The following is a 144179-nucleotide window of genomic DNA, read 5'->3' on the forward strand; positions in this document are numbered from 1 at the left end:
GCAGGGTTTATACTGTAATGGGATTCAGAAACTATGGTTTGAGTACCTGTTCATTGTGAGTATGGTTTTGGGCAAGAAACATGTGTTAGTTTGGGAACCTTAGAAAGCAGATGCTGAGAAGTCAGAAGTGCAGTAGGTTTGTTCAGGGGTGGTGCCTGTGAATGAGAAAGTGGGAGGAAGGTGGGTTGACAGGGAGAGCCTGGGGCTGTGAGGCAGGTCTGACAAAGACTCACCTAACCTGGGAACTCCAGCTGCCAGTTAGAACAGCCCCATGGATGGTAATGGCCAGGCTCAGCACTCCCAGTGCTCAGTCACTGGCTGGGGTCTGTTCTCGAAGAGCGTGGCCTGGTGCAGAGGTGGCTCCTGAAGGGGCTGCCCCTGGTGGCTGTTGGCTACTGGTCTCCTTACAGGGGATGGCAGGTCCTTTCCAGAGAAAGATGCAACTGGTGCATCTCCAAGGTGTTACCTACCATCTCTGAACAAGTGTTTTAATCTGAAAAGGGGAGATACTGAGAACTGCAAAAATTCTTAGCAAGATCACTCCATCCAAACCCCTGCACTAGAGACTTGAGCAAATTTTAGCAGGCCTTTAGCTTTTGGTTATGTCCCTGGGACAACCCCAGCCCCCACAGCTGGGAAGAGAACTTTCGGTCCATTCTAGCCAACACCTGACTTCCCTTTCCTATAGCACTTACTAAAAAGGTCAAAACGTTGTGAATCCTTTTCCTAATCCTTTGACATGTGACACTTTTTCTAGCCCTTTGATGTGTGATACTCAGGAGTGTCTTTCTCAAGTATCTGAAAACCTCTGCGATGTAATCATTAGGAAGAGTAGGGCTTCTGTCTCCCAGTGTCTGTGGGAAGCTAGCATCCTAACTTTGAAAGCTGCTGGATAGAGGGCACAGCTGGCCTAACCACATTTACACTCACCAACTCTGTCACTTAAAAAAAAATTTTTTTTAATGTTTATTTATTTTTGAGAGAGAGCCAGAGTGCAAGTGGGGGAGGTGCAGAGAGACAGGGAGACACAGAATGTGAGTCAGGCTCCAGGCTCTGAGCTGTCAGCACAGAGCCCAACACGGGGCTCGAACTCACAGACCGTGAGATCACAACCTGAGCCAAAGTCAGACGCTCAACCGACTGAGCCACCCAGGCGCCCCCAACTTTGTCATTTTTTATTGAGCCTCTGCTTAGCTCTTTCTCTCCTGGTTTCTCTTTTCACCACCTTAACTAATGCCTAGTTTTGCTAATCTTTGACAATGCTAAGATTTTTCTACATCACAGTTGTGAGGACTGAATGAGTTTGTGAGAAAAAAGTTATTTTGTAAACTGGGAATCTCTTTACAAATATAAATGGTTGTCAGTGTGAAGGCATTGCATATATTTTCCTGAGAGACAGTTTTAAAAATTACATCAAAAATATTTTTTCTGTTAATAAATCTCCTTTCTAAAAATGTAAACAATATAGAGAAAGTGATAATACCTACAATGCTACCCCTCAGAGATACTGTTAACAAAATGCTATTTATCATTTCATTCTTTTTATACAAGTATAAACATATAAACTTTTAAAAAGTTTTTTAAGTTAATTATTATTTATTTTGAGACAGAGAGAGAGAGAGAGAGGGAGAGAGAATGAGCTGGGGAGGGGTAGAGAAGGAGAGAGAATCTCAAGCAGGCTCCTCACTGTCAGCACAGAGCCTGATGCAGGGCTCGAACTCATGAACTATGAGATCATGACCTGAGCCAAAATCAAGAGTCAGACACCATTAACTGAGCCATCCAGGTGCCCATAAACTTTTTTTTTTTTTTTTTAAATATAAGTGGGACTCTACTCTCTATACACTTCTGTAACCCACTTTTCTCATTTAACAATGTGCCAGGGCAAAAGTCAGTGTCAATTGTATGGATCTCCTTCCTTAATTTTAATGGCTGTGGAATGTTTCATTGTATGCTTACGTGACAATTTATTTAAGATCCCCTTCTAATGGATGCTTATTTTGTTTCCAATTGTTCAGTATTTGTAATCAAAGCATCAGTAAACATTCATATGCATACATTTCGGTTTATCCATATAATAATTTCTTTAGGATACATTGAAAAATTTTTAAGTTTCTTTATTTTTAGTAATCTGTACACCCGATGTGGGGCTCAAACTCACTACCCCACATCAAGAGTTGCATGCTCTTCCCACCGAGCAAGCCAGGTGCCCTTCTTCAGGATACATTTCTAGAAGTGAAATTCCTGGGTTTATTCTAAGAGAATACACATTTAAAATTTTATATTGTTGATCTGTTCTCCTGAAACGTTATACTTTCAGAATTTATACTCCCATCAATGAGCATGTCAATTCGTTTCCTTACTTCTGCACCAGAGGATTTTGATGGGGACGGGGGAAGGGGGTCAGAAAAAGTGATTGGGATCATTAGATTCCTAAAGGGCTCAGAGGAAGGTGCTATTGTGCAAGGGATGAGGGAGGGGAAGTAAGCAGTGACCCTGAAAGCTGGGCTTAGAAAATAACCTGCTGCCTGCTTTCCATTTGGTCCCAGGTCCCAGCTTGCCTGCTGTTGGGCAACATGCAAGCCAAGCCACCAGAACACCAGGACTGCTCTTTGTAGGATGTGGCAGGCAAACAACTGTAGGGGCTCTCCTTGGGCCTGGGCAGGCAAAAGCCTTTCTGCCCAGCGTTGAAGAAAGCCCTGCCTGCAGCTATACCTGCCTGGCTCGAGCTCTTGTCCCATCTTGTACATGAAAGAGGAACAAAGTTGACGTGTCCCACAAAGGAAAGTTGATCAAAGGCTAGACAAGGTGCCAACTCTCAGAAGTGGTGCTGTGCCTGAACTTGGGGCCTGGCCCCAGGAGCAGACATTTATCCTGCTTGCTCCAGGGAAGCCTTTCATGCTATTTTTGGGTGGGGCACCAGGCAGAAGAAGAAGGTGAGGATGACAGGGAGTCCCATTTTACCTGTTTCCATGCTCGTGTTATGCCAGCTCCCTTTCCCTCTTTTTTTTTTTTCCTTATTAATTTTTCTTAAGTTGAAAAGATTAGGATGCATAACTTTTATGGGAAAAAAAAAACCTTAAAATAGAAATCTAAAGATCATCCACCATGTATCCATTCTAATGCCATGAATATTTTCACAATATATGTTACCTGCCAGCTGTTGTCTCAGGGGTTAGTATTTTTCACAGAGGTTCAGAGAGCTGGTCCCTTTTTCATTCACATCTTACACTAAGCGGCTTTAGGACACGATGGCACAGCTGCTTAACAGCTGTTGCCTGGACTTAGGGCAGGAGTCCCGTTTGAGGTTCAGTGACATAGCTCCTATAAACAGTTTCCAGGACTCTGAGATTTTGAGAACAGCCAGGGCCACTCAAGCAAGAAGTGAAATGGTCCTACAAGAGGTACTTTTCCTTTGCCTGGGGAGCAGAGAGAACTGTGTGTCTGCTTACTCATGGCCAGTCCCAGCATGTCTCAGAAATGCTTTCCTTTCCTTTTTCGATGCTATTAGAAGAATGTGAACAAAAATGGCACAGAAGGATGCAGGCCTAATCATCCATTTCTTCAAATCATTTTTACCCACTACTGGTTTGTTTAAATCGAGGTTGTCTACTCTCAAAGGGCAAATAACTTACCATAATCAAGGCCGTGCAATCATGCTCAATAGTTATTTGTTAATTTATCAACTTACAGAAGCTAGGAAGGGCCCCAAAATGCTGAAGAGGGAAGCCGGGTGGACATTAAGGCCGTGCTCATGGTGACAGCATTTTGATGGGGTCACCAGAGTTCAAGGTCAGAATATCAGCTCTGCAGGCCCAGAGCTAGAGTCTAACACATGGAGTGCAAGGACAGGAAATGAGAGTACCAACTAATTGATTTATATTAGAAGATTTCCCTTCCTTGGATCTAGAATGTTAATGCCTGCCATCAGAAACATGCCCTTCCTGCTAGCAGAATATGCAGGACACTGAAATGGTTTCAGTTTGGTTCACATCTTACACTAAGAAGAATAGTTTTGTTCTGTGCATCACCCCGTGCAGACTGGATGGAATTTGGTGCCTCTGCTTGTCTCCAAGAAGCTTTCTCTAGTTAATGTGATGGGACTTTGTGGTTTTTGTGTTTTGTGAAACTCTTCTCAGTCATTTATTTCCATTGCTGTATGGAAAGTTAATATCATCCATTACATTTTGATCTGATTATATTACAGAAGACTAATCCCCCTACAGGAACTTTATATCTTTTCTTGAAGTCCTGAGGGCCCCATGCAATTATTTCAAAACCTACTCTGCTGTCTCAGAAGTGTGTTAGTATTAAGCCCTGGGAATTCAGAAGCATTATTTTTCCAGTAGACTTTATAGTATATTTGTGGAATTGTTACTTTAAAGATAGTTCAGGATTTCCATATACATCAAGCTTTTTTTTTTTAAAGTACTAAATATAGAAGATACAAAGATAGACACACATATTGGTTTTCTTCCTTTACTGCTCACCAAGACAGAAAAAAACAAAAGGTTCAGGAATAGGAAACACACAGGACTGACAGGAATGCAAAAAATCCTGTGGAGGGAGAAGCAAGAGAGAAGGAAAGGAAACTGCAGATGACAGAAGATAAAAGAAAGGGGGGGGGTGTGTGGTGGGGATTAAATATGGAAAAAGCAGAATTAGCTGTGGAAGCCAGAGAGGCCAGGCAAATTCAGTGTGGACAGCTGTTGGAAAGTGCCTGACTAAGGAATAGTGGGTTTTAGCGCCTTATCTGTCAAGTCGTCTTACCTAAGCAAGTTAATCTACTGCTCGGGAGCTAATTTTCCTCTTTGTAAAATGAGGATATTGGTCTAGGTGAATTTCTGAAGTGCACTGTAGTTTGCCATTCTTTTTCCAAAACTTAGAGAAGAAAATACTACAGCAACGCAAGACTGTTGTCTTCTGGGAGAGCGTTTCTCAAATCCTAGACTAAAGGGCTATCATTATTTCTAGTTGTAATCTCTTTTAAGATTATATCCAGTCTGTGATCCAGTCAAGTCTGTCTTGGGCTTTCTTAATTTGTACTTAGAAGGGTAGAACTGATAAAGGATTACATAAATAATTATGGTGGGAAAATGGAATGATAAACACTGATAAATGGGAATGAGCACATTTAGAACAAATACAATCTGAAATCAAGACAAGGATAAATGCCTTAACACATACATACTTGGGAGGGTGCTGCAAATGTGCCTGTGCAGAAATAGTCACCAGTTGGGGAGCTCCATTATTTTTTAAGCCCTGGTGAGAGAGAAGCCATCTCAGGCAGGAAGCTATCAGCAGAGGGAATCTTAACGTGGCACCAGACAGTGATAAGCAGCATAGATTGGTAGAAAATAAGCCATATCCATATTTAATATCCAGTGCATGTAGAGAGGCTTATTGCCCTGAAAACCTTTGAAGTTGTATCTCATAGAGGATGGAAAATTTTAAATATTTAGGTGGCAGAAAAGCTCTGATGAGTGATTCACTCTTCTGTTGACTTACATCTCATCTCTTCTGACTTTTTTTCTGGTTTTGTTTAAATTCAAAACAGCTTCTTGGGAAAGTGCCTGTGTCTTCTTCTTTGTTGTATGCCTAGCACCTGCTAGAGAGTCTATCACTTAGTAGCTGCTTAGTAAGTGAAGGTTGAATGAACAAGTAAACAAATGAAGCTACTTGAAGATTCCTCAGAGGAAATTATGCTCTAGAACTGATGCTACTTTATTTTATTTTATTTTAAAGTTTATTTATTGAGAGAGAGAGTGAGAGAGAGATAAAGAGGGAATGCACAAACAGGAGAGGGACAGGGAAAAGAGGGAAAGAGAGAATCCCAGGCAGGATCCATGCTGTCAGTACAGAGCCCAATGTGGGGCTCTAACCCAAAAACTGTGAAATCATGACCTCAGCCAAAGCCAAGAGTTGGACACTTAACCAACTGAGCCACTCAGGCACCCCTAGAACTAATGCTATTTTAAAGACTGGCACCAACAATGTGGATGTAACTGGAAGGCATTATGCTAAGTGAAATAAGTTAGTCAGAGAAAGACAGATATCATGTTTTCACTCATATGTGGAAGTTGAGAAACTTAACAGAAGACCGTGGGGGAAGGAAAGGGGAAAAAATAGTTTCAAATAGAGAGGGAGGCAAACCATAAGAGACTCTTAAATACAGAGAATGGGGTTGGGGGGATCAGGAGGAGGGGAAAATGGGTGATGGGCATCGAGGAGGGCTCATTGGGATGAGCACTGGGTGTTGTATGTAAGCAATGAATTATGGGAATCTACTCTTGAAACCAAGAACACACTGTATACACTGTATGTTAGCTAACGACAATAAATTATATTTAGAAAAAAAATTATATAAATTACATAAATAAATAAATAAATAAATAAAGACATGCACCAGAACCATGTAAGAAGTAAAAGGGAGTGGCAGTGAGACTTCTTCAGAACCCAGAGAATTGAAACCATAAAGTCAACAACACATAATGGAAGAGAACAGATTTTTGGCATATTATCCTTAAAGCAATAACAAAACAAGCAAACAAATGAACAAAAGAGAAAATAGAATGTCTTCCAGGTCCCAAGGTGGGGAAAACAGGATTAGTTACAGCATCCCATGTTGGAATCAACATTGCCAAGAAAGCAGAAGCCGACAGAACAGAGATGATTTTAATGGAAAAAGAAAAATGGGAGTCAGAGAAGCAGTGATCAACTTTGCCAGTGTTTACCAGTATAGGCTGAAAGCATGGATGTCCTTTCTGAAACACAAGAGAGGAATGCGTACATTAGGAATATCCTCACGGTAAAAGTGGATTCCTCAGAGTAGGCTAGTTTGTTCTGATCCTGTATTCTCTTAGCACACAAATATTATTTGATTTCCATGGAGATTTCTTTATAGGGAACAATTCTGCTGCCATAGTCCTTTCCTCTAAGTTCAGCTCCTGTAGAAAGCAGATGCTGAGATAGAGTTAGGAGTACGGAGATGTGGGGCGTCTGGGTGGCTCAGTCGGTTAAGCATCCGACTTCAGCTCAGGTCATGATCTCATGGTCCGTGAGTTCGATCCCCGCAACAGGCTCTGTGCTGACAGCTCAGAGCCTGGAGCCTGCTTTGGATTCTGTGTCTCCCTTTCTCTCTGCCCCTCCCCTGCTCATGCTCTGTCTCTCTCTGTCTCAAAATAAATAAAAACATTAAAAAAAAATTTAAGGAGTACAGAGATGTATTTGTGGGATAATGACCATGAGAGATAAAGAGGGAGGAAACAGGACTGGGTGGGGAAAGTCTTCTGGCCACAATGCAGGTCTGGCATCTGTGAAAGGAAATGGGGAAGGAAGCAGAATTGTGCAGGGAGAGCTTCAGACTGTGATGTGGATCTGAACAAGTCTCTACCAGCTCAATAGGGATCTCTGGAACAAAGATGAGAGGAGTCTTGCATCAGGTGGACATGGCCAGACCCTAGTGCTCCCAGTTTGCACAGTACTGCCTGAGGCTACACAGGAACAGTATGGCCTTGGCTCAAATATGAGGCATATCCTGAAGGTACTGCAGCTAGAAGCTGTCAGCCAACTGCCCTGTCAAAGCGGAACCATGAGCTCTATTGAAGGGAGGTCTGTGCAGCACACTCTCCACAGCTGCTACAGTATCCAAGGCCATTTCCAAATCTCTTTCAGTGCTGACTCTTACCACTGAATAGGGGCTGGAGAGTTCGATGCTTGCTTTCCCAACGTCCCTGACAATTGGAACGACCATGAGACCCAGTTCTTGCCCATGGAACTTCTGGGACGCTAACTGGGCTAAAAGACAAACAAAGCCTTATGAAAAGAAAGTGTTTTCCCTCTCTGCCAACCAGCTATTTGTTTTCTGATTTTGAATGCAGTACTGATGTCTAGGGTAGCAGCCATCTTGTAACCATGAGGCCATAAGCAAACATGCGAAATGGTATAATTCCTTGCTGATGCTGATGAGACTGCTTGCTCTTCTTGTTGAATAAACAATAAATAACGTTCCTATGGCTTAATTCATTTTTTTCCCCTGTTACTTGTAGGTGATATATTCATTGCCTGGTTCCCATGACTTATATAACATTTGTAAAGTTCCCATATCATAGATCTTATTTTAAATCGTAGGTTTGCATTCTGCTTCACATATCAATTTCTTATTACTTTGGTTACAGTGAGTCAGTCCTTGTGAAATCAACACTCACTGAGTAAACTGAGTAAATTAGTTTTGGGCTTCCCAATCTTAGGAAAGGGAAATGCCTTTATTAAAATCTTAGGACAGGGCGCCTGAGTGGCTCAGTCGGTTAAGCGGCCGACTTTGGCTCAGGTCATGATCTCGCAGTCCGTGAGTTCGAGCCCCACGTCGGGCTCTGTGCCGCAAGCTCAGAGCCTGGAGACTGTTTCAGATTCTGTGTCTCCCTCTCTCTGACCCTCCCCCGTTCATGCTTTGTCTCTCTCTGTCTCAAAAATAAATAAATGTTAAAAAAAAAATTAAAAAAAAAATCTTAGGACAAAGTAAGGTTTTATGTCCTAGTAAGCAACAAATTTTAAAACATGAAAAGCTTGAAATCTCTAACCTATTGGGTTGGTTTTTCTTTAGTGAAGAAATGAAGCAGAAGAGAAGACACGAGAGAGGATCTGTGACCTCAGTTGAGGAGACACAGCCCATTTAAAGGAAGGAGCCAGGATCTCATATTCCTTCCTCCCTCTGATCTCTGCAAGGGTTCCTTGCTGGCTCCCCTAGAAGCCAGAGAGAAGGAGAGCCCTGTGATACAGCCCATCAGTCTTATTTCCTGGGTAGAAAGCACAATGGAGAAGAACTGACAGTGGAACTGAATGACAAAGAGAAGATACCCAATCATTTCCTTTGTCCCCTTGTAGAGATGGTGCTCAACATCTTTAGGACTAAAATAAGGAAGAGAGAGATAAGGAAATCAAGTCTGGATCCTCTCTAGAGGGGTGTGAGTTGTTCTTCAAAAATTGAGAGATTCTGAAAACAAATTGATAAAAACTTCAGGCTTTTAAGGAAGACTCAGTTTCAGCAGGCTCTCCAGGGAGGTGCTAAGGAGGGTGTTTGCAAATGTACCTTTGGCTGGTATCAAAGGGATGAAGAGTTCTAATTTCAACTAATTAGTTATTTCATCCATGAAATAAAGTAATAAAAAATATATGGAAATGAATATTCAAGTGTTGGGGGAAAAAAAAAAAGGAAAAGTGGAGTCAAGTAGGAAGACGAGGTGAGGGGTGGGTAAGCATTTACTGAGGGAAGCAAAGTTTCCCAGAAACTCTCAGCTATGACTCACTGCCCAGAACTTTATCACATGGGTAGTGGGCACCCTTAGCTGTGAGACAGTCTAGAGAAGTCAATGTTTCTATCTGGCACATTGATGCTCTGAACTAAGCCAGGTTTCTAGTAGAAGATACAAAGGGGAGTAAACATTGAGCAGGTAACTAGCAGTGTCTACTATCTTACAGAAAACTAAAACCTACCGATGTGAAGGGATTTATCCCTAGATTCAAAGATGGAGCTGGGATTCTAATTCTGCTTTCTGACTCCAAAGCAAATGCTTTGCGGCTATGGAGTTGTAAGGGAAGGCTGGTGCTGGCTTCTTCCCTTAACATGTAGCATGAAAGAACTGCTACTTATTAGATACTTATTAAATACTTATTAGGATCTGGTATTTCTTAAAGGGCTGATATTTATTGTGTAGGTAACAGAGGTTTTGGACATACGAGAAGGAAAAACAGAACATTTTCAGGAGATGAATTAATCTCTTCTGATGTCAGGAACACTGGATATTGGTCCCGGTTTTGCCACTGACTTATGACATAGGTCACTTACTTCTCTTTTTTTTTTTTTTCAACGTTTATTTATTTTTGGGACAGAGAGAGACAGAGCATGAACGGGGGAGGGGCAGAGAGAGAGGGAGACACAGAATCGGAAACAGGCTCCAGGCTCCGAGCCATCAGCCCAGAGCCCGACGCGGGGCTCGAACTCACGGACCGCGAGATCGTAACCTGGCTGAAGTCGGACGCTTAACCGACTGCGCCACCCAGGCGCGCCCCGGTCACTTACTTCTCTATGTGACATTTTCTTACTGTCTATGAAATGAAAGTTTAACAATGTCATCTCAAAACTCATGGTTGATATGAAATGTAATGATGATGTTAAATGTTTACTATCCATAGACAAAGTGTTTTAAGGAAAAGCCTAAGACATGTCAAACCAGCATTTCTGACCATAGTACTCATCAAAAACATTCCGGATAAAGGCAGAATACCATCCCTGTGGGATGAAGTATCAGTGGGATAAGTACTACCAAAATCTAAGTGCTTGGAACATTACTGTTAGGAATATGAACCACAGAGAATAACAATGCTTCCTCTTCCTTTCCTTTTTTCGAAAGAACCATTCTGCCTTGTTCTGAGCTCCTGGATCTGAAGCAGACCTGCAGGGAGAAGACGAGCTGCTGCAGAGGTCACTGTAGGGACCTCTTCTAACATGTGGGGTCCTGAAGAAGCACCGTGGGATTCCAGAGCTGCCACACAGTAGTCTCATTTCAAAGAGAAAATGTGAAAAATACAACTGTGTCAGCTACTGAGGTATGCAAGACAGTAGGAATTGGGGCTTAAAATCAAGGGAGCCTCGTGATAACAGATCCATAGTATTTTAGAGCTGGTGTCAACCCAGCTTCAAAAATACCCTGATTTGTAGGGTTTTTTTTTTTAAGGCTATAAAAGCTCCCCTTTAAAATGCTGAAAATGAGTAAATATACTCACAGCTGTTGAGATGATCTACAAATACAGACTGGCTGGGTTTGAAAGCTGAATTCTAAGTATCCACTTTGGGAAAGTTGCTTCATCTTTCCAATGTACTTCCTCATCACTGAAGTGCGGTGGTAGTGGAAGCTCTCCTGGGTTACTTTGATTACACAAGATAACCCACATAAAGTCCTTGGCACAAAGTATGTCCTCCATTAATTCTAATCCTTATCAGCATGTGCTGTAAATGATAAGAAGTACCTAGCCATGGTTCCTATATTCCAGAGACCTAAGTTTCTCACATGCCCTTCTCTTGTGTCAGCGACACAATGGAAGGAGGCAGATTGACAGAGGAAAATGCCCAGGTTTTGAGTCCTGCTCTGTCTCCTCTAATGCTCTTCGTTCAGCCTTCATTCAGCCACTTTACTTCTCTGAACCCCAGTTCCTTCTCTGGTTGACTAAGGAAATGTGTCTTCCTTCTTGGACCCTTGTCTTTGGCAGCCTGGTACCAATCTTGATGTAAATAAATTCCTTCACTAACTTTCACAAAAAATCCAGTCACAGTGATCATATACTGTTTTTGTAAACATTCTTGCTGTGAGTTTATAATGACCACAGAAAGATACTTCATTGTACAGAGTGCCCACAATTTCATTTGGAAAATCTCCATTAGATTGATTTCTTCTCCTAACTCTTTCTTCCCAGTCCTTGGCTGTTGTCTTCCTCTTCCTCTTAAACTAGCCCCAAGTTTCAACCCCATTCTCCTTCCCTTTCTCTCATTTATCATCCAGAAAAAGGGGCTTCTTCTGCAAGAAACCTGGGTGCCAGCCTATTGCTCTTCTTTATAAGAACTGGCTTATCAAATATTTCTCTCTCTTTAGAAATAATTCTCTTACCAGCTGCAGAGAAGACAATTTTTCTTTGGTTATTATTCTTAAACTGCTTAACCTTTAGGATGCAGCCAGTGATTCTGTTCTTGGAAAGAAACTGTTGCCTAGTTTCCATTAGTTCTTTCAGATCTCCTCCCCAGCCTGCTCTGTGCCTTGAGAAGTTGACCGTGTTGATTGCATCATGGGCTCCCTTGCCCTCTGGTGTCTGGTGGGTTTGACCAGTGAGAGGCAGTAGCAGGAGATTGGAGGATAGGAGGAGAGTGCCTTCAGGCACTTTACTCTTTCAGCTCCCATCACACCAGGTCACTTCAGGTTGGATGTATCCTCTACTGAAGGCCACTACTGAACTTACCTCCTGTCCACTGCTCTTCCCCTTCAGTGACTCTTCTGGATTCTGGAAGGTACTCTCTCTCTTTGTATCTTCAGACCTAGAGATCGTCCCAGCTCTTGCTGTAGCTGGCCCCAGGATGCTTCGTTTTTTCTTATGGTTTTCCTTTACCTTGTCTATACCTTTATAAATGGTGTCTTTATTAAACTCTTCTCAATCACACCATTTGAGTATGTCATTTATTCCTAGATAGAGTAACCTGGCCATTTACTCATCCCTTCATTCCTTCGTTCCCTCACAAATCATAACTGAGTAACTATTTCTGGTCAGGAACTATTCTAGGGACTGGGCCATAAAGGTGAATAAGAAGACATATTTTCCATGATCTCAATTTTGGTGAAGGAAACAGACAAGTGAACAGATGATGACAACAGAGTTGTAACAAGAGGTTATAGATTTTTTTTTTTTTTTTTTTTTTTTTTTTTTTTTTTTTTTTACTTTCAGAGAACATGAGGGAGGTTCTTAACTTATGTTTTGGGGAGTCTAATAGAGAAATGCTTTCTGAAAAAGACACAACTTGTGTTGTTCCCTGAAGGATGAATGGGAATTAGCCAGGAGATGGGGAGAATAAAAAGAGAGAAGATGTACTAGAGGATGGAACAGTAGAGGGGAAATGCTAGGAGAACCAAAGGGGGCCAGAATAGAGATGGCACTTGAGTGATGGAAGACTGAATCAGTCAATAAATGAGCCCTCTCTTTCTCTCCCTCCTTCTTTCTCTCCCTCCCTTCCTCTTTTTTGTTTTGTTTTTGTTTTTTACTGTGGAAAGAATTTGTCTTTATCCCAATCATGATGTGGAGCCAGAGAAGGGTTTTGTCCTAGAAAGACCTCTCTGGATATAGTGTGGAGAATGTTCTAGAAGGTGGGACCTTGCAAATAGTGAACACAGTAGGAAGGGTAGAGAAAAGGAATAGGTGAGAACTAAGGGTTTAAGCTACAGTAGTAGACGAATGGATGCTGCCATAGGTAGACTCATGAGAAAGTCTATATAGGTAGGCTTTTTGCTACACGGGCAGCTGCTTTCTCATTTCAAACAGGGGACATAGAAATATAGGCATGAGAAGGAACTGGAAAGTTCTAGGTCTGTTTATATTCTAAATTAGGCTTCTGAAGTTCAATATCACATGGATGTTGTAAAAGATCAAATAAATACTATGATATATCTGTATATGTAACACCATCAGCTCCATACAATGAGTTAGAGTAACAAATCCAGCTTCCAAAGGGCAGACCACCAACACAGAGAATTCTTTCTTCTGTGCTTGTAGGGATGGTGGCCGCCTTCCACCACCTGTTCCCTGGCTACCTTTGTTCTTCAAAGAATAGGCACAGGATCCAAGCAGGCATCAGAATGCACTGAGAGCAGCAATTAGTTCTAGTGAACAACCTATTGGAATTAGTCCAGTTTAGAATGAGTTAGGAAAACTGAAACTGGAATTGTTCTTTGCACAAACCCTTTTTCTCCTCCGTTTCCTCTTTCACCAATTCAGGTTTTGGTGGAGGCAAAGGAGACAAAAAGGTTGAGTAGGATTTGGAGTCTAGCAGTTTGCCTTGGTTCAAAAGTAACAGAATTGAAATAAAGCTGTTGAAAAAAAATTGGAGTACTTTTCCTGCACCTCTTCTCTCTGTGCCTGTCCCTATGGATGGCTTCTGTGGCAGAAAGAACCATTTTCTATTTTTTTGTGGGTGTTAGGGATCTTTCATTGGAAAAAGGGATAATAAGGCCATGACAAGTTGTTACTGGCTTTGCCCTTCAAATACACTTTCTTGACAACCTCAACTGTATATCTTAGTGCTGAAGAGCAGGGCCTTGGAATTTGAACAACTGAGGTTTAAATCCTGGCTCTGACTCTCACTAGCTGTGTAACTTAGGGAAAGTTGTTTAATCCCCCTGAACCTGAATTTTCTCATTCATAAATGGTAATGTCAATATTAATCTCATGGGTGTCAAGGGTGAATTAAATGAGTCAAAGTATAGGCCATCCGGCTCAATACCTACTAGCCAAAGGATGGTAACATTTGAACAGTAAATTAGAGATGGGGTTGTCAAATTAGGAGTCCAAGTTGGGCCTTCACTTTTGTGGTTGCCCTCTACTTAGGCTGGGAAGCAGTAGAAGCCTTCAAGAATGTTGCCTCAGGCTTGGGTTGGCTTTCACCTTGAAGAAAGATGATTAAGTGTGGAATGTTGGCTGGCTCCTCTACAGTGAGGATTGTCACGGGTCTAGTTTTGAATTGGACTGTCTGGTATTTGAGCTTTCTGTCCAGGAAATCAACTGAGAAAATGCTGGGATAAGCATGTGGGGAGGGCATGTCTCTAATTTGGTAAACTTTACTTTTACAATGTTATTACATGACTTATAAAGGAATGTTCTCACTGACTTTTGGGCCTGCAGAAGCAAGTGCTACCACTCCAATTGGCTTTTAGACATGAGTTTAATATCATTCCCAATTTATACCTGCATTATTTATATATTTCTAGTACCATGGTAGAGCTGACCATTTCCCTGCTATCAAGGTACCTATTTTTGGACCTCTCAGCATGCCATGTCCCCTTTCTTCTTTCTTCCTTTCTGATAACAGAAGAGGCAGTGCAGTGTTCTGGCTAAAAGCAAAGATTCTAGAGCCAGACTGTTTGGGTTGGAATCAAGCTCCATCGCTTATATGCTATGTTGCCTTGGGCCAATTATTCATTGTCTTGTGGCTCAGATTCTCCATTTGGAACATAAAGATGAATGACAGGATTGTTGTGAGGATTAAATGAGTCAATATGGATTGGATGTAGAACATATCTAGGTAATAGTAAGTGCTGTGTATATGCCATGAACTATTCTAGATGCTTTTTATACATGTTATTAATCAACCCTCACAATAATCTTATGAGTAAGCACTCTATTCTCATTTCACAGATGAGGTGCTGAAGCTTACAGAGGTTAACTAGTGTGGGAACATAGAGCTAGTAAGCAGAGTTAAATCTAGTGGAGAATTAAACACAGGTCTGTCCCCCTTTATAGTCCATGTTCTTTACTACTTACTGTATCTCCCATAGTAGGTAATGTGCTTTGTTTTTTGGCTTTTAGGTGTTGTTTTTTAAAAACACATACTTTGCAAGCATATTTGGCAATGTTGATGCTACTGACTGCCTCAGGAGAGAATCTTCTCTCTCCTGACTATAGATACATGAACACTCAAGATGAAAATGGATGACTGGAATTAGCAAATTCCCAGAAAGCACTGGTAGCAATCACAGAAATAAAAAAGTCAATTTGTTCCTACTTGTCCATTGGCTTATTGCCTTAGACTTCTTGCTTTGTTATACCCTAGCTCAATTCCAGCTGGCCTCTTAGCCTCAATTCCATCCTGGCCTCCAGGATGGCCTTATCCCATCCTCCAAACAGCTTTGGGATTCATCTAGCTAAACACACCACTTTTCAAACTTTTGCTCTAAATTACCTCTAAAAATGGAAAAGTGCTTATACCAAGTCTAGAGGAGGTATAGTTTAAAGCAGCTTGCTATAGGCATAAGATTTTGAAGACTTGTATTTTATCTTTAAAATTCCTGTGGGTTTCTTTTTCTAATTTTTTCCTTCAAATAAATGTTTTATTTTTAAATTTTATTTAATTTTTGTTGTGTGTGCGCAAAAAGGTGATTTTGTTAAAGCACAGAGACAGGACCTGTGGGTAGAAAGATCGGCACTGGGGTTGTGAGGACTGACTGATTATATACTATGGAGTTGGGGGAGGTAAAGGCAAAAGGGAGTTTTCCAACATGACTTTCATATGCTAAAGAAGACTCCAGAGACACTGGAGGCCTAGCTATTGTCAAGCTAAGATTGTTTTTTTCCTCTAGCCAGGTATTAACATCAAGACAGCAGGGAGTTCCTAGAGAAATGTTATACTCTGCCAGTCTCAAGTATTTGTCAATGGGCTGCAGGTTATAAGGAAATTTAATTTTACCTACCATTTCCTTCTTGTCTTTGTTCCTCACATCACTGTAGAGGGGAGGGTGATCTTGGGGCTCCAGGAAACTGAGTCTATAGGTTTCTGGAGATAGGTTACTGATAAGATTGCCCCCCCCTTTTTTTTTTATAATTTACTAAGGCATTTATAAACTGATGGAGACTCATGTTCTGCATAACTGTGATCTCTATCAGTTAACCATTGGTTTTTTCCTTTCCTTTGTTCTTGGGCAGCCAGGAGTGCCTGTGGAATGTCACACATATCCCACCTGGGGCAGGGGTGTCAGCTTGTGCTTTGCCCTCAGCTTGCCTTTGGCTCCCACATCATTCCCCCCCACCCCCCAACCATTTTGACCCTTAAATCTTTAAAGTTGCTGAAGGCAGAGTATCTCATCTTCTATAGTTTCTTCCTGCTGAGTAGGGGCATAGAGATGTTCCTACCTTTGGGTCAATATTCATCAGTTAGGGAATTTATATATAGGAGTTACCAAAAGCAGAGGCAGCCAGCCCAAGGTAGATAACTATAAATTGAACCTCCTTGAATAGAAAGGATTATCTACCAGCTGGAAATTATGACAGTGAAGGAGTCTTGGCAACATACAGGGAGACACTGGAAAAGACAACAAAATATGGTTACTATTATTGGAAAAAGCCCAATAAAAACAGCCTTTGATAGTTAATCAAATTTTCCTCAAGTCCTTCATTGTCATTTGAAGATAAATTTGGGGTCTTCCACAGGTTCACAGGAATAAGAAGGCCTGTCAGCTGGCATACTATATTCTTGTGAGGAAGGTACAGTTTAATTATTGATATAGGAGCCCATGGAGAATGTCCTTCTAATTTTACTGCAGTGGGACATAATATGACCTGGTAGGAGCCCTTCCATTTTGGGGTTAAATCCTTGGCTGTATTAGGATTTTAATTCTTTAAATAAACCATGTTTCCTGGGTTTATATGGGATGAGTTTCAGTAACTGTCAGATCAGGTTTAGGGAAGATATGGTTTGCATATCCATTTAGAAATTTATGAGTAAAGCACTATAGTCTTTACCTATTGATAGGTTTACAGGAAGAAAAGGCTTTTTGGAAGAAGATTGGAAACCTTAGTTTGGAGGGCCACAGCCAAATGTTTGAGGAAACCAGAAAAATTAGGATCTAAATAGTATTAAAATTTAACATCTACAGAGATGAGTTATTGAAACATAATTTTTCTCTATAATTACCCTCATTTCCAGAGGTAGCCAAATCAAGACTAATTCATCTCGTAAAACAAGTCCAGTTTTAACAAGCTCGGCTTAATTATTTATACAAGCTCAGCAAGAATAGCAATTGAACATATAGATCTTTTAAATTTGCTTTGCTGTAACTTTTCATAAGGAAGCTAGATTGAACGTTTAGTAGACTCTCCAGGCCAGAAGTCAAGCCAAATACTTGCCATCAGACATGTCTACAATACCTGTAGATTTGGGCGAATTCCTCTTCATGAGGTCCCCAAGATATCCTGAGGTTCCTGCACCTGCCAGGAAATGACATTCTTTACTCACCTGGTAAGGCTGCTGGGAACCCTGTTACCAAAGTATCAGGCCAACATTTCCAAGGGCCTTTATTGGTTCCAAGCTTCATAAAGTCAACCTTAGTTCCTTAAAGCTGTCTGGTCATATTGGAGTCTATGCATGTCACTCTCAAATATGACATTCCAGTTAAAGCCTTGGTAAAATAACCAGTATTTCCAATAGCATCCTGGGACACCATGGGGAAATCTGAAGTGGGCAGTCCAAGGGGGTGCTCTTCACTCCTAGACATCTCAAATGTTTTATTTATGAATACTTTTAGATTTATATAACAGTAGCAGGGACTGTAAAGAAAGCTCCCTATTCCCTTTATCCAGTTTCCCCTAATGTTAACATTTTATATAATCATGGTACATTTGCCAAAACTAAAAGATCAACATGATATATATATATATATATATATATATATATATAGTCAAAATGGTTCAGGGGGGAATGATGTGGGAGCCAAAGGCAAGCTGAGGGCAAAGCACAACATATATATATATATATATATATATATATATATATATATACACACACACACACACACACACACACATATATAATGAACTAAACTCCAAACATTTTGGATTTCATCAAATTTTCTATTAATACATTTTTCTGTTTCAGGATTCCATGTGATATCCCCTTAGTCTCTTCTGGTCTGTGACAGTTTCTCAGTGTTTCCTTATTTTTCATGGCCTTGATTGACTGTTTTAAAGAGTGCTGATCAGGATTTTATAGGATGTCCCTCAATTTGGTTTTGTCTGATATTTTTCTCATGATTATATTGGAGTTATGGGTTTTGAAGAGGAATATCATGGGGATGGAGTGCTCTTCTCATTATACCAAAAGGTACTTAATAGCAACATGACTTACCGCTGGTGATGTTAACCTGGATCACTTGGTTAAGGTCATGTTTGCCAGGTTTCTTCACTGTAAAATTGTTTAAGTTTTAGTTTAAATTACAGTTAGTTAACATATGGTATAATATTAGTTTCAGGTGTATGTAAAATTATTATTTTTTCCCTTTCTCTACTCTGTTCTATAGATACCTGAGTCACTAAGCCCAGCCCACACTCAAAGGGAGGGGAATTAAACTCTACCTCTTGGACTGGGGAGCAGGGACATATATCATTTCAAATTATTCTGTAAGGAAGTTTTGCCTCTCTTCCTCTATTAATTAAATCACTTATTTATATCAGTTGGATTGTTAGTGTCTAAACATAGTACTTTTTACCCCCAAATTTACAAACGAATGAGCTTTTCAGAAACATGTGTATCCTGAGGATTCTGAGAAACACAGACAAAACCCATTCCCACTAGGTCACTTCTTGCTTCCTCTGAATCATAGGCTTTAATGACAGCTGTGAATGAAGAAAATAAATGAATGACACACACAGGTGAGCATGAAGATCATTAGCACTGTCTGAGGGTAAGGATGTTTGACTCTAACACCAGTGTCTGACCAAAAAGCTACTCATATTTCCTTTTGCTTTGTTTTGTTTTAAACAAAGAATCAACCTTACTGGACATTCGGGGTCAGTTTCTCTTTTTGCCCTTCCCTGTGACTTTGGCTGGTGTGAGGCCTGGGACTGCTGCCTGATACAGAGTGGAGGAGGCCTTGTTGATGTAACATAGGCCAACCATGGAGAATGTGAATCAGGTGGTGAGGCAGACTCGGTGGGTGAGGCCGGATGCAAAAAGAGCCAACGGGAGGCAGAGAAGAATCTCATGGAAGATCTTTGCTTGGAATCCTTTGCCAAAGACAAGATTCTCCAGATTATTGAAAGTGGTCAGAGAGAAGACAAAAAGGCCAAAGCCCAGCAGTCCCCGTGAATGGCGAGCTACTCGCTGCAGACAAGCTGGTGGCTACCATCTGCATCCTGGTGAAGAGTAGCAAGTACATGAGGGAGGAGCGTGCCAGAGAGGCACCTGCATCTTACCCTTGGGCCCAATCGATGCCTCAGGCCAAGAAATAAGGTAGCCTACCTGAGCCTTTGCTCTGCGCATGCGTCGGCCCCTCAGGGTTCTCCTTTTGCTTCTCCTTAAGGCTCACAAAATCTTTCACGTTAAGACTAAGTGCTAGAGGGGTAGTTGATTCAGCCACTTTTGGAAGATGACTCTAAATTATTCCCTCACAATGTCTTCAACAACTCAGTGACCTTTACCAGGCAGGAAAAAAAGCAGAGGGAGAGCACTGACTTTTTAAAGTGAGAAGCCTAAAGCTTGAGGGTCTGGCAACCGGGTATTTGGAAGGCTATTTTTTTTCACCAGCCGGAAATCACGGACCAATTGTAGACCGGCTCCTCGGTGTTCTCATTGGTCCGCACCCAAGAAGAAGGCGGGGCTTTGAGTATAAAAAGGAGGCTGGCTGGCAGCCGCCTCTGTTTGCCGTGCTGCTGCAGGGTTGGGGCGTGTGGGTCACTGAGTGAAGTAGTTCGCGGTTTTACAGGCGTACTAGTAGCTGAGGGGGTTCTCTGAGGGTTAAGGAGGTGGTGGGTGGAAAGAACCAAACTTCTCGTTGGATCTCAAGGGAAATTTTGGGTAGCTTACTTTAGAAGTGAAAGGAGAATGAAGAAAAAGACGGGTATCTAAGCAAACAGATCGAGGAACTCGAAAGCAGTCATTTGCAGACCGAAAATATCTTTGTTATGTTATGTAGGATGTTATGGGCACTTCCTGAAGTCACTTTATCAGTCATGTCTTCCTCGAAATACAGATAGAGGAGAAACTTTTATAGTTATTGGGAGTCCGGCGGGGGGAGGGGCGGTTCTTAAACTTTGGGGCTCCTGGGTGGCTTAGTTAAGCATCCCACTTCGGCTCAGGTCATAATCTCCCAGGTTGTGAGTTTGAACCCAGCGTCGGGCTCAGTGCTGACAGCCTGGAGCCTGCTTCGGATTCTGTCTCCCTCTCTCTCTACCCCTTCCCTGCTTGCACTCTGTCTCTTTCTCTCTTAAACATTAAAAAATATAAAAAAACGACAACATTGAACCTTGAACTTTGAGTTTTCTTCTCTCTGCTCAAACCTCGCTGAGAAGTCACCTGCTTTTAACTGACTTCTGTTTAACCTCCCACTTAGAAGATGGTTGATCAAATCACTCTTCCAACTAACTTCAGTTGTATAAGCCTTAAAAGGACAGAAGTTTAGAGCTTCTATGCTCAAAGCAGATTCAGTAATCTAGCTTTCCTCACAAAAATTTCCTACTTTTTTTTTCTAGCGTTCAGTTGGAGTCCTAAAGTCTCCATTGGAAACGGCTGTCTAGACTAATGGCAAAAAGTGAGGACAAACCACCTCCTTCCTCCCTGCGTTGAGACTAAAAGTTAGATTGGCTTGGGTGGAAACCGTGGGAGAAAAATGTAGAATACTTTGGAATTACATTTCTTTGGGGGAAGGAAGTGTCTTTAGTGATAAGTTGGTGAAGAACTAAAGCGAACTTCTAGCACATGTGGCTTTTGAGCCCTCTTACCAGGGAGTTAAGTTTTAACCACATTCATTTTGCAAGCCCTTGTCTGACCTGAAAATGATACAAAACCTGTGGGCTGAAACTTACCTACTTGTATGTGGAGCTGGAGGGGGGAAATGTATTACCTCTCCCTGAACTCTTCATTTAATGTCAGAATTGCTCACCTGAGATCACTTTTCTGATGAGGAACGGATAGGAGCTTTTGCAGTTGGAATAGTAAAGAAATTTGACTTAGATGGTTACCCAAAGCACCATGAGGATTGTGAAGTTTCCTTGAGCTTATTAACAAAATGTCACAAAGGAAGTCGATAATGTGGCATCTTTGTAACAAACTGATCAAGAGCATCCTACGTGACAATCCGGACTATGATTTCCCAAGTGCTACCCAGCAAATCGTAGTGTGTCATCTGTATAACAAAGTGGTCTCTTGTAAAAAATCGCACTATACCTAAACTATACCTAGGTCTACCTGCTTTAAGAAAAATATGGAAAAAGTAGGATACACAACTTTGTCTACCCTCACCCCTATCAGTGGGGAATTAATTTTGTTAATGTACTTGTGAAGGAAGCCGGGCTCAAGAAGAGCAAAGATCTTGCCTTGTAGACAATGTGCTCAAGACACGTATAGTTCTGGGGTTGGCAATTTGCTTGGCAATTTGCTTGACGCAGAATCACTTGACCGATGAGATCTGGGGTCTTGAGTCCCAGCTTTTCCAAAAGACGCTGCTGCTTGCTAACTGATGGTTATAACTAGAACTGGGGTAAGGGGAGGGAATGCTCCAGCAGGATGAGGCCCAGGGATCGCAATTAATGGCTTTGCTTCTTCATGGCTGCCTAACACTGAAAACCAATATTCTCGTTACTCCTCCTGTAGCGGTCTCACCTGTAATCGTGTCTTTACTGATGGCAAAATTTCTCTGCTTCCAATAATTCCAGAAACTGGTATACTGGTGACTTAACTGGCAATGAAGAATTCAGTTAAACTTAAGTGAATTCTAAGATGAACAGCATGGTATATTTTGTCTACCAGTCCCCTTTCCATTTCTGTAAACTTCATTAAATATAAAAGTGAAAGGAAAAGACGAAAAGCAAACCATATACACAACTTCAAATCTACAAAATACTTCAGTGTACTACTGGACCAAATGCTGACTTCCCAGTAGAAAACTAACTGGAGACCCTGAAAAGCTTTGCTTTTCTCCCTTAAAAATGCAGACCAAAACAACACCTGTTTGCCTATTTAAAGGACTCCACTGCAGGTGAGTCCTATAAAACTGGTGTCTGAAAAAAAAAAAAAACTGGTGTCTGTATGTTGGTGTTCCTGCATAGGCTTCTGGAGCCACTTGGCTCTAGATATCAAACTAGGGTATGATGAAGGGTTAGTAGTCACTCTTGTAAGACCATAATTGAAGAGTGGGGAGAAGGGGTTCAATAACACCAAGCTTCTTAAATGTCAAATTTCTAGAACAAAACCTGGAGCAGTGCAGGGTTCTCTGCCAATGGGAATTTGGCCATGCTCTAGGACCTTTTTATCTGTGTGGTTACCTCTGAGCTGTGGCCTGATGTGCATTCTGTCTGCTTTCTGGCCACTGGGCTCCGTTCAACCCAAACCTCTTTTTTCTTGAAACTTGTCTGGGATTTAGCTCTTTGTAACTCCAACCCTGACATACCCTTAGGGTGTCATTAATAGAAATTCTTCAGCTGTGGCAAGACGATTTTGCGTTCAACTCATTACTTGGGTTTCTGCTTAGTATTCAGTGGTTACCCAGAGCTGCTTCACACCAGAGTTCAGTGCTACCTTCCCAGGAAATTGGTTGTTTGCTTAGTTTATTTCTTAGCACTAAATCTTAGTGTCTGTAGTCAGACCATTATTATCCTAATTGTAATCAGCCCCTCAGACTAGAACTAAGCAAGAAGAGTAGGAAAACTATTAAAGGTGAGAATTCAATGATAGAAATTGTAACCAAGTAAACTGAAATGTGTGCCTCGGAGAGAAGCAGTTTCTCAGAAGGGTTTTTGTTAAAGGCAGCACTCTGAATATCAAGAGCCCCCACTCACCATAAATCTTACATGTAGCTGATGGATTATTGGCTATCCTTTTTTTTAAATTTGTCAAATTGTTTAACATACAGTGTGTAAAGTGTGCTCTTGGTTTTTGGGGTAGATTCCCGTGGTTTGGCTATCCTAACTCAAGCCAGTAGCTTTTGGACCTTTGTGTTGTGTGTGTGCAATCTTGATACATAACCAAAAACCTGCTCTAGGAATAGCAGGGGAGAAATGTACATTTTTATCAGCCTACTGCCCCAGAGAATATTCAAGGTACTAGGGAACATAATTTGAAAGTGTTTAAAATATACTTAAGCTTGTTGAAGGAAAAAATACTGACGCATTAGTTTTAAAAGAAAAAAAGTCCTCATTCAGGAAGACACTTCAAGCTTGCAGCTGTGATTACAGCATTAACTTCTCAATTCTCCCAGTGCTTCTAGGGAAACTCCATATCTTTAGGCCTCATTTCGTTTCCTCTACGGCAAACTTAAGTTTAAGTAGAAATGAACTCAGTCTGGGTCTTTGGCTTCTGTGATGTCTGTTCCAGTGTTGTCAAGTCTGAGGTCTTGCATGAAATGGAGATGGAATTGGAGAAAAGGCTCACTGGAAAGCTTCAACCTTCACTATGGTTCTGAATCCTTTGAGGCATAAAGCAGTTTGCTTACGTAATAGTCCTTTCACGGACCTAATCCTGTTGAACTCCAAAGGCTGACATTTTTTTCTCCAGGGGAAAAATCCTGTAGAAGCCTGTGGGTGGGAGCTGTGGTGGCCAGAGGTGATCCAGGTCAGTTTTCCCTTCCCCCACCTCCCAAACCTGAGCCATGGTCCAGGAGACAGGTGACTGCAGCAAGTGACTGGCTGGGAGCAAATAACTCTTCTCTGAAGCTTGTGTTAATGTGAGGCTGGTCTGAAGGCAACTAGATTCAACAGCCCTGTGCTGAGCACACTCTGAAAGGAGGCCTTGCGCTCTTAGGAACGTACAGCACAGCTTAGGAAGGAACACAAACACCCAGCTGTGGCCGAAGGTGCTTAACTGCAACACACAACTCTCCACAGAAAAGGGTGAGGGGGGAGGCTGGCTGGGAGTCAGAAATGAATTTCATATCTGGCTGTTACTCTCCGAAGTAACTTTGAAAAGTGTTGAGTAGACTTCTCTTTTGGCCTAAATTTCCCTTGCAGAAAAAACCATAAAGGCTTGTTTAAAATCTGATATGGAATCCAGGCACAATCTTCCTCAACTGCGTGATAGAAAGGGCTTCTGAAGAACCTAAGGATGGAGTGAAGGGAATGAAGCTTCACTGCAGTAGCAGGAAGGGTCTCACTCCCCCAGTGGGATGGCCTGGGTGGAAGCAAGGCCAGGTTTTGAGTGGAAGGGGAAGCTTGGAAAAGCCCAGGATGGCTTTTGGTCTGTGCTACTGCTGGTGAGGTTTCCAGAAGCAGTAGAGAATTCTTTGAGGGATGTTTACACTAGGTGTGAGCAACTAAAGGACAAGCAATCACTGTCTAAAGATACCTGATGTAACATTTTTGTTGTCATGTCTGAGGTTTAGGAATTCCCAGGTAGATGGGATGTGGTATAAACAGAACAATCTTGTGATCTTGTCTAATTCTGAGATCAAGTTCTCATCCCAGAGAACCCTCAACTTCTGAAGTAGCATTTGTGGAAAGCTTCTAGATGACAAGGTTGTTGGCACATAGTCTCCTATAAATTCTTTATAAAGACATTAGAATGGTGCTGTCCGAGACACATGTGAAACACAAGTACAAACCACATACTATAATCCTAATGACCCCATTAAATGAAACTCAGTTTTAACCCAATAGACAATCGATTTCAATATGTAATACAAAAACTAAAGGGCTTATATTTTGGTACTTCTTGTAGTTGCTATGCATTTTAAACTTACAGCACATCTCCATTCAGACTCATTTCAAGTGCTCAGTGGCTAGTGGCTATCCCGTGGGAATAGATAAAAGGTAACATTGGGGGGCCTACTATCCCTCTTAAACTTCACTTTCCATGTTTTAGATGTTGGTCCAAGCTGACTTGTGTAGAAAGTAGTTTCACTATTGCTGCCAGTTGAGTTCAAACCTTTCAAGAGGGAAATTCCCAGGAATCAGAACATTGGAACCATTTAAACTATTTACTTGGACTTTGTCAGAATGATTGCCTTTGTGTTTAATACCATCCTCCATCAGCAATATGGCCATCTTCCACACCCCTAGCAATCATTTTGATTATTGTTGGCAAACTTTGTCCTGGAATCTTCAGGGCCATGTCTAAAAGCACAGTCTAAAGCTTAGTTTACTAACTCATGGCTGTTCTAAGTAGAGGAAACTGGAAAAATACCACATGTAGCTCTTACTTTTTGAGTGTTTTCCAATGGAGTTAGTGATATCATAAAGAGAAAAAGTACTTAAGCATTTAATACCTAGCCAGAGCCTCACTCATTACCACCACCGCCCCCCACCCCCCCACCCCCCCACCTCCAAAATGCATACCAGAGTTTCTTCATTGTGGGAGAAACTACCTCTTAGTGTTGAATTCCACTCCAGTTAGGCTGGTGATGGACTGTTACCAAAACCCTTCATGAGCCAACTGAAGTATAGATTCTGATAGACTTAACAGGACTGGAGATGTTGTGCCTGCATAAGGACCAGTGTAAATGGGTATCAAACTGAATTAAATTGTCTTCAAAGTAGAGAGGAATCCTCCTTAGAATAGCTCCTTACTCAAGACTTCCTAGGTAAACTGATTAAGCCTGGATTGGAATTTAGAATTGGGCTAGTCCCTGCGCCCCCACCAGGTGTTTGCATTCATTGGCAGTATCTAAATTGGCCAAGGGGAAGTTGTGTTGGGAGCAGGAAGGTGAAGAGAAGCATGTCTCTTCCTCAGACCTGTGTTAAAAAGCTGTGGTGAGGCTGAGCCCCAGGTTCAAGTTAGGCAGCTGTATGGTCAAGGTGTCCAGTGGAATATGGAAGTCTCATCTAAGAAATATAGTTTGGTCCTCACATGGTGAAACATGTTCTCACATACCCTTGGCACCTCTTAGAAGGTAGGTTGGGCAGTTGACATAAATCAGGCCAAACCAGAACTGGAACCAACTTTTTCATGAACCTATCTGAGGTCCAAAAATAATGGAGGATATTTGGGGGAGGTCGTGATACTGTGGGGGTGGTGGTAGGCATAAGCCAACAAAGTGGGTTTTGATATCATGCCCTCATTTATAGTCCTAAAGGGCTAAAACATGAGCAATCGGTTTCTGTTTTGGAGGCATATCACCTCAAACAGTACACAATGCAAAGCTTTGTGAGCTATTTGAGTGGCTACAGAATAGAAGCAGAGTCAGTATCTTTACTGTCTGTACTAATTAAGGAAATACTTCATAAGTGATAAAAGTGATGTACTTGCTAAGATGGCAAGTCCCTTAGTGGTGCGAGTCCCCAGCAGCCCCAAAGTTGAGGAATGGGAGCCTAGGAGCAGTGTCAGTGTGGAAGTTAATAATGCAGGTGGCCACCGTTGAGATCCATGGGGTGATTGAATGGCATGCGAAGCATCTGCCTGATTCTCAGGAACCTCCCAGCATTGTTGGGGGTCGGGGGAGGAGGAGGAGGATGCTTGTGGTACTTTCAGGTCTAGATCTAGACCTCCTGTTGATGGCCAGATGCAGATATGTGCCTTATTATATCTTGGGCGCAGACCATTCAACCACCCTTGAGCTGCAATAAATCTCCAGAGGCCAATGGAGAAGTCATCTGGAGGTACTAGCTTTTTTTGTGGCAAGTCATAGCTGGGAGGGCAGAGAGCATCACTCAGCTGGAAGCTATACTGTAAAACGCTTTGAATGATTTGGCCGTTACTAAGATGTTTTTGAATAACTTAACACTTGGCACTAGATCACTGGCTTTGTTGCTAAATACCTTAAATATCCTACCTGGTTTAAGAATTAGACTTTAAGCCAGAAGTGTGTGTTAGCCCATTATATATCTGAGGGAGCTGGGATCCCATTTACCTTGTCACACGTTGATAACGCTAACCTGGAAGCTCCGGTGCTTTCTCCTCACTGCTGCCTCTCTGGATTGTTTCTTGATAGTAAGGATAATGAATCTCAAGTATTACCTGTGGCTTTTATAGTTTTAAAATTATGTATAATAAACTATGTATAATACTTAAAGCATTTTCTAGGAGTTCTTAACCAGTTAGCTTATATAATAGGCCAGGCTAACTTGTAAGTAGGAGCCAGTAATAATGCAAGAGTGGTTTCCTTCACCTTGTGGGCCACTAGAAATGAGGCTTTGTAGAGACAACTAATCCTTCATGGTAACTGGAAAAGTTTCTACAACCTGAAACGCCTTGTCAAGTTACCTTAACCTGCTTTTACTGGCAGTTACTGTTTTTACAGGCAGCACTTGCTTTGTTTTGAAAACTACTTACTGCTTTGTTTTGAAAACTACTACTCAGATCTCCTAGAATAAGAGTGGTCCTGTCCTCTCTACCCAGTCTTAAGATAGACTTCAGTATTTTTCCCAAGCTAAGTTTTGGCCCCCAATCCAGCAATAAACATTTGTCTAAAATGAGTCTTCAAATGCCAATCATGGTCTTAGCTAATGTAACATGATTACTCAAAGACAAAATCTAAGAGACTGGTGACAGATCTGTCTTAGGGGGAAGGTAATTCTTCCACATTTACTGTTATGTAACTGCCCTTGACTACTGAAACAGAACCAGTCTTTTTACTTAGGGATTCTCTTGCTCTCAAAACAAACTTAAGCAGGACCCACGGTGCCAGACATGGGGCTCAATGTCCCCCACAGATCATGACCTGAGCCGAAGTCAAGAGTCAGACGCTTAACCGAGTCACTCAGGTACCCCTGAACTAGTCTGCCTATAAAATGCCTAAACACATTAGAAGACATAGGCATGGGGAAACTGACCAATATTTGATGTGACTCAACACTTAATAGGCTGAAGGGAACTTAACCTGTATTGCCAGCTGTCAAATAAGTTTGTCACTTTAGCTAATGCTAACAGATTTAAGTCCAGTCAATGTTTTTCCCTGTCCAAAGAATATACAGGATAGGACCTTGTCTGGTAACAAAATTCCCTCAAATAGATACTTTGTAACTATGATTCACAGGTTTTTTAAAGTTTTACAAGACTGAAAACTTGGAATTGTATTTTACAGGTTTGTTTTCATTTATGATCTGATCGTCCATAAATTGCCTGAATCTTTGCAACTCGTTTGATACTTGGCATGTCCCTATCACTAACAACATGAATTAATAGATCCACCTATGTAGAAGGGGAGTTTGGAATTGTTTTAAATTTTTTTTATTTTTTATTTTATTTTTTTTGAGTTTGGAATTTTCTAGAGTGCTACCTGTTGCATACCTTCCTGGTCTCCACCCATCCTCATTGTTCATTGGAATTGGGTGTATTTTAGAATGCTTATTTGAAAGGTTCTTCTACCTCTGTCAAGGGTGAGGAAGATCTATCAGATCAATAGATGAACCAGACAGGACTTAGTGCCGCGGGCACCTCAATCTAGGCAATGTTGATGTTTAGAAGAATACCTGAAATTTGGAGTGAGGAAGCCGGGTTTATCTCTACTCGGTGTACTCCATAGTGAATTCTTCATTGAAATGCAGCAGGTAGTTTGTTTCATACTATGTTGTGACCCATAACTGGAAACTATTCTGCTTTGTGGTCAATTCACAGATGTTTAAAACACCCTGGATCCGTGGCATAGCCCTTTCTGTTTGGGTTCTCCAGTATTCTCCTGGTTCCATTCTCATGTCTCCATACTAATTATACTCTTGCCTAATTTTATACCACTTTCAGCTCACCTCTTATGTTCACATTCTGTTCCCTATCCTTAATCCATTGTACCACTTGGCTTTAAATTTGAGTGGATATTGATGGTTTTAGTTCTCCCTTTTCCTTAGGTTAGTAAGAATTTTCAGTCTTAAATATAAATGTTCTTTGCTCAAATACATAGAACCTGGTCACCAAATGTGAACAGATAAGTGTTAAGTCTGTAATACATGTGTGGATATGACAAGGAATAAACAGTAGCAACAGGAGCCAAGATAGTACTATTCTTTTTTTTTTTTTTATTTTTTTTTATTTTTTTTTTATTTTTATTTTATTTTTAAAAAAATTTTTTTTTTTTTCAACGTTTATTTATTTTTGGGACAGAGAGAGACAGAGCATGAACGGGGGAGGGGCAGAGAGAGAGGGAGACACAGACTCGGAAACAGGCTCCAGGCTCTGAGCCATCAGCCCAGAGCCTGACGCGGGGCTCGAACTCACGGACCGTGAGATCGTGACCTGGCTGAAGTCGGACGCTTAACCGACTGCGCCACCCAGGCGCCCCAAGATAGTACTATTCTGAATGCTTCTACATATTTTGGTTCACTTATTTCTTAGTAACTACTGCACAGTGGCTCCATTTCTAGAGAAATCTGCGACCCAGAGTCTAAGTTTTCTCAATCTCTCAACCTGGGAAATTGTTTATTTTGGGTTAAAGTGTTTTTATCTATACAATTAAGTTGCCCTTACAATGACTTGCTATAATATACAAATAGAACAAACATTTCATCAATGCTTTGTCATAGTTAAGTGTTAGGTACCTCTATTAATAGCAAACAATCTCTAAAATAAGCCTAAACTACACATAATCAGGTGAATGTTATTTTTACCTTGCTCAGCAGGAAGCTAGGCATCATAAGGGAATAGTCACTTCCTGTAGAACAAAGTCCTATCTGCTTACCTGGTTCCCTGGTACACTGACTCCAAATGTCAACCGTGGGTAACGTGGGGCATCTACCATTATGTGAATGGAAGCTCTTGTTGTGGCAACATGAGTGATTAAATATCATGAGCTTAGTCATGTACATGTTTGCATCAGACTAAATGGCCAAGTAGACATAAAAAGGTGGTATAAATCTATCATAATCACTTGGCATATACCTTGCTGTCTTTTCCCTCTTTTGTGGCTTAACTGTAACAGATCTCTCTGGTCTGCTTTAATAAACTAAAATCATTTAAGGGCTGCTGCTTAGTACACGTATACACTTAATTCTCCTTAATAGTAAACTCTAGATATAATAGTCTGTCTGATTCAGTGAGGCAATCAGTACCTGTCACCTTGATAAACCAGAACTGATGTAGAAATCTTCCTCTGAGGTGTTTAAGATCGTCCATTTCTACTTCTGACTTACCTGAAAATGCATGCAGGAACTGGCCCACTGCCAGTTAAACGAAACTCAACTACTCAGTCCTAGGTAGCTATCAACTTCGATAGGTGATACTCAGAGGTTAACTGCCCAAAGTATCCCTTGTAAAATGTACTGTGATTTGAACTCTAGGTGTGGTCCAAAGCCAGATACTAGCTCTCTTACATGTGGAGGTGCTAGATGGTTGTGGAAATGCTTCCCTCAGCCCCCAACTCCGCTCACTGTCCATTGCTTCTATTCTCTCATGAATGGGTGGTTAACACTTTGCACTTTGTTTTCCCAAATACCTAACCTAGTTATTTTATTCACTTTGTCTTCTCTTTAGTTGGGCTGTTCAACTCTTCACACTTCAGTCCTGTGAAAATTGTACATCTTCATGGGGACCTCCAGACCTTCATGACCCCTCTATTTTATCTCCATATTTCAGTTGCTGCCTTTATTTCCTTGTTAACTTGTCTTTTTCCCAAGTAACAATCTTGTAGGCTCTATTTGTTATGGCTTTCTTATTTTTTTATAGGCAGTTTTTAAAAATTACTGTATTGTAGCTGAATACTATAATAAAACAATGTCAACATAATTGAAACTATCAGTGCAGTATAAACTTTTGTCAAGATCATGTAATAGACATCCTAAAAAATTAAGGCTTCGACAAAAATTAAGTACCCAGTAAATATTTTGTTCTACCACCAGGATCTCTCTAAAGGTACAGAAACTTTTTTTTTTTACTTTCTGATAAACCTAATCCTGCATGATTCTAAATGCCTACTTTGTCCTTATACTGAAAAGGTAGAGCTTGGATGAATTAATAAAGATTAAGGCAGATCTTTGCCTCTCAACTTAAATGGAGTTTGGATTCTCCCAACTGCCAATTATTACAGTAAAAGGAGGGGGAGAAGAAAAAAGGGAGAGTTGTTAGGCAATCTTAAGCTTAAATTCTCTTTGCACTCTCCCTGCTCCCAAGAAAAAAAGTAAATTTTAATTCTTACAACAGAAGTTTCCCCTTGCCCTCAGATATTCTAAACAAGTTGATAAAACATGGCATAACCACAAATCAAGGTAGCACAAGAATTGAAACTTGTGTGGTAGTCTTTATTTTCACCAATTCTTGTGTGTTAAACTCCCCAACCTAAGTAGCTGCCTTAGTCTAAGATGGGTTCCACTCACTGACTTCACTCTCCTTTCTGAATCAGTCTCTGGCCATCTGTGACTGTTGGAGGCTAAGTCTTGGGTCTGTCCCTAGCAGCAAGGACGCTAGAACGGAGCCCTTGGGAGTGGCAAGACTCATGTGAGAAACTCTTAAGTGGTTCAAGAGATCAGGCTTCTGTAAACATGACTGACTTCCACAACTATGTTGAATGACTTGTCCTAAAAGGGCTTGACTTGGGTGACTGTTTCTAACCAGCTAAGCAGATAGCCACGGAGGGTTATATGAAATTGAGAACGAGTGCCGTATAGCAGATACGGCGAAACACATTACCACAGCAACATAGATGCCAGCTGAAAAAGAATTCCCCCTTTAAAAATATAGTCCCCAATTTTTCAGGCAAGTTAGCAAAAGCAGCCAATTTCACAACTTGGTCAAGCTTTCCTTTTTTTATGGTTGCTAAGTGCCCCCTGTTGGAAGATGTGTTAAAATCTTTAGTTGGTAGTTGTGCTCTGTATGCTTAAATAACAAGATCCTGTGTTTTGAATGGACCAAAGCTCCACAAACATGAGGGCATGGGGTTAGTCTCGATTGGTTCTCTCCCTGTGGCATTTGCTTTGATATGTATTTGGTACAGCCTTCACGGTTTGAATGTTTCCTGGTCTTGGTCTTTTATTCCAGAGAAAGGCTTTTTAGAAGTGGCATCAGTATCTATAAACATCATCCTTGCATTTCTCCCCCTAAAAGCTAGTTGTTTGTTGAAGATAGTTGAGAAAGGGGGGAGCTGGACATTTTAGGCTGGTTGGCATCCTGAAAACTGGCTTCTGTTCTTAGAAAAAAACTTCCCTCCCCAATAATTCCCTCCTACTTTCTGGTACAAACTTTTGAACCTGGGCCTGATGGGATGTTAGGAGTAAAATGGTTAATTTTCTGGCAGTAATAACTTATCAAATGAGATGAGTTAAAAGCCTGGGATGTCCCAGACTGTGCATCTCAAACTATCAGGTGTAGGATCAGTTGGTTTCTAATCTGTCACAGGCTAACACTTTGTAAATACAGTGAACTATCAGAATCCAAATTCTATTAGACAAAATGTAGAGTTATATTTTCAATAATCCAAACAAAAGGGGAAGGAATAGATTTCACATTGATTCTTTAAAGTGACTAAAAGAATTGTAAGATATGTAAATGTTGAGTTAAAATGGAATACAATTGCACTAAATGTTATGCAGAATGAATACTTGTATTAGTACTTCCAAATATTCAGTTTTTAGTGTGACGGGAGGTTTGTTTCTTAGCTTATTGAATCTAGGTTGGATCCACAGCAATGCTACTCAAGAAATAACTACCATGTTTTAATAACTTTAGTAGGGGAACTCAAAGAATTGAGTTGATCACAATGGAAGTCTTTGAAGCCATCACAGCAGGCACAGGAGATAACTTAGCTAAAATAAATGAATTCATGCTGTATTTGAACGCCCCTTCAATTCTTCATTGTTAGCCATTTACAAATTTACCCCATAAAGCTATGGATATCTTTCTACCAGACAAAGGGATTTTGGATCTGAATTTCCTATACTTGGATCTCTTGATGGAAAACAAAATTCAAGGTGTTCGAATTCAAAAGATGCTTGATCATTTAGCAGACTTGAAATATCCAGAATACCTACTTCATTGATTTGTCAAATTATGTAACCTCTAATGACTTTCAGGAGTCTAAATTTTGTCTTTATCTTACCTGAACTGCATACCCACTTTTATTGGGAGCTTTTAGAGGCTGTTGGTATGGTTTGGAGGCCAGGGAGAATGTGGTTAGGCCCCTTATCTTCTCATCCACTTTGATTCTTCTGTCAACTAGATTATCTCAAAACACCCTTGGGGGAAGGTAGGTTGCAAATAAATGACATTAACTATTAAACACAGCTTTTGGGGTCTTATGTGGCTGAGGAAGAACTAAAATTTATGATCCGAACCTTAAAAGTGCTAGCAAACTGAAGTTTCCAGGATTTCAGCATGGAAAGAGTAAAAAATGACTAAATCCTAGATCTACAGTTAGGATGCCATGCTTACAAATTCCCTTGAATGACTGTGCCAAGTGGGGGGTGGGGGCTTGAACTTTAGCCATTTCTTCATCCTCTCACGATGCCCCAGTCTGCCCTGTTTCTTAGTAATGCAATTGGTTCTTGCTTGATATGTAAACATGGTTTCAAGCCATAAATATACTTCTGTAAACCAGGCTATCATTTCCTAAACCCATCCTATATAGGAATTCTGGAAATGCTGCTTTCCCATGGAATAGTCAGGTTTTCAACAAGGTGACATAATCCAGATTCTAGAACACAGATTTGGCACACTGGCCTGAGCTGGAGTTCTAGATATTCCATCCTCTGGCTGTGTAACCTGTTGGCAAGTTAGCTACCCTCACCAATCAGTACACAAGATGTTTTGCATAGGATGAGTAAAATGGTTCATCATTCCTCAAGGCTGAGGCAGTTATTTTTTGTCCTGATACAGGACTGTGTAAAATGAGATTTTTTGTCAGTAAAGGGAATGGAGCCTTTCAGAAGGCTACACCTAGAGTCCGGAGGGAATTAGGTATTCACAGGCTGCTTACAAAACTGGAGCATTAAGTCCCATAGCAGAGTGTTATAGCACAACACTTTCTAATCACTTTCAGTCATGGCTCTCATGGAAAGTACTTAGTAAGCTGGATGAAGGTGCTCATGGCACCTAGTTTTCCTGAGGAATGAGAGAATTATGTCCTATAACTATCAATATAACCCACTCTGACTCACTAGGAAGCTCTGCTTGTGGGTGCTGTTTATTTGGAGAAAATGTCCCTGAAGACCTTGCTAGAAAAATGTTTCAACTACATTCTGCACATTGGGGAAAATTTGGAAGTCAGTGGTTTTTGAACATCATTGCTAGCAGACAGGCAAAAGGTAGGCAAAAAAGATGAGACTTGAGTTTGTCTAGAATGTCCCATCTTCACAGGTGAAGCCTCTTAGCTCTCTAACCCAGGTTCTAGAGCCAATTCTATTTATGGTATAATAGGCCAGCGGTGGTCACTTAGTATTAAGTCAGTTCTGTTATTGGTCCACGCTAATCTTGACAAACTTTAGCGACTGATTACTTCTTTCCATTTTCTAAGCTCCCATGTTAAACCCCACTCCTAAGAATTGAATCTCTACTTAGATCTTAAAGTCTTCCTGGACCATGGCAATGTACTATGCAATCTACCAAGGAGCAGTAGCTGTCCCTGAGGCAAACCTCCCTGTGTAGTGTCCATGTCCTGACTAACCCTGGTACAGCTTGTTCTCCCAATGAAGTCTACCCAGAATCAGTTCTGACCTAAGTAGCTTGCTTCTTCTGAGATTCAGTTAGATAATCTACAGAATAAGGATAAGGATGGGATTCTCAACTACTGAAAACAGAACTGATCATAGGCTTTCTTTTCATGAGATTGATGGTCAGGGAAAGAAGGTAAATAGAAACATAATAGAACTATTTAGACCTTACAATGTACCACTTCAATATAATAGAGAATCATGTCTTAGTGATTTTTACCATACTCAGAGGTCTTTGATCAAATGGTGGGTAGGAGTTATGAGTGGGAGGCATGCCCAGACATGGACTCTGGGGCCTTCCCCATGCCTGCCTGTGTAACAACAGCTATGATTATCTCTTTTCTATATTGGGTTTTCTCTAAATTGTCACTTGGTGGGTTTCAGCATTGCAGTCTGGAAAAAATGCACACAATTATGATCAACATCAGAATTAACACCTGAGTCTAAACCTGGGCAAAGTTCCCTAAGCCCTTCTGGTGAAGGTTTGTCTTGTTGTTCAAGACTGGGGCTAGGAAAGGGACATGGAACTGAGTCCTGTTGGGGAAGCTCATGGAAAAGATATGACTGCCAGTTTACCTATTAACTGGACCTGGGCAATTAGATTCTTACCTCCTCCTTTGCCCTTGGAATGTGGACTCCAATTTCCACATTCCTGCTCTGAGGCTGTTCCAAGGACCTAGCCTTGAGATAATAATGTGGTATTGAATAGGTACTGTTATGCCCAGGATTTGTGATCCCCAAAGACCACCAGGGAGCCGAGTTCGATGCAAAACCAAAGAGCCTTTATTCGAGCTAGCTCGAGCTCAATCCCTTGTCTGCACCGACGCAGCAGTGAGATACTGGAGAGAGAGAGTGTTTCGCAAGCACAAAGGTTTTATAGGGGTCTAGGGGCAGTTGGGGGGGGGGGGTGATGGTCGTGGCCTTAGCCGATTGGCTGGGGAAGGGTCAGAGTTCCGTTGTGCAGGTTGCCCGGCATGATTTGAAAGGGAAGTAGGTGTGGTCTGAGGTTTGAGCGGGAATTTCTATCTGCGGTTTTCCCAGAAAGGGGGCCATGTCGGGGACATAATCACTCAAGATGGAGGACACAGAACAAAATGGAGTTGGCCAGCCTAGGTCTGCTCTTTCAGTACATGGTATACTTGAATGTCCTCAGTTAAAGCCTCTCTCTAAACAAATTTTAAGACTTGGTGAGTGGGTGCAGGGATCCATTTGTCTTCTTGCTGCCCAAGACCAGACTCATATGTAAGTTCCCATTGCTTACTAAAACTGCTACCTACCAAACTGGAATGCCATGCATCTTTCTTTGGTCTTTCGTTGCCCTTCACATATAATCTCAAGTTGTACCCTGGAAATTCTGGAGAGGGTTGGAAAACAAAAGATCTGTCTCTAGTGAGCTCGTGAAAGGCAAGGAACTGAGGGCTGCCTGAATAAATTTTTGTCTTACCACTTTTGGGGGGGGAAGAAAGGAATAAGAGTCCTAAACTGGGAAGAGGAATGGTGAAACCCCAGAGACATGGGAGTTGGGGAGGATTGAGGCAGTGGCCACTGGCTTCAATGGTTCTGGGAGACCATGGAAAATCGAAGAGTAGGCAGTGGAAGGGCAAGGAGAAGCTTTGTTTTTATGTACTTGGCCGTGTATTTCTTGCAGTGCTGACAGAGCTACAGTTGCATCTTTAAATGTGATGAGCTAACCAAATTCTGTAGGCATAAGACATTCAATAATGTTAACTATGCTTATGTTAAAGGAAAGGAAATGGAGTTGGGGGTATATAATGTGATTAACAGGGTTTCTAGCATTGGAGTACCTTACCAGTAATTGTTGATCACATGAAAAATTCATTCAAGTTTTGTTTGCAATGTTTTGTAAGAGGCAGCCATTGGTTCCTTGAATATAGGACAAATTTGAGGAGGAAAAACCCAGTAAGGTTACCAAGTTGATAATTTAGTCCATTTAAAACAGAAAGGAAATCCGTCTTGGTGGACATAGCCCATCTATAAAGTTTTCATCTGTAGTTAATTTTTAAAGTGGAGCAAAACCTTTGTTAGGGAGTTGGCAAATATGGAAAAAAGGCTTAGGGCTTTGCTTGTTTTAAAGATTGCTAGACAAGCCTGGGTGCTTTAAATTCATAATGTCTTTTGTGGGTGGGTAATGTCAGCTTTGCTTCCCCAGTATTCATTGGGATGTACCTTCAAGAGGTTCCTTGGAGTCAGAAGTAGAGTTGGGCAAGAGAGTTGGAGGATGGCTTAAATTCTTGAGGTGCCTGGTTCTCTCAGTTGGTAGAATATGTGATTCTTGATCTTGGGGTTGTAGGTTTGAACCCCATGTTGTGTATGGAGCTTATTTAAAAATCTTACAAACAAAAAAAAAAATCCTGGCAGTGCCTGGGTGGCTCAGTCAGTTAAGTGTCCAACTTTTGATTTCGGCTCCAGTCATGGTATCATGGTTCGTGAGATCAAGCCCCACATTGGACTCTGTGCTGACAGCATGGAGTCTCCTTGGGATTCTCTACCTTTCTCTGACCCTCCCTTGCTCACATGCACGTGTCCTCTCTGCTGTCTCTGTCTCTCACACACTCCCAAAAACAAAACAAAACAACACCAAAAAAAAAAAAAACTGGCTCATGAGGTGGTGATTTTGTTGTCTCTGTAATAGAATTCCTGTTCTCATTGTAACATTAGGAACTTTGCTAGTTTCTGCTTCCTTCCCTATCCCCTCACTCAATTTTACTCAAAGGAAGAAGAGGAATTGGGTTAAGACTGGAAACAGTTCATGGGGCACATGTAGCTGAACATTTCTCTTTAGCTTTGAGCAGTCTGCCCCCCTCAATTTGTGTGGAAAAGCTTCCTACCAAGCAAGATTTCTCTACCTTATGGTAGTGGGTTCATTAAGCCTTGGAAGTTCAGTGGGACTTCCAAACGTGGTTCTGATTTGATACAACTAACAAAAGTATTTGGATTCTGTGATTTCAAGTCTAGTTCTCAACAGGTGCAGCACTGCCTGGGGAAAGTGGTGAATATGACACCTCAGATACCAACCCAGGATCTGAATTGCTGTCCTGCCTGACAAGCCTAGAGAGGCACATCAGTTACAGTGTTGCTGGTCTCCTATCCATGGCTCCACACCAGTATGCAGAAGAGTTGAGGGTCAGGGTAAGGGATTTCAAGGCTATCAAGAGCTTTCAACAGTGTGACAGAGTATCTGGGCCAGGCTCTCCTCCATGGTACCAGTGGAGCTGGGGATACCACTACTCTAGGAAGTTGCTGTAAAAATTGGGTCAGATGGACCGGGAACTCAGCCAGGTCCTACTACATAAGGAAGTAAATCTAATGGTCTTGGGCAGTGGAGTCTGTCAGGTTCTTGCAATGTGCTCTATTGTCCATATTCTGGATAAGGATTTCTTTGCAGATAGGTTGGTTTGAGTACAAAGCTTGGGCTTCCCAAGATAGACAAATACCTAAGTCTAATCTGGGAGAACAGGCTGTTATTTCTTGGGTCTGGTCTGATGAGACAGTTTTGGTGTTCAGAAGTTTCATGTACCATAGTGCAAGTTGAAGATGGTGTTCACAGCTCTTTTGCATGCTATATCGAATTCTTAATCTGTCAGCAGTAAATTCATAATAGTTTATATTAGGAATTTGGAGAAACGACTCTCTAAGGTCTTAGAGACTTGGATTTATGTTGTAAGAGGTAATATTAGATGGGGTGGGTTAAATTGAGAGCAGAAGTCTTGGTATTCTATGGCTAAGTCTGAGCAGAAGAGATTAGAATGCCAAGATTTGAACTAATTGGTGAAGACTCTTCTATCACGGAAGAAATGGTAAGGGTTTGAGGGTCAAGAGGAACCTTCTAGAACCAGCTTTGAGAGGCTTTTGACCAGAGTGCTAGTACCTCTTCCGAGGTGGTGGTGGGGGTTGGAAGAGTTTAAAGCAGCCTCACAGGACAATTAGTCTGCCAGAGGTAGTTCATTTGCTAGATACCATGACTTTTTTCAGGTCTATGGGTTAGAGATTTTTAAAGTCTCCATCACGGTAAGGGATTAAGAGATCCCAGGTTGTATGGGTATAGAAGATGCTATAAAAAGGATAAACGGCTGTGGATGGATTATAGGAAATAGTGTGTGAATTTGCTTAAGTATAGGATGTGGCCAAAGTGGATTGTTTAATGTATAAGGGCCAAAGTATTCCTTGAATTATATTCATCCCATGGTACGTTCTTAGGAGAGCACTGAATGCAGACCTAGAGGGCATGCATGCACCAGCAGGCAGCTGTGTCACTTTGGGTCTTGGAGTTAAGACCCAAGAGACTTCATGGACCTAATGTCTGGGGGCAAGGGTGGGGTGGAGGAGGGGGTGATGAGATAGGACCAGGCAGAGAAAATCTTCCTGCTTTATTGTAATCTCTGTGAATGAGGAAGGGAGAATAGGAAGAGCCTGAGACTGCAATACAGCTCTGTATCCAGTCTCTGCCAGCCTAGGATGGAGTTCCAGTGCAAAGATAGCCAGTAGAGGAGTCTTGGATTGGGTAGAAAGTGAAGCCTTAATACACTATATTTAGTCTTTGGCTAATTGCTCCTTGGGAAGAGCATGCCCTAGACTTGAATGCTGCAGTAGATCCTGAAGCATTGTAGCTGGAAGCTGTCAGCTGACTCAAATGTTTATAGCTGCTCTAATCTCCCGTTAAGGCAGAACCTACATGTCCCCTTGACTACAACAGCCCCACCCTTGCACTCTACAGATACAATTCTCTAAACTCATTTGGAGAGAAACTCTTTTGTGATTTCTATGGGCCCCTCTTCCTGATAAGCATTTCATAAGAGGGATAAGTGGGAAGAACTGCATTTCTCACTGCTGTAATTACTTTCCATGCTGTATTGGTACTTATCTCCCTTCTCCACTTGCCATTCCAAATTTTCCTTACCCTTAGCTATCACCTCTACAGGTCATTGGGACAGACTGAATCCTTCATGCCTGAAGGATCTATGGAAACCATTATTTTATGAAGCCAGGGTTCTCCTATTTATTCAGTTATAATTGGACAAAGGTATGTGGAGAAGTATCCACTTAGATCACCTCAGTTCCATAGACCTTCTTCCTTCTCCCTGGAATAGCCTTACCACCCATTGGTGATCAAGGTCAATTACTCTTGCTAAAATAGTGACTCTTCTTGTGGGTTGGTTCCTAGGCACAGAGAATCAAAAGTGCAGTGGTAGCAGATTATAGCTTGTAGTTCAATGAAACCCATTCTGGGTCCTTTGGTAAGACTTCATATCTTTTTGTGGCCAATAACCTCTAACCCTGCAAAGCCAAGAGTTGCAGGAGTGAGAATCACACCATCCCCCAGTGGGTTACTGGGAGATGGTGTGGGTCACTCCCTTGGTTCTCAGACTCCTGTAGTTATCTTACTGGGGATGCAGCACCATACAGGCCTTTCCTACTGTGTGCATATACTACCTCATAGAGGATGACCCCTTCATGTATACAAAGTATTGCTTTGGAGCTGGTAATTCTGCTTTCAGCAGAATATATGAAGACTGAGGTCAGGAGCTTCTGGGTGGTACAGTATGAAGCGACCAGCGAATCCCATGGTCGTTGGTCCATCTCAGTCTTTGCTTTGAATTGAATCCTCTGGTCCTAAGCTATGACACATACAATTTTTTGTGGATTTCATGACCCCTTTGGATAGTGTTACAACTTGGGTCTTGCAGGCTGAGAAGGAAAACCCATGCTTGGAATAAGTATCTTGCAGTGACAAGCAACTTCTGGCCCTAGGATGGAAGATGCTCAATAGTTGCCACAAGCTAGCATCTTGGTCCTCCAGTAATATTGCTTATCTAGGGCCTCAGTGTTGATCTGTTGCAGGCAGATTGGACATCCATAGGCAGTTGTAGCTCAGTTGGTTCGGGTAAGAGCAAGTGTGTGATGTTGGGTCCACATAGTGTCTGTCCGTCTCTCTCTCTCTCTCTCTCTCTCTCTCTCTCTCTCTCTCTCTCTCTCTCTGACTCTGTGGCTACTTTATTCATGTATCTGTGTGACTGAAAGACTGGCTAATGTCATGTGGTAGCCATATGTACTTGGTTATTCAGTATATCTTCTGGGGTGGATCCTTTTTGGTGGGGGTTAATGTGGGATAAAAATCTTCATACTTCATGCCCAGCACCAGAGGTCCATCTGTATTTCTCTACCAATATCTCCTAGTTTGATTTTCCAATCTCCTTTCTAGGCTGATGACCAGATAGCTAGGCCATAGCCCACCCATTGCCTGTGTGTTCATGTATATTTTCCCCTTGGGGCCTTCTCCTTCATACAAAGTAGAGGACAAAATGTACTCTTTGAAACCTCACCCATTCACAGCTGGGGCTAATACTTGACTGAACTTGTAGTGTTGATAGTCTCTAGTATCTGGCTTATTTATGGGCTGGAATGTAGAGTTAAATGGAGACAGAAAACCACCAACCCTTTTTGCTTGACTCTTAAATATTGCATGAGGGTGGCTAAGTTAACACTATATTTTTGAGTTAACATTTTGGCTGTGGTAGGGCCAGTTTCAGAAACTTGCTATTTGTGTTACCCTGTGATAGCCCTTACTTAACATGCCAAGGACCCAATGTAGGGGTTAATCCAAATGCCAAGTGTGTTAATCTCAATTATGTACTCAGGGGTAGTAACTTCTGAATGGGTCCCCAGACCTATTGCATTATTGATCAGCCAATCTTGGTCAGAACTCCATTTATTAATCCCCATATGTCTGTACTTTAACATAGGGTCATGATCCTTTGGGTCTCCAGATATCAATGTCAGATCTTAAATCCAATAGTGCTCACATTCTCCATATTGTAATGTATGTTAAAAATGAATAAATGTCTATAAGAACATTTGCCTCCCTGACCGGTCTGGTCCCCTAGCTATACCTCTAGAGTTCCTGGCACTAGAACTCCTGTGGGCATTGAAACTATGGCCAATATGAATAAGGCCTGATACTGTCTTTGAATGAAGCAATCTCATGGGAAGGATAGGACTGTAGTAGAATGAGTTTAGTGTGATGATAGTAGAGCATCTTATTAATACTATAGAAAAAGCACAAAAGTCCATCATGGGAGGAGGGCCAGGGAAAGAGCCCTAAAATAAGTCTTCTAGAAGTATTGTTTCCCTTGTGAAAAGGTAGAGGTTGAGAAACAAGTGCCTTTTATTTATTTATTTATTAAAAAAAATTTTTTTTAAACGTTTATTTTTGAGACAGACAGAGCATGAACGGGGGAGGGTCAGAGAGAGAGGGAGACACAGAATCGGAAGCAGGCTCCAGGCTCTGAGCTGTCAGCCCAGAGCCCGACGCGGGGCCCGAATTCACGGACTGCGAGATCGTGACCTGGGCTGAAGTCGGACGCTTAACCGACTGAGCCACCCAGGCGCCCCAAGAAACAAGTGCCTTTGATGCAGACAAGGCAAGATTATGGAGAACCTCAAATTTGTGATTGCAAGTATCAAGCTGGAGAAGGGAGCACTTTTTAAGACCTGGATGTTAACACCTATCTAAAAGGTAAGATATCTGGTCTTTAGGCAAGGAAGTGTCATATTCAGACTTGAATCTTCAACTTGATAGCAACATTCAAGTAGAAAAACTGATTTTTGGAACTAAAAGATATGTTACAAGAGTGGTTGGTAATAGACATCAAGACTAGCTTACAGGTTTCTGTTATGGGCACTCCTGAATAGATCCAAAAAAACTAGCTTATGACAGGTAGCTGCAATTGAGCTATTACTTGGTGTCTCATTTTCAAGACCAATGGTAAATTGTGATCTGTCTCAAATGAAGCATAATTCTCTGCCATAAAAGATGTGGCCTTACCCTCAAACCCTAGGGGTCTACATTCTAATTTGCCTATTAGGGTTTTCCAGAGACTTAGAGAATATTTATACATTCCAAATACTGCTAGCACCACTGGATTTGGTAGATCAAGGTGGATCCAGGATAACTTGTATTATAGCTTGAATGTCATTTTTTCCATGGGTCTGCAATCTCACTGGATGCTTCTAAAACCATAGCACTTCTTAAGGCATGGACAGTTTTCTCAGGATGAACCCACCGTAGGGTGCCCTGCCTTTCATAAAGAAAACTCTTAATGTCCCATTATTTCTTGAGGAGGTTTCTTTTCAGCATTGTTTGCCTCAGGGTACCTGGTTTCTCTATACCAGATTGAGGGATGTAAATGTGGTTCAATTTCAATGGATTTAAGGCAATGGAGATCTGCCTTTCTGTTTACTCTGGCATATTCTTCGTGGGTGACATATCCATGTTCAACTGCTGATCACATAGAATCCTTTAACAGCTTCCAGAGAAATGAGAATTTCCATGCCCAGTGGCAGGGCGTTTACTCCTGGAGTGGTAGGGATAATCAGAGACTACACATGGGGTTGGAAGGTCTTGGGGGGTCAAAACCATCCAGATCCTTAGGGGGGGGTGGGAAATAAAGCTCCAAAGAGGTAAGGCTGAAAGTTAGAGCAGGTACACATAGCTGTGTCTGGTAAAATGTCTAAGAAAAAGCACAAAAGTCCATCATGGGGGGAGGTATTTAAGATTTAACCTCTTTTAGGCATTTAAGATTTAACCTCTTTTAGGCATTTAAGTCCTTCCAGAGGTTCTTTTAAATACCACAATACAGCTAAGTAGTACAATATGATCCTAGAGTTCCCCTGCACTTTGAGGCAACTGACTAGACCAGGTTTCACATATGTGTTTAGGCTTGGCCAATAACAAATATGGACCTCTCTCCAGTCATCTGTATTACATTCTTACTGTCATTTGTCTCCCTTCCTTATGTCACTCAGTCTGCCTTCAGGAACTCCCATCAGCTTTTGACCAGCTCCACCCTTCAACTATGATTCCTCAGGACACTTAAGCACACAGCTCATGAAATTTTATAAGGGAGTGCTTGCTCTTTAGCTCTTTATGATAGACCTGGGAGAAGGACTTAGTAGTTTAAGCTTACCAACAATGGTTCTGAAGTTCACACTTCACGCTAGTGTTTGTGGGCACTGTAAGCTTTCTTAATGAAATGTCTGTGTTCAGTTAGAACTTGTTAATAGCTACTGTGGTAGAGGGGCCTGGAAATACAGTGAAGGCTTAAGTAGCTAAATGAATTCTCTTACTCAAGGTGCTGCCATCATCTTGCACTACTTTAATACTCATTTGGATGACCCAACCAGCTTAAATCAGTTTCTTAAACTGAAATTCGAGGTTAGACACTAATATTTTTACGTGTGGGGGCTGTCCTGTGCATTGTAGAACATTAAACATCTGGCAACCTCTACACATTAGATATTAGTAGCACCCTGTCTCCCCAGATGACACCCAAAATATCTGTAGGCATTGCCAAATGTGTCCTGGGAGGCAAAACTGTATCTTTCTGCCTCCCATACCCCTTGCCCCATTGCAAGTCTGGAAAGACTAGGTATGATCTTAAATACACAAATCAATGTTGTACTTCTATCTAAACTGTGACATTTTTAGATGGTGTCCTCATTTCCTGAGCTCCTGTGTTTAGGCCTCTGATGTCTAGATCTTAGGCCTTCATTCTGGCCCTACTCACTTGCCCTTCTTGGATCTTTGTCTATGAACCTCCAGGTAGTTTCATTAACTCCTTTCTACATACATCTTTGTGCTGGTATTTCATCCTGGACTCTGATAAAATAGCAGATGATTACTTCAAGTCTGGTTGTGACATCTAAGCCAATAGTATCTTTGTTACTGCTTCTCTAGGCTGTCACCTGCCTAGCTTCTCCCTGCTCTACATTGATAAGAATGCCACACCAGGGCAGCTCTGAGCAAATAGTAGGCCCAGCAGACCACATCCTGTCTCGTCAATGCTTTCAGCTATCACTGTGGAAACATGCTGTAGAGTGGAAATGTCTCAGTGGGACTGTTTCCAGCCTCTCCCAGAGGGGAAAGGTTGCTTTCATAGTATAGGGGAACCTCTTCTGAGCTTCTCCTCAAAAGGTGAGGTCAGGCTTCCTTAGAGCCCAACCAGGCATTGTCAGGATTGGAATCTTTTGGTTCTGCTAACTGGGATTTTTCACAACTGGATAGTCACTTCCCCTGTGTTTGCTGGCAGAGGATCTCCCAGGTTATATGGGACACCTGATTTTGTACAGTAGACCTTTCTTGCCAGAATAAATGAGTTCTAAACTCTAACTCTAGGGAGCAAGGCCTAGGTTTGCCCAAAAAACTTGTAAAGCTCTGGCAGGCTAGAGAGATGGCTCTGGTGATAGGTTTATTACAGGAGGGAAGATTGAGATCACTGTTAGCCCTTCATATCCTGTTGTAGTTAGGTTATACTAAGCACAGTGCAGCAGATCCTAGTTTAGGAAACTGCTGAAGGAAAGGTCATCTCCATGGTTTTGGAGGTATCCAGCTGTCCCACAAGGGGGAATGCCACAGTGGAGTGGGTTAAGATGAGTGCAAGAATGACAGGGTGCCATTTCCCAAATGTCTAGGCTATGGCAAGAGTTAAGTGGGGGGAGAGTACTTAAATCCTTCATGATCATGAAGTGGTAAGTTCCCTGCACACTCAAAGTAAGTGTTCACCACTTTGAGGGGAGGCTGCTCTCCACTAGCATTATGGGCTATGGTGCTCCATGAACAGGTTTCATGATTCTGTCTGGTAGAATCCCATGAGGAAAGTGAAGTTCATTCCAGGGAGTTGAATAGAGAATATTTGTCGATAGTTTGCAATATCAAAGGTGTAAAAGACTGAAAGAACAGGGATCGGTAAGATCACCTCTTAAGCACTTACCCTAGTACACGCAAAATGTCTTTAACACCTTTGCAACACCTAAAATGCCACATGAACAGTCTCTTAACTAAATGGCATGCACAACCTTATTAAAAACAGGGGAAACATCCAGAGAAGAGTACAAATTAAGGTGAATGTACCCATGACCAAACCACTCCAGGAAGCTACAGATCATCAATATTTTTGCTGACACAGGCACAGAAATATCAGTGAAACCAAGACTATGCCAGAACACCATTCTGGGTGACTTCGTGGGAAATTCTACTTAAAATACTAGCTTGCTTTAGTACTTTGTCCTAAAACCCAGTGCTTAACTTTGCCTCAGGACACTTTGTCTTTGCTGTTATTCACTCTTCAACTAGAGAAGAACATTTGGATAGGATCCTGAAACCACCAGCTAGTTCTTAATTTTTTTCTGGATCCTTGTGGGGAAAACTTGGTATTGCTGGGAAGTAGAGAGGCAGTGGAGCTAGTCTCCCTTTAGAAAAGTCAAGCTCAACAGGCTTCTCCCTAGATGCTAGTTTCTTGGTATGAATCATTAAGTCCTAATAGAAATAAGATAGGACTTTCCTATTGCTGCAGCAAATTACCCACAAAGTAGCTTAAAATAGCAGATATCTTAAAACTTGGGAAGTTGGATTTGAAACCAGTCTCATTAGACTAACCTGGAGGTGTAGGCACAGCTACAGACTTGACTAGAGGTTCTGGACTGGAAATTACATCCACTTTCTTGATAGGCCCCCCCTTATACTTTGGCTCATGGTCCCCTTCTAAAACCAGTGATTGCTAGCTGAGTCTTTCTTTCATTTTTATTTTTGAGAGAGTGAAGGAGACAGCGAGGGAGGGGCAGAGAAAGAGGGAGACATAAAATTGGAAGGAGCTCCAGGCTCTGAGCTGTCAGCACAGAACCCCATGTGGGGCTTGAACCCATGGACCATGAGGTCATGACCTGAGCCAAAGTTGGAAGCTTAACCAACTGAGCCACTCAGGTGTCCCAAGCTGAGCATTTCTTACATTGCATCATCCTGGTACTGACTCTTCTGCCTCCCTTTTTCCATTCTTAAAGACACTTGAGATTTTACTGGTCCTCCTGGGATAATCTGAATTACATGGTAAACTGATTAGCAATCTTCCATTTGTAGTCTTTTCCCCTGGACTTAAAACCATAGTATATGCACAGGTTCTAGGAGTTAGGAAGTGGACTTTGGGGGTGGTTGTACCTACGACAAAAGGGTAAGAGAAGCATTCTCTACCTGGAAAGGGACATGTTTTTATGAAAGGAATCATGTGAATACAGTCTACAATGTCGGTGCTGCCCAGCATATGGGAATAAATAGTGGACACTTGCACCACGGCAAGAACTCTAAAGGCCCTGAGTGATCATTGGATATGGAGACTGAAGGAAATAAGTCAGAGAACCAGGTCTGTGGTGATTTTTGGGAAAAAGATCATGTTTTTTGTTGCTTTCACTTGGACCTGTGGGTTCTTTCTGAGCTTTATATAAGCTGCTGAGCTCTTCTACCATTTGGCAACAATCTGAGGTGCTGAGACTTGGTATTTTCTACCACTTGTGTTCGGATAAAACAATAGGGCTTGGTAGTAGGTGTGCTCATAGTCCTTCCCTGTGGCCTGACCATTGTTTCCCTACAGCTTTGTGTTCTTCAGCATTAATGTTCTTGTGGATTCTGGATGGTTTCTCTACTCGACACTTGTCTTTCTTTGATTTTAAAATCGCTGGGTACTCACTGGTACAATAGGGCTGATCAACAATGACTGGAAATATCTTTCCTCAAAGCCTCTCATTTATCATTTTTACTAACATGGTGTGGGGGTTAGTAGAGGGAAGCCAAAATGCCTGGGTGATCCCTATGGGTCCTAGAACACCCTTCTTTTAATACTTAAAAATTTTAAGGTTTAAGACGTATTAAAATACAGTGAAATGATCAGTAATGCTAAATAGAACTTCTCACATAACCACACTTTATTTTGTGATAACAACACTTAATGCAGTCTTAGAAAATTTCTGGTATTCAATACAGTATCAAAATATAGCTTCTATGATGTACAATATCTTTAGAATTTCTCCTCCTACAGAACTGTGGCTTAGAACTCTCTAACCAACATTCCCCCACTTCCCTCACCTGAGCCCTTGGTAATTACTGTTAAACTGTTTTTGTTTTTTTAAACTGCATTTTGTGTTTTAGATTCTAAATGCAAGTGAGCTAGTAAAGATTTTTTTCCTTTCCCATCTAACCCAGAACTCCTCTTGTAGCATCACTAATACTGAGGAATGATGAACTGACAAACTATGGAGAGGATTGTCTGGTACTGTTGACCTGCTTGTTAGGGTGACTTCCATGGAGAGATAGGTCATTAATAATAATGTATATTCATCTTAGGATATCCATACTCGGGTATTTAAAAAAACATAAAATACAACTTGTCTTTCCTTTTCAAAATTTGTTAGTAGTTACTCCATAAGGTGTTTGTTTCCTTCAGGGTTAATCCTAGATTTGAGAGCCATCTTTTTTTTTTTTTTTTTTTAACATCTTCCAGTCTGTTTCCCTGTTGAGTTGTTAAAGATGGCTTCTCATGATCCTTTTTTTTTTCCCAGACAGCAGGAAGTAAACCAAAAGTGTCAGGCCTACAGCTTTCTAAAGGTATGGGCTGCCATTTGCCCATAATTTTTAACATCTCCTTGTCCAGTATCTGGCTTTGTGGTCACAACTAGCAAAGGTTGGTCACGTAGTCTTAGCTGGGGGATTATACAATCCCCTGTATATGAGGGGCTCTGTTACTAAAAGGAAGAACATATTGGATAACCAGGAGTGCCACTCTGTATTTAAAGAAGGCCTCCCATATTTGGAATCCAATTGAACTATGTTCTGTAACTAGATAATTCACCTCAGATTTCGTCTGCCCCTTCCAAAGCAAGGTGGGCTGATCATGTCTAACCCCTCTAAGGTTACCTAGCTGGCCTAGAGCAAAGTCTGGCTTTCAGTGTGTTGGTTAGACGCTTGCTACTGTCAGGTTCAAGTGGAGTTCTACCACTGAGGAACCTCCTGTTGTACACAAATAATGTATGGGCCTGTGGAGTACCTGTCACACTAATGTTTGTACAGGTTCTGGCCCTTGAGCTGATGTCATGTATGGCACTTCACTGGCATTCAGGTAAAGCAATAGTGTGTAGCCTGGCTGTATGGCTTGGATGAGGTATAGTAGCAAAACTCTCTGAATTCTGTTTTTCATTGTACAGATGTAAACAAAACTTGGGCATGAGGTTATTTAAGTAGCCCTGATGAGAAGTGGAGGAAGTAGCTGGAAATCCTTCTTACCTTCTACCACAGGCCTTCTTGATAGGTCCGTGGTGTGGGTTTTATACTTGAATGCATGATTCTTAGGCAATATGTTATATGGAAATGCAGCTGTGCTTGACTGTTCGTGTTGGACTAGGTGCCGGGGGTCAGCTAAAACAAAGTATGGGTGATAGCATTAACAGCTTAATCTGTTCTTCTGATCCAGGGCTTTATAGGAAGGCATTCCAAAGCTGATCTTAGAGTGGAAGAGGAGGGGAGTATGTTGTGCCTTGTGCTGGTCTAGTCCCCAGCACATCAGAGTCCACTATCATTGATCTCTAGGTAGTTGTGGTACTTATGTTTTTTTTGTATTTATTTATTTATTTATTTATTTATTTATTTATTTATTTATTTATTATTTTTTGCCTTGAAATAGTTAATAAACAATAGGGGCAGGGATATATTTGCCCTAGGAGCAGAGTTGGATCCTACTACTTTGAGCCTGGGCCTTTAAATTTAGGTTCTGGGGCACCTGGATGGCTCAGCTGGTTAACTTCAGCTCAGGTCATGATCTCATGGTCTGTGAGCTCGAGTCCTGCATCGGGCTCTGTGCTGACCGTTCAGAGCCTGGAGCCTGCTTCGGATTCTGTGTCTCCCACTCTCTCTGCCTCTCTCCCACTCAGGCTCTGTCTCTCTAACACTCAAAAATGAATAAATGTTAAAAAAATTTTTTCTTAATTAGGTTAAGAACCTCTATGGTATTCATTATTGGTTGTCTAACCCACACCTTTTTTGGTCTGCCTTCAACAAAGAGACTATGAAAACTATATGGCTATGTGTAGCTTTAAGAAGAGCTGAGAAAGAGTTACTAAGACACAAACATAAGTCTACTGGAGGGCTTCTGGGAGAGCTATTTCTAGTTGATTAAAAAATCAAATAGGAACTAAAGCCTTTTCTATATTTGTGCCTGCAATCTCCATGTGATAGCTGGAGCTTATTACACTTTGTGCCTGAATTAAAAGCTTGCTGGCAAGTCAACGTTCTAAAGATGATAGAGTGGATGGAAAAAGCCTGGGTTCGTGGAGACCCCACTGAGCAACAGAACTGTTTATAACAATCTGTCTCCAGACTTGCTGTATGTGGAAAACTGTCCTTGAGCTCTTGAAGCCAAACTGGCATTCTGTGTGAAACCAAATGTGTAACTTAACTGAACCCATTGTGCATGAAACAGTGTTTTAAATTTTGCCTTCTACCAAAGAAGCTTCTGTAAAGTCCCAAAGGAGAAAGAGGAACACGGTCAATCTCTTGATTTAATGCCATAACACAGCTTTTAAAATGGCTAAGAGTAGTCACTTTCATGTAAGAGGCAAAAGACACCTAAAAGCTTACCATAAAACCTAAGGTGGACAAAAATATTATATCCTTTTTCTACCTAAAGTAATCTCATCTCTTCACCACAAGTTAAATGTCTGTTATTTGAGTCCCTTTATGATTAAGGCTATTTTCAGGTAAAATCTAGGTAACTAAGACTTAATTCCTGGTTAGAGTTCTCTAAAATGCAGACCCTGAGAAAAGGATCTGGGAGGAAGTAATGTACTGGGGAGGTGCTACCAGGAAACAGTGAATTAGGGAACTGAGAGGGAAGGCAGGTACACCAGCGACTACATTAGTGAGTAGGTAACCACTGTGGCAACTTGGGCCAGTTCTCCGAACCTTCTTGTGGGATAGTTCTGAGGAATGACCTTTCAAGACTCCCAGGGGGAGGGTACCCACTCCTGACCCTCACTGGCTGAGGGTTGTTCCTGGGGGACTCCCTCCCAGTACTCCTGGCAAACATGGTCCTGTGGCCGAACTTGGTGGAGAGACAGAGGAAGCCATTGGCCTATGGAACTATTGACAGGTGACTTTGGGTGACCTGAGTAAATAGGAAGAGTTCGGGATCTACTCAGTCTACCTCTTAAATACTTGGATCCAATTTTGCCCCATATTGAATTTACTTGACTGGTTATCATTTTGAGTCAACCTTAAGAAAGCTTAAGTGTAACAATCTACCCACACTGTAATTAGTTCTTAAATTCTTATATATATTCCTTACCTATCCTGGATTCCCTTCTGCTTCTACCAGTAGTTTGGATCAGGATACTTGGCCAGTATGTTGCCCAGACATCTGGTTACCTTGTTCATATGAGGTTGTCATTGCTACAATAACTGTAATATGTCCCACCCATGGTGGCATTAAGGCAACCAATCTCACAAGTCTAGACATAAGCTTCCCTCTTCGTAGAAGCCTATGTTGTCATGATTCTCGGGATCATTGACCTGACATATCAGTAACTCTTCTCTTTCCCTATTGGCCTACTGGCATGGGATGCCTAGCATCACCAGTTGTTAGTTTAGGTCCTCTGTAACCCATTCCATATCTTCTGGGGGTCAGAAACTCTAATCTGCAATACATGAATTTGTAGGGAAATAAGCCATCCAACTGTAAGTGGGTATTACTACTTGCTGTTGGTTATAGGTAAAATATTGTAGCTCCTGGGGACAAAATACATGACTATATCTTCATCTTAGAGTGTAACTTGATGGATATGACACTGGGGATATCTAAGAGTCTATTTGAATTGAGCTGAAACATAACCAATTACCTCAAGACACAAAAGCGCTTAAGACATGGGATAACAGGCAGTAAACATGGGAAGTGAAGGCTTTTGAGTTCACATGGTTCCAGTACAGTCATGCCTGAGGGGGTTTTAGAGTATCTACCTGAGAAATTCAGACTAGCTTATCAAATCTGAGGCTTGGCTTGTCTGCACCATCTTATTGGGGCCTTGAGACCTTTCACCTTCAGGAAGTAGTTCCCCAGGAAATCATAGGGCTGAGCATATTCATGGTTTGTAGAGCCCAGGGTATGTGGATCCAGCAGGGGCCAGGGTCAGATATTTGTCCAGGTATTCAGGGTGTGACACCTTTCATTCTGGAAAGAGGATAAAGTTGATACTCAAGTAGCAACTTCAGAATACCTTTGGTGCCTTCATCACTTTATTCTGTCTGGTCCCAGAGAAAGTAATTTCATATCTTTTTTTTTTTTTTTTCAACGTTTATTTATTTTTGGGACAGAGAGAGACAGAGCATGAACGGGGGAGGGGCAGAGAGAGAGGGAGACACAGAATGGGAAACAGGCTCCAGGCTCTGAGCCATCAGCCCAGAGCCCGACGCGGGGCTCGAACTCACAGACCGCGAGATCGTGACCTGGCTGAAGTCGGACGCTTAACCGACTGCGCCACCCAGGCGCCCCAGTAATTTCATATCTTAATAAGGCCATATCCTTGTGGTCAAAATAGCCCAGTAGAGGTTTGCTCAGATGCCAACTGACTAGGTGGTTGGCAGCATCATCTGCGTGGATGGAACTACCCTGGAGTATATTAAAGTTTATGGTGAGAGGCAGGTGCTATCTATAAGGATCTAGGCAGGTCAGGGACTGGTCATGAGTGTGGAGTGTGTTAGGTTGGGCTTCCTAGAAGCAGACGCTAGGATGAGAATTTGAGGGCACACAACCAAGTAAAACTCCATAGGATAGTAGATAAGATGGGCAAGAGGAGGCTAAGCAAGGCTGTGAGACCAAGTAGAGTCTTACAGATGATAAATAAGTCAATATGGCAGAGGACCTCTGCAGATAGTATAGGTCATATCTCAGTTCCAATCAAGGGAAAGGGAAAAATATTCCTGCCATCTCACTCATCCCTCTTGGATTAAAGCTTGTCCTAGACTGGTTCTAGGTGCTTGGGCCCTCTTCAGATGGCCCCTTTTCCTGCCTTCCCACCCAAAAGACTGGCTTTTGGCAGTCAAATAACCAGGAACTATAATGCCTAAAATTAGGAGAGGCTTTAAGAAGGTGTGGGCTGAGCACTGACAGCTTCTGATAAACGATTTTCCTAAAGCTTGGAGCTAGAAAGAGAACCCTTAGTTTTTTTTGATTCCAAACACTACTAAATCAAGAAGTAGATGAGCAAATCTGGAAGTGCACTGAGTTGTTGTGGATTTAAAGTAAGACCAAATGAGAACTAGATTTTGTTTAGGCTTCCCACAAAAGAACATGAAGTTCATGTAGATATAAGGAAGTGTTCTCAGGAGAAATCCATGAGGGAGTGGGAAGATAGACTGTAGGGGTTGGTAAGTAAGCCAAGGAAGAATCTCTAGCAAAATCCTGTGTACTGTATTATCCACATGGATCACACAGGGGGGCACTAAATTACAAATTAGACTTGGTGAATTGAACTTTCATATATCTGACAGTCATTAGCTAAAATGCCTTTAGTAAGGTGGGGAAGTGTAAACTTTTAGGCACATCTGGATCTTTGGGTGTACAGGCAAAACAGGTCCAATAATCAAAGGATGGAATTTTAGAATAGAGGCAGCAGCTGGCTCTGGAAGTCCCATGATAGCCAAGTTGAGGAGACACAGAAATGGTAAAATAACTTTGAGGGGATTATGCACATGGCCTTAACCTCTTTCATCAATGATTGTGTGGTTAGAGGAGGAAAAAGACAAAGAATAGAGGAGAAATGAGGCCTAAGGTATTGGATTTATTTCAAAAGCATGTACAGGGGCGCCTGGGTGGCGCAGTCGGTTAAGCGTCCGACTTCAGCCAGGTCACGATCTCGCGGTCCGTGAGTTCGAGCCCCGCGTCAGGCTCTGGGCTGATGGCTCAGAGCCTGGAGCCTGTTTCCGATTATGTGTCTCCCTCTCTCTCTGCCCCTCCCCCGTTCATGCTCTGCCTCTCTCTGTCCCAAAAATAAAAATAAACGTTGAAAAAAAAAAAAAAAGCATGTACAAAGGTATCCTGGAAATGTGACCCCTCATTTTGTGTGTATGCTTGCCTTTGGGCTTAACTGTAAGAAAAAGATCTCAAAGCTTTGTGAAGTACTTTGTTCTTTAATTCAGCATCTTCTGGAATACTCCTCCAAATTTGAACCAGTGGCAGGATGAGCAGTTACCAGAGGGTAGCCCACTGGCAGGGCACCACCTGGAGGCTGAGGTAGGTCATTATGGAGAAGTAGGCAACAGACTAGAAACATTGCTTCTTGTTTTTACTATATACTGCATATTCTAGCATCGCCTCCTGGCAGGGACAAGAATCTCAATATTGGCGTTCCACCAGTTATTTTGGTTGTTCTGGAGGTAGCTTTAGTGGATTGTAAGGAAGGGCCTGCTGGAGCAGAATTCTGAGTCCTATTAACCATATCTTGTGGGCTCACTCATGGCAGTTCTAGAAAATTTTCAGGTTATACTTTCTTTCCTTGATAAACACTTCTACATGGTCTCTGGCTTAGTGTCTCGCTATTGAAGTTATAAGTGACTTGGTCTGTTTACCAAAATGCCCAGAGAATTTTGTTGACTTTGAAGTTGAATTTGCCCATGCGTTGACCATGATGAGTATACTTCTCCCTGGAAATGTTATGCTAATGGGCAGAATGAAAATGTCATGGATTTCTCAATATGGGAAACTTCCATCCTTCCATGCAAGGGACTGATAGAAGAAACCAAGGGAATATGATGGACACAACATTAAAAAGTGTGCAAAAAAGTAGTGTGCATTTTTTTTGTACTTTGGTATATTGTAATTTTTTAAAATGGTAGCTGGATGGGATATACCAGGTGAAGGAAACTCTTGTAAATAGAACTTTAATAATGTGATAAAATGCGGGGAGAAGCACTGCATAGTTATAAGGTTAGGTCTCAGGCCTTCCACGAGCCTATGAAGTGGGACTATGACCTCCACAAGTGTTTTATTAGTTGTTTGCCTCCTCCTGTAGGTGAGACAAATGGCTAGAGTAGGCTGAAATTGGGTATTTTCCTTTCAGTTAAGTTAGGCTCTGATAATACCTGAGCAGGTTAAGCTGTGGTGCATTACTTACCCTTAAAGGTAGACCTTGTTAAGAACAGAGCCCTCTGGCACATTTTAAATCATTCTTACTCCTCTGCTGCTGCCAAAAACAGAAAGGGATTTGTCTTCTATTACTGTGGAACTTAGAACTCCTGGAGGTAAATCTTCTATTTTAGGGTTGGGGTGGTCTGTATGACTGAAGGCTGTGGAGTTTTAAAATCTTAGACTTGTCTACTCTGAACTTGCAGAAACTGATCAAATACGGTTTAGGTTTTCCTCCTTCCTGCTGGTTCCCTCTGAAGTTTCCAAAAAAAAGTCTCTAATAAGCCAGGACTGTGTATTTAGTTACCTCTCCTCAATCTAGAGGGCAGTGGTTTACCCTGTATTTCCCCCTCTTATAGATCCAGACAGAGTTGACTTTGTATTGAAATTTCCACTTGTTAGGGCAGAGTGAGTGACTTCCAAGCATATACATGTGGAAATAGAAATAGGAAGTCTCCTTTTCACCCATTTTGAATACCACCTGCTTGCCTTCTGTAACCACAGCAGTCTGAGATCTGGGTCCTCAGAGGAAGTGAAACCTGGCACAGAAAGAATAATGAGGCAATAGTTACATTTCCTTTAAAACATGTGATTTTTTTTTTTTATAATGCATCAAAAGTTAATCTCGGCACAGGATTTTCTGTTATGACTTGGGACTAAATATTCTTGCTCTCTGGTGATGGACCTGAGATAAGCAGAGTTTGTGTGTGTGTGTGGGGGAGCAAAGGAGTTCAGCTTTGAAGGCACATCCACATTGTGTGTAAAATTTGTGAGTGTTAAGTAAGGCAGCTCTTTCTTGAAGTAGGTTAGAGAATTCTAGACATCCTCCTCACAGAATGGTGTGGGCACGGGACATGATTCTGCCTAGCGGTCCGGGAGAAGTTCTTCCTGTTCCTAGTGATAACAGAGTCTGAATCCTGTGCAACTCTAGGTTCTGATCTCAATGCTTCCAAGATTTCTTGGTCTAGCGAAGGATGGGAGAATGGAGTCCTTGGCTATGAACCAACTGTATCTGTTTGCCAATTTCCTTTTTATTTCTGCCTGAGCTGCTGCTTGTCAGCCATTGTGTGTAGTAGTGACCCTTATTTCTACTACTGAGATCCCCTTGGTTTGGACATGGATCTACAGATATTAGAGTGGGAAATGAAATGCAATTGTTAGCATCTCCATTGATCTCAGGTCTCAAACTCTTCCTAGAGTTACTCCCATAATCTTGAGGTTTCTTGATCCCAACATTTGAGTTACTGGGCTAGGTTGGCATGGGTGGGATTGGGCACTAAGACCGAGACTTGGTGAGAATTTAGGACTGCAAGTCTCTAATAGAGCCAGGTACTTGAAGCTGTAGGTTTGGGGGATGTATATGGGACTTAGTGATTACTAGTGTCTTGAGCCAAGATTGAGATGAAACTGGTGATTTCTTGTGTGGAATCAAATGTATAGGAACTAGATGTATAGGAACTTGAAGATGAAACTGAAGAGGGAAAAGGAACCTCAGGAGGCAGAGAATCTTCATTCTGCAAATAGGGAAGGAAGGAAGGTTGGTATAAAGCCTCAGACTTGAAATCATAGAAGAGGTTTGAGTAGACTGATAGGAAATCTTGTACTAAAAATTCTTTGAAAAAACAGTCCTGTGTCTTGTAGAAATGGGCTTGCCTTGGTCTCCTTGTCAGGGGGCATGAGCTGGGCAGTTAAACTGCCCACCACAGGATATGAGTGGGCTCTTAATCATTTCTAATATTGGAGCTCTTTGTGGATGTAGATCTACAAACAATAACAGAGTATGAAATGTAAGAAACCTAGAAAGTGGGTAAGGAGATCTGTGTCCCCAAAAGATGATTTAGAACTCACTTATATTGGAGGCTAGATAAGGATCCTCAGTTAACTCTAGATCTCGACGGGGTGGAAGTAATCAGCTGGTTCAATGGTTCTTGATCTCAGCTGCACTTGGAATCGATAAATTTTACCAATTACCTCTAGGCCTGAATTTCATGTGCCTTGGGTTTAGACTCAAATCATTGAAAAGTAGTCAAGTGGTTTTCTCTATGTATCTGGAATAGAATAGAAATGTGATACAATCACTGTTTTGCCCTGGTTGTTTTGCAGAATCTGTTAATTAGTAGTCCTTTAGGGAGAGACCCTCTCAAGTAGGAGAGTACCATAGTAACTTGGAGTATACCTACAATTTCATTAGCTATCTAAGGAACTGTTGCTTAAGTATAATACCCATATCCCAAACCCTCAGAAATAACCTTTAAAGGTAAACTTTGTTTTTGGGTAAGCATACTAATACCAGATGGCTAGCTAGAATTTATTTTTTGCCTCCTTTTAATTGGGAAGGTCATCTTGACAGATATCGAGGGATAATAACTAATGTCAAAGCTAGACCTGGGATTTTCATGGTGGCGACTCCTCAGAAGTTGTGAACTCTGAAAGCTAGTCATTCTACTCTGGGCTTAAGTATTACAGACTTATATTGTTTAACATTTATTTTCATATTTTCAGCCAAACATACTCCTGACTTTCTTGTAAGGAATCATTTCTCAGTTTCCCTCTATCCTTGGTCATTCTGTCATAGATCAGACTTAAGCTCACCAGGATATTCCATTTGCCTACCCACATATCCATGAGTACAGTGACTAGTTCAGGGATGGGCATGCTATCAGCCATTAAAACACAAGGAGATATTGTTGAAAATGAGCAACTTAGTTTCCAGAAAAATATATGGAAGAAATAGGACAAAGGTAACAAGGTGGAGCACTTGGTATCATAAGAGGAGACTTTGGAATTTCCTAGAAGGTAGAGCCTCTTTAAACCAACTTCACCTGGAGACACAAATTTAGATGTCAGTTTTGCCAATGTATTTCTATCTTAAAACAGTTATGGTTTGGATTTACCATCATTTACAACCAAAAGAATCCTAACTGTTACAGCCCAACGGAATATCTCTGAAATGTGGGAATTAAAGTAAACTGACTTACTTCATTTGCAATGTTAAAGCCAACTTGGTAGTTACTAAATCTGAGGAGTTAGAAGGGTGACTAAAAGAGCTTCCAGATAACTTAAAATGGGGTTGGAGTGGGAATGAGTTTACTAAAGAGTTGTAAAGGCTGTGCAAAGGCAAGTATAAAATGGAAATAAGCCCGTATCCATATGGCTTTTCTGATATACTTTTTACCAGCACGAGTGCTACTTTCATAAAGGAAAGGTGGTGCTTTCATGAGTAATGGAAGTTGAGAAAAGATAGGAAACTACTACCACTTTGGGGACTCTTTTCTAGAAGTGATTAAAGTTTGCAAGGAAGGAAGAAACTTAAAGTGAAATGAAAACTGCATGCCAAACAAAGGATTAGCAAAGTGTAATGGCTAACACCAGCCCTAGTGCTAGCGTTGGTAATAGTCACCCAAGATTTCCTGGATCCACTGAGCTTCCAATCCAAAAGAAACTTCCTGGTCAGTCTGGGTTCCTCTAGCCACTTAATTTGGATACTTCTTGGGGCAGGATGAGGACATTGGGGCCCACATTAGATAATTATGCCCAGGAAGGGCATATGTTGATCTGGGTTAGCAACTGAGAAATGGCATAAGGCAGAACATAAAACCAGAAGAGAAAAATCCAAAATAGCCATAAGCAAATATGAGATGGTAACCTGGCAAATAGTGTTAAATTGGTTTAGAAGTAAGTGGTAGGGATTGGGTTTTTGTTTTTTTTAAATAGGATCCACATACTTCAGCCATCCCAGGAGCTGCATTTACCCACCTCATCTACATTAGATGGCTTAAATCTTTGTTCTGAATGGAGTAGACTTGCAGATACCTACAGGCTTATTTCCATAGCTAAATGTAATAATAGTGCTTCAGTCTCTGGGAGCCCAAACTACTTTTTGTTGTAGTTTGAAGTTACTTAAATTCCAGTTAACATATAATGTAACAATATTTTCAGGAATAGAATTTATTAAGTCCTCACATATGACCCCCAGTGCTCATCACAACAAGTGCCCTCCTTAATACCATCAGCCATTTAACCCATCCCCCTGCCCACCTTCTGTCCAAAAACCCTCAGTTTGTCTCTATTGTAAAGAGTCTTTTATGGCTTGCCTCATCTCCCCACACCCTATGTTTTCCCTCTATTTTGTTTCTTAAATTCCTCTTGAGTTAAACCACATGGTATTTGTCTTTCTCTGACATAATTTACTTAGCATAATACACTCTGCTCCACCCATATCCTTGCAAATGACAAGATTTCATTCTTTATGTCTGAGTAATATTCCAGTGTGTGTGTATGTGTGTATGGGTATCACATCTTTATCTGTTAATCAGTCAATGGATATTTGGGCTTTTTTTCATAATTGGCTATTGATAATGCTGCTATAAACATCAGGGTGCATGCATGTTTCCCTTCGAATCTGTATTTTTGTATCCTTTAGGTAAATACCTAGTAGTACAGTTGCTGGATCACAAGGTAGTTCTATTAACTTTTTGAGGAACCTCCATATTGCTGTCCAGAGTACCTGCACCAGTTTGCATTTCCACCAATAGTGCAAAAGGGTTCCCCTTTCTCTGCATCCTTGCCAACTGTTTCTTGTGTTAATTTCGGCCATTCTTTCTGGTGTGACGTGATATTTCATCATAATCTTGTGTTTCCCTGATGAGTGATGTTGAGCATCTTTTCATGTGTCAGCCATCTGAATGTTGTCTTTGGAAAAGTGTCAATTCATGTCTTCCCATTTCTTAACTGGACTATTTGTTTTTTGGGTGTTGAGTTTGATAAGATATTTAGATTTTGAATACTAACCATTTATCCAATATGTCATTTGAAAATACTTTCTCCCATTCCAAAAGTTGCCTTTTAGTTTTGTCGATCATTTCCTTTGCTGTGCAGAAGCTTTATCTTGATGAAGTCCCAATAGTTCATTTTTGCTTTTGTTTCTCTTGCCTCCGTAGATGTGTCTAGTAAGAAGTTGCTCCAGCCAAGGTCAGATTCATTCTGCATGTTGCTGTCCAGGTTTTCCAACACCATTTGTTGAAGAGATTCTTTTTTCCATTGGATATTCTTTCCTGCTTTGTTGAAGATGAGTTGACCATATAGTTGTAGGTCCATTTGTGGGTTTTCTATTTCATTGATCTATGTATGTTTTTGTGCCAATACCATACTGTTTTGATGACTGCAGTTTTATAATATAACTTACAGTTGAGAATTGTGATGCCACAGCCTTTGCTATTTGCCAAGATTGCTGTGGCTATTCAGGGCCTTTTGTTGTTCTATACGAATCTTTAGAATTGTTCTAGTTCTGTGAAATATGCTGGCAGTATTTTGATAGGGATTGCTTTAAATGTGTAGATTTCTTTGGGTAGTATAGACATATTAACGATATCTATTCTTCTAATCCACGAGCATGGAATGTTTTTCCATTTTTTTGTGTCTTCTTAAATTTGTTTCATAAGTGTTCTGTAGTTTTCAGAGTACAGATCTTCTACCTCTTTGGTTAGGTTTATTCCTCTAGGTATCATTGGTTTTGATGCAATTATAAATGGGATTGCATGATTTTCTTTGTGCTGCTTCATTATTGGTGTATAGAAATGCAACAGATTTCTATACACTGATTTTATATCCTGCGACTTTGCTGAATTCATGTATTAGTTCTAGCAACTTTTTGGTGGAGTCTTTCAGGTTTTCCAAATAGATTATTATGTCATCTGCAAAGAGTGAAGGTTTGACTTCTTCCTTGCTGATTAGATTCCTTTTATTTCCTGTCTGCTTGTTGAGGCTAGGACTTTCAGTACTATGTTAAATATCCGTGGTGAGAGTAGACAACCCTGTAGTGTTCCTGACTGTAGACGAAAAGCTGTTTTTCCCCATTGAGGATATTAGCTGAGGATTTTTCATATATGGTCTGACCCTCTATCCCTACTTTGTTGAGGGTGTTTATCAAGGATGGATGCTGCACTTTGTCAAGTACTTCTGCCTCTACTAACAGGATCATATGGTTCTTTTATTGTGGTATATCACATTGATTTATGAATATTGAGCCACTCTTGCAGCCCAGGAATAAATCCCACTTGATTGTGGTAAATGATTCTTTTAATGTACTGTTGAATACGATTTGCTAGTATGTGGGGGAATTTTCGCATTGATGTTCATCAGGGATATTGGCCTGTAATTCTCCTTTTCAGTGGGGTCTTTGGTTTGGGAATCAAGGTAACACTGGCCTCCTAAAATGAGTTTGGAAGTCGTCTTTCCATTTCTATACTTGGGAACAGTTTGAGAAGAATAGGTATTAGCTCCTCATCAAACGTCTGGTAGAATTTCCCTAGGAAGCCATTTGGCTCTGGACTTCTGTTTGCTGGGAAATTCTTTGACTGATTCCATTTCTTTGCTGGTTATGGGTCTGCTTAAGTTTTCTATTCCTGTTTCAGTTTTGGTAGTTTGTTTCTAGGAATTTCTCCATTTCTTCCAGATGGTCCAATGTATCGGCATATAGTTTTTTATAATCTCTCATAATTGTATTTCTGTGGTGTTGTGATTGCTTTCAGTCATGATTTTATTTGGGTCCTTTCTCTTTTTGATAAGTCTGTCTAGGAGTTGATCAATTTTATTCTTTCAAAGACCCAGTTCCTGTTGTCATTGATCTGTTCTACTGTGGGGTTTGTTTGTTTCTATATCCTTTATTCTCTAATCTTCATTTCCCTTCTTCTGCTAGCTTTAGGCTTAATTTGTTCTAACTCCTTTTATGTGTAAGGTTATGTTGTGTATTTTAGATTTTTCCAGATTGAGCTAGGCCTGTATTACTATATACTTCCCTCTTATGACCACTTTTTCTGCATCCCAAAGGTTTTGGATCATTGTTTTCATTATCCTTTGTTTCCAGGTATTTTCTTTCTTCTTTAATTCCCTGGTTCAACCATTCTTTAGTAGGACATTTTTTAACATCCCTCATGTATTTGTAGTCTTTCCAAGTTTTTTTTCTTGCGGTGGACTTCAAGTTTCATAGCATTGTGGTTAGAAAATATGCATGGTATAATCTCAGTCTTTTTGTACTGGTGAGGCCTGTTTTGTGACCTAGTATGTGATCTATTCCGCAGGATGTTCCATGTGCACTCAAAGAATGTGTATTCTGCTTTTGGATGAAATGTTCTGAATATATCTGAAGTCCATCTGGTCCAATGTGTCCTTCAAAGCCATTGTTTCCTGTTGATTTTCTGCTTAGATGATCAGTCCATTGTTGTAAGTAGGGTGTTAAAGTCCCCTATTATTCTATCAGTGCATTCCTTTGTTTTCTATATTTGGGTGCTCTCAACTTGGAATAAATATAGTTAGATCTTCTTGTTGGATTATGATATAGTGCCCTCCTTCATCTCTTGTTAGTCTTTCATTGAAAATCTAGTTTGTCTGACGGAAGTATGGCTACTCTGGCTTTCCTTTTGACATCCATTTGTATGGTATAAATGTTCTTCATCCCCTTTCAGTCTGCAGGTGTCTTTAGGTCTAAAATGAGTTTCTTACAGGCAGCATATAGGAAGGTCTAGTTTTTATCCATTCTGACACCGTATCTTTTGATGGGAACATTTAGTCCATTTACTCCAACTAGAGTAATGATATGAATTTAGTGCCATTTTATTGTTTATGGAGAATTTATCTTCCTTTCTATGTTGCTTTTGGTCTTTCCCACGTAGTCTCTTCTAATATTTCTTATAGGACTGGTTTAGTGGTCATATACTCCTTAAGTTTTTGTTTGAGAAATTAAAAAAAAAATTTAATGTTTGTTTTTGAGAGACAGAGCATGAGCAGGGGTGGGGAAGAGAGAGAGGGAGACACAGAATCTGAAGGAGGCTCCAGACTCTGAGCTGTCAGCACAGAGCCCAACGTGGGGCTTGAACCCATGAACTGAGATCATGACCAGAGCCGAAGTTAGACACTTAACCAACTGAGCCACCCAGAAGCCCCTGTTTGGGAAATTAAAAAAAAAATTTCATTTTTATTTTGAGAGAGAAAGTATGAGTTGGGGGTAGGGGCAGAGAGAGAAGAGAGAATTCTAATCAGCCTCTGTGCTGTCCATGCAGAGCTCTACATAGGGCTCAAACTCACAAGCCTTGATATCATGAGCTGAGCCAAGATCAAGATTTGGATGTTTGAACCACTGAGCCACCCAGGTGCCCCTGTTTGGGGAAACACTTTATCTTTCCTATTCTGAATGATAGTCTTGATGGATAGAGTATTCTTGGCTGCATTTTTCCCATTCAGCATGTTGAATATATCCTACCACTCCCTTTGGCCTGCCAAGTTTCTGTAGAGAGATCAGCTGCTAACTTTGTCTTCCCTTGTAAGTTAGGGACTACTTTGATCTTGCTCCTTTTAGGATTTTTTTCTTTATATTTTGAAATTTTAACTATGATGTGTCTTGGTGTTGGCCTGCTTTAGTTGATTTTGGGAGTTCTCTGTGCCTCCTGGATTTGAATGTGTGCTTCCCCAGATTTAGGGAGGTTTTCAGCTATAATTTCCTCAAATAAACCTTCTGACCCCTTTTCCCTGGGGAAAAGGGACTGCTATGATGCAAATGTTACTATAACTTAAGGAGTCACTGAGTTCCCTAAGTCTATATTCATGATCTAATATTTTTCTTTACAGCTTCATTATTTTCCATAATTTTATATTCTATATCTCTTGGTCCCTGCTTTTATCCTTGTGGTCATTCCATCCTGTTGGTTTTAAATCCTAGTTCCTGCATTTTTCATTTTGGCATGACTAGTTTTTAGGTCTTTTATCTCTGTGGTAAGGGACTCCTCCGTGTCTTCTATGCTTTGTTCAAGCCCAGATAGTGTCCTTATGATTGTTGTTGTAAAGTCCGGATCAGGCAGATTACTTATATCTGTTCTGGTTAGATCTGTGGCTGTGAACTTTTCTTCATTTTGGGATGAATTTCTCCATCTTGGAATCTTGTCTAGGTCTCTGTTGTCTTCTGTATGTTAGGAAAGCCTGTTAGGTTTCCTGCTTCTGAGAGTAATCTCTTTATAAGGAAGAGATCATTTACAGTCTAAGTCCTGGTACTTTAGAAAGTGTTTCTGTAATATGCTGTGTGTACTCTGCTGCTGTGTTTTAGCCATTCTTTCCTTCAGGTCAGTCCTCTACAGAGATTCTCCTTGCCTGAAGTGGGGAGTGTTTGGACCTTGGCTAGAGTGTGGGGAGTTTTAACTAGGTATACTCTGGACTGCTTGTTAAGAGACCTGATGCTATTTCTGTTAGAGCTAAACCTTTGTAGCATTCCATGGTTTGTGCTGGCTTCTCTGGAGGGGCCCACTGCCCTGGTTCTCAGGCATACTTATGGAGAAAAGCAACACTTGCAGAGTGTTGGCAGCCACTGTTGGTGCTATGTTGCTTACTGAAATTTATGCTGACGGGTGGCAGAAGGAAATGGTGCCAGCCCCCCACCCTTCTCCCTAGAGAGGGGCATTCATGCCTGCCAATGTTCAGGAAGCTCTCTCAGAAGAGCAACCTCCATTCGTGTGTTTCAGGTATTCCTTGGATCCCTTCCCTGCCTTTACCTTGTCTGTGTTCTGGCCATCTGCCTGTTTGTAAGCACAGTGCACCTGTGTTTTATCCCAGGCTGGCCAGCTGAATTTTAAAACATCAAACTTTAGGGAACTGGCATGGCATGGACCCATGCTGGTCCTCTATGGAAGGGTCTTGCGGAGATGGGACTGATGAAAGAAAGTCACACCAAAGTGCAGGGCATGGAGTTTGGAGTAGAGCATAGCAAAGAGCCAGTGCCCAGGTTAGCCACACTCAGCAGGTGTCTCTGTGCCTGTGTGTGTGGGGGGGTGGAGTGGGGGGAGAGGATAATAATGCCTGCTGACTCTTTTGTCCCTAGAAAGGCAATGCCACCTCTGCCAAATGTGCTCCATGAAGGGGAGGGCACCACCTCTCCCATGAATCCCAGGGACTCCTCAGATTATGCTGTCTGCTCCAGGGCTATCTGCCCTTCTCCACTGGAGAATTGTACTCACAAGGCTCCACATTGGTCAACCCACGGACCTCTAAAACTCAGTCTTTGAGCCCCACTGACTACGAAAACGCTGGAGAATCAGCCCCTCTGGTTTCTCAGTCAATGACTTTGGGGACATGTTTTCTTTGTATGATCCCTTGTGTGTTCCTCTCTGGCTGACTGTCTAGCTCTGTGTGTCTGTCTCCTCCCCACCCCTCCAGGGCTCCCTCTCTCTTTCTCCCCCTCCCTCCCTTCCTTGTGACCAGGGCTCCCTCCCCTCTGCAGCACCCACAATAAATTTCTCCCACAAATCCTGTCTCCATACCTCCTGCCTTTCATGATGTGGGCTCTTCTCTCTCTAGTTGTGAAGTTTGTTCTATCAGTCCTCAGATAGATTTCTTGGGTATTTAGAACAACGCCAGTCTGACTGAAGGGAATGAAAGAAACGTTGTATAGGAAGTGGCTTAGACTGGTGCAATACCAAGTGCCTTGGCAAAATCAAGGGCAAGTAACAGCAAAAAGTGTCCCCTCAGAGGCCAAGTCTCCCACAACAAATGGGACTTCCTCAATATTCCTGATGTGCTTAGCTGGGATATAATCCATGGGAAATAAGGCTTTTTAAATGACTGTCACAGTCTGTCTCTTCTTATCTACCCAGGTCCACAAAGCAGCAACTTCATGATTCCTGCAGGTTACAAAGGGGAGACTGAGAAAGGATATAGGTGGGATGAAATACAGCTCTCCTTGGTGGAGTTGATCTTGGATTATAACTAGTAACCCATCTTATCCCTTCTCCATTCTCCACTGTAAATTCTTTTCATCCTTGGCTCTCACCTCCTCTGGATTTTAGATTACTTTAGTAGTGTGACCTGAACTGTCATCCTAAGGACTCTGAATCTGTACTGTTCATACCTTTTCAAGCTTGGGCTGCTGAAGTATCAATTATAATGGGGCCAGGAAGGAAATAGGAGATAACCACGTGGATCACATGGTTTCAACATGCATTCATTTTTTAAATACTTATTTTTGAGAGAGTATGTGAGTGAGCTGGGGAAGAGCAGAGAGGGAGAGAGAATCCCAAGCAGGCTCTGTGCTGTCAGCATGGAGCCTGATGCAGAGCTTGATCTCACAAACTGAGATCATGACCTGATCCAAAATGATAGATGCTTAACTGACTGATACCCAGGAACCCCTCAACATACATTCTTATCTGCTTCCATCATGTCAGAATAGTCCAACTTTCTGCTAATTAATATCCCTGCAACTGTGACTCAAGAAATGACTCAGATGATTGGGAGTGAGGGACGATGGGACTGCTCTTATCTTTATCCTTTGGTTCTTGTGCCCATGTGATCTTTCTCAGTAGGGATAAAATAACCTATAGATAATGACTTTTTAATGGACAGACTTCAGGCTGACAGAAGGCATCCCAAACTTACAGCATATTAACTTTGAGTTAGTACTTTTCCTGTGTTTTATGAATGCTTTGTTTTCTAAGAGGCTAACTGGTTTTGAATGGTTGTATGATGTGATAGGAACAGTGGACTCATGATGAGAGGGCCCATTCTCTACCACTTCTGTGAAGTGAGTCCATTGGTCAGGTGCTTCACTCTGGTATCCAGGCCTATGGATGGAACATGGTAGAAGTCACTAGAGTAGTACTGTTTGAGGCTCTGTGGGCAGGAAAGACAAACCTATATCAAGATTAGGTATCTATTGCTAGTAGGCTAAATTTCTGGGTTTTTTATTTTTGACTTTTTAGAATGGAACTGGTGTAACATAGTGAGGATAGTCAACTTCTGTCAAGTGGCAAGTTGGTCTACTTAACAAATAGTGCCATATGGGGATTCAACAGTTCTCTCAACAGGTTGTGTATTCTGAGGCAACAGTAGCTAGATTGCCTGAAAATTGGCATTCCATGTAGTTAGACATGTATGTACTCTTCATCCCTGTAACCATGGCTACTGTACTCAATTATGCATTGGCTGAAGAATGCTGGGTACAAACTGGCAGAATGACTTTGACCACTTATTCAGTGTCTCTTTGGTTAGAACTTGTGGGTATTAACATGTGATATGAAAATCTGAATATTATATCAATATGCTTTTTCCTAGACCTCATCCTTTCTGATTTTCCAGTCCCTTTTTATCTGGAACCCATCTAGATGGCTAGACAATTGGCCACGGCCAAGGGAGCAATATATATTCTCATCTTGAGCCACTTGTCATTTCACTTAGTTGATTTGTAATTTAGCAGCTGGAACTATCAATTACTGTTCCCTAAATAGAGGGTTTGTCACAATCCGAGTATAGCCAAGATGCTTTGGAATTGGACCTAATCTTTAGCATTTGGAACATAAATTTGTTTCTTTCCTAATCCTAAAACTATGTTGGTGTGGACAGAAGTTCTTAAACACTTGAAGAATCTGGGTTATAGTTGAAGAATAGAACTGCCTTTGCTGTCTGCTCCCTTCCAGTTAGGAATAGGAGATACTCGATTATTGGGTAGTAAACTAAGGAAACATTTGAAGTATAGTTGTGATTCACTTACTGGCAAAGTGGAGAGTGGGGGAAAAAAAAAACCACACAAAAAAACTGTCTTGGGGTTGCAGGTCCTGGTAAGTATTAGGCCTGTTGGCAGAGCCCATGCACTTGCAGGTTAGGAAATGAGGACTGGGTGGTATCTGTCAGTTTGGGGCAGAAGGGATATTGATGATAATAGTGATAGTTCTTGTTTTTTTTGCCTAGTTGGTATGTCCTGATTTCAAGCCAGGCTTTAGTCAGACCAGTGTGTTGAGTTACCTGTTACTGTCCTTCAGAATGGGATGGAAGTCTATAGTAACAACTTATATATATAAAAATAATCTAATGCCTTCTTACAGAATCTCTGTATTGAGTTTAGTATAATAAGGCTGATATTTCCCATTTCCTAACAGATGAGCTTTTCAAGTCTAAGAAGAATCCTGTAAGAGGTATATACAAATATATCTAAGCTGGAATGACATGATTTACCCATCTTTCAAGTCTCCTGTGTCAGTGTGCCAAACTGTATCCAGAGTTGGGAACTTCCAGGTGACTGGAAAAATGCAGGATCAGTCAGGCCTATGATTTGATTGGAGAGACCTGGGCCCACACAGATTCAATGGACCACCTGGGTGTGCACAGGGGAGCAGCTATCAAGCTACTATTGTCACAGATGGAGTAGCATATTACTGATGTTACTGACCTGGACTGTTTTTTGTTTTTTGTTTTTTTTTTTTACTTATCAAAGTTATTAACTTTTACATAGTGGGTTGCTGAAGACTAGCCTTGGTTGCATATCTTTCAATCCTGGGTAGGAAGGTTGTCAGTTTGTCTCCAGAGGGAGCAGATTTCATTTACACATTTAGATCAATAAGGGATGCTCTGTATTTATAACAAATCTTCCATCAAAGGTTTTCTTTTCATGTGATGTCACTCAGAGACCAATCTTATTCTACCTGACAAATTTGCCTTCCATATGGAGGCAAGGCTGCACCTAAAAGCTAGATAGCATTTCTATAGATCCCTTCACCTGACTCCTTTGACCAGAGAATCAAAACAAGAGTATTTGAGTAGATCTTTTATGAGAGATGTTTTAGGATTCTAGAATCAGTGAGGTCTGTTACTTTCTAGGACATTGTTAAGGTACTGTAAGATGTTCTATGTCTTCTAAGATATGGGTGGTCTTGAGGTTATCTCTCATCCTGTGTGGCAATGCAGGTGAGGAATCAGACAAGGCTCAAGAGTGAACTGTGGGGTTAATATAGTAGGGATGAAGTTAGTGCTTTGCTAAGGAGATGAAGACCTTGTTTATGTATTGGAGCTTTGTGTCATGAGACTCCTCAGAGGTGAGTTAGAACTTCAGTTGGGCTGCTCTTGATGGCTTTCTGTGTAGAAAGAACCAGCAGTGATGGACTAGATGTATACTTGGGATATCCCTTAGGACTAGTACTGGATGGAGGCAGTTTTTGGCAAAGAATGGGTTATGTGTATCAATTTTGGGAAGAAAGGTGATGGTGGAGGTACTCAGTTGGTAGACCCTGACTTTATGTCCTGTTCATTTTGTGACCAAGTTAGGAGGCACCAGTCATTGTTGCCTTTCAGAAGCGGATAAAAATCAGTAACAAATTGATGTCAAAGGTATAACGCTCTTTGACAGAATTCCTGTATTGAGATTAGTATGAAGGTTGGTATTCCCAATTTCCTAGCAGATGAGCTTTCCAAGCTAAGAATACTGTAAGGTACACATATCTGCCTTTCTACTCTCTCAAGTCAGTGTGCCAAACTGTATCCAGAGTTGGAAATTTCTAGGTCACCGGAGGGATCCTAGATCACAGGCAGACCTAGGATTCTGATTGATGGAGGGGCCTGGGTCCACTCAAATGCACTAGGCACCTGTGTGTGCACAGGGGCGCTGCTGTCAAGCCAGTTCTGGTGTTACAGGTTATGGAGTGGCATATTGAAAGTACTGCTATGATAAAGCTGTATGTGTGTGTATACACACACACACACACACACACACACAGATATTTTCAAACTAGGCTAAAACCAATTGTATTGTGGGTCAGGCTGAAGACTTGGTCTTGGTTACAGATCCTTGGTAGAAGATCCTTAGATCTTTGGTAGAAATGTTGCCTTTCTCTTGCCTTTGAGAGAAGCATATTGAGGCAATAGTTCATCTACACAAGCAGATAAATAAGGGTCTGCTCTGTATTTCGGTAGGAATTTCCATGAGAAGATCCACCTTCCTTGTGGGTGGGAATCCATCTTCTCCCAGTGGATAGAAAGAAGCCTGGAATTTCATGGGAAAGGAAGTCTGTATTAAGTAGCTGGTTAGTTACATAGACCTCATCACCTGGCTTTTTGAATAAATGGGCCAAAAACCAGTTAGAACACTTAAGCTAGTCTTTCTCTGTGGGTGAAGTGCTTGTTGCTCTCAAAAACAATGAGGGTGACCTGTGAGGCAGACATACTGGAAACTGAGTTGGGCATTTTGCCTAGGTGGTGGCAGCACTCAATCATACAGCAGAGCTCTGAGTTGGAGGCTCAGCTGGGCTGTCTAAGAGAGAACCATCAATGGAATCAGCAGTGATTGACGAGTTGATAGTTGTGAATATCTAGAGTCAATAGCCCTGTATGGAGGCAGTTTTGGTAAAGAATGGGTTAAATTAAAACAGTTGTGCTGTTTAGCAGAAAGAGGACCTCAGATGGGAGGAAGTGGACTTTGAAGGCTAAAGCACAGCAGAGTGCCTCAGAGAAGCCAGAGTTAGGTCTGGTCATGTATCAATGACACACCACACTTAGATGAGAGGATTGGTCACAGTAGCAGAGGATACCATGTTTTCAAAAGTACCTGTGCTTGAATAGTATGGTTCCTTTTCTACAAATACACTTTCACATTTTCTTTACAAAGAGAAAAATACTTGCTCAGGAGGAATAAGTGTATGGCTAAGTGTGCCTTCTATGGTTTCACCTTTCAGGATGTTTTAGGGCATACAACTCTTCCCTGAACAGAGATTTTTCTAGACCCCCTAAGACTCATTTAACTTTCCTCAAGTGGGGATAAAGGACAAAGCACTGCAAATTAAGCAACATAAACATGAGGTGTGGACCTTGTGGGAAACAGAAGAGAGTAGCTGATCACCATCCACCCCTGTACTTGTGTGCAGCTGAGTTTGCTAGTGTGCACCCACAGGTTCTTTGGTGCATTTTCAATTTGCATAGTGACTCTTAGGCAGAAACATTTGCTGATGACAGCAAACTACAAATGGTGAATTCAGATTACAACTGAACTTTGGTTTAAGAAATCTTGAATTTCTGGCTTGTCTAGAAAAGTTGAAAGTGTTCTTTATCAGTCAAGGCAGTCTTTATAATCCTATGATTGTTATCTTGGGGCTATGGTGTGCATGTTCCCCCATCTGGATATTTATGGAGAAGCATCTGCTTAAAATCAGTATTGGGTTAGGTGTAAAACTTAGTTCTCTGACTTAGTTTAGCAAAATTTTTTTGAGAGGGAGCAAGTGAGAGAGGGACAGAGAAAGGAGGGTAGAATCCCATGAGGGGCAGAGGGAGACCAAGAGAAGCATGGCTTGTGCTCACCCACCGTGAGATCATGACTTGAGCCAAAGTCAGATGCTTAATGAACTGAGTCACCCAGATGCTCCAGATGAGCAAATTTTAGATACCAATAAATCTACATGCATGGCAAATACATCTACTTTCACCCTCCTGTTCAGACCTCATTGGAAGATGTATCAGTTACTGGGTTTCAAGTTCTCTGACCTCCCTCTTCTCGTGGTGACCACCCTGGCATTACAGAGCATGTATATCCTGTTCATGTACCCTATCCAGACTGTTGGTGGCCCTTAGTAGGTAGTGCTCTCCCCTAACTCTGGGAGGAAGAATCTAGAAAACACAGCATGTTCTTGTGATGCCTGAACTATACAGACCACTTGAGAGAGTTTAGAATTGAAGGATTTTGTCATAATGATCAGACAACCTGGGCAAGAAAGAATAGAATCTTCTTCATCTTAAGCCTTTTTTGCCTAGTTATGTAGGTTGTGTTGCTTGGAATTAAATATGGAGGTGGAGTTTGACATGAAGATCCCTTATTAGAGATGAAATTCTGTAAAAGGGATTGGAGAGGAAGCAGGATTGGGAAGTGGTTGAAGCTAACTGAAGTTGTAGGCACAACAGTGCCTCACACAGGCCCATAAGAGCATCAACCTTTGTATGGCCCACCAGAATTATTCCATGGTACCCTGAGATGGCTGGCCTGTGTAGGCTGTCTGCAGTCAGGAAGAGGATGTGGGCTGTCAGAGGAAAGACAAACTGTGGACAAGGTTCCAGCAGCTGGAGCAAAAAGCTCTTCCTTGAAGTGAATTTTGGAAAGATAACACCAGATCATTCATATCCAGTGACTTTCTGAATTTGACTGTCCTTTCTCGTCTCTGGCCTGCTATATACATGTGGATGTGGACTGCATAGCTACCCTCCAGAAGGTCTCTGCCTTTTCTAAAGAGCCCCCCAAACGGAATCTGAGCTTCAGTTACTGGATGTTTACCAAGTGAAACAGAAGATATAAGTGGGGTGAAAGTTCTATCCTAAGTAGGATGTGAAAGTGTGCAGAGGGCAGCTATTCCTTCAACATCTTTATTTATTTTTTTTTTTAAATTTTTTTTTTTTAACGTTTATTTATTTTTGGGACAGAGAGAGACAGAGCATGAACGGGGGAGGGGCAGAGAGAGAGGGAGACACAGAATCAGAAACAGGCTCCAGGCTCTGAGCCATCAGCCCAGAGCCCGACGCGGGGCTCGAACTCACGGACCGCGAGATCGTGACCTGGCTGAAGTCGGACGCTTAACCGACTGCGCCACCCAGGCGCCCCTCCTTCAACATCTTTATACCTAGAAACTAAGGTGGGAGAATTCAGTTGATAGGAGTCTAACTCTGAGGGCCATTTTAGAACACATAAGAGGTATGGTCTACATGTCTCACATGTGAGCTCTGTAACTTGTACAAAATTAAATAGTTCAGAATACGATTTTCTATGTCCTAGATGTTTTAGACCACATGGGAGACTTCTTTTTCTCTGCCCAAGTCAAATGGTTTGAGGTCCCAAGACCTTGGCAGAATGCAGTCCACAATGGTTATCCCCTACATTTACTACTTGGAAAAGCCTATCCAGTAAAGAGTAAATATTTGGTCTAGTACCTTGACAGGAGTTTTTCAGACTACTTGTCTAGATCCTCAGGTTGGAATATTCTTCAGGCTATAACAGCTTTACACCAGTGATCTTAGAGGCACTTGTGGGAGAGAAATCCACAATGGCTCTATCCATGAGGGGCCAGGACTAGAACTCTTTGCTTCATGATCACCAAAGTCTTTAACTTAAATCATGTGCTTTCAGAAAAGATGGAGGAAGGAAGAGGAGGAAGAGCCTTTAAGGGCTCCTGTTATATGGAAAAAGCCTAGTGTATATATTGGGTCTTGACATGTGATGTGAGCCATATGTAGGTACCAGTGATCTCTTATGGGTAGATCTCCTAGGCAGAATTAATGATTCACTATAGTAGCAGCCTCATGACACAGAAATCTTCTGTTTAGAATGACATTTAAAAGACTGGGGTGTTCTGGGAAATTGTGTTAATGCAAGTTGGCCATATCTTGAGTGGTGCCAGCCCATATCTTTTCTCATTGTTCTTCCTGATTTCTATTAACTTTCCCTATAATCCATCAGCAGGATAAAGTCTATTTGGACCTGGATAGAATAGATTCCTTAATCAGTTAGGATATCTTGGCATTGTATTTTGAAAATGGGATTGTGGGGATTGTAGGAATAATGGTCTTCCAGGAGCAGACCAGAATGACAAAGTAGGAGGCATGCCAGTCCTTGCTAGAGCATCCAAAGCCTGAGTTGGACATCCTCTGCATTACCATAGAGATTGTCCTCCTGATATTTGGGATTTTTTTCCCCAGCCCTAGGCCCGAGGGCAGCATTGTACAACAGTGATAATGTGAGCCACATAATAAAAACTGCAGTGTCCATAGTAAATAAGTGAAACTAAATTTGTTTAGTTAGCTTTGTATTCAAATCTGTTACCCCCACTTTTTACTTGTAATTGTGATCTTCATTTAGAATCTTGTTCCCCAGTTACCAGTCTCTGCCTACTAATAGAGAGATTGCCCCATAGGCTTGTTAAATACCTCACAAGCTACCCGGCCTTCCTAAAACTTCCCAATTTTCAGAGAACTTGGTAAATGTTGAAAAATGCACAGTGATTCTAAATGGACCCATTTACAGTGGCTTACATGTTTGTTCGCTCAGAAAAGTAGCATTCATTTCAGATTGGCTGAGAGTTGACCATTGGTTATTATACCACTTGGTTAAAGAAAAATAGTGGCTATTCAGAGAGAATGTTTTAGAGGTAGCAGCAGGGATTCAATCATGGTAGCATCGAGCATCCTCACCACATGAGGATATCCATTACATTCATAGATGTGGAGGCCATTAGTCTGCACTGAGCAGGAGTTGTAATCAATGGAAGTTGGTGGCTGGTGTGGCAGGTGGGAAAAGTCATGGACAGAACTGCTGGGTTAATCTTGGTGAATGATGGTGATTATATACTAGGAAAAGGCATAATGAAGGGAATCTGGTCTCTGTGCAGGGACAGCTATTTTCAAGTGAAACCACTTGATGAGGGTGACTCCTATAGGGGGAGAGATTTGCTCTATAGTACTTGATTGAAAGAGATGTGAAGTTAATGTCTATTGGTTAATTTGTCAATACGTGATCCTGTTCCCAGTTCCCAAACTCCTAATATCGCTCGTTCCTCTTTGCTAGAAGAGTTCTCAGAAGTTGAGGGAATTAATTTTACTCTCATAGCAATACATGACTGTTAAGATGGTACAGGTTTTGGATGTCCTTGAGTTTGAGAGACTGTATGTATCTGATCTCCTGTGTATCTTGGAGACCATTTTAAGGACTTAGAGTGAGAGGGTCTAAATGTAAGTAGGCTTTGCAATGGTTTTTAATAACTTGTGGTGACATTAGCAATAGGGGTGCATGTCTTGTCTAGGATAAAGTAGCTTTCTGAAATCTTTGCCTTCCTTCAATTTGAAATGAGAGCATAATTTTGCTTGTGAATTGAGTACAGCTTTAGGCTTTATGGGTACTATTTAAAAGTTACTAGTTCAGGCCTTTAATTCCTTACCTTTTTTATTGTTGTTCTTGTTTTGTTTATTTTTGAGAGAACCAGAGCAAGGGAGGGGCAGAGAGAGAGGGAGACAGAATTCCAAGCAGGCTCAGGTGGTCGGCACAGAGCCTGATTTGAGGCTGAAACCCATGAACGGTGACACCATGACCTAAGCCGACACCAAGAGTCAGATGCTTATCCAACTGAGCCACCCAGGCATCCCTTTCACTCCTTACCTTCACCAAAAACCTTTTAAGGTTTTTTGAATATTAGGGATATTAGACATCTGTATAATGTACTTTTAGTTCAACTAGTTGCCATAGATCTATTCTTTTTTTAAAATATAATTTATTGTCAGATTGGTTTCCATACAACACCCAGTGCTCATCCCAACAAGTGCCCTCCTCCCTGCCCATCACCTACTTTCCTCTCTCCCCCACCCCTCATCTACTGTTTGTTCTCAGTCCTTAAGAGTCTCTTATGGTTTGCCTCCCTCCCTTTTTCCCCCCTCCCCCCTCCATGGTCTTCTGTTAAGTTTCTCAAGATCCACATATGAGTGAAGTCATATGGTATCTGTCTTTCTCTGCCAGGCTAATTTCACTTAGCATAATACTCTCCAGTTCACCCATTTTGCTGCGAATGGCCAGATTTGATTTTCTCATTGCCATGTAGTATTCCATTGTATATATAAACCACAACTTTATCCAGTCATCAGTTCTTGTATAGTTTCTTATACTTGGAAATTTTTAATGTTCATCATGGTCATAAACTACTCACTGAAAAAATTGAGTCTCCTTTCTATTCTTTCTCCCAAGCAACTTATTTTCCCTCTTTAGAAGGTACTATCTTTATTTCCTCCAGATATTTATGCATATACTTAAATTTCCAAAGTGAATTATACCATTGACACGGTTTTGTGCATAACCCCTTAAAAAGTCTGAAAGGAGTCTCCTTTCATTAAAGTGTTGGCAGGACTACATTCTTTTCTGGAGGATATAGATGCAATTCAACCTGTTTTCTTCTCCAGCTATACTGGCTACCTGTATTCCTTGGCTCAAGGCTCTCTTTCAGGCTCAGGCCCAGGCCCAGTGATGGCTAGTTGAGTCTTTACATCTATTTCAGCTCTGACAGTAGCTCTTCTGCCTCCCTCTTCCACATTTAAAGACCCCCCCCCCTGTGATTACACTATCCAATTGTGATCATCAAGGATAATTTTCCTGTTTGGTTAGCTGATTAGCAGCCTTAAATATATCGGCAATTGTAATCCCCCTGCCATGTAACCTAACCTATTCATAGTTTCTAGGTGTTAAGATGTAGACATCTTTGGGAGTCTTAATCTGTGTACCACAGAAGGAAATGGGAAGCAATCTCCACCTGAAAAGGGGCAAGTGCTCATGAAAGGAGTCATTGAGTGTGGTCCACTATATTGATATTACTATGGGATATAGGAGAGGCACTCCCACAATAATAGACTTGACTTCTAAAGACACTGAGTGCTCATTGGCTGTGGAGACTGAAAGGGACAGACCCAAAAACCAGTGTGTCTGTGCTTGCTCTTTAGAAAAAGGTTATGGTTTCTCTAGTCTTTAACTTTGTGTGTTCTTCTTGGTACCTATAAACTACTGAGCTCTTACCTCTGGTTGCAACTTGAGGTGCCATTAGACTTGGTACTTTCTAGCATTTGTGTCTAATTGCAGAACAGTGAGTAAAGGACAGGTGCTTAGGTTATTTCCCTGTGGCCTGACCATGTGTCTCCTTAGGTTTGTGTACTTTGACATGATGTCTTTATGGATTCTGAGTAGTTTCTAATTACAGTATTAATTTTGTCTTTTTAAGTTTTGGTGTTCAAATTATTCCATATCTATATACTGAAGCTACAAGACTGGTCACTTAGATTTGAGAGGCTAAGTGTAGACAGGACAGACCTAAATGCTTTTCATACTAGAGTGGAAAAGCTAAAATATCTTTGATTTCTACCCAAATTTAACTCTACCCTTGAGCCCCAGCTAAATATGCCAATCATTAAGTCATTTCTGGGTTAAGACTTAATTATGAGGAGAATCAGTCAACTGAGGTCCATTACTGCTTAATTTGAGTTCTCCAAAAAGCTCCACTGAGACCAGGGTTTAGATGAAATTTTTAGTAGGAAGGGGATTCCAGGTAACATAAGGGAGTTAGGGAAGTGAAAATGTGAAGACCTAAATCACTAAATACACTGAGCATTGACAGCAACTTGAACCAATTTTGCAAAGGGACCCTCTCAGATAATTGAAAGGAATGATCTAGTCAGACTTCAAAAGGTTGGACCATCCCTCTCATCTTCTTAGTGGCTGAGAGTCCCTTGGAGGACAACTTCTTGTCACCGTTGGCCTGCCCTACACATAGGCATGGACTTGTGGCAGGAGAAAACGTGGGCACACAGAAAGCCATTGACATGTGAAACAGTGTAGGTTTCCTCTGGATGACCTCAACAAATGGAGCAAACACTAACTCCTCTTGCCTATTTATGGCTTACACATTTGGAAGCTCTTCTGGGCCAAATTGACTTCATTGTCTTGACTGGTTGCCATATTAAATCAACCATTCTAGATAAAAAAACATAGGACAATTTCAATAGATATAGAAAAAGCATTAGACAAAGTACATGTATCCATAAACTCAACAAAGCAGGTTTAGAGGGAATGTAAATAAATGTAATAAAAGGCCATATGTGGAAAATCCCATAGCTAACCCAACTGAAAAACTGAGTTTTCCTCTAAGATCAGAAACAAAGATGTCCACTCTTACAACTCTTATTCAACATAGTACTGGAAGTCCTACCCCATGGAAATCAGATAAGAAAAATAAATGTCATCCAAGTTGGTAAGGAAGAAGTAAAACTGCCACTATTTACAGATGACATGATAGGATATATCAAACTCTAAAGACTCCACCAAAAAATAAGAACTGATAAATGTATTCTGCAACTACTGAATTCAAAATTATACAGAAATCTGTTGCATTGCTATACATAAAGTGGCATAAAGAGAAATTAAGAAAACCATCTCATTTACAATTTCACTAAAAAGAATAAAATACTAAGACATAAACCTAACCAAGGAGGTAAAATACCTATACTCCAAAACGTATAAGACAGTAAAAGAAATGGATGACACAAAGGGAAAGATATTTCATGCTCATGGATTGAAAGAACTCATATTATTAGAATGTCCACACTACCCAAAACCACCTACAAATTTAATACAATCCCTATCAACATACTGACAGTACTTCCTACAGAACTAGAACAAATAATCCTAGAATTCACAAGGAACCAAAAACTGAGTAGCCAAAGCAATATTGAGAAAGAACAAAGCTGGGGCTATGACAATCCCAGATTGCAAGATAAACTAATCTGTGGTAATCAAAATGGTATGGTATTGGCACAAAAATAGACACATAGATCAGGACAGAAGAGAGCCCAGGAATAAACCCATACTTTTTTGGTTAATTAATCTTTGACATAGGAGACAAGAATATACAATGGGGAAAAGGTAGTCTCTTCAACAAATTGTGCCGGGAAAACTGGACCACTTATGCACAAAAATAAACTCAAAATGGATGAAAAAACCTAAATGTAAGACCTGAAACCATAAAACATGTAGAAGAAAACATAGGCAGTAATCTTTGACATCAGCCATAGAACCATTTTTCCTAGATATGTCTCAGATCAGAGAAACAAAAGCAAAATTAAACTTGGGATTGCACTAAAGTAAAAAGCTTTCACATAGTGAAGGAAACAAAGACCACCTCCCTGAGCGGGAGAAGATATTTGCAAATGAAATAGCTGGTAAGGGATTAATATCCAAAATATATAAACATCTTCTACAACTCAACACCAAAAAAACCCACAAATAATCCAATTAAAGGGCAGAGGACCTGAAAAGACATTTCCCAAAGATGTAAAGATGACCTTCAGGCACGTGAAAAGATGCTCTCAACATCACTATCATGGAAATGCATATCAAAACCACAATGAGATATCACCTTACACCTGTCAGAATAGCTAAAATTAAAAAAAAAAAAAACATAAGTGTTGATGAGGATGTGGATAAAAAGGAACCTTTATCCACTGCAGGTGGGAATGTAAATTTGTGCAGCCACTGAATATGGAGGATCCAAAAAAATTTTTAAATTACCATATGATTCAGTAATTCCACTACTAGGTATCTACCCAAAGAAAATGAAAACATTAACTCAAAAAAAATACATATGTTTATTGCAGCACTATTTATAATAGTCAAGATATGGAAGCAACCCAAATGTCCATCCATAGACAAATGGATGAAAGATGTGGTCTATATATGCAATGGAATATTACACAGCCACAACAAATGAACTTTTGCTATTTGCAACAAAATGGATGGACCAAGAGGGTATAATGAGTGAAATAAATCAGTCAGAAAAAGACCCTATGACTTCAGTAGTGTGCAATTCAAAAAACAAAACAAAGGGTAAGAGACACACACTCTGAAATACAAAAACAAAATGTTGGTTGTCAGAGGGGAGGTGGGTGGGGAATGGATGATATGGATAGGAGATTAAGAGTACTCTTTATATATGTACCATATTGTCTTTATCCATACACATACATGCAGGAATATTACTCAGCCATCAAAAAGAATGAAATCCTACCATTTGCAACAACATGGCTGGAGCTAGAGTGTATTATGTTAAGTGAAAGAAGTCAGAGAAAGACAAATACCATATGATCTCACGTGGAACTTAAGAAACAAAATAGGTGTACATATGTGAAGGAAAGGAAAGATAAAAACAGGCAAAACCATAACAGTCTTAACTATAGAGAGCAAACAGGGTTGCTGAGGCGGGGGGAGGATAGGCTAAATTGGTGATGGATATTAAGGAGGGTACTTGTTAGGATGAGCATTGGGTATTATATGTAAGTGATGAATCACTAAATTCTCCTGAAACAAATACTATGCTACATGTTACCTAACTTGAATTTGAAAAAAATCTTAAAGAGTGCACTTATCTAGATGAGCACTGAGCAATGTATAGAATTCTTGAATCATATTGTATATCTGAAACTAATCTTATACTTGAGTTTAAAAAAAAAGCAACAGCTTTTACACTCTTCACCTATTTTAAGTTATTGTCACAACCATTATGCCCACAGTTGCAATGAGTCCCTAGAATTCAGTGGGTATTAATCATCTCCCTTTTTACCTGTTCTAGATTCCTCTTTATCTTCTGCTAGTTCCTCTGCTGATCTAGATGATTTACTCATAGGGAGACCCAATTACATATCCTGAGTATGTAGTTACCTTACTCTAGTCAGGTTATGGTTGCTGAAGTGTCACCATACAATGTCATTAAGAAATACCCAACCTCACAAGTCTAGACATAGGTTTCTCCTACAAAATGGAATACTATTTCTTCACAACACTCAGGCTCAATGATCCCTGCCATACCAGAAACTTCCCATTTGCCTCCTGGCCAAAGGTATGAGATGCCTAGCATGACTATTGTTTTAGGTTCTCTAGAATATATTCTATATTTCCCAGTGGAAGTCTTTCTTCTCTGGGGACCACTAATCCAGCCAGGCCTAAAGTGGTGAGAACAGAAAGTATCCCATCTCTGCTCTGACTGTAAGGTGTATGTTGACAGGAATCATGCTACTTCTCTCTTGGTTATGATTATAGTATTGTATCTCTTCAGGGACACAAAATGCTAAATCTGGCTCCCTTCAACTTTAAGTTGGATAGGATATGCTATTTGGGATATTTAAGGGTTGATTTGAAATCAAATGAAACATTTCACCAATGAACATGAGGCAAAAGCCCTAGGATCCTGGATAACAGCCCCAAACAGAAAAGACCATAGTCAAGTCAGCTAAGCTCAGGTGGCTCCAGTTATACTTGAGGTTGAGCTTCTCAGAAGGTGCCTCCCTGCTAGTCTGGGCTTCCTCTTGCAGCCTTTGGGGTCATGAGGTCACTCATTTTCAGGTCTTTTACTACCTTCAGGAAGTAGTTCTCCAGGAAATTACAAGTATGATCATATTCATGGTTTTCAGAGTCCAAAGATGTGTATCCAGTAGGGCCAGGCTCATATGTTTGTCCAAATGTATGGGTGTGGTCTCATTTATTCTGGGAAGAAGGATGTAGTTGATGGACTCACGTAGAAACTTCTGGATTACTTGGGTTCCCAAAACTTTCTTCCAGGTTCCAGAGAAAGTGGTTCATTCCCTCTAGGGCCCCATACTTGTCAAACTATATAACCCCTGTAGGTGGTAGGGAGAGGGTGCTCAGATGCAAATTGACCAGGTGGTTGACAGCATCATCTGTATGGCTGCAAGTACCCGGGAACACACGGAAGTTTGTGGTGAGAGGCGGGTGCTCTCTGTGAAAGAATTAGCTAAGGGGCTGTGGGTGTGGAGTGTGTGTGTTGGGTAAGATGAGAATTGGTGAGTGATCAGGACTTTTAAAGCCCAGTTAAACTCCATGGGGTATTAAAGAAATAGGATGGGCAAGAGGAGGCAAGGCAAGGGCATTATATCAAGCAGAATTCAATGGATGGTAAACAAAGGTCTTAATGGCAGAGGACCTCTGCAGGCAGTATATGTTGTACCTTAATTCTTTCAATAAAGGGGAGAGTATTTAATCCCTTTTACCCCATTCACCATTGGTTAAAACATACCACAATGGGGACTAAATTCCCAGGCTCTTTGAGTTTGTCTCTCTCACACACACACACACACACACACACACACACACACACACCATCCCCAACAAAGGCACAGCCATTGGCTGTTAGTAATCAAATCACCAGAAGTTACTGTGCAAACATGGGAGTGGGATCTAAGGCCATGTGGGTTGAACAGGGACAGACCTTGATAGAGGGCATCCTGAAATCTGAGGCTAGGAAGGGGAATCCTCACCCCAGTCTGTTCCTCCAAACACTGTTTAATAAAGAGGCAGATACACAAAACTAGAAGTGTCATGAGTTGTCATGAGATCAAGTCTGTTTAGTTTGCTTCCCTAGAAACAGACCATGGGAGACTTATGTGAAAGTAATTAAGGAAGTATTCCTAGGGGAAACAAGTGAAGGAATAGGGGGGCAGACAGGAGTTGGTAGGCAGCTAAGTAAGGTGTGATCTCTGATAAAATCCTGTGCATTGTAGTCTTCATCTAGATCTCACGGCGGATGGGAAGTGAGTACTAGACTACAAGCGAGTTGTGAGCTGGGCTTCCACACTCCTGTAATTGCCAGTGATTAGTACTGGCTGACCTTGTTTGGAGACATGTAAACTCCTGGGCATTCTGGCTCTTTGGGTGTGCAGGCAAAACAAGTCTAATAATCCAAGGGCAGTGTTCCAAAAGAGTTGCAGGTGCTGACCTTTGAAGACACATGGCATCCAGGGTTGAGGGGATACAGAGAAAAGTTGAAAAGGATTTTGATGGGATATAGGTATTACCTCCCACATGGTTCATTAATGATTTTGTGGCTAGAGGGTGGAAAAGACAAAATAGGTGGCAAGTCTATTCCTTTGACTAACACTTTGCTACATGTCTGTCGTAACCCCTTGTGGCTTACAGGCTGGCCTTTGGGCTTTATCACCAGAACAAAGTTCTGTCAAGTATTGTAGAGTCCTTGCTCTCTATTCCAAGGCCCAAATAAGATTTTGGAAGGTGGAGGTACGGGAATCTGCAAGAGTTAGGAAGACTTCCAAAACAGCCTGTATTTGTAGAGTTTTGCATTTCAAATCATGATAGTCTTCATCTATAATCTGCAGCCTTTGGCAATAGGGCCTATTTATGTAGGGTTCATGTGCCTCTTTCTTTAGTTTTAAACTCCTGAGAATGTGTTCAGAATGTTTCTCTGGGACAGCAGTCAGCAAATCCTCTTCTAGAAACACAAGGAATAGAAGTTCTGAAGATAGGGCTCTGTTTGTTGGGAGTTGATTATTGATTCAATTTTGTTAGTAATGAGTATGTTCAGATTTTCTATTTCTTCCTGATTCAGTTTTGGATACTTGTATGTTTCTACGAATTTATCCCTTTCTTCTTGGTTATCCAACTTGAACTGCTGGAGGTTTCTGTGCCTGGGCTCCAGCTTTGCTTCTATTACACTTAGGAGTAGGTTAGAGCAGCATATTTACTTAATGAAAAAATCACATGTTCATATAAGTGTCACAGGATAAGCGTCGGGGTAGAGGGCAGAGCTTTGATGGGAGATGAGAGGAAGTTTACTGGAGGGTTCTCCTGGGGTCAACACCTGTGAAAGGGAAGCAAGATAGGACAGAGGGAGAAGTTGAATTGCAATGCAGATCAGACCAAAGCCTGAGCCATCCCTATGGGGAGTTGTCAGCCTGGGATGATCCTTGAGAGCTACCTGACATGGGATGAGAAGTCTGGGCTTATATTCTCTCAGATTGCTAAATCATTAGATGCCAGCCACCATGGAAGGGGGTGTGACCTCAGATGAGTAGGCTCTCTTCAGCTGATCTAAGGCCTGAAGGAGATGTCAGTTGAGGGCTACCTGTCCATGGCATTCCCAGTGGCTGGGAGAATAAGTCCTTGATTCCTGAAACAGGGGAAACAGGTGCTACATCACAGCTTATAACCTAGCTTTAAAGATTAGACAGCAATAAAAACAAAATACATATCCATATCTAAGAGGAATGACCCTGATACAGATGACAGGTTTCCTGTGAGGCCTTTAAAAAAAACTCATAGGACTAGGAGAACAGGCTGTTGTGTAAGTACAGATACATCCTGATGCTTTGTTCAAGTGTGACATCCGTCCATCTTGGAGTCTCTGAAATTCTAGAACTTCACTGGGCCAAGAGCTGTCTGCTCTGATATGAGGGGACTAAATGTTCTTCTTTTGACCAGATGACTGGCTGTTAATTGTCCAGAGGGTACCCCATCCATGACTGGATCATCTGCTGCCAGGGAAGCTGCCTAGAGTCTCAGCTAGGTCATCATGGGTGAGAAGTAGACAGATGGGTATAGGAACACTCCATTTCTTGTTACATACGGTACTTTCCTAGCACTGGTTCCTGGCACAGATACTATATATTGGTGTCTCACCAGTTATTTGTTCTGAAGCTTGTTTTCTAGTGGATTCCAAAGTAAGGAATTGTTGGAGCAGTATTCTGAATCTTATGTTACCAGCTTGTCTACTTACTCTTAAAAGCTCTGTTTTTTGTTTTTTGTAAAGTCTTTGGGTTATATTTTCTCGATAATATTCAAATTTTCGACACTGTCTTCTGGTTTAGTGTTGCTGTTGAAGTTATGTGTGACTTGGTAGTGTGCTTAAATGCCCAGAGATTTTTGGTCTATTTTGAAGTCCAATGTGCTAATGCATTAGCCATTATGAGTAGATTTTTCTTGGAGATCATGCTGTCAATTGAGGAATCCGTGTCCTCTTGGTTCTGCTCAAGTGTGGGAACCATCCATTCAGGGGATCAGTAGAAGACACAAAGAAGACCCAAGTTAAGTGTAGTGGACTTCCTACAAAAATTAATGTCTTTTCATCTGCCATTTTGCTTTTGGTATGTCTTGTTTCATTCTTCTCTCTCTCTCCTTCTCTGCCTCCCCCTTCTCCTTCCTGCGCCCCCCCCGCCCCCCCCGTGCCCGCCCCCTCGTTCATTCTTTCTCTCTCTCTCTCTCTCTCTCCCCCTCCCATTCTTTCTCTCTCTCTCTCTCCCCCCTCCCTCCCTCCCTCCCTCGGTCTCGCCTTCTGTCTCTTCTTTTCTTGTTTTTTTTTTTTCTTTACCCTTTTTCTTTCTGTCTTTCTCTTTTTCTTCTTCTCGTGATAACCAGACCAGGTTGTACCAGGTAAAAGGAATTACTGTAAATAGACCTTGTATATCATGGGGAGGTTTGGGAGGAATGGCCTGTGACCATATGATTAAGTCTCAGGCTTTCTGTGACTTAAGCCTTGGGACCATGAACTTCACAGGTATTTATATATAGTTTTTTTTTCCCCATACAGGTAGGAGAAATGAGTAGAGTGGGGTGCAATTGAGTATATCCCTTCTAGATCAGTTAGGCTGTGATAAACTTCAGAGGTTAGGTTTGGTGCACTAGTTGCCCCTGAGAGGGAGGCCATGTTTAGAATAGTGTGCTTTGGCATGTTCTTACCAGTTCCTCTTCTGTTCCTGCTAAACACAAGAGTGGATTTTCTTAGATTCTTATTGGGGAAACCTAGTCAAGTTCCTGCAGGTAAACCTCATATTCTGGACAGGCTTCCTTGACTTTTTAAATCCTCAGACTTTTCTGCACTGAACTTTCCAAATTGGTCACTTACAGTTCAGGATTTCCTCCTCTGTGCTGGTTCCCCCTTGAGTCTCTGTGATTGTAAGCAGGGAATCTTGTATTCACCTGTCTCCAATCTATGGGGAGCACTTTGCCCTGTTTCTTCCTTTCTCCTATGCATCCAGGAAGAATTTTAAAGTCTGTTCGGTATTTTATTTGTTGGGATAGAGTGGTGACCTCTAAGCTCCCTACATGGTGGTAGTAGAAACCAGAAGTCTCTTTGGCTGCTGTTTTTGAATACCATTGGCTCAGGCTGTATTAGGAAAACAGATCCAGGTACCTCAGAGGAAATTAAACTTTGGTGTACAAGGAATGTGAAGAACGAAAACAATAGATCTCTGTTTAAACACTTGGTTGTACATATCAAACTTTCCTGGAAAGAGCTCTAGAACACGATAGAACTAAATGTTCTTGTTTGTTCTGATGAGGGACCGGAGAGGAAGACCAGATTTTGTGGAAAAATTCAATAAGTCTGTTTTGAAGACACATCCACATTGTGAAATTTGTGACTGTCATGTGAGACCAGGAGCTCTTTTTTGGAAGAAGGTTAGAGAATCTCAGACATCACCACATGATGGGAATTGGTGGGACATGATTCTGCCTCATGGTCAGGGAGAAGTTCTCCTCTGTTCCTAGTGTCAACAGGGTCTGAGGCCTCAGTGCAACACTATGCTCTGCCCTCAGAGGGTTCGGAGGAGATTCCTTGGTACCAGTGAGAGGGATAGAAAAATTGGAGTCTTTGGGTACGAGCTATATCTGTTTTGCAGTTCCCTTTACTTGTACTACTCTTGCCAGCCCTTGTATGTAGTCCTGACCCTTCTTTCTATTACTGGGGTCGTCTTGGTGAGGACTTGGAACTACATATATTAGAACAGGGCATGAAATGCAAGAAGACTAGGATTGTGTTGTAGACCACTGAATCCCCAAAAGATGGTTGAAAACCCACTTATATCTGAGGAAAAGTTGGAATTGTCAAGTTAATTCCTTATTCATTGGAGTAGAGCTAACCAGATGGTTTAATGATTCCTGATCTTAGCTGCACTTGGAATTGAGAAACCTTAGCAATTACCTATATGAGTTCAGTGTATTAGGTTTCAACTAAAGTTTTGTAAAACTAGACAAATGCTTGATGTCTAAATGGGAAGCTTGTCATAAAGGCAATGAAATCACTGTTTGGTTTTAAACGTTTTGTTAATTGGTAGACTTTGGTACTGTGTAAGGGAGAGCACCCACAGTAACCATTGTGGTATACTTACAATTTTATTAGCAAAGAAGCTGTTGCTCAAGTATAATACCACCCTCCAAAGTCATCTCAGAAGTATCTCCCAGCTGAACTTGGTGTTGAGTAGGAACCAATAGCAAATATTAGCTACATTTTTATTGTTCCCTTATTCTTATTCAGGATGGCCAACTGCCAGGTCTCAAGGAACAATCATTAATGTCAAACCTAGGCCTGGAATTCTCAGGGTTGCAGTTCTGAGGCAGAGTTCATTTACCCATTCAGGTCAATAAGGGATGTTCTTTATTAATATGAAGTCTTCCTTCTACATGCTATCATTACGGACCAATCTTATCCCAGAAGGCAAAAGAATCAGGCCCAGAATTCCATGTGAAGGCAAGTCTGCATTTAGTAGCTGAATAGTTTTTCTGTAGACCCCCTCACCTGGCTTATTTGACTAGATGGCTCAGAAACACGATCAGCAATTTGAGCTGGATTCCTCTGTAAGCAAAATGGCATTGGAGTCTAGAAATAGGTTTCTGACTCCACAGGACGTTTCTACCAACTGGTTCTCTAAAACCTATGGCTTCTAAGATGTGGGTATTCATGAGTACTTCTAGCTTGGCTAGAAGTACATATGGGGTTATCGGACCAGGTCCAAGAGTAAACAGTGGGGCAGACATGCTGGGATTATGTTCAGTGTTTTGGCCAGGAGATGGCAGCACGCAATCTTATAGTGGAGCTCCATGTTCCCTTCAAGTGAGGTGGAGCCCCAGCTGGCCTGTTTATGAGATGGCTTCTTTGTACAAGGAACCAGCAGTGATTGACTAGATGGTCCTAAGGGAGGTCCTGGGTACACAGCCGTAGATGGAGACAGTTTTTGGGAAAGAGAATGAATTAAGTGAAAACGAAAATGGATCTCTGCAGATGATGCAAAAAAAAGCTCTTTAACATGAAGAATAAACAGATTCTTCAGGCGAAAGCAGAACAGAGTGCCCCAGAGAAGCAAGTAAGTTTCTCATTGTATATCAATGACCCACACCTAGATGAGTGGATTGTGTTATAGTAGTAGAGGATATCACATCTTTGAAAGCACCTGTGCTTGAGCAGCATGGTTCCTTTTCTACAAATAAACTTGCACAGTTCTCTCTTATGCATAGACAAAACGGGACACCAGAAGCAGTGTGTCTTCTATAAGTTCATTTCAGGATTTTTATCACCTACATCTCTTACCTGAACATAGGAATTCGTCTAGGCCACTGAGGTTCACCTAATTTTCCTCCTCAGGTAGGAATAAGGCACAAAGTACTGTAAATTAAACATGACCATGAGATGTGGACCTTGTGGGGGGGGGGGGAAGGAGAGAAGACCACAGCTTATCACCATCCACTCCTGCACCAGTGTGTAGCTGGATTTGTTGGTGTGCACTCACAGGTTCTTAAGTGCGTTTTCAATTTGCATAGTGACTCCTGGGTAGAAAGACTGTATCAATCATAATAAGAAAGCACAAATGGTAAATAAGATTGCAAGAAGTATCTCTGAATGTTGGTTCAAATAATTCTGAAGTTTCAGCTTTTCCTGAGATGCTGGAAAGTTATGAGACAGAACACTAAGAGACTTGTATTAGTCAAGGCAGATTTTTTTTTTTGCTCTAGTTATTTTAATTTTATTTTTTTAAATTCAAATCCAAGTTAGTTAGCATATAGTGAAACAATGATTTTAGAAGTGGATTCCTTAATGCCCCTTACCCATTTAGCCCATCCCCCCTCTCACAACCCCTCCAGCAACCTTCAGTTTGTTCTCCATATTTGAGTCTCTTATGTTTTGTCCCCCTCCCTGTTCTTTTATTATTTTTGCTTCCCTTCCCCTTATATTCATCTGTTTTGTCTCTTAAAGTCCTCATGTGAGTGAAGTCATAAGATTTTTCTTTCTCTAATTTCACTTAGCATAATACCCTCCAGTTCCATCCACGTAGTTGTAAATGGCAAGATTTCATTCTTTTTGATTGCTGAGTAATACTCCAGTGTGTGTGTGTGTGTGTGTGTGTGTGTGTGTGTGTGTACCACATTTTCTTCATTCATCCATCAGTGGACATTTGGGCTGTTTCCATACTTTGGCTATTGTTGATAGTGCTGCTATAGACATGGGGGTGCATGTGTCCCTTCAAAACAGCACCCCTGTGTCCCTTGGATAAATGCCTAGTAGTGCAATTGCTGGGTTGTAGGCTAGTTCTATTTTTAGTTTTTTGATAAACTTCCATACTGTTTTCCAGAGTGGCTGCACCAGCTTGCATTGCCACAATGCAAAAGAGATCTTCTTTCTCTGCATCCTTACCAATATCTGTTGTTGCCTGAGTTGTTAATGTTAGTCATTCTGACAGGTGTAAGGTGGTATCTCATTGTGGTTTTGATTTATATTTCCCTGATCATGAGTGATGTTGAATTGCTCATAATATTCTTATTATTGTTTTTATTTCTGCTGTGTTGGTTGTGATCTCTCCTCCTTTCATTCTTGATTTTATTTATTTGGTTCCTTTCCCTTTTCTTTTTGATCAAACTGGTTAGTGGTTTATCAATTCTGTTGATCTTTCAAAGAACCAGCTTCTGGTTTCATTGGTCTGTTTTGTTTTGTTTTTGGTTTTGATAGCATTAATTTCTGCTCTAATCTTTATTGTTTCCAGTCTTCTGCTGTTTTTGGATTTTATTTGCTTCCCCCCCCCCCCAGCTCTTTAAGGAGTAAGGTTAAGCTGTGTATCTGAGATCTTTCTTCCTTCTTTAGAAAGGCCTGGATTGCTATATATTTTCCTCTTATGACTGCCTTTGCTGTGTCCCAGAGGTTTTGGGTTGTGGTGTTATTTTCATTGGCTTCCATATACTTTTGAATTTCCTCTTTAACTTCTTTGTTGGTCCATTCATTCTTTAGTAGGATGTTCTCCTAGTCTCCAAGTATTTTTTACCTTTCCAAATTTTTTCTTGTGGTTGATTTTGAATTTCATAGTGTTGTGGTCTAAAAATCTGCACAGTATGATCTCGATCTTTTTGTACTTGCTGAGGGCTGATTTGTGTCCTAGTATGTGGTATTTTGGAGAACGTTCCATGTGCATTGGAGAAGAATGTACGTTCTGCTTTAGGATGAAATGTTCTGGATATATCTGTTAAGTCCATCTGGTCCAGTGTGTCATTCAAAGCCTTGATTTTTTTATTAGATGATCTGTCCATTGCTGTGAGTGCGGTGTTGAAGTCTCCTATTAGGATATCACTCTTGATGAGTTTCTTTGTGATCGATTTATATATTTGGGTGTATCCACATTTGGCACATAAATGTTTATAATTGTTAGGTCTTCTGTGTGGATAGACCCCTTGATTATGATATAATTCCCTTCTGCATCTTTTTTTTTTTTTTAACGTTTATTTACTTTTGAGACAGCATGAACGGGGAGGGTCAGAGAGAGGGAGACACAGAATTTGAAACAGGCTCCAGGCTCTGAGCTGTCAGCACAGAGCCCGACGCGGGGCTCGAACTCACGAGCCGTGAGATCATGACTTGAGCCGAAGTCAGACACTTAACCGACTGAGCCACCCAGGCGCCCCCCCTTCGGCATCTCTTGATACAGCCTTTTTTTTTTTAATATGAAACTTATTGTCAAATTGGTTTCCATATAACACCCAGTGCTTATCCCAAAAGGTGCCCTCCTCAATACCCATCACCCACCCTCCCCTCCCTCCCACCCCCCCATCAGCCCTCAGTTTATTTTCAGTTTTTTTTTTTTAATTTTTTTTTCAACGTTTATTTATTTTTGGGACAGAGAGAGACAGAGCATGAACGGGGGAGGGGCAGAGAGAGAGGGAGACACAGAATCGGAAACAGGCTCCAGGCTCTGAGCCATCAGCCCAGAGCCTGACGCGGGGCTCGAACTCACGGACCGCGAGATGGTGACCTGGCTGAAGTCGGACGCTTAACCGACTGCGCCACCCAGGCGCCCCTATTTTCAGTTTTTAAGAGTCTCTTATGCTTTGGCTCCCTTCCTCTCTAACCTCCTTTTTTTTTCCTTCCCCTCCCCCATGGACTTCTGTTAAGTTTCTCAGGATCCACATAAGAGTGAAAACACATGGTATCTGTCTTTCTCTGTATGACTTATTTCACTTAGCATAACACTCTCCAGTTCCATCCACGTTGCTACTAAAGGCCATATTTTATTCTTTCTCATTACCATGTAGTATTCTGTTGTGTACATAAACCACAATTTCTTTATCCATTCATCAGTTGATGGACATTTAGGCTCTTTCCATAATTTGGCTATTGTTGAGAGTGCTGCTATAAACATTGGGGTACATGTGCCCCTCTGAATCAGCACTCCTTGGGTAAATTCCTAGCAGTGCTATTGCTGGGTCATAGGGTAGATCTATTTTTAAATTTTTGAGGAACCTCCACACTGTTTTCCAGAGTGGCTGCACCAGTTTGCATTCCCACCAACAGTGCAAGAGGGTTCCCGTTTCTCCACATCCTCGCCAGCTTCTATAGTCTCCTGATTTGTTCATTTTAGCCACTCTGACTGGCGTGAGGTGTCAAGATGCTCTGCTGTAAGTATGGCTACTCCAGGTTTCTTTTGTTGACCATTAGCATGATAGATGGTTCTCCATCCCCTTACTGTCAATCTGAAGGTGTCTTTAGGTCTAAAGTGGGTCTCTTGTAAACAGCATATAGATGGATCTTGTTTTCTTACCCATTCTGTTACCCTATGTCTTTTGATTGGAGCATTTAGTCCACTGATGTTTAGAGTGAGTACTGAAAGATATGAATTTATTGCCATTATGTTGCTTCTAGAGTTGGAGTTTCTGGTGGTGTTCTCTGGTTCTTTCTAATCTTTGTTGCTTTTGGTATGTATGTATTTATATTTTATTCTTTTCTCCCCTCAGAGAGTCCCCCTTAAAATTTTAGTCAAGGAAGTTCTTAGAACCATTTCCAATTTTTACTACTTTGGGGCTGGTCTGAATTTTACAACTACTGTAAGTTATAGGTTAACATAAGGAAATCAGCTTGGGTACTGAGCTAGCTACCCAATTATGACTTGACCTAACATATTTCACATTGAATTTACATGTGCAGAGAATGCATCTGCACATTTTTCAGGTGTCATGGAAGTTGTAGCACTACAGTGTTCAAATTTCACTGAGCGTTCCAGTGGTGGAAACATGGATGTCTGGTATCTCCCCCTTCTAATGGTGGATGTGTTGGGATCCTCCCTGGAATTACAGAACATGTGAAGCTTGTTCTTGATCTTGATTTGAAACAATGGCCTTAGTGGGCTGTGTTTTTCTCTGACTTTATGAGGTAGAACATATTTAACTTTTTATACATTTGTGTTTGGGCTGGATAAATGACAGACACCCAGAATTCCCAGCTGAGGGGCTAACACTAGGTAGGAAACCAGACCAGAGGATAAAAAGTATTAGAATCCAGCGGCATAAAGAGCAATAATAATTTGCATATAGCCTGAAACTAAGAGTATGGAAGTCATGGCATGTCCTAGAGGTGCCAGAACTGTGCTGAACTCTTTGAGAGAATTTAGAATTGAAGGGCTACGTTGTGATGTTGAAAAGGCAGGCCAGGCATGAAGGAGTGGAATCATGTTCTTTCATGCCCCTTTTGCTTAATGTTGCAGGTTGGGTTTTTGGGAATTAGATATCAAGGTGGAGTTTGGTATGAAGATCTCTCTTTGGATAAAATCCTATCAAGGGGTTGGGAATGCATGCAAGATTGGGAAGTGCTTGCAGTTAACTGCAGTGTAGACACAACAATGTTTGGGCCCCAGAAGCACTGGTGTGTGTCAATCCATCAGAATTGCTCCATGGTGGCCTGAGATGGCAGGCCTTTGTATGTTCTCCGCAATCAGTAACTGTGAGTATGTTGCCAGGGGAATGGCATGCCCTCGTAGCAGAGATAAACCCTGAAGGAGGGGGCAGCTGACTCTACCCCCAGGAACTAGAGCAAAAGGCCCTTTCTTAAAGTGCATAAGCTATTACCTTTCCAAGTTCTCTATATCTGGTAACCTGTTGAACTTGACCGTTCTTTCTAATGTCTGAGCTCCTCTTACACATGGCTGTGCTCAGCATAGCTTTCTTCCTGTGGGCCACCAACTTTCCTACAGAGCCTCCACAGTGAAATCTGATGTTAATTACTTGATGTTTGGCAAGTCAGACAGAAGCCACAGGGGACTAGAGTTCTATTCTAAGCAGGATGTGAAAGTGTGCAGAAAGCAAGTATTTTTTTTTTCACTTCCTTTCTTTCATCATATCTAGCAACTTCTCTTAAGCGTGACCTCTGTAACTTGTCCAAACTGACAAACCGTTCAGCATACTATTTGCATGGTTTGGATCCCATGAAGACTTGTTTTCCCTGCTCAGGTCAAATGGTTCAAGGTCCTAGGACCTTTGGGAGAGGGCAATCTACAGTGTTACTCTGTTTTTGCCACTTTGAAGAGCCTTTCCAGTGAAGAAAAGCCACAAATTTGTCTTAGTGCCAGGAGAGGAGCTCTTTAGGTCACTTGTCCAAATCTTCAGATTGGAGTACTTTAGGCCATAGTCTTGTGCTGATTGTCTTAATGTATAAGGGGTAGAGAATTTAAAGTGGCCTACCCACGGTGGGAGTAGGGGTATGAGTTTAACCCTTTGCTTGCCTCACAATAACCTAAGTATTCAACTTCGAGCCTGGGCTTTCAGCAGAAGAGGAGGAAGAACCTACCTTAGGCTCCTAATGCCTGAAACAATTCTAGTGTAAGCATGGGGGCTTGACCATGACTGTGTGGGCTGTGTATAGGTACAAATGATTTCTTAAATGGGATCTCTTAGGCAAAGCCAATAATTACAGTAGCAGCCTCACGGACACAGAAACTTCCTAAGTTCATCACGACATGGTAAAGTTCTGGGCATTCTTGTAAACTGTTAATGTGATCTGGAAAAACCCAACTCCTGGACCATACTTGAGTAGTGCTAGCCCACACCTGTTTCACTGTTTCTCTTGGCTATGAATTGCTTACCTCTCCTTACAGTCCATCAACAGGATAAAGCCTATTCATACCAGATAGAATGGTTGCTTTAATATACTTAGGAATCTCGGTATTATTAGTTTTTAAATGTTTGTTTATTTTTGAGAGAGAGCACAAGCAGGGGAGGGGCAGAGAGAGGGAGGGAGACACAGAATCTGAAGCGGGCTCCAGGCTCTGAGCTGTCAGCACAGAGCTTGACACAGGGCTTGAACTGTGAGATCATGGCCTGAGCTGCAGTCTGACACTTAACTGACTGAGCCACCCACGTGCCCCCTTGGTATTATTTTGAAAATGGGATGGAGGTAGGGGAGAAGTGTGTGTAATAAGAGAGGCTTCCAAGGAGCAGACCAGAATGACAAAGATAGCAGGCGTGCTAGAGCCTTGCTAAAGCTTCCACAGCCAGGATGGCCACTCTCTCTACCACCATAGTGATCATCATCCTGGTAGCTGGGAATTGTTCTCAGTCCAAGGAGCTATCTCCTATTATCTTTGAGGGCAGTGCTGTCCAATAGAATTTGAGCCATATGTTTAAATAGTCTAGTAGTTACAAAATAACAACACAAAATTGGATGAAATTAAATTATTGGGATTTGACCTAGGTTCGAGTCTCAGCTGCTCTTACTTTCTAGTTATAACTGTGGTCCTCATTTAGAATCTTCTGGCCCAGGTACCAGCTCCCTACCTATTAATATAAGAAGCGTCCCCATAGGCTTGAGTATGAGTTCATGAACTACCCAGCCTTTCTTGAATTTTCTAGTTCTGTGGGAACTTGGTAACTGTTCTAAAAGGCACAGTGACTCTAAATGGACCTATTTTCAGTGACTTAGAGGTTCTTTGGCCCAGAAGAGGTAGCATTTATTTTAGGTTAGCTGAGATGTGATAGTTTTGGGTTACTATACCACCTGGGTTGAGGAAAAAATAGTAGCTCTTCAGAGTGAATGTTTTAGAGATGGCAGCAGGGATTGGATTAGCTGTGGTAGCTTCCAATAACCAAATAGGTACCGTGGTCAGAATATCAGCATTCATGGATGGGAGACCATTAGTCCTTACTGAGAAGAAGTCATGATCAACAGAAGTTAGTGGTAAGTATGGCAGGTGTGGGGAAATCATTGATAGAACTGGATTTTCTGAGTAGGAAATCTTGGTGAATGATGGTGTTGCGTACTATGAGAAAGCATAATGAAGGTGATCTGTATACAAAAACAGCTATTTTCCAAAAGTAAAATCACATGGAGACCGACCCCTGTAGGGTAAGAGGTTCTTTGTGTATAGTCCTTGATCAAATGAGACATAAACTTAAGACTCTCTTCCTTGGGGACCCCTCCCCAGCTTCTTTATGCCACTAGGTCCTCTTTGCTGGAGTAGTCGTCCGGGGTTGAAGGACTTTATTTCACTGCCAGCACAGCACCATTATGGGTATAACTGTGCAAAGTTGGGGTAAATGTTTGTTTGAGACACTGTATTTCATCTCCCTTGTATTTGGGAGACCACTTTAAGGAATTAGGGTGGAAAGTTCAAAATGTAGATGTTTTCCAATGCTTTTTAGTAATTTCCCTTATAATTGCATTAGCAATGGGAGTGTCTATATTTCCGCAACCTAGCCAGAATAAGTAGCATTCTCTAATTCTTGCCATTCTTCAATTAGAAATGAGAGCACAATTCTACTTACTTGAGAATTGTGTACATTTTTTGTGTGCTTCATAGGTACTTGTTAAAAACTGTGCCAGGCTTTTGACCCTTTACCTCTTAAGTGTGTTATTTGTAAGTTTTTTAATATTAGTGTTACAGACTTCAGTAGGTAACATGTTTTCTAACCAAACTTGCTTTTATGTCAATTTTGGTTGCATATCTTCTTGTGTCTTTTGGACTTATGTTCATCATGGGCATAAATTATTCACTGGAAAAATTTAGTCTGTAGCTATACTTTTCCCAAGCAAGCCAGTTCCTCTTTATAGAAGAAACTACCTTTCCTTACTTCTGGGGATTTTACATGTATACTTAAATTTCCATGAAGTAGAATCACACTAGATATAATTTTATGCATTACCACTTACATTTTGAAATGTGTCCTCACTAAAATGGAGGTGTTGGTAGAGCTGCATTCTTTTCTGGAGAATCTATATGGGAGACTGAATCTGCTTTCTTCATTTCTCTAGCTATTTTGGCTGCCTGTGTTCCTTGGCTCATGGCCTCCTTCAAAACAAGTGAGAGCTATTTTAGTCTTTTTATATCCCTGTACTCTGACAGTGACTCTTCTGTCTCTTGTCCATGTTTAAAGACTCTCATGATAATACCATCTAACCAAGATCATTCAGGATAATCTTGTTCTATGTCAGCTGATTAGCAACCTTAATTCCATCTGCAATATTAATTCCCCCTTGCAATGTAACCTAGTTCAGTTTCTGGGAATTAGGATGTAGACCTGTTTGGTGACCATGACTGTGCATACTATAGAAGGGAATAGGAAGCAATTACAACCTGGAAAAGGGCAGGTGTTTATGAGTGGAGTCACTGTATATGGTCCACTATATTGATGTAGCCCATGGGATATATGTTGGACACTCCCACCATAATGGAGATGAATTCTAAAGACAGTGGGTGCTCATTGGCTATAACAACAGGAGGGAAATATCTGAGTGCTAGCAGGTTGATTACTTTTGAAAAGGACAAGTTTTCCTCAAATCATCCTTTATTGTGACTCGTGAGCTTTTCTTGGGGTTTTCATATGCTGTTTTGCTCTTCTAATGCCTGGTTGCAGCTTGAGGTGCTGTTAGGTTTAGTACTTTCTACAATTTGTCCAATACAGAACAATAGGACTTAAGGACAGGTACTCAGATTCCTCCCTTTTCACATGACTGTATTTCTGTCCTTAGCATTGTGTACTTCAGCATTTATATCTTCATGGATTAAGTGGCTTCTCCATAGATCATATTTTTCTTAGCTTCAGTGTTCAAATTGCCATTTTTAAATTAATATAGTTGCAAGACTGGTCCCTTACATATTTAAGAAAAAAGCAGAAAGGAATGCTTTTCTTCTAAAAGTAGAAAAATGTAACAGTCTATTTCTCTATCTTAAAATGACCCTTAAGCCCCATGAATCCCATATGAATTAACATTTATTTTCAAGTTAAATCAGCCAATTCAGATTAATTCCTGATTATTTTGGGTTCTCCAAATAACTACCCTGAGACAAGGATTTGGGTAGAAGTAAATTACTGAGAGGGATTTCAGGGACCATAGGGAGGGAGTTAGGGAAAGCAGGTAAACCATCAAAAATAGATTAGTGAATAGGTGACTGTGGGCAAATTGGGCTAATTCTACTGAGGAACTTTGGTGGGAAGATTTTGAGAAGTGATTTAGGTAGACTCCCAAAAGACAGGCCACCAGTACTTCCCTTTCCTGGATGAGGCTTCTTCTGGGACACTCAGGACTCACATGTAAACATGATCCTGTGTAGGAGAACACAGGTAGGAATCAATTGGCCTATGGAGCTTCCTGTAGATGATCTCTGGGTGGCCTGAGCAAATAAGAGCTCAGTCTACCACTCACACATTTGGATCCACTTGTGCCCATATGGAGTTAACTTGTTTTGTTTTGGCTGGTCAACATCTTGATTGACAATTCTTTTAATGTTTACTTTGAGAGAGAGCACGCATGCATGTGAGTTGGGAAAGGGGAAGAGAAAGAGAAGGTATCCCAAGCAGACTCTGTGCTTGTCAGTGCTAGACCCCAAAGTGGGGCTTGATCCCAGGAACTGTGAGATCATGACCTGAGCTGAAATCAAGAGTTGGACGTTTAACCGAGATACTGAGGTGCCCCTGAAAACTGAATTTTTACAAATAAACTTATAACAACATGATCATTATGACAAGCTACTGTCCCATAGTTGCAACAAGCCCCTAGGTAGTAATTGATATTCATCTTTTGCCTTCAACTTTAACCTCTGCCAGTATTTCTGCTGATCTAGTTGCTGGCTCAGTAAGGGTACCCAGACCTATACCATTAAGGCTCAGGTCATGGATGCTTCAAAGTGTACTTGTCACTACTGTGTTTCTAAGAGGCATTCAACCCCACACGTATAGACCTAGGTTTCTCCTATGAAATAGGGACTATTTCCTTCATGATGCTAAAGGTCAGTGACACCTGCCATAACAGTAACTCTTTATTTGCCTGCTGGCCTATTGACAAGAGATTCTTTAGAGTGACCAGTTGTAACTTTAGGTCCCATGGAACCCATGATATATCTCCTGATGGAAGTATTCTACCAGGGACATCAGAACCACGAATTCTGCAGGGCCTAAAGTTGTAAGGACAGGAAGTACCCATCACCAAGTGGATCTTAGGGTGTAATGGTGTCAGGAACCATTCTACTTCTACCCTTTGGTTATGGATACAGTGTTGTAGATCTTGGGGACAAAATACTAACAATGGCTATTTAATCAACTTAGAATAAATTGATGGATTTTTTTGATACTGGATGTATTTAAGGGTTGATTTGAAACCAGCTGAGACATCACTAATGAGCATGTGGCAAAAGCTTTAGGATCAAGGATAATATTCAGCTTAGCATGGGAGAGCTCACATGGTTGAACTTGGATGGCCCCAGTCATACTTGAGGTTGAGCTCTCAGAAAGGTAATTACCAGCTAATCAGGGGCTCATCTTGTCCACACTGTCTGGTCAGAAGGTCACTGATTCTAAGGACTTTTTACCTCCTTCAGGAAGTGGTTCTGCAGGAAATCACAAGAATAGGCATATTCATACTTTCCAGAGCTTAAGATATGTGAGTCCAGTAGGGTCAGTTTCTGATCTCTTTCCGTGGCATGCATAATGTACCCCCATGGATTCTGGGGGGAAGGTGCAGCAGATGAACTCAGCAACTTTGGGATTCCTTTGCTGCCTCAACTTTTTTTCTGCCAGATCAGAAAAAAATGGCTTATTCCTTCTAGGACCATATCCTTGTGGTCAAAATAGAAGCTTTGTAGTGGTGGTTAAAGGGTGCCTAAATGTGAAGTGACCAGGTGATTGGCAGCATCCTCTTGGGTGGATGGAACTACACTGGTATACATAGCACCCACCTGTCAGCACAGGCTTCTATCTGAAAGACAGCTGGGTTAGAGGCTGGCCAGAAGTTCAAAGTATATGTTAGGTTCAGTTCTCTAGAAGCAGACCCTAAGATGAGAATTTGTGAGTGATTAGGACTTACAACTAAGAAAAATTCCATAGGATAGTAAAGAAGTAAGACAGGCAAGAGAAGGCAGAACAAGGGCATGAGATGGAGAAGAGTTCAGTGAATGGCAAACATGGGTCAATATGGCAGATTACCTCTGGGGACAGTATAAGTGGTACTTCGGTTGTATCAGTGTGGAGCAAGAGAATGAAAGAATTATTTTCTTACCCCATATGTCATTTCCTGAAGCCTGCTAGTGGGGAGGGGACATAAATTTCAGGCCCTCTGAGCTCTATAGGTAGCCCCCCCCCCCCCCCCCCCCCCCGGTCAAGACATAAGTGCTGACTGTTAGCAGCTGAATCACAAGGAACTATTATGTCCAATATGGGAGAGGGATTTAAGGAGATATGGGCTGAACACTGATAGCCTCTGATACAGGGATTCCCTGAGGCCTGGAGCTAGAAGAAGAAAATGCCTACCCCAGTCTCTTCATTCTGAACATTGTTAAATCAAGAAGCATATCTGTAAAACTGGAAGTACCATGACTGTCATGAATTTAAAGTGAGACCAAATATGTAATGGGTTTTATTTGAGATCCTCACAAAAGACAGAGATTCACAGAAGTAATTAAGAGAGTATTCCAGAAGAAATAAGGCGTAGAGAGGTAGAATAGAGATTGATAGGTAAGCCAAGGAAGAGTGATCTCTGGCAAAATCTTGTGCACTGTATTCTCCATCCTCCAAAGGAGAGCATTAAACTGTAAGTTACATTGTGAGTTGGACTTTCAAAGTTGTGTATCTAACAATCATTAGTTAATAGCTGCCTTTATTTGATGGAAGTGAGGAGGTATAAGCCCTCAGGCACTTAGGAATCTTTTAGTATACCAGCAAAACAGGTACAATAATCCAAGGATGGTGCTCTGAAACAGATGCAGGAACTGGCCTTGGAAGTCACATGAGAACCAGAGCCGAGAGGACACAGAGAAATGGTAAAAAGGAACTTGAGGGGATGTGGGCATGCCTTCAGCATGGTTCATTAATGACTTATGGTTACAGGAGGAAAAGGACAAAGCATAGATTATATTACCTTTACTCCCTCATGTAATACCTTTCTAAATGTCTATCCTAGGGGGGCGCCTGGGTGGCGCAGTCGGTTAAGCGTCCGACTTCAGCTAGGTCACGATCTCGCGGTCTGTGAGTTCGAGCCCCGCGTCAGGCTCTGGGCTGATGGCTCAGAGCCTGGAGCCTGTTTCCGATTCTGTGTCTCCTTCTCTCTCTGCCCCTCCCCCGTTCATGCTCTGTCTCTCTCTGTCCCAAAAATAAATAAACGTTAAAAAAAATTAAAAAAAAAAAAAAATAAATGTCTATCCTAGGAATGCGACCCCTCATTTTTTTTCTTCAGACTTGCCTTTGAGCTTGATCATAAGAAGAAAATTCTTTCAAGGTAGACTTGTGAAGTCCTTTGCTCTGTTTCTCCAAGATCTAATTTTCAGTATCTTCTGGAATGCTCCAAAATTTCCACTAGGAGCATGCTGAGAAGTTTTTAGAAGGAATACCATAGTCGGATGAGCCACTGTCAGGGAGCCACCTGGAGGCTGAGCTAGGTCACTATGGAGGAGAGGTACACAATGAATTAATATAAAAACACTTCTTGCTGTACCCTGTATATCTTAGCACTGCTTCCTGCAGGGACACTAGTCTTAATATTGGCAATCATCAGTCATTTTGGTTGTACAAACTTGTTCCCCACTGGATTCCAAAGGAAGGGCTTGTAGGAGCAATATTCTGAGACTTGTTAACAGTATCTTATAGACTCGTGCAAATCAGTTCTGTTTTTTATGAATCTTTGGGTCGTATTTTCTAGATAGTAAAGCTTCTACACTGTCTTCTGGCTTAGTATTTCTGCTGAAATTATGAGTGAATTTGTCTTATTGCTGACATGCCCAGAGGATTTTGTTCTTTTACTTTGAAGTTCAATGCGCCCATGCACTGGCCATTATGAGTAGATTTTTCTCAGGTATTCTTGGGTCCAAATGAGGAATCCGTGTCATCTTGATTCTGTCCAAGTGTGGGAACCATACCATGCAGAGGATTGATAAAAGAAACAATGTGAATATAATATAAAACTTAATGGTTTTTTTTCTTCTGTCACTTTACCTTTTGTTATATCTTGTAATTTTGTCATGAACGCCAGACATGATCTACTAGGTAAAGGGAACTGCTGTAAATAGGCTTTTGATAATGTGGGAAGGTGTAGGAGAAGTATACCATGATCATATGACTAAGTCTCAGGCTTTTTTTGTGTGTGTGTGTGGTCTTATGCCTTGGAACTATACATTTCACAAATGTTTTATCAGTTGTTTTTCTGTCCTTTTAGTTGGGAGACATGGTTAAGTGAGCGGGAGTTGGCATTTCTCTTCCAGGCCAGTTAGGCTCTGATAATATTCCAGCTGGTTAGGTTCAGGATTATTAAGAAAAACAAGGGCACTCTGGGGCACCTGTGTACCTCAGTTAAGCTTCTGACTTCAGGTCATGATCTCATTGCTTGTGAGTTAGAGCCCTGCATCAGGCTCTGTTACTGACCATTTAGAGCCTGGAACCTGCTTCAGATTCTGTCTCCATCTCTCTGCCCCTCCCCTGCTCACACTCTGTGTGTGTGTGTGTGTGTGTGTGTGTGTGTGTGTGTGTGTGTGTGTGTGAAATATAAAATAAAACATAAAAAAATAAACGAGTGTTCTGGCAAATTTCAAATGGTTCTTCTCTCCTACTGCCAGAACAAGATGGGATTTTTTTTCTGATTCTTTTTTTTTTTTTTTTAATGTTTAGTTCTGAGGGAGAGAGAGCACAAATCGGGGAGGGGCAGAGAGAGAGAGGGAGATGCAGAATGTGAAGGAGGCTCCAGGCTCCGAGCTGTCAGCACAGAGCCCAATGTGGGGCTCAAACTCATGTACCATGAGATCGTGACCTGATCTCAAGTTGGATGCTTAACCTACGAAGCCACCCAGGTGTCCTTTTTCTCAGATTCTTATTGTGGAAATTCAGTTGAGCTCCTGGAAGTAAATGTCATGATGTGTGGGTTCCCTATGACTGATTCCCTCTGAAGTTTTTAAATTTCAGGCTTCTCTGCACTCAGCTTCCAGGAATTGTCAAGTAGTGTTTTCCTTTTCCTCCCCTCTGTTGGTTCCCATGTGGTTGTCCCTTGAGTCTGCACTGTAAGCTGGGTCCCCTTATATCCACCTGTCTCTCAAATCCAGGGGGAGCAGTTTGCCCATGTCACTTGTATAAAGACCAAGCAGTGCTTTGAAAACAGTATGTTATGAATAATGCAAGTCTAGAAAATTTAGGAAGCTACCACCACTTCTGGAACTTCTGTTTAGAAATGGCTAAACTTAAAGCAAGGATTGGCTGAGTGATGTCCTAGTTAATAACATCAGCCCTTATGCTAGCATTGGTAATATAGAGTCACCCAGGTACCCACCAGCCTGGATCCAATGAGCCTGTAATTCAAAGGAACAGATCTGAGTCATGGCATCATTGGTCAGTCTGGGTTTATCTAGCTCTATATAAATTTCACATGCTTGATTTTCAGCTTCTTGAAGCAGAATGATGGGTGTGGGGTCAAAGGTAGACAGGTATATTTGGGATAGTGATGATTTCATCTGGGTCAATAATAGAATGAAATGGCATATGGTAGAACATAAGACAAGAACAGAAGAATTCAAAACAATTTTCCCCAAGCAAATATGAGATGGAAACTTCTATAGTTCCCATGCCTTCTAACATTTATGCTTGACTAAATTTTGGAAAGGAGTATCCATATATCTTGGGAATCCCATCAATGTGGTATAAAGTTAATATCCATAGTGTTGAGGTAATTCAGGATCTGTACCTAGCTACTCTTCTGCCTTTCGAATAAGGTAGCTTTGGGGTATCTATAGATACATACAAGCTTACTTTTTCATTTGGATGGATTAGGATGCTTAAGTTTTTATCTGAGACCCAAAAGTTTTACACTATTATTCTCTATCCTCTGAGATGCAGATGCCTAGATGGGGTTCATCTTCAAGATTTTTTTTTGTGGTGGGAGAAAGCTCTGTGAAGGAAATCTAGAGGGAACTAGAAGATTCTTGGGGGAGTGATCAACTGTAATGCAAGTCTGACTGGCTACAAGAAAGAGGAATAAATATTGGGTAGGGAGTGCCTTAGACTGTGGTGCAATACTAAGTGACTTAGCAAGGTCAAAGGCAAGTAATAGACCAGAAATCACCCTTCGGAAGAGTCCAAGTCTCCCAAGAATGGGACTTCCTCAATATTCCTTTTGCATTCAGTCACTGGTTGGAATCTATCTATGCAGGGGGTGGGATTTTAATGGGCGCCAGACTGCCCTTTGTGCTGACACATCTCCTCTATCTGGGTCTTCAGAGAAACTCTATGGTTTCCAAAGGCCTCTATTCCAGAGGAAAAAAGTCAGAGGCTATAAGTGAAGTGAGGTACAGCTCCCCTTGCTGGAGTTTATCTTGGGTCACAATTGATACACTTCTTGTCCTTTCTCCACTCTTGACTCTGAATTCTCTTCATCCTTGGCTATCACCTCACCTGAAGTTTGAGTTACCTGGTGGTGTGACCCAAACCATCATCTTAAGGAGTCTGAACCTAATATACCCTTCTCATGCTTGGGCTTCTGGATGTATCTGAGGTAAATGGAACAAGGAAGGAAGTATGAAGAGATAGTTAAATGGGTTTCATACACATTTTTACTTGCTCCCACCATGTTAAAGTAGCCAAACCTCCTCTTGCTGACCAAAGTCCATTATCCCTGCAACTATGATGACTCACAGAATGACTCAATATGTCATTTGGAATGATGAAATGTGGGATCATCCTAGGTTTTACCTCCTGATTCTTGGATCTAATCTTACTAGGGATACAATACCACATAGGTGTCTCTTTAATGTAAAGACTGCATTATGAAGGGAGGCATCCTAAACTTAGAGCATGGCAACTCTGAGTTAGTGCTTCTGTTATGCTATCTGAAGGCTCTTTAAACTTGCTGCTGAAAGAAAGGCTAGTTGCTTTTGCATGGTGTTGCATGTTTTGGTATAGATCAGTGGACCTCATGATCAGGGGCTCACTCTGCACCTTTTCTGTAAGTGTTCTATTGGTTAGGTGCTTTGATTAGGATTCCATTCCTGTGGATGGAACATGGCAGAAGCCCCCAGAGTAGTGGTACAATTTGAGTCTCTGCAAGCAGGAAGGATAAACCTATACCAAGATTAGTTATCTGTTCCTGGGAGATTGAATTTCTGGCTCTTCTAAAATGGAAAGGGTTTTATATAGTCAATATAATTGCTACCAAGTGGCCTCCTTTACAAGTAGTGCTAAAGTAGATATTCATTACTCCTCTTTAACAGTTGGGGCATTCAGAGGCAACAGCAGATTGCCTCTGGAATATGGCATTCCATGTAGTTGGGCACCTATGTAGGCTCCATGCCCACTGCAAATCATTTGCTTATTGGCTGATGAGTTCTGGCTGCTGTCATCTGTCAGAGACATTTTGTCTGTTTGACCATTCCATGCTTCTTCTGTGATGGATGTTTTGTAGTAGGTGTAATAGAAGATATGAAAATAGGGCATATGGATACACAAGATTTGTCTTTCTTAGATCTCATTGTCCAATTTTCCAGTCCTTTTCTATCCAGACCCTGACTAGATGGCCAGGCTAGTGTCCTCCATCCAGGAATCAGTATATATTCTTTTTCTTTACACTTTAACTTGGTTTGCAATGCAACAGCTGGAGCTGTCAGTCAGTCCCTAAGTAGGAAGTTCCAAAGGCATATTTCAAGCATATGTGATATGCTCACAATCATAGAGCATAGCTGAGATGCTCTGGTATTGAAATTAGTGTTTAGCCACCATTTGTAACATAATTATGTCTCTTCCCTATTGTCAAACAACTGTTAGTAATGCTGATGGTTTTCTTATACCTGAAGAATTTACACATGTGATTTAAGAACATCACTGCCTTTGGTACCTGGGCCATGATGAGAAGGGTTGCGAGATCTTTTGATTACTGGATATTGAGGAAGTTACTGAAATAAAGTCATTACTCTCGTTTACTGGAAAAAGTTGCAAGATACGAGTTGCCCCTGGAGTACTGCAGGACTTGATCAGTACTAGTTAGGGTTTATGGCAGATCCCATGTCCCATGCAGATTAGGGAATGAGGACTGAGTGGCATCTGTCAGTTTTGGGCAGGGTAGGTGGTGATGATTTCTTGTCCAGTTGGTACACCCTGACATCTAGCCTGGTTAATTTGTGAACAAGTGTGAGAGAGTCACCTGCCATTGTTCTTGTCTTTCAAAATAGGATGGAAATCAGTAGTGACAAATGTCAGAGGTCTAATGTTATTTTCTAGGACTTTCTGTAAGTTAACTGTGAAGGCTTATCTTCCACATTTCCTAACATGTGAGAATTCCAAGGCTAAGAAAAACTGAGAGATCAGTGAAAACTTAGTGGACATAAAATGTACCTGCCTTTCTAGCCTCATGAGTCAGTGTGCCAAACCATATCCAGAGTTGGTAACTCTGTGCTTTGGAAATCTTAGATCAGAGAGGCAGGCCTATGATACTGAGTAATGGAGGAACCTGGGCCCATTCAAGTGCACTTGGCACCTGGACATCCATAGGGGAGCTGCTATCAAGCCAGTTCTAAAGTTACAGATTACAGAGTGGCATATTATTAGTGTTACTGCTGTAGTAAAGCCATATTTTTAACTTAAAATTCAAACTAAGCAATTGTTGTATTGTGAGTCAGGCTCAAGACTTAGGCTTGGATACAGATCCTAAGGAGAAGATCCTAGGATCTTTGGTAGAAATGGTGCCTTTAATTTTTCAATTTGTCTTTGTGGGGAGGCATGGGGAAGCAAGAGTTTATCTACTCATGCAGCTTGATAAGGGTATGCTCTGTATTTATATGAAGTGTTGCTTAAGTCTCCTTTCTACCTGCTGTCACTCTGGAACCAACCTTACCTTTCCTGGCAGCAAGAATCAACCCTGGAATTCTATGTGAAGGCAAATATGCACTTAATACCTGGATAGTTCCTCTATCCAGGAACTCACTTGGCTTATTTGACTAGAAGAGTCAAAAAATAGGATAGGCCATTTAAACTGGTCTTCCTCTGAGTATAGTGCTTGTGAAGTCCAGAAATGATGAGCTTTGAGTCCATAAATCATTGTTATTAAGTTTTCTAAGATCTATGCCTTCTAAGATGTGGGAGTTCCTGAGGTCTTCTCCCATCTTAGCTGGAGTGCAAGCAGAATTCAGACAAGGCCCAAGGGTGAACTGTGGTAATGTACCAGGGCTGAATTCAGTGTTTTGGCCAGGAGATGGCAGCACGCAATCATACAGCGGAGTTCCATGTCCCGTGAGATCCTCTCAGGAAAGCTTGGAGCCATGACTTGGCTATTTCTGAGATGGTTTCTGTGTAGAAGGAGCCAGCAGTGATTAACTAGTTGGTCATAAGGGAGATCTCCATATATAGCCCTGGATGAAGTCAGTTTTTGGTATAGAGAATGAATGAAAAGGAAAAGGGATCTCTGCAGATGATGCAAAACAAAAGCTATTCAGAAAGAGAAAAGAGACCTAAATAGACTTAGAAAGCTAAGGCAAAGCAGATTGCCCCCGAGAAACAAGAGTTAGCTCTTACCATGTATCATTGACACACACTTAGATGAATAGATTGTGTCATAGTAGCAGAGGATATTACATTCACAAAAAGTACCTGTGCTTGAACAGCATGGTTCCTTTTCTACAAATATACTTGCACATTTTTCTCTTGTGCATAGAGAAAATGGGTCACCAGAAGCAGTAACTATGGCTAAGTGTGTCTTTTATGGGTTCATTTTTCAGAATGTTTTGTCACCTACATCTCTTCCCTGAACATAGGAGCTTTTCTAGGCCACTAGGGCTCATCTAATTTTCCTCCTCAGGTGGGAATAAGAGACAAAGCACTGTAAAGTAAACAACATGAACATGAGGTGTTGACCTTGTGTGTGTGTGTGGGGGGGGGGGGGGGCAGAAGCAGAGAAGACAGCAACTCCTCACCATTCACCTCTGCAGCCATGTGAGTTGGATTTGCTGGTGTGCACGCACAGGTTCTTTACTGCATTTTCAACTTGTATAGTGACTCCTAGGTCGATACGTTTTGCCAATCATAATAAAAAATTACATATGGTGAATTCAGATTGCCAGGAATATTTCTATTCAGTTTTGTTGAAAATTTTTTTTACAATTTTTAGATCTTCCAGAAAAGCTGTAGAATTATAAGATGGAATACTAGTTAAAGGACTCTGTATTAGTCAAGGTAGTTTTTATATTGTCCTGTATGATTTTTACTGGGACTATGATTTGTGACCACCTCTGGAAGTTACAGGTAGATCTCTTCAGATAATTTGGTTTGGTGTTGGACTAGGGGTAAAACCCAGTTCTCTCACTTGGTCTAGTGTATTTTATAGACACTGTTAAATTTACATGAGCAGAGAATGCATTCACATTTTTTCAAGTAGCCCTGGAAAATGTAGCAGTACAGCGTGTCCATTTCTGAGCACTTCAGTGGTGAGAACGTGGATATTTGGTAACTTACCTCCCTCTGCTAGTGGTACTGTGTTTGGATCCTCCCTGACATTACAGAACATATGAATCCAGTTCTTGAATTCTATCCAGACCATCAATGGCCCTTAGTGAGCTGTGGTCTCCCCTAACTTTCTTTCCATTTTCTCTTTAGACATTTGTGTGTTTAGGCTGGGTAGATGAGAAACACACAGAATCCCTAGGTGAGTTGCTAACATGAAGTTAATGCCAGAATATAACATGGGAATCTAGGGCTATAAATATCTGTTAGAACTGGCATGTAACTAGAAACCAGAGGAGTCGGGAAATCATAACCACATCCTAAGATACCAGGTCTGTGCCAGTCTCTTGAATTAGAGGTTAGAGTTGAATAATTTTGTAATGATCATAGGTATTCTGACAAGACAGAGTGGAATCCTGTTCCTCCTAGCCCCTGTTGCCTAGCGTTACAGGTTCAGTTTTTCAGAATTAAATATTGAGGTGCGAGTTTATTATGAAGAACCGTGTAAAAGGAATGGGAAAGGGAGCAGGACTGAGAAGCAGTTGCAGTTCAACTGCAGTGTAGACGCAACAGTGTTTGGCCATCCCCAGGAGCATTGACAAGTGTATGGCCCATCAGAGTTGCTCCATGGTGGCCTGAAGTGGCAGCCTTTGTATGAGCTCTGCAGTCAGTAATTGGATGTAGGTCCCTAGGGGAAGGGTGTGGCCTTGCAGCAGAAACATACTTTTTGGAAGTCACACCTGACAGTACTCCCAGCAGCTGGAGCAACAAACCCTTTCTTGTGGGAAGAATGGTGTCTTTCCAAGTCCTCCATATCCAGTGCCTTCATGAACTTGACTATCTCTTCTAGTGTCTTGCCTTATAGGTAGATAGGTAGGTAGATACACTCAGCATAGGTTTCCTCCTGAGGGCCATTGCCTTTCCTATAGAACCCCCTGCCAAGTGGAATCTGATCTTAATTATGAGATGCTTGGCAAGTGACACATAAACTAAGGAGATTAGAATTAGTTGTATTCTAAGGAGGATGTGAAAGTTTTTTGGAAGGCAACTATTCTTTCAACTTTCTTTCATCCTACTTAGAATCTAGTTTGTAGGAATTAACTCTTCAGAACATTTTAAAGCACGAATGCTAGGAATAGTCCGTGTGTGTCTCTTAAGTGTGACTTCTGTAACTTGTACAAAATAGGATAGTTCAACATGTTTTTCAAGTGCCAGGTCATTTGGACTCAGTGCGAAATTTGTTATCCCTGACTTGGTTCAAAGGTCTTAGGACCTTTGGGAGAAGGCAATCTGCAATGGTTACCCCCTGTATTTATCACTTTGAAGAGCCTTTGCGGTAAAGAAAAGTCAAGAATTTGTCCAAGTGCCTGGACAGGAGCTTTTTAGGCCACTGTCCAGTCCTCAGGTTGGAGTATCATCCAGGCCAGAGCAGCCTTCTGCTGATGTTTCTTATAGGCACAAGGGAAAGAGAAATCCAAAATGGCTCTACCTGTGAGGGGCCAGAGCATTGTTTGCCTCATGATAATTTAAGTCCTAAACTTTGAGCCTGAAGTTTCAGCAAAAGAGAAGAAAAAGACCCATAAAGACTCCTATTGTCTGTAATAATTGCCCTATTGTGAGCATGGGGCCTGACAGGAGCCATGTGGGCTGGGCCATAGGTACCAGTGATCTCTTATGGGAGGATCTCCTAGATAAAGCCAATGATTATCTATAGTAGCAGCCTCATGGACATGGAAATCTGCTCTTAATCCATAGTGACACTGTAAAGGGCTGGAAAGCTGTGGGTTAATGCAATGTAGAAAAACCAGTTCCTGGCCCATATCCTGAGTAGTGCCAGCCCATATTTTTATCCACACAGTTCCTTATGTTCAATTAACGTAACTCTCCCTAACTCTCCTTGTAGTCTACCCACAAGATAAAGCCTACTTAAGCCCAAATAGAATGGTTGCCTTAATATGCTTAGAAATCTTGGCATTGTCTTTTGAAAATGGGATTGTGGAGGAAGTAGAAATAATACAGAGTGCCTTTTAGGAGCAGAGCTCATGTCAGGGCCTTCTTAGAGCATCCACAGCCTGGAAGGCCATCCTTTTGTACCACTATAGATAGTAACCTCCTGATACTTGGGAATTGTTTTCAGCACAGGGAACTACCTCTTAATTGCCCGGAGGGCAACTCTGTCCAATAGAGATAATTTGAGCCACATGTTTTAAATAGTTTTGTAGGCACAATAAAAATAATCAGATGAAATTTAAAAATTATTAGTTGTATTTAGACTTCAAGTCTCAACTACTCCCACTTGCTAGTTGTAATTGTGATTTTCATTTAGAAACTTCTGGCCTGCAATTCCTTGTGTACTTCTAAGGGAACTGTCCCATAGGCATTCTGAAGATCAGCTGATAAACCGCCATGGCTTCCTAAAATGTTACAGCTTTTAGGGACCTTGGTAAATGTTCTAAAAGGCACAGCAAAATCTAAGCACACCTACTTTTCAGTGGATAGAGGGTTTTGGCCCAGAAGAGATAGCATTCATTGATATTGAGAGTTAATCATTGTACATTCTTAGGCCACTGAGTTGAGGACAGATAGTGACTGTCTAGAGAAACTGTGTTTTAGCAGCAGAGGCTGGGTCAGTGATATGCCCAAATTCGAGAAACCCCTGAGAACAAACCACCAGAGTCCAGAGCCAAAGCCAAGTGGCAAGGGTCGTTTATTGCAGGTTTGAACCCGGACCTCCACGCACTCTTTGCGGGTGACGCTAAGAGGCCCCGAGTGAGGTTTTTACAGCATTTTTATAGACAGGCACAAACAAGTTAAGGGGAAGTTAGGGGCTTTCCATGGTTACAGAGCTGTTATTGGTTGACACTTAAATTTGAACACTCAGCAGAACTTGATTGGTTCCCGCCTTTAGGTCAGACCACAACCGGGCATGCCTTGGCTAGTTCCAGGAACGGCGGAGGGGGGGTTTCTTTTGTTTCGTGGTTATGGGTACACCTGGTAATTTTTCTTTAGTCTCTCATTCCCCCCTTTCTTTGGTGCCTCAAGAGCCAATCTTGGGTCTTACGTGTCTGATTCAAATGTTTCGGTAACGATAGGTTGGTATTGGGTCCTAAGGACCATCAGTTGGACCGTGTTAACCCAGTCTTTTATAAAGGCAACTAGTTTATTAATAATATAAGGCCCAAAGGTGAGGAGGAGAAGGAGGAGTATAAGGGGCCCAGCTAGAGTAGAAAGTAGGGTGGCTAGCCATGAGGACTGATTGAACCAAGACTCAAACCAGCCTTGTTGTTGTTCTCGCTCACACCTCTGTTTGGCCAGGCCTTCTCTAACTTTAGCCATGGACTCTTGGACTACTCTGGTGTGGTCAGCATAAAAACAACATTCTTCTCTCAAGGCTGCACATAAACCTCCTTGTTGGAGGAAGACTAGATCTAGCCCCCTTCGGTTCTGTAGGACTACTTCAGAAAGGGAGGTCAGAGATTTTTCGAGGTGCGAGATTGAGTCCTTAAGTCTGGCTATATCCTCATCAATGGCTGCCCTTAGGCTGTTGAACCCCCGGTGCTGGATGGCTGGTGATGAGATCCCTGTTCCTGCCCCTATGGTACCGAGGCCAAATAAGGTGGCCAAGGTTATGGCCGTAAAGGGCTCCCATTTTGTTCTTATTGACTCTCTTGCTTCCGTCCCTTCTGTCCACAGATCATATACAACATTTTCTTGGTGGTAAATAACCTTTGGAAACACTAATACCATGATACAGTATTCTGTTGACGAATTAAAAACATTCCTACTAACACATGGGGTGAGCCCTGTCTTAGAACAAACCCACCAACCGTCAGGAGCTGGAATTATCCATTTAGATTCATTAATAGAGTATTTAGTCGGGGCACAGAGCTGGATATGGCTAGAGGGGACCTTTCCTATACAAGTCCCATTGCCAGTGACCGCTTGCAGTGTGAGGCCGGGGCTCTTTCGATTCCACCTGCAAGCTGCTGGCGACTCTTCTCCTGATTGTGAAAAAGGGGCAGCTAGACCTACGGCTTCGTAGAAGGGGGGTTTATATCATAACATAACCAGCAGGCCCTTGTCGCCTCAGGGTCCGAACGGTTTAAGGCCTCATACGCTGCTGTTAGCATTTCCATAGGGAGTCTATGCCTTCTGGGTTCTGATTTTCTTGGACAGCTTGTGCTTTTACTCCTGGGGTAAGGACAGGGGTCCTGCTGGAGGGAGTAGTGGAGATCTGCCTGGGGATAGGTTTGCCTCTTTTTTTTTCCTAATACCTAATTTGGCCCCACTGGTTGTACAAGAGGGGGGACTTTTAATTTTATTTGAATGGCAGTCCCAAAGAGGGGATATTGATATAAGTAGAGTCCCCAAGTGAGTCCTAAGACCCATCGCCTGTCCTTTTTCCCTTCCTCTGTAAATCTTATACGAATAAGGTTACAGTTTTCATCATACCTGGTGCGGGTACATGGTCGGACATAGAACATTTCAATAAATTAGGGTTTTACTTTCCACTTCCATTCCCCATCATTGGAGGTGACACAACTCCAGGCTGTGCAGTAGAGGGTTTCAATCCCTCCACATGTGCGCCTCATTGCCCCTGTCCTAAATCCCGGACATGCATAAAATCCATTTCTACCTATTGACACCCTCCTTTGCAGTTGCCTCCATTTACCTCCTTCCATTTCTTCTAATGGACTAACTTTTTCTTTTTTTAAATTTTTTTTTTCAACGTTTATTTATTTTTGGGACAGAGAGAGACAGAGCATGAACGGGGGAGGGGCAGAGAGATAGGGAGACACAGAATCGGAAACAGGCTCCAGGCTCTGAGCCATCAGCCCAGAGCCTGACGCGGGGCTCGAACTCCCGGACCACGAGATCGTGACCTGGCTGAAGTCGGACGCTTAACCGACTGCGCCACCCAGGCGCCCCAAGCCAGGGCTCGATACTCTGATCCCAAGGAGTGGGTTTCTGATGGAGCCTGTATTCATCTTCTAGTCTCACAGTGAGTACAGATATGGGTTGGTTGTGAGAGTCAGTCACTGTGGGTCTCCCCGTTGGAAATGAATTTGGGCCCCCATTTTGGTAAGCAAATCCCTCCCCAACAGGGGGCAGGGGCTGTCGGGAATGACCAGGAAGAAGTAGGTTACCTTCCCAGTTCCCAAGTCCACAGTCCTCTGAGTTGTCCAGGGGTACTTTTTTATTCCGGTGGCCCCTTGTACCCAGGACGATTTCTCAGATACTTTTCCATGGGGCTTGACCAGAACTGAGTGTTGTGCCCCGGTGTCAACTAGGAACTGGACCGGGGTCCCCTCCACTTATAATGTTACCCTAGGTTCGGGGAGGGGATCCGAACCCCGTTCTCCCTATTCAGTATCTTGAGTAAACAGTATGGGGGATGTTTTAGGCTGCCATTGTCCTTGGCTGGGGCGGGGTTGTTTCTCTTTGGGGCATTCTTGTGCCCAATGGCCTTTTTCTTTACAGTAGGTGCATTGATCCTTATCTAAGTGTCGTTTGGGAGGGCGTGCTGTTTGAGTGCCTTCTGGGGGGTGGCTGTTCTTTCTGGACTATTGCAGCCAGGACTTTAGTCATTTTCTCTGTGGCCTTGATCTGTCTCTCTTCTGGGGCGTCCCTGTTGTTGTAGACCCGCTGTGTTATGTGGAGTAAATCTTGGATCTGTTTACCTTCTAAATCCTCTAGCCTTTGGAGTTTTTTCTTAATGTCAGGAGCTGCTTGGTTCATGAAGGACATAATGACAGCCGCCTGGTTCTCAGGGACCTCTGGATCCATGGGGGTAAACTGCCTAAAGGCTTCCATTAGTCTCTCTAAGTAGGCAGCTGGACTCTCTGTCTTTCCCTGTATGACCGAATATACCTTAGCCAAATTGGTGGGCTTGCGAGCTGCAGCCCAGAGACCTGCCATCAGAGTTTGGCAATAAATGAGTAGCTTTCCCCTACCTTCTGCCGTGTTGTAGTCCCATTCATCCTGTGGAGGCCTGGTTATGGGGAAAGCCACATTAATGAGGTCAGGGTTAGATGTCGGTTGACCGTTGTCTCCGGGAACCAGGTTTCTTGCTTCTAATTGGATCCTCTCCCGTTCCTCTGTGGTGAACAGGATATGGAGGAGCTGCTGACAGTCGTCCCAGGTGGGCTGGTGGGTGAACATAACACTGTCTAAAAGAGCTATTAGGTCTTTAGGGTTATCAGAGAATCGAGCGTTCTGTTTTCCAGTTGTAAAGGTCACTGGTGGAAAAGGGCCAATACTGGAGTCGGGGGTTGCCCGTTTCATCTGGGGGTCCTATTTCCCGCCAGGGGTAGGGCTACAGTGGAGTCAGGGAGGCAAAGGTTTGGCTCACGCTGGGTGCGCCCACGGGTTCGGCTGACTGGCCCTTCGTGGTTGGTTTCATTTTCAATGGGGCCGGGCGCAGCTGGTCCCGGCGTTGCTGCCGCTTCCCGCCCTCCTGGTTCCCCTAGGGGGGCAATTAGTGGGGCGACCAGTGGGGCAGCCAGCGCTGGTGGGGCCTGGGGTACGAGGGGAGGGGGATTATAGGGTGGAGGGTCTAGGGATAGTAGGTCCTGACTATCAGGCAATATAGGACACAAGGGCGTGGATGGCATCTTTGGCTTTGGGGGGTCTGCAGGCCGCATGGCAAGGACCTTACACATTCCTGATGACAGGAAGGGGGCCAACCAAGGGGGTGGATTTTCTACCAAATCTTGCCATACTAGAATGTAGGGAATCTGATCCGGGTGCCCCTCGCGACCCGGTAGAAAAATCTTTGACTTCACCTTAGCGATTATAGGGAGGCAAAAAGTTCCTTCGGGTGGCCATCCAACACTGAAGATTGGCCATTCGGAGCGGCAGACAGTTAGTATTTTTCCCCTCCAGATGTCTAGACTCAAATTCTGTCCTCTGGTTCTAACATCCCTGAAGTTAGCAACAAGGAGAGAAAGAGGAGTGCTTTGAGATTGGCCCATCTGTATCCTGGAGGTGGAGAAAAGGATTAAAAGGAGAGATAGTAAAGTTAGGAGGATTCCCGGTTGCGCCAGGCCAGGTCACCTGTGAAAGAGAAGGGTGTCAACGCTTAAAGGTTATAGAATAAAGAACACAACACATAGATCGCTAGCGCGTTTCGGGTGTCCATAACCCGGACAGAAGAATTCCGATGGGCCCAAAAAGGTGCTCCAGACGGGTGCCAGTGGACGTCTCCTACTGGACCCAACTGACTGCCCTATAGCGCGTCCGCCAGGGCTCTGTCAGTCACTGATACAGGTCCTGCGTGGGAGAGAGCCAGAAACGAACAGACAGACAGAAACGGACAGAGCCGGCTCACTTACCGATCGGTCTCAGGGACGACCCGTTGACTTGGGGTCTGGTGGGCTTGGGGGTATCCCGGACGAGCCCCCTAATGATATGCCCAAATTCGAGAAACCCCTGAGAACAAACCACCAGAGTCCAGAGCCAAAGCCAAGTGGCAAGGGTCGTTTATTGCAGGTTCGAACCCGGACCTCCACGCACTCTTTGCGGGTGACGCTAAGAGGCCCCGAGTGAGGTTTTTACAGCATTTTTATAGACAGGCACAAACAAGTTAAGGGGAAGTTAGGGGCTTTCCATGGTTACAGAGCTGTTATTGGTTGACATTTAAATTTGAACACTCAGCAGAACTTGATTGGTTCCCGTCTTTAGGTCAGACGACAATCGGGCACGCCTTGGCCAGTTCCGGGAACGGCAGGGGGGGGGGGGTTTCTTTTGTTTCGTGGTTATGGGTACACCTGGTAATTTTTCTTTAGTCTCTCATCAGCTGTATTACCACAAAACAGAATCAAAATACACTGTTTCATACCTTAGCACACCAAAAAATAACTTATAATTCTTTTTAACATATTGTATAGATATTTCTCTATCAGTACATATAAACTTATGTGTCTCATTTTGGATTCCCCCAAAACAGAACCTGATATCAGGGATTTAGTAACTTTCCCATGGTGTGTTCTATAGAGTTGATAATGTGTGATAGAAAATAGTATGGTCCTTGGTAAAGCTCATTGGTCAAAACTACTGTTTAGTCTGTTGGCACACATGGTTCACATCTGTATAAAAATTTCTGGTGCAATTTGAAGTTTTCCTTTTTTTTTGTCTCTATTTTTTGTTCTTGAAAGTTTCAACTTCTTTGTTTCAGGAGTAGAATTTAGTGATTCATCACTTATTCATCACTTACATATAACACCCAGTGCTCATCCCAAGTGCCCTCCTTAATGCCCATCACCCATTTAGGCCATCCCTCCACCCAACACCTCTCCAGCAACCCTGTTTGTTCTGTCTTTAAGAGTCTCTTAGGGTTTGCCTCCTTCTGTTTTTTTTTTAAATGTTTATTTTTGAGAGAGAGTGTGCATGAGTGGGGAGGGGAATAGAGAGAGGGAAACAAAGAATCTGAAGCAGACTCTAGGCTCCAAAGTGTCAGCACAGAGCCTGATGTGGGGCTTGAACTCACAAACTGTGAGCTGAAGTTGGATGCTTAACCGGCTGAGCCACCCAGGTGTTCCTGCCTCCCTCTGTTTTTCTTATTTTTCCTTCCCTTCCCCTATGTTCATTTGTTGAGTTTCTTAAATTCCACATATGAGTGAAATCATATGGTATTTGTCTTTCTTGGACTTACTTTGCTTAGCATAATATATTCTAGTTCCATCCACATTGTTGCAAATGGCAAAATTTCATTCTTTTTGATCACTGAGTAATATTCCATTGTGTATATATATACACCACATCTTTATCCACTCATCAATTGATGGACTTTTGATATTTTAGCTATTGTTGATAGTGCTGCTATAAATATTGGGGTGCATGTGCCCCTTTGAATCAGTGCTCCTGTATCCTTTGAATAAATGCCTAGTAGTGCAATTGCTGGGTCATAGGGTAGTTCTATTTTTAATTTTTTTTAAATGTTTATTTTTGAGACAGAGAGCATGAACGGGGGAGGAGCAGAGAGAGAGGGAGACACAGAATCCGAAGCAGGCTCCAGGCTCTGAGCTGTCAGCATAGAGCCCAACATGGGGCTCGAACTCACAGACCGTGAGATCATGACCTGAGCCGAAGTTAGACGCTTAACCGACTGAGCCATCCAGGCGCCCCTATTTTTAATTTTTTTTTGAGGAACCTTCATTCTGTTTTTCAGAGTAGCTGCACCAGTTGCCATTCCCACCAACAGCACAAAAGGGTTCCTCTTTCTCTGCATCGTTGCCAACATCTCTCATTGCCTACGTTGTTAATTCTAGCCATTCTGACAGGTGTGAGGTGGCATCTCATTGTGGTTTTGATTTGTATTTCCTTGATGATGAGCAATGTTGAGCATCTTTTCATGTGTCTGTCAGCCATCTGGATGTCTTCTCTGGAAAAGTCTGTTCATGTCTTTTGCCCATTTCTTCACTGGATTATTTGTTTTTTGAGGTGTTCTTTATGGATTTTGGAAACTCACCCTTTATCTGATACATCATTTGCAAATATGTTTTCCCATTCCACTGGTTACCTTTTCATTTTGTTGATTGTTGTGCAGAAGCATTTTATCTTGATGAGGTCCCATTAGTTCACTTTTGCTTTTGTTTCCCTTCCAGAGACATGTCTAATAAGTTGCTGAGGCCAAGGTCAAAGAGGTTGTTACCTGTTTCCTCCTCTAGGATTTTGATGGTTTCCTGTCTTGTCTTTAGGTCTTTCATCCATTATGAGTTTATTTTTGTATATGGTATAAGTGGTCCAGGTTCATTTTTCTGCATGTTGCTGTCCAGTTTTCCCAACACCATTTGCTGAAGAGACTGTTTTCTTCCCATTAGATATTCTTTCCTGCTTGGTCAAAGATTAATTGGCCATACATTTGTGGGTACACTTTTGGGTTCTTTATCCTGTTCCATGTAAATGTTTTTGTTCCAGTACCATACTGTCTTGATGATTACAGCTTTGTAATACAGCCTGAAGTCTGGAACTGTGATGCCTCCAGTTTTGGTTTTCTTTTTAAGCATCTCTTTGACTATTTGGGATCTTTTCTGGTTTCATACAGATTTTCCTTTCTTGTACAAACACTCTAGAAACAAGAAAAGTGTATCTCACTGGAGCAGCTACTTCTATAAGAGAAGATCTTGGTTCCATCTGTCCAGATCTAGCCCTTCAGAGTTAATCAGGAGCTCTAATGTTGTTAAAACAAGTTGTCTCATATGTGAAGTTAGACTTGTTTGGGCATCTGCCTTAAACTGCTAACTCTTGTAATCTTGTGGTAGAAAGGAAAATGATTATACACCTAATTGAGTCAATTACCCAGATAGGGTAATATAAGCAACCAGTTTTGAAATTTATAAAAACTGTTAAGTAAACTAGGGAAACTAAAGGTAGAACAATTCAGAAATTTTTTATAACTAATTTCAGTTTGGAACCATGGATGTGGTGAATATTTGGATGTAAATGGATCTGAGTTGAGATCTCGTCTTTATTTAACTGTTCTGACTTTGAGGGATTTTTCTTTCCTAATAAAGCAGCCATTATACCTAATCTACACAATAGTTACAAGGAGCAGAAGAATGTATGAGACAGCACTTCAAATCTGATGAACTACATTTGACCCTTGAACCATGTGGGGGTATATGGATGATCACTGCCTATGTTAAACTCCCCCAAAACTTAACTACTAATAGCCTACTATTGACTGGAAGCCTTACTAATAACATCAACACTCAACACACATTTTATATGTTATATAATATACTGTATGCTTAAAGTAAGCTAGAGAAAAGAAAATGTTACTAAGAAAATAATAAAGAGAAAATACATTTGAAGTACTGTATTGTGTTGACTAAAAAACTTCACGTATAAGTGGACCTGCACTGTTCAAACCCATATTGCTCAAGGGTTGACTGTATGTTCCCTTCTCAAAAGTGGACACACTTTTAAAGGAAAAATGGTGGAAAAATTACAGCTTTTATAGACCAAAACTTGCTAGATTCCTTCAATTAATTGGAAGTTCTCTCAACCCTATGGTTGAACAAAATAGGTCCCAAAGCGAGGCAGGTCTCTTACATGGTGGAAGATCTTAAACACCTGATAGTCTCAAACCACTCACTTTCTCATACCACAGCATGTGTATTCTGTCACTGGCATTCTATAATGAAAGAATAGTGGTAAAAGCCACCAACTTTTGGTTCAAAGCTAAATCCAGACACAAACTATACAAACAACCAGATGTGTGCACAAAAGCTACTTTTGAGCCAAGTAAAATAAGGGGAAGTGGAAAATGACAGCAAATATTGCAAAATGTAATCATTCAGTAATATCAGTTAATGCCAGACTACAGTGAATCACAACTATGCCATTTTCATTGGCAATTAAAATAAACATAAAACTACTTCCTTCCCCATCACACCCTTCACTTTATATCCTATTTTTTTCCCCTCTTTATAGTACTTATCCCTACCTGATTGTCTCCCTCATTAGAGTGCAAACTCCATGAGAGTAGGGACTTAGTGTTTATTGCTGTATCTCTCAGTGCCTACAATCACACTTGCCTGACACCCAGTAGAACTTGATATATTGATTACTGGATGCACTGGGCAGGTGAACTGTTACACAGATTATTAGTACATCTTTTTTGCCATTGCTTAGAAAAGGAACTTTTGTCTTTCTGAGATTCTTTACCTATGTTCCCTAGAAAATAGATCCTGAGACAAAATTTAGGCACATTGTTTATTGGGGGAAGATGTGTGTGACTTGAGGGCAGCAAGAATGAGGGGATTAAATTAAGGAAGGAGAAGAAGGAACCATATACAAGGTGTTAGGTGACTCGAGTTGATCATAGCTTTGTAAGAATACACATAGCTGCTTGTGTAATGCAGGCTGAATGAAAACACAAACATTTCGTGGATTGGAGTATATTTAAAATTTCCAATGAAAAGTACAGCATAGAGGATATAGTCAATAAAATTATAATGTTGTTTGACAGATGGTGACTACACTTATGGTAAGCACGGAGTTAAAAAAATTCCGATTGTTATGGTGGACTGCTCAATTTCTCCTTAATTTTTCAATTAAACTAAGTTGTAAACCTAAGCCTCTATGAATCTAACAACCTTAAAATTTATTTCTGTTGAATTGAAACTCTTTAAAATTAGGTAATGATCTTAGATCAAGTATTGATCTTGTCTTGATTTTTAACTGTATACTAGCTATCTTGTTGATACCTTGCTATTTATTTTTCCATCTTTTTACTTTAAAAGTGACATACTTAAATCATCAAGTATCACATTTGAATATCAAATACAAGCATTTAAAGAATCCAGGCCTGGTGTTCTCTTCTCAATTCTCTGACAAGAATTCTTAGAAATCTCAAGGGTCAACTTAACATTGCATTTTGTGCTTTCTGTTCTGCTTCTTTCATCTAACTCTGGTTTCCCTGAGTTTCAGAAAAAGCAAAAAGGTGCTATGTTACCAAACTGGTCATGTTGTCATTGATCACACGGGATTTCTCTCATAGCTTGGATTCTCTTGAAGTCATTGCTCAGATGGACTTTGGGGTTCAAAGGATGTCCACCTGTGAAAGGGAAAGGAAGCAGGACTAGTTAGAAACGGAAATGTGATGTAGGCCAAAGCCTTGACCAACAGGGTGGAGGTGCTCTGGAGTTAAAGTTGCTCACTGGTGTCCTATATCAGGCCTCAATGAGTAGACAGACTGCCCTGGGAGGGTGTGGCTTAGGCAAATCAGTTCTCTCCCACTGTCCCTTAGGGGCTGCCTGCTAATAGTACTTCCCCAGCTTCAAATCAAGCCCTTCCTTGAAGGGGGGTCTGGATGGAGAATCTCCATATCTACCACAGTGTCTGTTTCCAAAGTATGGCGGTTTCTGGTCTGGAGGAATGAAGGGTGATACTCTGCTGGCTTCCAAGTATCTCTCATTTCCCATTGGCATCAAATCCTCTGCACTTTCGGGTTGTCACTTAGCTTTTCCAGCAGCTGCCTGTATAAGCCAGATCCCCTTCTCCATGGTGCATGGTGTTCTGCCAAGTCCACAAGTGGTAAGTGAAGCTATATCCTCAGAGTCTTATCAGGTTGGGCTTGGTTCCCTGTGACTCCTGCCATGGCAGGTGCTATGGCCACAGGGTCAGAGTCCAGCCTTCTACCTAGGGGAATCATAGACAGCTGATAAAGCTGGAGATGAGATGATGGTGACAGTTGGGGCTCTCTATTGACCATGCAGCCAAGCACCAAGAGGCAGGTAGTACTGAGCAAATTTGGGAAGTGTACCAATCTGGTCTCTGTGAAATGTAACTTCTGTCTCAAAAGCTCATGGGGCAAGTTTTAGGTAAAATGTACAATAGTGGCCACAGTTGTTGTTCTGGGCCACTTCTCACAAACAAAAACAAACTTGAAAGGTCTTCTCAATGTTAGCACATTCTAACAAAAACTCATTTTACTTTCATATTAAATATTATATATTAAATATAAATATAATTATATTATATTTATATATATAAATATATATAATATTAAATATTATAAGTAGGCACAATTATATTAGCATAACATTTGGGAATAACTACAACTATAGCAAGGCAAATGACTACTTATTTTCCATCTCTGAAGATGTCACTAGGATAGAAGGCACATTGACTATAGTAAAGTCTAATGAATTAGGATAAGCAGTGAGAAAAAGCAGTATGAGAATAAAGATTTCTAATGTTAGCTCTTTAAGGTCACAAATTCTATAGAGATTACTTGGAAAATCATTCCCCCCCCACCCCCCCCCCGAAAGAACTGCCTTAATACACTGTGACATTCAAAACTGGCTGCAGGAACTAATCTGCTTTAGTTGGGTCAAATTTCAGTGAATGCTATGTTGTTGTTCAATCGTGGATAATCACTACCAAAAACCCCAGGGCAAAAAACATGGAGGGAAGAGAGGTTTAAATTATTCCTCATCAGCACAAAAATGTCAGAAACCTTGTTGTTGAGCAAACTTTAGGAAGTTTTCTAGTTATCTCTTCTTAGCTTGATGCATGAGGAATGAACTTTTCCATGTGAATTCTGTGTTATATATGCCAGACAGATCAACTGGATGCAAACTGTTGGGGGAAGCAGTTATCTCTCAAAGCTCATTGCCAATCAGTTATGGGCCTTGAGTGTTTCTATACATGTTTCTTGGGTATTCTAAGAATGCAAGGCCCTGATCATTCTTGACCTGGGCCAATTCTCAGGGTTGTGTTTTCAGCTAGCAACTCTGAAGGATGAGATAACGTTCTCCCTCCAGGGAAAAATAACAGGTTTATTTACTGCTTCTATAAAATGGTGAGTTTCCCAAGTTAAGTGTTCCTTGGCTGCAATGCAAACCCACTGTGACATCTACCTAGACTCTGCCATATCTTTGTCATGAGGCTCAGGGAGGCATAGAGACATGAAACCAAAATGCTCATGTTGCTTGTTTTGCCACTAGTATAATATCCATGGTTTCTCACCTAGGAGTCTTCTGTCTCCCATAAGCATTCATGAAATAGTAAAAGGCCACCTTATTAGCTTAGTAATTAGGGTAGAATTCCAAACCCTAACACAAACCTGCCTGAATTTAGAGAAATGTGATTTCCAGAAGGAAATAGGCAATATATTATAAAATAAGGGTGACATGAGAAAGTGGCATAGGTGGAATAACATGAGAAACTGATCTGACATTGGAAAAGGGAATGTTTCTCACAGAAATGAAATGAAAATTGTGCAAAAATGAATCTTGGCACTTATGAGCCTTGTGCTTTGTGAAAGGGGAGTTCTATGGATGTTTCTTGGCTTTAAGTTCAGTGGTGGTAATTTAGGGAATCCTCAAATCAAGAGAGGGTTACTTTCAACCCTAGGTTTGTGGTGACCTCAGAAGTCTGGATAGAATTTCTGTTATAGAAGTCCTTGAACTTTAGACACTAGTTCCCAACAAAAGTTCTTGAACTTTTGGGAATTGGAAAAGGTAGTAATTGATTTTTGTGAGCTATGTTTTTAGTATTTCAAAATGGCTAAATGCACTTACTCATTTTCTTGCATAGCTTTTTTGACAAGTTAATAAATTCAAACACCAAGTTTCTCTGCTTTTGATTGGGATGTTATTGCTTAACAGATGTGAGAATACTGATTCTCTTGATCATGAATTCCATTTGGCAATAAAAAGTTGGTCTTTTCTGACTGTAATGTTCAAATGTTGATGGCAGATATATACTTGGTGTCTAAAAGGACAGTGAATAAATACAAGGAGTCCCTGAATTGTGAGGAACTTTTGCTTTGGAATTAATCTGACAGTGTGATTTGACATGCCTGATCCGAGCTTGATTTCACTTTGCTTTTATTTTGGGCAAGCCTAGGGCAGGTTAGTGAGTAATCAGAGCTTTTGGTCTCTCTAATAAGAGTAACCTCCTGCTTTCATGAATCTTGCTTTTGGCCTCTTTATGTTGCAAGGCACAGACTTAGTAGAGTAACTTCAAATTATGGACTTCATGTGTGAATGGGGGCATAGCCATAAGAACTAAGAATGGAAATTAGGAGCCTATCATGACTCTATGGCCTGGGGGTTGGCAATCTTTTTCTGAAAGGGCCAAGGGTAAATACTTAAGGCCTTGCAGGCCATATAATCTTTGTCTTAACTACTCAATTTTGCTGTTTTTTTTTTTTTTTAATTTTTTTTTTTTCAACGTTTATTTATTTTTGGGACAGAGAGAGACAGAGCATGAACGGGGGAGGGGCAGAGAGAGAGGGAGACACAGAATCAGAAACAGGCTCCAGGCTCTGAGCCATCAGCCCAGAGCCCGACGCGGGGCTCGAACTCACGGACCGCGAGATCGTGACCTGGCTGAAGTCGGACGCTTAACCGACTGCGCCACCCAGGCGCCCCTCAATTTTGCTGTTTTAGTGGAAGTAGCCATAGACCGCACACAAACAAATGGGTGTGGCTATATTCCAATAAAACTTAAACTGGAGGTAGATTGGATCTAGTCCATGGGCATGAATTTGCCAACCCCTGCTATATATAGCTATACCTCATGATCTTTCAAGTATTTACCTTCTCTTGGTATTTCTCAGTATAAATACCTAAGAGGTCTGATCAATCTCACCTTTTTGTGCCAGGATGTATTAGTTGTTGCATTAAATGTTGTCAAAATGAAACCTAGAGTGATTGATTTACAGGATGGTAAGTAAACAGAAAGGGCTCCGGGTAATTCAAGCACAAATGTAATACAATTAGGTCTTTACAAGTGTAGTCAAAGGGTTAGCCCTATTTTCAAAGTGATATGCCATCATGACAGTCATCTACTGGCCAGAAGGAGTTGCTGTGTCATCTACCATGATCTTTTTCTTTTACTTTATTATTGAAGTATGGGTGACATACAATATTAGTTTCATGTGTACAACCTAGTGATATGACAATTCTGTAAATTCTTACCACAATAAATGTAGTCACATTAGTGCAACATTATTGACTATATTCCCTATGCAGTATTTTTCATCTCTGTGACTTCATAACTATAAACTTGTATTTTTTAATTCCCCTCCCCTATTTTGCTCCTCCCCTCACCCACTTTCCCTCTGGCAGCTGCGTTTGTTCTGTTTATAAGCCGGTTTGTTTGTTCATTTATTTTATTTTTTAGATTCCACTCAGTAAAATCATGCTATTTATCTTTCTCTGACTTACATTACTTGGTCTAATAGCCTCTAGATCCATTCACATTTTTACTAATGGCAAGATTTCATTTTTTATGACTAATATTCCATTGTGTACGTATACCACATTTTTACTGGTTTATCTATTGATGGACATTTGAGTTGCTTCCATATCTTGGCTATTATAAAGCTTCAATAAACAGTGATGCATATACCTTTTCAAAATAATGTTTTATTTTCTTTGGGTAGATACTTGCTAGTGGAATTATTAGACTGCACAGTATTTCTAACTTTTTGAGGAACCTCTATATTCTTTTCCTCAGTGGTTGCATTAATTTACATTTCCGTCTACCATGCACAAGGGTTCCCTTTGCTTCACATCCTTGCTAATACTTGCTTTTTCTTGTCTTGTTGACACTAACCATTCTGACAGGTGTGAGGTGATATCTCATTGTGACTTTGGTTTGCATTTCCCTGATTTGTGATGTTGAACACCTTTTCATGTATGTTCTGTATGTCTTTGAGGAAAAATGTATATTTAGGTCCTCTGCTCATTTTTAAATTAGTTTGCCTTTTTTGTTGAGTTGTATAAGTCTTTATGTATTTTGGATATTAACCTCTTATCAAATATGTCATTGGCACATATCTTCTCTTTAAGTTGCCTTTTTATCTTGTTGAGGGCATCCTCAAATGTGCAGAAGACTTTTATTTTGGTGGAATCCCAATAGTTTATTTTTGCTTTTGTTTTTCTTGCCTGAGAAGATATTTCTAGAAAAATATTTCTTTAATCCATGAGTATGAAATGTTTTCATTTGTATCTTCAATTTCTTTCAATGTTTTATAGTTTTCACACTGTAGGTTTTTTGCTTCCTTGGTTAAATTTATTTCTAAGTATTTTTGGTACAGTATAAATGAGATTGTTTTCTTAATTTCTCTTTCTGCTAATTTGTTACTGGTATAAACAGAGGCAACAGATTTCTGTATATTAATTTGTATCCTGTGGCTTTACCAAAGTCACTTATTAGTTCTAAGAGTTTTTTGGTGGAATCTTTTGGGTTTTCTATATGTAGTATTGTGCCATCTGCAAATAGTGACAATTTTACTTCTTTCTTTCTTACCAATTTGGATGACTTTTACTTTTTCTTGTCTGATTGATGCAACTAGGGCTTCCAGTACTGTGTTAAGTAGAAGTGGTGATGGTAGACACACTTGGTTTGTTCTTGATCTTAGAGGAAAAGCTTTGAGATTTTTCTTTATTGAGTATGATGTTACTTGTGGGTTTCCTGTATATGACCTTTACCATATTAAGGTATTTTCCCTCTAAAGTCACAGTGTAGAGAGAAGAAATGGATATCCATTTCTTCTTCTTTATCATGAATGGATGTTGTATTTGTCAAATGCTTTTCCTGTATTGAGATGGTCATAGGATTTTTATTTTTTGTCTTGTTAATGTGATGTATCACATTGATTTGCAAATATTGAACCACACTTGCAACCCAGGAATAAATCCTACTTGATTGTGGTGAATGATTTTAAAAATAGATTGTTGGATTTGGTTTGTTAGTAATTTGTTGAGGATTTTTGTATCTATGTTCATCAGGGATATTGGCCCATAGTTGTTTTTTAGTGGTGTCTTTATCTGGTTTTGATATCAGGGTAATGCTGGCCTCATGAAATGATTTGACAGTTTTCCTTCCTTTTCTATTTTTTGGAATAGTTTGAGAAGAATAGGTATTCTTTTTTTAAATGTTTGGTAGAATTCACCTGTGAAGCCATCTGGTCCTAGGCTTTTGGGAATTTTTTGGTTACTGATTTAATTTCTTTGCTGGCAATCAGTCTGTTCAAATTTCTTCTATTTCTTTCTGTTTCAGTTTTGGTAGCTATATGTTTCTGGCACTTTATCCATTTCTTCTAGGTTGTCCAAATTGTTGGCATATAGTTTTTCATAATATTCTCTTACAATTTGTATTTCTGTAGTGTTGGTTGTTTCTCTCTAGTGTTGGTTGCTGCATACCAGAGGTTTTGGACCATTGTGTTTTCATTTTCATTTGTTTCCATGTACTTTTTAAATTTCTTCTTTTATTTCCCAGTTGACTCATTCATTGTTTAGTAGTATGTTATTTAACCTCCATGTATTTGTGGTCTTTTTATATTTTTTTCTCGTAGTTGACTTCCAGTTTCATAGTGTTATGTTCAGAAATGATGCATGGTATGACTTCACTCTTCTTAAATTTGTTGAGACTGTTGAAATTTGTTGTAGCCTAATATATGACTTATTCTGGAGAATGTTCCATGTGCACTTGAAAAGAATGGGTATTCTGTTCTAGGATGGAATGTTCTGAATATATCTGGTAAGTCCACCTGCTGCAGTATGTCATTGAAAGCCTTTGTTTCCTTGTTGATTTTCTGTTTAGATGATCTGTCCATTGATGTAAGTGGAGTGTTAAAGTCCCCTACTGTTATTGTATTATTAATTTCTTATTGTTTTATGTATTTGTGTCCTCCAATGGTGACTGCATAAATATTTACAGTTGTTATATCTTCCTGTTAGATATCCCTTTTATTATTATATAGTCCCCTTCTTTGTCTCTTGTTACAATTTTGGTTTTAAAGTATATTTTGTTTGATGTAAGTATTGTTACTCCTTTCTTTTGACATCTATTTGCATGATAAATGTTTATCCCCTCACTATCAATGTGTAGATGACTTTAGGTCTAAAATGAGTCTCTTGTAAGCAGCATATAGATGAGTCCTGTTTTTTAAATCCATTCTAACACCCTATGTCTATTGATGGGAGCATTTAGTCTATTTACATCCACAGTAATTATTGGTATGTATTTATTGCCATTTTATTACCTGTTTTGTGGCTGTTTCTTGAGACTTTGAGTCTTTCTTGTCTTTCATGTTTTTCTGATTTTCTTTAGTGATAAATTTGGATTCCTTTTTCTTTATACTTTACATGTTAGTGGCTTTTGATATATGGTTACCATTATGTTTGTATATACCCTCTTCTGCAAATAGCAGTCTATATTCAGTTGATGGTCATTTAAGCTTGAACCCATTCTTTTTTTCCCCCCCACATTTTAGGTATATGTTGTTATATTTTGTATCTTTTATGTGTTCCTTGACTGATTTGTTACAGAAATATTCATTTTTAGTCCTTTTGTGTTCCTGTGTTTATACTGTTACTTTTGGTCTTTCCTTTCAACTCAGAGTCCATTTTAATATTTCTTGCAGGGCTGGTTTAGTGGTCATGAACTCCTGTATTTTTTGAGAAACTCTTGATCTCTCCTTCTAGTCTGAATGATAACCTTGCTGGATAGAGTATTCTTGGCTGCAGATTTTTCCCATTCAGCACTTTGAATATATCAAGCCCTTCCCTTTTGGCCTGCCAAGATTCTGTTGAGAAATCTCCTTCTAGCCTTATAGGTTTTCCCCTGTAAATTAAAGGCTTCTTTTTTTTTTTTCTTTCCTTTTTAAAGATGTTTTCTTTATTAGGGGTGCCTGGGTGGCTGAGTCAGTTAAGTGTCTGATTCTTGATTTTGGCTTAGGTCATGATCTCGTGGTTTGTGAGATTGAGACTGGTGTAGGGCTCTGTACTATCAGTGCAGAGCCTGCTTGGGATTCTCTCCCTCTCTCTTTGCCCTTCCCCCACGCACATGCACTTTCTCTCTCAAAATAGACACTTAAAAGATTTTTTTCTTTATCACTATATTTTTGCAAATTTAATTACAATATGTCCTGGTATTGGCCTGCTTTGATGATTTTGATGGGAGTTCTCTATGCCTCCTGGATCTAGATGTCTGTTTCCTTCCCCAGATTAGGATAGTTTCAAGCTATTATTTTCCTGCAATATACTTTCTTCCCTCTTTTCTCTCTCCTTCTGGAAATCCTAGAATATGAATGTTACTACATTTGATGGAGTCACTGAGGTCCCTAAGTCTTTGTGTTGCATACTTCTTCTTTCTTTTATTCAGCTTCATTGCTTTCCATTACTTTGTCTTCTAGGTCATTAATTTGTTCCTCTGCTTCTTTCAGTCTGCTGTTCGTTGCATTGTGTGTTTCTAATCTCTTTATTTTTTAAAATTTTTTTAAATGTTTGTTTTTGAGACAGAGAGTGTGAGTAGGGGAGGGGCAGAGAGAGAGGGAGACACAGAATCTGAAACAGGCTCCAGGCTCTGAGCTGTTAGCACAGAGCCTGACACGGGGCTCGAACTCATGGGCTGTGAGATCATGACCTGAGCCAAGGTTGGATGCTCAACCAACTGAGCCACCCAGGAGCCCCTCTAATTTCTTTTACTGTACTCTTTGTCTCTGTTTCTTTTTAACTCTTTTATCTCTGTGGTAAGGGTCTCCCAGATGTCTTCTTTTCTCAAGCCCAGTGAGTATCCTTATGATTATTACTTGAAATTCTTTATCAGCATGTTACTTACATCTGTTTTGCTTAGATCTCTGTGACTGTGCCCTTGTTTTCGTCTTTGATTGGTGATAAATTCCTCTGTCCTAATTTTGGCTAAATCTCTATCTCCTGTATTACAAAAGCTAGTTATATCTCTTGCTCCTGAAAGTAATGGGCTTATGAAGAAGAGCATATGTAGTGCCCAGGGCCTGGCACTTCAGGGAGGGGCTCCAGTGTGCTGGGTATGCTCTGCTATTGTTTTTTTGGCTGTGGCGTCCTTCAGGCCAGTTGTCTGCAAAGGCTCTCCTTGCCTGTTGTGGACAGTGTTTGGTTGCTGGCCTGAATGTGGTGAGTTTTAACTAGATGTGCTCTGGTCTGCTGGTGAAATGAGACCTGCAGAACTAAGGCCTTTTAGAACTCTGGTTGGGAGACATGGTATGGTCAGAGGTTTATGCTGAGCTTTGAGGGGAGGGGTGTGCTATGCTGGAACTGAGGCAAGCATGACTGAGAAGGGAAGTCCCACCAGAGTGCAGCAGGCAGGGGCTTGGTGTAAACAAGTTAGGCAGCCAGGTTCCCACTGTGCTGCTTACCACAGGTGGCTCAATGTTTATGCTGAGGGATGAAAGGGAAATCGTGCTGGCAAGCTGCTTTGTTCCCAGAGAGGTGTCTTTTTTTTTTTTAATATTGTTTTAATCTTTATTTTTGATAGTGAGTGTCAGAGTGCAAGCAAGGGAGGAACAGAGAGGAGACACAGAATCTGAAGCACGCTCCAGGTTCCAAGCTGGCAGCACAGCCTGACATGGGTCTCAAACTCACGAATCGTGAGTTCATGGCCTGAGCTGAAGTCGGACACTTAACCGACTGAGCCACCCTGGCTCGAGAAGTGTCGTCTTGAACACTGCCTCTCAGGAACATACTCTGAGAAGAGCAAATCCTCTCCCCACTTTGTGCCCTGGGCATTCTTCAGATCACTGTTTCCATGCTGAGTGCCCTGGTTTGTTTGCCTTTCTTCTAAGAGCAGCACAGAGCTCTCCAGGCTCTATCTCAGCCAAGCCTTCTGACCTTTAAAACTCTAGGCTTTAAGCCCTGCTGGCTGCAAGAACTTGGGAAATTCAACCCTTCTCACTTTCCAAGCCAATCAGCACGAGGCAATGCTCTACTTGTGCTTTTCCCTATATGCTCCTCTCTCTCACCCTTCTCTGGTAACCATGGCTCCCTTCCCTTGGCAGCAGCCAGGATCTATTTCTTGCCTAAACTATGTCTTTGTACTTCCTACCTTCTTGGATGTGGCCTCTTCTCTCTCTTTAGCTGTGTAGTTTGTTCAGTTTGTCTTCAGGGCAATTTCTGGGGTATCTAGGATGATTGTAGTTACCTAGTTGTATTTGTGGGATGAAGTGAGCTTAGGGTGGTCCTACTCTTCTTTCTCCTTCTTAATCACTGATATGTATTTATTGACATTTTGTTACTTGTTTTACAGTTTTTGTACTTTTCTCAGCTCCTTTCTTTCCCTCTCCTGTGGTTTGATGACTTTTAGTGTTACACTTGGATTCCTTTCTCTACGTTTTGTGTATCAAAGTTTTTGACTTGTGGTTACCATTGGCTTTATATATAACATACATATATAATGTGTGTGTAGCAGTCTATATTAACTTGATGGTTTAATTTTGAACTATTCTAAAAGGAATAAATTTTTACTGTCTTCATATTTTATTTATATGATGTCATGTTTCACATCTTTTTTATTTTGTGTATCCTTTGACTAGTTTTTGTAGACAGAATTGATGTTGTTGTTGTTGTTGTTGTTGTTTGTACTACTTTCGTGTTTTAACTTCTATATCAGCTTTATGTGATCTATTACCTTTAGCATAGGGTTTCTGTTACTCGTGAGTCTTTTTTTCCCTTTTGTAATTACTTTGTTATAGTCTTTTCTTTCCACTTAAGGAATTAGCTTTAAAATTTCTTGTAAACCCGGTTTAACTCCTTTAACTTTGGGTAACTCTTTATTTCACCTTTAATTCTGAATGATAACCTTGCCAGGTAGAGCATTCTTGGTTGTAAGTTTTTACCTTTCAGCACTTTGAATATATCATGCCCCATTCCCTTCTCACCTGCAAAGTTCTGAAAAATCAGCTGAGAGCCTCATGGAATTTCCCTTGTATGTAATGGTTTTCTCATGCTGCCTTTAAAGTTCTCTATCATTACTTTTTGCTATTTTAATTTTGTGTCTTGGTGTGGATTTCTTTGGGTTAATCTTGTTAGGGGTGATCTCTGCTTTCTGGACCTGGATGTTTCCTTCCCCAAATTAGGAAGTTTTCAGTTGCTATTTCTTCAAACAAGTTTTCTTCCCTCCTCCCTCTCTCTTCCTCTGGGATCTTTATAGTGTGAATATTATTATGCTTGATGATGACACAGAGTTCCCTTAACTTATTCTCCTTTTTTATTCATTCTTTTTACTGTTCAACTTACTGCCTTCCATAACCCTGCCTTCCAGATATCTGATCCATTCTTCTGCACCCATTAATCTGATGATTCCCTTTAGTGTATTTTTTTCATTTCACCTATTGAATTCTTCAGCTCTGATTGGTTACTTTATATTTTCTTCGTTGAACTTATGGTTGTGTTCATCCACTCTTAAGTTCAGCGAGTATCTTTATGACTATTACTTTGAACTCCTTTGCAAGCATTTTGCTTATATTCATTTCATTTAGCTTTTTCCTTAATTTTGTCTTATACTTTCATTTGGGACCTATTTCTGTCACCTCATTTTGTCCATATGTTTGTTTGTATGCATTCAGTAGGTCAGCTATGTCTCTTGGTCTTGAAAATAGTGACATTATGTAGAAGAGGTCCTGTGGGGTCTATAGTACATTCTTCCCCATGGTCCCCAGAACCAGGTGGTCCAGTGGTGTCTCCTTTATAGTCCCTGTGCACCCTCCTGTTGTGGTTGAGCTGCGACTGCTTTGGACATCCTGGTGGTTTGGGATGATCCTCAGCCCTGGTGGCTGCAATTACTTGATTTGCCTGTTGTGGGTACACTGGACTGGGTTTGCTCTCCACACTGTTGAAAGGCTTGGCTGCAGCCACCATGGGCTCACCAGTGAGTGAGGCTGGCACACAGCTTAGCTATCTGCATTTATCTTTTGCCACAAGCTCAGGCCCACTTGAAGGGTGGGTTTTGCTCCCTGCACAGTCGGCTAAGATACTCGGCTATAGGAATGGCAGATACACTATAGTTTAGGATTTTCTCCCGTCCATTCCTATCCCCAGCAGTCACTTTGGAGGAATGCTTGCTGAGGCCAGTAGGTTGGGTAGGGTTGGTCTGCAAGGGAACACTGGGACATACAGTGCTAGGAAGGTAGATGGAAAGGCAGTAGCCTCCCATTGGTGGTCCCAGCTGCTACACTGGGATTCACCAACACATTCAAAACATCATTCTTTGCAGCACTGGTATAACTGCCACACCATTAGCTGACAACCCTTTTCTAGTTATGCATTTCAGTTTCTCAAGTTCTTGTTTTACCAGTAGGATCCATGTAAGTTGTTTTCTGAAGCTTGACCTATTTTCCTTTAGAAATTAACTTTGTATTCTACTGAACTGGGAGGAAAGTTTCACTGCATACATTAAGCAGTAGCTCTTTCTTATGCTATCTCACTTCTTGCCAGCAGCAACCTAATAATTATCAAATCTCTGAAATAACAGACTGATACTTTGAGAATGATATGCTCATTCTTGGCTTTCCATTTTTCAAACTAGTTCATCTTTACAGTCTTCAGGCAAGAAGTTCATGGCCAAGGCATAGGGTGATGGGAAAAGTACCCTTTGGGAAGGGCACGAATAAAGAAAGTTTGAATCTAAGGTAGCAGTCTTAGGAGATGCTGGTGCTACTGCTTCTGCTGGTTAATGTTTTTATGTACCTTTTAAGAAGGACTTCTCACCACACCAAATATATAGCTATTCCTTCAATTTTTTGTCAAGTCGTGGTGTTACATTACTAATGGGCTCTGGGTTTGATACCTACCTTGAGTCTGGAAAATGGGCAAGAGTAGCTGACATGAGTGTTTTATTTCCCTGATCTAGATAATTTTTGATAAGTCCAGCAAGTCTCTCATTGGCTGTGTATTTCATCCTTATTAACACTGTGGTTTATTAACCATTGCCAGAGATCCTGTGGGTCAGAGCCTTGATCATCACTGTAGCTCTTCTGCTTCTTATAGTGATAACATTTACCTTGCTTCTGCCAATTAAATGATGACTTATGGCTGCTGCTGTTCTAGGACCCTATGTTATCCTCTGATGACAGCCCAATGCTGTAGTGCTCCCTTTTGTCATCAACATTTTGGCCTTCAAAGGACAGCCAACACTATATTTCTCAATGATTTCTGTGCTTCCCTTGCTGCCACAATTCTTCAGTGAAGGGTGTATCTTTCAGGCCTTCCTGGGGAACATAATGGTATGGTGGATTCCCTGGTATTATATAATAAATTCATTCTAGCTTACCCAAATCTGAGCCTTTTGAATATTTTCTCAGTATTCAGTGTACAGTAAGTAAGGTGGGAATACAAGAAATATTTTGGCAATTGTTTTTCATGCTTATGTGGTACTCTTCTTAATGCCTTGTTAGGATGATTCTGATGGGATATCCACATTCCCCTTTAAGGAATCATTTTCCCTGGCTACTAGGAGTGCTGTCTGTATAGTCCCCAGCTGTTTGCCCTTTCAAAATTTGCCTCACTTGCCGAGACACTTTGCTCAAAGATGTGCTCTTCCAATCAAATGATGATTAGAGTAGAAGTATACAAGTCCAGCCATTTTCATCCACTGTGGGACAACTCTAATGAGTTGTACATCCTCCAGAATTCCCTATGGAATTGGGTGAAGTTTTTTTCAGGTCTCCACTGTAGTTTGACTTTTCCCTCTGACCAACTCTATCTACCTCCCCCTTACATATTAATAAACACAAAAGTTTTACTCAACATCTGTCCGGGGAACCCAACATAAGACAGTTGGCACCAGGGGTGGTCCAAGAAAGCAGGCAATAATATGGTGTACTCAGGTTGGATTTAGGCTGGGTTATTCAGGTTGGCCATTTTTAGTAGAATGGAGCACAGACAGCCATGCTACAAGATAGTGCTCCAATTGTTAAATGGCTTTTCCGGTGGTGAATTAAGATGGTGTACTGGTAGAGGGAAATGCATTAGCTGATACTTCTCAAACATACTATGTAATGTATCAGGGAAATAGTCTTTATTCTTATTTTGGCTAAGACCCATTGACAATGGAGATCCAGAGTGTCATCATGTCTCCTCTGTTAGAGTAGGGACATATTAGTGCCAGGTTATGAATATAGTCCTGGGCAAAGTTGAATTTATTATGGGTCATTTTTGTCTCTGGACCAGCCCAGTAGTCATGTCTCTGGTCTCTGCATATACTAGAATTCAGTTGTCATTTGGAGCACCCCCCACGTTGAGTTATTAGCCTTCTCCACCTATAGGCCAACTTAAAGAAGTTGGAATTCTTTCCAGAGAAAGGATGGTGATGTAAGTGTCACTGTTAAGATTATAAATGATGTGGGGCTGGTAGTTCCCATCATAACTCCATTTAATTCACAAGTCTGGCCCCTTCAGAGCTCACATGAATCCTGCAGGATGATAGTGGACAATTGTAAACTCAGTTAAGTACTAATCTCAACTGTAGCCACTGTTCTAGATGTAGTATCTTTGCTAGAGAAGATTAATATAGACTTAAGGGTGTGATATGCAGCTGTTGATTTGGCAAATACATTTTTTTCTATTCTGATTAAAAACATCAGACAGTTGGCATTCATATGCAATATAAAACCATATTCAGGAACAGTTTTGTCTCTGGGCTATGTTAACTGTGTTTGATAATATGGTCTGATGAGATTTGGACCACTTGGTCATCCTACAGAATATTACACTGATCTATTACATCAATAACCTCATGAATAATTAGCTAGGACAAGCAAGAGGTGGTTAGGATTCTGGAGGCCTTGGTAAAACACACGTGCAGCAGATGATGAGAGAGAAACCCTATGAAGATTTAGAGACCTATTCCTTCAGTGAAGTTTTTGGGATCTGGTAGTCAGGTGTGTTCCAGGATATCCTTTCAACATAAATAGCTGTTTCTTGCATCTCCTACTGTGGAGAAAGAAGCCTAAAGCTTTGATAGGCTTCTTCATGTTCTAGAGTTACCACATTCCAAACCTAGGAATACTGCCCTAGCCTTAAACTATTGTTCTGTGTTCCATCCAAATTCACAATTGCATCTCGTAGTAACTGTGCTGCTACAATGTGCTAGGGTTATCACCCTGATTTCCACCAAAAAGAGCCCTTTTTGCCATTTGGCTAACAAATGATTTAATTTTGGAATCCTTTCTTAAATATCTCCTTTCTAAGATCATTTCTGGAACTAATTGCCTTAGTTTGGGTAGCCCTAGAAATAGAACCTGAGGCAAGTTTTTAAGTACCAGTGGTTTGTTGGCTACCTTCTCTTCCCTGTCTCAATCTCCCATCCATGACTGGTATATACTTCACTTAAAAAAATAGAGTACATTATCAAGTTTGTTGTCATGAGAATGACTGAAGCTTAGTTCTGCAGGGGAAGCTCTGGGTTCCAGAATAGACACACATGACTCAGAATCCTCCCAACCTGAACCAAGGGATCTGAAATCTCTTATATACTGTTTCCCATCATTCATTGTTTGGGGGTTGTTTGAAGGGGGTGCTGATTTTGATATTTTTGGCCTGCCACAACCGCTTTGATCCTGAGAGCTCTTTAGGTAAAGGCATGCAAACTGATGTATACAGAATTGGCAAATGGGAGGTGACATGGATGGGGCACCAACAGCATATGCTATAGTAAGGTTGACCAAACTATTTACATATATTATTATGTTGAGTAATTTTAGCGAATTTACTTCCATTTACTGCAGTTTTATTTCCTTCTTGCTCCCCATTGGGTAAGTCAAATTTTCTTTTGCTAGTTTTGGTAGTCATACATTCTATTCTTATTCATGTGGTAGTTGAACCTACATTTTTATGTCTATAACAAGTGTCCTCCCCCAAAAAGAGGCGAAGCCTTGTTAAAGATTTTCTTTTTGTTTCTTCCCGCCATCATGCCCTCACATCACCCTGATCCAATTCATGTGCAGGGTTATTGTCTTGAGATTTGGTTCTGAGTTGGTAATGTGATACTGTTCAGTGCTTGTTTTTCTTTACACAAAACTTTGGTTTAAATGTAACAAGTGTGAGGTTGGTTGAGGAATCCAGGGGATGTTTAGAGAGATGGACAAGGGGAACAAATAGAGCTGTCAGCTCCTGTCACTGTTCAATGTGAGCAGTTCATATCTTGTCCATTCCTTGCAGGAAAGGTTAACTCTAGAGGAAGAGCAGAGTAGAATATGACTTGGAGCAAGAACGTGACTGGAAATTTGGTGGATCTAGCTCTGGAGTCAGTTGACCTGTGGCAGGTGACTATACTTCTCCTAGGAAAGGCAGAGGGAATACTTGCAAAGGATTGCTACCATGGGTCCAATCAAACAAAAAGACTTAAGTTCTTCATCTTTAACTTCTCTTGACTCTCCACTTGAGCTAAAACAAGAAGAGGGAAGAAACGTGAACATACTTAGTACCTCACTACCAGAGGTGAGTCCTTACATATCACCTTTTTCCCTAACCTAACCTTAAGTTGACCCAATTGTATGAGTTTAGGATGGGACACCAGTCACTTTCAGGTATTACAAATACTTTGGGACCATCCATGGAAAGCAATTGAAGACAGCATGATTAAGGTCAGGGCATAAAGCAACAATTTCCTATTTTGTGCTCCAGAGTTCAGACAAGTTCAGTAAACTGACTACAAATGACTATAATCTATTTCTTTGTCCATCCTCTGCAACAACTTCAAAACTCCACTTGCCATGTCTCCTGTTCAATTTCCATATCCCTTCTCCTTCATTCTGTCCTGTATGACACTTAACTACATCTGATTCTTTTCTTTTTTCCTTTAATCTCAGGATAGCTTGGGATCAAGGCCAACTTTTCTAGTGTTCTTAACATCTCCCGCCTAACACTTGACTTCACCAGTTATGCATTCTCTTCAGGTCTCCACTCCCACTGGCTCTTTCTCAACCCATAAGTAAGCCTGTCTCTCTCTGATCTTAGAGTACCACCCTTGATCTCCTGCTGTTCTCTAGCCTTTGTTCTTTGCCTCCTTTCCGATCCAACCCCCAAAGTGTATACTGATTTCTCTATTTCCTTTCTACTTCTCCTCCTCTACAATCTGACTCCATGTCATACCACAAATTATAGACCTTCAACTCACACAAACACAAATGAATGCATTTCATTAATGAGGTTTTGAAAAAAAAAAACACCTTCCTATTACTCCTCTATGATAATTTTTACATGCTAACCTAGCTAGGCTACAGTCTTCAGTTATTCAAAAACTAATGTAGGTGTTGTTGGAAAGGTAATTTATAGATATTAAGTTCTTAATTCATTGTTTAGGATAATGTCCCTTAACATCAATGTTAAGTGATCCTAATTCAGTTACTTAAAAGGTCTTAAAGCAGACATGAGGCTTCTCTGTTGAAGTAATTCTACTTATCAACAGAAGTTTCAACTACGCTTGAGTTCCCTTCTGCACTTCCTGAAAGCCTTTCCTATGGATTTTGAACTTGCCTGGCCAGCTTCTGCAATGGGAAGCCAGCATAGTTGGATACTAATAACCAAATACATATAGAAGGTGAGATTCTGGATGACCACGTATTTGCTACTGTAACACATTCTTGTCAAATTAGGAAGTGTTACTGTGGTTGGCTAGATGCTCCAGACTGCCCTGGAAAAGTGAAAACAATGAGCTCAGGGCTTCAAATTCCCAGATAAAACTCTGGATAAAAACCCTGAAAACTTTCATACCTGTCCTTAAACCTTTGTCTGCTGAAGCTGCAGGCCCAAAACTTCTGAAAACTAAACCCAGAGTCTTATCCTATGAAGGGCTGAATCTCAATACAAATTGAATTCCCAACCTTATATGATATCTTCTGTTAAAGTGAGTACATCGATAAGGAATGACATCCTGAACATTGAAATGGAGACATTTGGGCAGATCCCAACAAACTGGGGACATCAAACCCCTAAATCTTGCTGACTGTTCTTGCCAGTAGAAATTGCCTTGCCTGAGGAGGTTAATGTTTTTTTGCTTAAAATATTTGTCTTAATAGGCACTGCTGATTCTCCTAAGGGCCCGGTCCTGCTACCTCCCTTGGTTTCTAAATCTAGAAACAAACTAGACCCAAGTTTTAGAAACTCCAAAAGAGTAAGGTAAAAATGTGAGCCATGAGGAGGTATACTACACTCAAACATAACTGCATGATTTTTTTCCCCCAATTTCTACTCTAAGGAGTATATAGGAATGGATCTCAAGTGTGGGATGGTGATGGAAAGAATATAAAATTAGATCAGGCTGAATCTATTGATATGAGCTAAGCCTAAATTCAGATTCAGTGTTTTAGCTTAAGGGACTAGAAAGGTTCTAACATTTTGTCTGAAACACAGACTGAAAGGTGGCCTCTACTAAATGAAGTTGAAATGCCAGAATTGCCTTGGTGTACTATAGAGGATGATATCCAAAGGCTTAGGGAAAATGGAATATTAGACTTATAAAGTAGGACCTTCTCACTCACCCCAAGAGGGTCCAGAGGACACAATTTCACCACAATTTTGAGAGCATCGTTGAAGAGTTCCGTGGTCAATCTGCTCTATAAACCACATTACAGTGGGAACTGCTACCATACAACTGGTATCTTGAAATGCAATGGGGATAATGGGATTGTGGGATGGTAGAAACTAAGTGGCAACACTTAACCCCCAAATATAAGGTGAGAATAGCTACCATAATAGACAGTAGAGCCAAAACAATAATCAGGATAGTCTGGCTTGCAGAGATGTGTGATGTTGATTAGTTGATCATGATGTCTCTAGAAAAGAAACAGGCAGTCTAGTAAATTTTTGCTCTGTAAAAGTAGATGGTCTACTAAAGGGTAAAGTCTAACTTGAATCTCAAACACACAAAAGTAATGGGCCCTCAATTTCCAAGCTTGAGTCACTTCACAGACCAAGAATTTCATGAATGCAGGGGAGTCTCAGTCTCTTTGAGAAATCACCTTGCTACATTGTCAAAATTGAATGCTTTTAATCTTTTCCATAGCATTCCCTAAATAGACCACAGTGAAATTTTGGGTAGGAACTAGTGTGTCAGTTTAGAACCAGTGTCTAATAATGCCTGAGAAGTCTTTTTTTCCCCAATGCACATGGGAAATAGCCATAGGTCTACCAGTCACAGTAGGGGCTTATAGAAGTAATACAATGGTATTTTAGCTAAGGTACATCTCAGAGTAGGTCCAGTGAGTCCCAAACTCATCCTGTGGTTATTTTCTCAGTTCTAGAATGCATAACAGGAATAGACCTACTCAGCAATGGGCAAAATCCCCACACTTATTCCTTGACCTATAGAGTGAGGGTTTTTATAGTAGGAAAGGCCAAGTGGAAGCAACTAGTATTGCTTTTACCTACAAAAAGTAATAAACCAAAAGCAATACCACATTCTGGAGATAAGTTCCACTATAGGGACTTGAAAGATGCAGGATGGTGATTTCTACCATGTCCCTACTCAACTTTACTATTTGACTTGTGAAGAAAACAGATGGATCTTGGAGAATGGCAGGCCAGAATTGTTACAAACTTTAGTTGGTGATCCAAACTAAGCCAATGTTATAGATGTGATTTCACTGTTTGAGCATGTTCCCTGGTACCTAATATGCAGCTAGTGATTTGGCAAATGCATTTTACTCTGTACCTATTAGTAAAAAACACCAGAAGCAGTTAGCTTTTGGATAGGCCAGTGATACACTTTCTCTATTCTGCTTTAAGTTCTCACCTGTGTAGGGTATTAGCCCTATGTCATAACTTAGCCTGGAGGGTCTTTGATCATCTTTTTCTTTAGACCTCTTGGTGGTTCATTACATTAATGATATGCTGATTGGACCTGGTGATCAGGAAGTAGTAATTACTCCAGATATATTGGTAAGGCATTTGCATATTAGAGGGTAGGATATAAATGCTACCAAAATTTAAAAGCCTTCCACTTAAGTGAAATTTTTCTAAGGGTCCTGTGATATTGGAATGTGAGAATGTATTTTAAGGTGTAAAAGAAGTTGTTGCACCTGGCCTTCCTACCACCAAAAAAAAGAGGTACAGGTGTTAATGGGCCTTTTAGATTCTGGTGGCAATGTATGTATTCCTCAGTGGCACGTGCTCTAGCCATTTACCAAGTAACCCGAAAAGGTGCTAGCTTTGAGGGGTACTCAGAACAAGAGAACCTTGTTCTTTGGAAACTTCTGTCACTTGTCATATGATCCAGCAGATGTAATGGTGCTTGAAATGTCACTGGCAGATGGAGTTCTTACTTGGAGGCTTTGGTAGGCCCTTAGTTGAATCAAAGCACAGACACTGAGGATTTTGGAGTGGAGCTCTACCATCATCTGTGGATAGTTAATATCATTCTGAGAAATAGCTCTTTATCTGCTACTGGGCCCTAGAAGAGACTGAATGAATAACCACGTGCCAAGCTGCCCCTCATAAGTTAGTGTTGTCTGACCCATCAAACCATGACATTGGGAATAAACAGCAACACTCCATTAACAAGCAAAAGTGGTACATACAAGATAGACTTAAGCAGACCCTGAAGGAACAATTAGCCTGAGGAATTGGTCTAAATATCCAGAGCTCCCACTTCTACACCACCTTTCTTCTTCCACTCATACCTATAGTCTCATGTAGATTTCAGTTGACTGAAGACAAAATTCAGGCCTGGTTGACAGATTGTTCTGCGTGAGATGCAGTCACCAGAAGTGGACAGCTGCAGCATTATAGCCCCTTTTTGGACATTTTCAAAGGAATAGTAGTGAAGGAAAATACTGGGCAGAACTTTATCTTGTTTTCAAATTTGTTTTTTAAAAAATTTATTTAAATTCAAGTTAACATACAGTATAGTATTGGTTTCAGGAGTAGAACCCTGTAATTCATCACTTACATATAATACCCAGTGCTCATCCCAACAAGTGCCCTCCTTAAGGCCCATCACCCATTTAGCCCATCTCCCCACCCACCTCCCCTCCAGCAACCCTCAGTTTGTTCTTTGTATTTAAGTGTTTATGATTTGCCTCCCTCTGTTTTTCTTTTTCCTTCCTTTCTCCTATGTTCATTTGTTTCTTACATTCCACATAGAAGTGATTGTATGACGTTTATCTTTTTCTGACTTATTTCACTTAGCATAATACATTCTAGTTCCATCCATGTTGTTGCAAATAGCAAGGTTTTGTTCTTTTTTTTTTTTAAAATTTTTTTTTCAATGTTTATTTATTTTTGGGACAGAGAGAGACAGAGCATGAATGGGGGAGGGGCAGAGAGAGAGGGAGACACAGAATCAGAAACAGGCTCCAGGCTCTGAGCCATCAGCCCAGAGCCCGACGCGGGGCTCGAACTCACGGACCGCGAGATCGTGACCTGGCTGAAGTCGGACGCTTAACCGACTGCGCCACCCAGGCGCCCCAAGGTTTTGTTCTTTTTGATCAAGTAATATTCCATTTGTGTGTGTGTGTGTGTGTGTGTGTGTGTGTGTGTGTGTGTGTATGCATACATACACACATCTTTATCCAATCATCAGTTGATGGACATTTGGGTTCTTTCCATAATCTGGCTATTGTTGATAGTTTTGTTGTAAATATTGGAGTGCATGTGCCCCTTCAAAATAGCACTCCTATATCCTTTGGATAAATACCAGGTAGTGCAACTGCTGGGTCTAGCTTAGTTCTGTTTTTAACTTTTTGAGGAAACTGTTTTCCAGAATGGCAGCACCAGTTTACATTCCCACCAACAGTACAGAAGTGTTCCTCTTTCTCCACATCCTCACCAACATCTATTTCTTGAGTTGTTCATTTTAACCGTTCTGACAGGCATGAGGTGGTATCTCATTGTGGTTTTGCATTTATCTGATGAGTGATGTTGAACACTTTTCATATCCAACGGGCCGAACCCTAAACAGTGCACCTTTACTTTGCTGGGGAGGAGAAATGTCCAGAGGTAAGCTGGATAATATGGTAGTTTGAATTTTAATTTTTTGAAGATCTCCATACTGTCTTTCATAGTGACTACACCAATTTGCATTCTCACCAGTAGTGCACCAGAGTGTTCCCATTTTTCCACATCCTCACCAATACATTTGCAATTAGCTTCTACCATAGCTGCAGGCACAACAAATGGCAGAGCTTGCTCCCTGTGCAGCCAACTAAGAGGCTCAGCAGCAGAAACTGCAGGAATGTGGGTGTGTGGGGTTATCGCCCCCTATCTCCAGGGCAGTAATCATTTTAGAATAGTGGTGGTCCCAGCTTGGGCTACCTGCCAGGTGTTTGGGACGGGAGCTGCTTTGGAGCCATGTTTGCAAGGCCAGTACATTGGGTGGGGCAGATCTGAAGGGGAATGCCAGGGCTGGGCACATAGTGCTATTTAGGTTGGGGGAGAGCAAGAAAAGTGGCATTTGTCTGTACTGGAATCCTGGACAAGTCTATAGATTACTGCCCCTACAGCATGTGTTTTAAGATTACTCAATTCATCTGCTTCATGTATATCCCAGATGCTTTTGACACAGCTGTTTCTGTGCTGTAACCGGGGCTCAGTTATTGAAGTTACTAGCTCTTCAGGGGTGGTGATTCAGTTTCCTGTTGCTTTCTGAATTTCTTGGAGTGAAGTCCCGCTTATTTTTTAAAGCTCTCTGAGTTAAGTTCCATTGATTTTCATTTCATGTTCTGAGGGCTTATCTTCTAGCATGGGTCCCCAAGGCCAGGGGTGCTTGGTGTGAGGTCTGAGCCCCTTGCTCCTCTATGCTTGTGTGGATCTCCTGTTTGTGGTTAGTTGAACATGGGGCTTTGTTCCTGGTGGCATTTCCACCCCTCCTACCCTTTTGGATGTGGCCTGCTCTCCACAAATACCTGCGGAAAATCTATTGTGCCAGTCTTGAGGTGTTTTTTAGAGTTGTTTGCATAGATGGTAAGTATTGTCTTAGTGTGTCCATGAGACAAGGTGAGCTCAGGATTCTCCTACTCCACTATGTCCCCCAGTTCTCCCCACAATCAGATTTGTTGTTATTGATCTGTATGTGTTCTTTATATAGTTCGAATATTAATTCCTTATCAGATACATAGTTTGCAAACATGTTCTCCCATCCAGTAGGTCCACTTTATTGTGCTGATGGCTTCCTTCACTGTGAAGATGATTTTTGGTTTGATATAGTTCCACTTGCTTATTTGTGCTTTTGTTGCCATTGCTTTGGAGTCAGAGCTGTTGAGAACAACATCAAGGAGTTGATTGACTATTTTTTCTTTTAGGACTTTTAGGTTTATTCAAGTCCTTAATCCATTTTGACTTGTGATTGTATAAGATTGTGATCCAGTTTCATTCTTTTCCATGTAGCTGTCCAGTCTTCTCAACACTATTTATTGAAGAGACTATCGTTTCTCCATTATATGTTCTTGCCTTATTTGTTGTAAAATAATTGATCATAAATGCTAGAGTTTTCTTCTGGGCTTTGCATTCTGTTTCATGACCTATGTCTGTTTTTATCCCAGTGCCATACTACTTTGATTACTTTAATCAAATTTGAAATCATGAAAACTCCAGCTTTGTTATTTCTCCAGATTACTTTGTATGGAACCACAAAAGATCCTGACTATATCCAAATTTTAGGTTTTTCTGTGAAAAATGCCATTGGGGTTTTATAGTTTTTCCACTGAATCTGTAGATTGCTTTGGGTAGTATGGACATTTTTACAATATTCTTCCCATCCATGAGCATGCAATAGCTTTCCATTTATGTGTGTCTTCAATTTCTTTCATCAATGCCTTATAGTTTTCAATATACAAGTCTTTCAACTCTTTGGATAAATTTATTAGGTATTTTATTTTTTGTACAATTGTGAATGGGATTGATTTATTAGTTTATTCTTATGATTTTTTATTAATGTAAAAAAATACCACTGATCTGTATACTGATTTTGTACTTTGCAACTTTACTGAATTTGTTAATTAGTACTACCAGTTTTTTGGAGTATTTAGGGTTTTCTATATATAAAATCATATCATCTGCAAATAGTGATAGACATCCAAAGTGGAAAAGAAATAGTTTTATTGAATACAGTATTGGAAGTCCTAGATAAAGCATTTTGGCAGGTAAAAGAAAGAAAAAAGTGGTAAGACCAGGTATCCTTATCTTGTCCTTGATCTTAGATAAAAAGCTTTTGGCTTTTTACCCCTGAATATAATGTTAGTTGGGAGCTTATCTTTATTATGTTAAAAGATCTCCATCTATACCTACTTTGTTGAGAGTTTTTATCATAAATGAATGAATTTCACCAAATCCTTCTTTTGTACCTATTGCAATGATTATATGGTTTTTATCTTTCATTTTGTTAATGGGGTGTATCATGATTGATTTGTGGATCTTGACCCATACTTGTATCCCTGGAGTAAATCCCACTTAATAATGGCATATGATCCCTTTATGTGTTGTTGAATTCAGTGGGCAAATTGGTGCAAAAATCCTCAACAAAATATGTATATCAGGCATACTGGCTTGTGATTTTTTTTTTTTCATGGTGTCCTTGTCTGGTTTTGGTATCAGGATAATGCTGTTCTTATAAAAATGAGTTTTGGAGTGTTTCTTACTCTTTAATTTTTTGGAAGAATTTGAGGAGGATAGGTGGTTTTTTTAAGTTTTGATTTTAATTCCAGTATAGTTAATATACAGTGTTATATAGTGTTTTAGGTATATTATATAGTGATTCAACAATTCCACATTACTTTTATTCTTTCTCTATATTTTAGTTATTTAATATACATAGGTTTTGAATCTTCTCTGTATGTTTGAATAGTAGTAAAGAGATTGATCAGTAATTGTAAAACTCCAAAAAATAAAACTCCAAGACCAGATGGCTCCATGGGTGCATTCTACCAGTCTAGATTTTTTTATTTCTTCATGATTCATTCTTGGAAGATTTTGTTTCTAGGAATTTATCCATTTTTTCCATGTTGTCCAATTTACTGATCATAAGAGACTACTATACACAATTATATGTCCTTTGTATTTCTTTGTTACCAGTTATAATTTCTCTTCACTTCT

At 41.1% G+C, this 144179-nt stretch overlaps 1 pseudogene; it reads right to left on the reverse strand.

Moving 5' to 3' along the window:
- Nucleotides 1-19090: 19090 nt before the first annotated feature.
- Nucleotides 19091-111339, reverse strand: LOC124521090 (keratinocyte-associated protein 2-like; annotated as a pseudogene).
- Nucleotides 111340-144179: the final 32840 nt, after the last annotated feature.

The sequence above is a fragment of the Lynx rufus genome, unplaced genomic scaffold, assembly GCF_022079265.1.
Source record: "Lynx rufus isolate CCGP_SWC_20201006 ecotype Redwood Valley unplaced genomic scaffold, mLynRuf1.p SCAF_3, whole genome shotgun sequence".
NCBI lineage: Eukaryota > Metazoa > Chordata > Mammalia > Carnivora > Felidae > Lynx > Lynx rufus.